Here is a 136,985-nt window from a genome sequence, read left to right on the forward strand (position 1 = left end):
TTGTGAGAAATATGCATTTGTGGGCGGAGCTTGTTGCCGCGAGAGCTCCAGATCAAAAAGCCTTCCACCTCGGCAGAATCTCATGCTCCTAGTGTGCATTGCCTTGCCATGATTTCTGAAGTTGTCATGCGGTCGCGCTACTGATATGCGAGATGGCCCGCCGGGTCTGAGAAGTCATCTGATCAGACCCAGTGTGATCTGACATCACCTCATGTGGGTTCCCTCTGAGGTTTCAAACCTCTCAATTGATTTTTAAGGGGCAGTATTTTTTGTTTTCTAAGCACATCAAGTAATTATGATAACTTCCATTGTTAAAAATGCTATATGTATCAAATATGACTTAAGAGAAATTTTACTTTGTAATTTGATGCCATGAAATTGGGCCTCTGTCTCTTTAAAAAAAAAAAAAGAAAGCTCCTCCTCTTTCTGAAACTCCACCTTCAGGAAGTCATCACGACATCGTTCTTCTATTAACCCTTTATGCCAGCGTTGCACTGAGAAGTAGTTCGTATTATGAGCTCAGCAGATGTTTGCCGATCGTTGCTGGCTAGTCTGAAGGAGCTGAGTGGAGGAGTCGCGGGGGAGAGAGGGCTGCTCTGTGACGCGGAAGCTCCGAAACTTGGAAACTGCAGCTCAGAGGAGGAGCTGTGTCATCGAAAGGGGAGGGGCCAGGTCCACCCAGGCGTTCTGCAGAGCTGAATGGTTGCCATGGAGAAAAAGTTAATTTCACATGACGCTGCTTCTTTAAAGGATGTCCAGTGACTCCAGGCTGTTGTAAACATCCCTGTTTTGTCAGGTTAGCTGTGCAGTGAAAGAGCATCCAGCAGTGTAGCAAACAGAGGCCTCAGCCCTGCGAGGGTTTGCTCCAACTGTTACACCATTTCCACATTCTTCAGCTCCCCCCCCACCCGAGCGAGTAGCCAGAAATCTTTTCCACTCTTTCTGCCTTCTCTCCATCTGTTGGCTGCCCCTCCATCTGTCCCTGCTCCTCTGTGGCCTGTTCATCCCTGCTCTCATTCTCTCCCCTTCCCCTGTTAATCACAGTTCACCCTGCGAGAAGAACGCTTCTTATCGACTTAGTTCTCGCCTCTTGGCATCCCGCTTTGATTTTTTTTCACCCCCTCCTCCTCCTGTTTCTTTCTCCAAGTTCCTCCAAAGATTTCTGGCAGCATATTGCGTCGCTGTAAGGAGGCGTTTATTAGGCAAGAGGGTAAAATGTGTTAAAATACTGGACGTTTCCTGACAATCGCTCATTATAAGGAGTGAATAAAAGCCGAAGCTGGATTCTGTGCTACGCTGCGCTGCATAATTCACAATTCGGCTTGTGTACGCCGGCCAGAATGTGTATAAATATATGCAGGAGTGAAGTTGTGGTCTGCAGCCTACAAACTGGGCCCTATGCAATTTTATCCTTGTTGTTTACAACTCAGGAAGTGCTGCTTCCAAAATTATACGCCTACTTATGAAAGATGGAAACAGACAGATCTGGGGAGATGTATGAACTATATTTACCACTTTAAAATGTTCACCTCTTTCGTGTTCATAAGAGCACTTTGCTGTGGGACCAAGCTGCTGTCAGACTTTACAAAATGGCTAATAGCTTTTATCTCAGTGCGTTTATTTAGCTCGTTTAGCTTGTTTTTGAAAACTGCTATGTCCTGAAAACGCCTCTCCTAAATGTTCACGGTTATGATTAATTTCTAAACAGTCTTAGTCAAAACACATCGTCACCATTTTTCATACTCTCACATTTTGCGGAAGTGATTCCGTAAATGTGGCACTCTTAACATGGAGCTAGCATGCTAACAAAGTGCTGGCATGCTAAGATAAGATAGCCCTAGCATGCTAAGATAGCCCTAGCATGCTTCCACTCTGGAAATTTGGCTCGTAACATATTTTGGTTAAGTTCCATTTAATCACTGACAGATAAAACTTATGGAAACGTTACTTGAACTTCATAAACGTACCATTTTCTTTTGCATGTCAAACGTTGAAAACCAGTGTTTCAGTTGCTCTGTGCACTCACTGCTCTCCTGATGCAGAATAAGTAACATGACACCAGCAAAAAGGCAAAAAAAAAAAAAAAAGTTCTCAGTTTACCAGTATATCTACATTCCTATGCTTATCTACGGTTATGAGCAGCTCGCTTTCACACTTCACCGTCTCAACCGAACCAAACCCTTTGAGCAAGCTGTTCTGTCACCCTCTCGCCTGTGGTGGCGCTACACCAAGAAGTACTGAAGGAAATAACATGAAAACCTCTGAAGAAGACATGAGAGCAAATTCCTTCTTCACAAACGCTAGACAAAAGTGGAGTAGTGTCAGATTTAAGCAGTTGTCGGATTTTTTTTGTGTCTGGCAAAAGACTGCAAGCTAGTTAATCTGCTAGCGCTAGACTTGTGAGTTTGTTTAGGCTACATTTACCCAGAATGCCCCATGTTGTAGTCCGCTTACTGCTTTTGGAATGGTCTCCGGCGTGGCTGCATTCATGTTTAATAAGCGTTCTAACTGCACCAGAGTTCACTTCAACTGAACCAAAACCTAGACTTTGTTTTTAGGCGGACCAGACTTCAATTGCACGTTCACATCTCCCCAAACGAAGCGAGGCGAAGAAAATGGACTTTGATTAAAGTGGACCAAGCAGGAATGCATCCTCACGGCGATCTTTTAAAGACGCTGTGATTGAACCCTGAGGCGATTCCTGGGATCGCATCGGGACGTCCCTGCTGTTTACGCTCACATTCTGTTGCATAACCGTGTTTCTCACAGAAATGAAGCGCCAACAACAGGACACAACGAAAACAAATCAGAACAGGATCAAACTTCAACACGTTTATTTGCCTGTGACGTCAAGAAGGAATATGGAAGTCAACAGAGTTGGACCGAGGTCAGTTCTGGTTAAAAGACATTTTAAAACAGGATTTGTCTAGGGAGGAAGGGTGGACTATGTGCGCGATCACGTTTTTATCTTAGGAGCAAAAATGAGGAGCGATTGTCTGAGGAACACAAACAGGTCATTGTGATCTTGTAGTTGGTGCAGGCTGCCACCTGCTGGTTGGGATGCAGCATTGCAGCAGGATTAGCAGGTTTTTCTTTTTTGACGGATTTAGAAATATGGTCGCAGCAATTTTATATCATTTTGTTCCAAGTCAACAGTGAAAAACAAAAGGCATTTAAATAATCAACTAACAAAACAGAACACATGCGAGAAAACAGAGATATTTTAGGTGAATAAAAATGTATGAGAAAACCGGCGAGCAGTTCTTGTTGTTGTACAGTAAATCTTACTATCGCTCAGTGATGAAGAAGTCGCACAGAACGGCATGATGCTGGCAGATGGGTCAGTGAGGAAGTGTTGTTTTATGACCATGACCCTAAAAACTTAGACATTTCTGGCAAAACACGCAGCAAAATTCCCAAACATGAAATAATTTACATTTCTCATCTGCCCAACTTCGATTTTCACCAAATGTTGGAAAACCATACTTGTCTACTAGCAGCAGAGGGCCATTCAGAGGAAACACACGAAACATAACAAAAAGAAAAGGAAAGAAAGAAAAAGAGGAATTCACTTCTAATCTGTGGGAAGTCAAAGCCGTGTAAAAAAAAAATTCTATCACTTCGGCAGAAACGAGCAGATCACTGTGGTGTGGAGAAAGTTGAACACGCGACTTGTTTTGCACGGGTCGGTGTTGTTCTCTCCGTGACCCGTTCAGGACTCGTCTCCGTTGGTGCTGTCGCCGTCGTCCTCCCCTTCCTCCTGCTCGCCGTCGTCCTCGTCTCGCCCTCTGCTTTTCACCTGCGAAGAGAAGCGGGACAAAAAAAAGAATGCAACGTAACAGAGGAGAAGAAGAAGAGAACTGGGTGATTAAAACCATCCCGTGGTCTTGATAGACGGAGTCACGTGCGTTCGGGCGCTCCGGACCTCATGTGCGTTATTACAAAGTTTTTGTTTGTTTGGTTTCGGGGGGTTGCACAGTGGCGCAGTTGGTAGCACTGTTGCCTTGCAGCAAGAAGGTCCTGGGTTCAATTCCCGCCCGGGGTCTTTCTGCATGGAGTTTGCATGTTCTCCCTGTTCTCCCTAAACATGACTGTCAGGTTCGTGATTCGCAGGTTCTCTCTAAATTCTCCCTAGGTGTGAGTGTGTGTGTGCATGGTTGTGTGTCCTGTCTGTCTCTGTGTTGCCCTGCGACAGACTGGCGACCTGTCCAGGGTGGACCCCGCCTCTCGGCCGAAACGTTAGCTGGAGATAGACACCAGCACCTCCCGACCCCACTAGGGACAAGGGTGTAAGAAAATGGATGGCTGAGACCGCGGGAGGGTTTTTAAAGGAAAACGGAGCTACAAAAATGCAGTAGAATAATTGGGCTCACCTCGTCCTCATCCTCCAGCAGGTCTCCGTCCTCCTCCGAGTCGTTCATCTCCTGGCTCCCTCTGGCTCTCTTCAGGCTACCCTCCTTCTTGCTGGAAGTAGACGAGTTGAGCGGAGACACCTCGCCGGGTTCTGGCTTGGAGCTTTTAATCTCTGTGTGAAAAGGAGAGGAAAATGGATCCAACCAATTAGAAAACATAAAAATTAAATAAAGAGATTTATGAATTTGAAATATTTATGAGCTTAGTGCTCTGTGGAGAACATCACCTAACAAATACAATCCATGTTGGACCCAGCTAACCAATGTCATGCTGGCTTTCGTTGCTGATCATGGACATTTTAAGACATTTTAATAGATAATGAAGGATTACTGAATTGATGGAATGGGTAGATTTATACTTTAATGGTTTGTTTTTAATTTATCTTTGAAATTGTTGAGATTTTGTGTTTTACGATATTTTGTTATGCTCTTTTGTAATGTTTCTAAAACGTAAAAGGTTTTTGAGGTGGTTAATTTGAATTTTGTATTTTGATTGTAGTGTCTCAAGGCATTTCATGTCTTTCTTGGGAACGTTTGTAAAAGTATGATTTTACTGTAATTACTGTGCTGTGTAACCTCTCTATTATGGTAAAAGCTATTGGATAGGCTTAAATAATGGAATAAGATAGACTGGTCAGACAAAGAAATCAAGCCGCTTTCACCCTGAAAATCTCATTATTGAGGTTAAAAGAAGGTGGATGAGGCATCAGGTGGTGCAGATGACTTTCTTCAGTCTAAGCAAGCTTGGTCAGGGATGATAAAGAGAGGAAATATATACAGAGAAGTCCTGAAAGAAGTAGAAGACTTGACACTAGAGAGGAGATTTACCTTCCAACAGGAAAGTTACACTGAACATGCAGCCAGAGTTAATATGAACAAATCATATTCATGTCTTAGAATGGTCTAGTAAAATTTCAGACCTAAATCTAATTGAGAAACTACAATAAGACTTGAAGATTCTGCAGCCTGAACTTCACTAAAAACTAGCAAATATCATAAAGCCATTTGAGTGGAATTCGCAGAAGAAGAAGAAAACACTCCTTGGAACAGACTACAAAAACTCAGAAATATAAACTAATAGTGAACTGGGACACCTTATGTTTTTTGGTCAAACGAATGACATTTCTGGGAAGATTGATGCAGTTAGTTCATCAGTAACATATGAATCTGCAGGCCTACCCAACTTCTTACTGTGGTCCTTCTCCATGTGCTCCAAGCTGTCCAGCAGGTAGTCCACCTTGTGCTTAATCTGTGTCAGCTCTCTCTTGATGGTCTGTAAATCGTCCGTCCTCACTGTGGGACAAACAACAGTCAATATGTGTGTGGATACACATTAAAAGTCTCCCAAAATGACTGTCTTGTGCAATCTTAGGGCATTTAAGACAATTGCTGACCAGTAAAACCCCAAGTTCAGTTCGACATTTGAGGAAATATTAGGCTCTCGTTGGGGTTTTGGACACTTTTTGAGAAATGTGCGGCAGGATTTCAGGTTTCCAAACAATCAACATTTAAGGTTAGCAATCAAATGTAGGTAAAGGTCCATCACGGTCAAAGGAAAAATGATTTCTGCAGTTGTAGTCACAACTACAAAGTCTACTTTGGCACTGCATTACCATACACCACCAAGCTTTTCTACTGATGGTCAGAAAATCAGACTCATTTGGAGAACCAGGCTGCTCCCGTCTCTCTTCAATCTTATGCAGTTCCACTTGCTTATTGCAGTGGAGACGGGTAGAAATTCTGACCACTTCGTGGAATCCGTTGGGACCTACTTGTGCGGGAGATCCTCTGGCTGCTCTTGGCGGAGGTTGAGGAGAAGGCGGCCTTGCTCCGTCGGCTTCCCCCGCTGCTCAGACTCACCCTGGGGCGCTTCGAGGGGACCGTGGCACGTGACAGAGGAGGTGGGGCGGGAGGAGGCACCCGAGACTGGTACGGGTACACTCTGAAGGCCGTGGAAGATGATGTTACATGCCATCAAATAAGCTTCGACATTCTCATTCAACGAATTAAACAGTAGTTTGTTAAGTTTAGGGTGAGGATGGAGAAAAGGAAGCAATGGCATGTGCTATATTTGGACAGCAAAATGGTTGAAGACAGTGTAACGATATGAATGTGAACATTGAATCCTCGACAATAAAAATAAACACGCTACCTGTCGTAGTAATCTCTTTGGAAATCATAATCCAAATCAAAAGATGAACTGCAGGGAAGAAAACGGCACAGAAACACAATTATACCTTATAGCAGAAGTCATACCAATTAAATCAAACATTTCAAATGTAATCATATATTGCTATGTTGTCATAAGGGAAACTGAGCAGCAGGGATGCGCACCTGTACATGTCTCCTGCTGATCGTTTCGCCGTCTTCGATCGGCGAGGCTTCGGCTCACCTGCCAGGTTAATGTCTGCAGGAAGGAGAACACTGACGTCTAGAAGAAAGAGTGTTTTTTTCTTTTTCTTTTTTAAAATTCAAATTTGAATTTGATCACAACTGTATAACAATATGACTAACTTCTATTGTAATCTTGAAAAATACCATAAGAAGGTTTCTTTTAATGCTTAACATTCAGCACTAGGGGGCAGCAGAGTGACTCGGCTGTTGCGCCAAACAGAAAAAAAGAGCAATAATTCTGTCACTGGATCTTTTTCTAAGCAACACGATATCCTTTAACTAAAAGAACCTGTTAAATATTAGACGAGTTCTAGATGTTCTGAAGACGTTTGACCATAATTTAAACTGGGATAAAACATAGAAGACCTAAGTTCTTGGATGCATCCTGTCTTTTTCTGGGCTCTTCGATTTTACAGAATACTAAAGGAAGTACAGTTTGTCACAAAATTAGGCATTAACATTATTAATGTTAATTGTGACACCAGCATTTTCAGCACTATAATGATTGTTTTTGCCTTTGTAATCTACGAAGTGTCATAATGTCAATGATGGACCAGACAGGCGTTAGTTACAGCTCACGCCATTTAGGCAAAATCTTAAAAAGACTAATCTTCGCTTTGATTTCCTCCCCTTCAATAAATAAATTAATAGGCAAGATACAGAGTCAAGTTCTGGTAGTAGGCATTTGATGAGTGCTGCCCTTGGCACTTTGGAAAAAAAATGAAGAATCCTGATTTGGGGGTTTACAGCTATGGAAAAAGGATTTCACGAGTCAAATTTGGATGCTATTAATCTTTTCTTTTGCCGTAGAAAAATCCAGTTCACACTCAGTCTACTAGGACTGGAGCAGCAGATAATGAAATACAACCAAGATTCCTGAAAAACTGAGAAATAGTCTTTTAAACTTAGCACCAAATAGGACTCTGCAAGGCAAACGGCTATTTCAGCTAAATTAGCCAGCTACAACATACAGATATATTTTCCTAATAGTGATTAGCCCGTGGCACAAGACAAAAATAACTGAAAAATTGCTATTTGCTTGTACATGCCTCTGGCAACTGAGCCTAAGACATGCATCTGCAAGTCTTAGGTAATGAGTCACAATGTCCTTGTTTAAAACTGTCACTGATGTCCTCTGTGCTATGTGTTCGTGTCAATTTTAGAAGTAGAATAGGCGGTAATGGCCTAATAGGTCACTGGGCAAGGCACCAGGTCACGCTGGACAGGTGGTCAATCTGTCAAAGGACAGTACACGCACATGCTCATACCTAAGGGCAATTTAGATTAACCAATTGACCTAATATAAGGGAGTACCCAGCCACATGTTCACTGGGAGAACATCTAAGCTCCATCTGTCTGGTTAAAATTGGATTTGGTTCCTTATGATTTAAGCATTTCAGCTGTTTTGTACAATAAATTAAGCAGCCTTTGGGGAAACCCCTCAGGGGTAGGTGTTGTTCAAAGTCAGTCAGAGGTTGTTGTCTTGCATGTTTTCTGTCTTTTATAAGTTTAACGCACCTGGATAAGATGGATAGAAAATTATCAGGTCTCCACGGAGATTAATAAAAAATTGTGGTGCAACTGATTTAGGGGTTCTACAGCAGGGATACATATAAAACATGGAGGATGCCAACCCTTGCCAACTAGAGTTGATGGTCAATTACCCTTACCTAACACCTGTCCGACGATCATCCGGCCATCCTCCCCAGACACGGCGGCCCTGGCGTTCCTCTCGTTGGAGTACTGCACGAAGGCGTAACCCTTGTGGATGGAGCAGCCCACGATCTTGCCATACTTGGAGAAGATGGCCTCCATGTCGGCCTTGGTGACCAGCAAGGTGTTGAGGTTGCCGATGAAGACTCGGGAGTTCAGGGAGTGGGGGTCGTTTTTGTTGGTCACGTTGCTGCTCGCCATGGAGCTGGAGGTGGAGGACGACGACCAGCTGGGAGAGGCAGATAAAAAGCAGATTGTTGTTGATCAAATCCGTCATTTGGATAGTAGAACCGCTGAGGGTACAAGGTCTCTCTCTTCTGGTGAGCTAAATAAAATTTGAAAATCAAGTTGAGCTAACAGCTAGCTGCTAAACATCAAGTACCTGATACTAGTTTAAAACTTGGCCATAAAGTTTCAGTGTGTAAAATATATGCTCAACAATTCTAAAGTGTTTCCCGCAAAAATTAGACGGCTCCCACACGGGAAGCATATTCTTACACCCCAAACGGTGTGTAAGATGCTCTACCATAATAAAAGCAGGGATCTGTGAAATGGACAGCAGAAGAGGGTCGGGGTCTGAAAGCAACACTCACTCCATTGTGTCTTTATCGGCTCGGTGGAGGGCTGCCTGCCTGCCTTTCTGTCTGTTGGAGAGAAGAGAGTCCTGAGGACCCGTGAGAGAAGGAGTCAGTGACTGAAGGGAAATATCCACTACATTTTCTAATGTCTTTGGCTAAATCAAGGTGAAAATTGTGAGTTAAATAACAAATTAATTAGAATTTGTAAGCCTAACTACTAATAAATACTTAATGGGTGCAAAATTATAGATTCGTACTATGAATATTTGTTGAAGTTTATTTTGAAAACCACTAAAAGTGCTTGTAAAAACACAACACCATAGGGTTTGACTTTTTACGGCACAAAAGTGATTTTGCTGCTTTAAGTTTTCCGTATTTTGTCAGATTAAAAACGAATGTATTCCATAGGGATTTTTAGAATACAGACTAAATCTTTAGCATCATCACAAACATTGCGTTGGTGGAGAAGGAGGGAAGTGCAAGGGGAAAATGTGGATTGCTTACAAACAATACAGTCATCAATAGTCGACATTATTATAGACATTTGGTGTGTACCCAACATCACGTAGGCCTGTCAGTCCAACTGACTACCTTAAGAAGTCACCCGATGTAAATATATCGTAGGGATGCACGATGTATTCTGCATCAACATCGGTGTAAACAGGGGTGCTCCGATAAATTGGTGATCGGACGATACTTAAACGTGAAACCAATCTCATCCATCGACTGCATTTACCTCTGCAAAGGTCTGAAAACCAGACACTGTTGCCTTTTGCTCTGCCATAAGAGAGGACAGACTGATAGACCCTCCCACCAGGTCACGTTTACTCATGCATGGTTAATGATAGTCACTCTACTGTTGCCAACTTAGCGACTTCGTTGCTATATTTATCAACTTTTCGACAAAAAAACGGTATTGACCAAAATCGGAAAAGTCAGGTTAGCCTTTTTTTAAAGATCGGTAATCTTCCAGAAACCTGCAACCGGTGCACCCCTCGTATCGTACGATTTTTAACGTATTGGTCCCATGAGTAAAACCGAACCGATTTCAATAATCAATGTTTATTTCCAAATTGTTGGCATTTGTGTCCCCCGTCGTGTACTATATGTTTCATGAGGGCGGAAAGCAGAAGACTGGCCATGTGGTATTTGTGCGGCAATGTGACAATGATACTGACTAACTGCAGAACTGTGGGGCATTTAACTAAAGTAGTCAAGCAGTGTGAGTGGTGTATGCATTTTCATGGTGTCAAAAGGATTGGGAAAAAAACGTATAGAATAAATGTCAGTTATTGGCCATTAAAGAAACGATATTGGCCCAATTTTTTTTTTACATCTGTGAATCGCTAATTAAGAGTAAAATTAGAGTCCTCCTATTTGCAAGTTCATCTCAGAATGAATACAGAGATGAATGAAAGCAGGTTTATATGTTTTTTGATTGGTCAAGACTACAATTATTAGTTATTCACTCCTTACATCTGGCATTTCTGAAGGAAGGATGATAAAAATACAACCATTATTCAGATAGTTGCCCTCAACCCTAAACAAAAAAATAAATATATATATATATTCAAGCCTGTTGAGGTTTGTGCTGAATAAATAATGCAGCCTCTGTCGTGCTTCTGTTTGCATGAAAGAGCTGCATAGTTCTGAGACTTCTCTTGTCTGCTCCAGACTCCGCAGCGCTTCACTGAAGCCTCAGCTTTAATAAGAGTAAAGAGCTTTGAGTTTGTTGTCACAAAGTTATGTAAGACTGCGGTGGGGCGGGGGTGCGCATTGTAATTATGAAACAGATGGAGGCAGCAGTAAAACAAAATAAACCCCACCCCCACAACATCCAGAGCCATTCTATGCGCTCTGCTATAATCCTGTTGTCGTTGTAGATTTAATCATTATTTGACTGAATTAGCAGGTGTGTGATGACGTTGCATTTTTCTGCTGACAGAAACTTTGTTATTTCATGTAGCAAGAGGCAGATATCACTTGTCAAAAGCAAGAAGTGCAGCCAGCTGGGCCTCAGGGTAACCCAGAAGTAGCAGCAGCAGCAGCAGAGGGATTACATGCTAGCAGCAGACTGTCTGTCCAAAGCTTAATACTGTGCTCTCGCCCTGCACGTCTCTGTAAGCTGGCAACCCGACAGAGCGACCAGCAGCTGTGGTGTTTCTCATTCTGACAGGAGTGTTGGGGTTCAAGGAGGGATCTGCAGGATTTAGACACATCCACTTTCCTTTAGGGGTTTATTTTCCAAACCCTTAAGTTTATGGGGTTTATGGAGTAGCTCAGTCTTGGTTTGGACTGATCCAGACAGTCAGTCATTGCTCGGATAGTTTGCTAAATGAATTGTTTGGTCAGCTTTTCTGTAATGCATGTCTCGAAGAAAAGGGAGTACAGCTTAAGAATAATTGAATCCAAACTGTTATAGTCAAACACCAGGGTACAGCACTATAGTACTGATCACTTACGATACCGATACAAAAATCTGAGATTTAGTAAACATTGCTCAAAGTACAAAGCCTAGAAATTAGACTGAATAGATTTGCCCTTATGGATCAGGCACACTGCCTCTAATACTCAATTTTTCTTTCAATATTGGGCTCGATTAAGATATTAATGTCGGATCGGTTCATCTCTAATTATTGGTCAAGAGACAGCTAAGCTGCTTTGCTGCTAAGCTACAGTAACGCTGCCGGCTGAATCAGTTGACCCTGAAATAACGGCCTCTGGAAACAAATCTTCGCCATTGCCAAACTGATGAGTGCCATCTGATCAGAGGCTGATAAAACTCTTAATACATGGTTATAAACTGGGGGGTCTGTGTGGCTTTCGAAGGATCTTCTACTACAGGCAACCTATCACTGGTGATAACTTTATAGAACGTTGCCTAAAAACCCTCAATATACCAATATATGTGGTATAGTGAAATTATATCAACATGAGGAATGCTGTTATGTGGCATCATTACATTCATCTTTCATCAATGGCCCATATTTGAGCTCTAAAATGACCAAATTACACAATAAATGTCAGGTATGGCCAGTAATTAAAAAAAAGAAAGAATATTTAACTGCCTTATATTATTTTATTGTCTGAAACTTGGCCATCCTTATAAGAACTCAGCTTTCTGTGTCTGTGGTATGTATGAATATAGTGTTGGTGCTTCAACTGTGAAAGCTGCCGCAGTTAGCATGGCTCATGCTCGATGGCTTGAGCAGCCATAGAGTACAAATTCCCATCAGAGGGATACGGTTTGGTTACGGGTCTAGTTCTGTAGATGAAATCTTCTTGAATCTTTTTAATAATGTCAAGCTTAATATGAGGAATAACTCGTGTTTATGTATTTGTGACAAGGGATGATACAGTTATTCCACTTATATAATCCATTGGAATAACTACAAACCAGTTAATACATTCATTTTTTTCCCCCATCCATTGTCTCTAATCATATTGTTTTGGACTAAAAAAACAAACACTTTAGCGTTCAAATGATAATTATAGTGAAAATATAGAAAAAACAAACACAGAGAGAGTGCCTCTGTTGCTGGTGAAACTTTACGTAAATATGAAAAAGCGAAAGAAAATGCAATCGTTTGGGGGTGAGGGGGAGCGTACTGTTAAAGTGTTGATTTGCCTGCTAAACCACCTTGTTTGTGGTCACACTCACACAGATAAGCAAACTGAATTTGCAAATACGCAGCAAAGTATCGCCGTATCAGAGCTATTTAGACCCTGTTGGAGCTCAGTGAGCCCTCAGGTCATAACATCTGCACACCTCAAAATAGAAATAACTTTATTGTGATTTGCTCAAAAACAAACTGGGTAATCAAAATTGCACTCCACAAGCTCCCTTCAACACCTCTCCTGTAAAAAAAAAACCTTCTCCTGTAACAGTACTTTTCCCTTTTGGGGAAAAAAAAAACTTTATTAAATATACCAATATTGCCAAAAAGGAACAAAATATGTGGCACCTATGCAAAGAAAACTCCAGCTTGTTGACTGTGCAAAATGTTCAAATGTTGTCCTTGAAAAATGCCTGAAAAATGACATCACTCCTCTGCAGGAAAACATAAAGCCTCAGCAATCACTACAAAGAAAATGAGAAAAACACCATGTCAAGAAATGTAAACCTTTTTTCCTTTTCTTTTTTTTTTTGCTGGCTGATGAAAAAGCGACATAAAAAACATATTTTTATTCCAGAGATTGAGCAAGCTGGGTTTAAAAAAAAACCAGTACAGATCATCCTGGAACAATCCTCCACATTTCTCTCCGTGAAAACGAGCCAACAGTCAGATACACGACAAGAGAACACAACATGCCTGAAAAATGGGGGTTTAAAATAGGAAAAACGGAGCAAAGACACCGAGGGGAATGTTACAGCAAACTAGTTTGCTACTGCCGTCACAAAATGTACGCCATAACAGTCAAGCCAGCCTGCCAGCCAGCCAGCCAGCCAGCCAGTCAACACAGTCTCGGGAAAACCAGCCAGGAAAAATAGCAATAAAAAAAAAATAACATTAAAAAAAAAAAAAAAAAATCCCAAAGACGCTTCAAAATTCAGAAAAAAAACGAAAAAAGCGCGAAAAATCTATCGTTAAAAATACTCACCAGGACCTTAATACTAAAAATGAGAACAACTGAAAGCTTGTTTTACTCGGGAGATGGTTTATCCGCTTACTGCTCTGCTCGCCGAATGTAGGCAGCACCTTGAAACCGGCTGACACGAAATGGCGTCGACTCACACACTGTGAGCAGAGCAGGCCCCGCCCCTCCGTTTGTATTCCTGGCTTCTGATTGGATCCCCCGCCATCCCCCTTCTGGGAAAGTCTGTCACCGATTGGTTGCTACACTGGACGGATGTGTCAGTCAACCGCTGTCGCTCGACGCAAATGACGGCGTGAGAGAGTTTAAAGCCAAAAAACCTGAACAAAAGACGATTAACGTCAGGAATATTGGAGACTAAAACTCAATACGAAGGCTAAAGACTGCACTTTTTTGTCAATTTGACTTAGAAACAATCGAGCGTTTATTCTTGTAATTATTCATCTCCGTTTTTAGATTCTTAAAAACTGACAAATAATTTACGTTTCCACAAAGTAGCATTAAACTTGGCCATGGTTACAAAATTTGAATTTATGATTTTTATACTTTTTGAAGACTGCTGGCCACTCAAGACAATTGCATATAAATTCTGTATGCGGATAAGATTTGCCCATTTCTACCATAAAATTGATCGGGGTTTTAAAAAATCCTTTACAGGTGACTGCAGTTGCTAAATACTATGAAATTTAAATATTAGCTTGTTATTATTTAGAATACAGAAGGGCATTTTAATTTTTATTTATGCTTTAAAGCTCAGCTTCAACACAAGTATTGTTCCTTTGGTAAATCATTTTATTTATTTTCTCTAAACACACATACATTAATATGCATATTTAAAAAAAAAAAGAAGTTTATTACAAACAACAGCAATTTATGACCGCTAAATGCAAATTAAAATATTATACAAATGCACATTTCTTGCTATCACACAAAGGTGGTGATATTTTTGAGTGAAAACAGAAAAACGTTATTGCATTAAGTACCAGACAGCGAGAAAAAAATATGTCGATGTAAACATCTGGCTTTAGCTGTTGCTTTAGCTTGATAGTCGAAAACGGATTGAAATCTAAGCTATTAGCATCAGCTTTTCTTCATAAGGATACTTTTTTTTTTCCCAATCTAACTTTAATTTAGCTATTTATAAAAACAACAAGAGCAATGGTTTGTCTCATGCAAATGACAAAATTGATCCTCAACGCAAAGCTTCCCATGTATTCCACAAAAGCTCTGCAGCGAAACGCGGTAAAATATGGGAACATAAGAGATCAGCAGTTCAGTGTAACGGCAACATCATAAATAACTTTCTCCAGTGACTAAAAGGGAACGTCGGCAAGGTCATGCTTTCAGTTTTCTTGAAAACGAATCTGAAATAGAAACAAATGAGCACTCAAGTCAACAAATCATATAGTAAAACTCACGTTAAATTAAGCAGACAAATTGATCAAAGTAAGAGTTAAAAAAAATTGTAAAAAAAAGTGTGAAATACCTTTGATGTCAGCCATCCGTCGGCGGCTTCGTGGTAAAGTTCCATCCCTCTTCGGAACGGACTCCGGCGTTCTCAGCACTTCCTCCAGGCGGCTTTGCTCGTCGCTTTCCTGCATGGCGGATCAAAAGTAGTTTATTCAGATCTTGTAGAAGAGAGGTACTGTTCAAAGATTCTATATTTCACATGGCCCTGGGTTAATTTCCCTCTGCACCCACATGTTTCTGCCAAATTGTCCCTTTAACAGGTAAATGTGTCGAATGGTTTGGTTTGGGAGTGTTTGAAACACAAACCTGTGACGCTGGAGTTAGATGACCTTTCCTCCTGCCCACAGGCGTGCTGGGCCCCGGGCTTTCACCTCCGATCTTCTGCCGCTCCCTCTCCCGCTCCCTCTGCAGGAGGACGGCCTGCCTCGTGGACCGGTACTCCAGCGAGAAGTTGCTGATGGTCCTGCAGAAGTCCTCCGCTCTGGTGTCTCGCACCATGGCTCGGGAGTAACCCAGGAACATGAGGAACGAGTGGAACCTTGAAGAAGGAAAGACAAACGGCAGGAAAAGCGATAAGTTCTAAATCACGGGCGAAGACGTTCAACGTTCGGTGTGTGGTAAACGTGTGCAGCGTGCCTGTTGACAACCCGACGGTGGACGGCTCTCAGGACCTTCAGCCGCTCCTCGCACTCTTTCAGGATCTTGGGCAGTTTGTGACGGAGCGAACCCTCTGGAGCGAACATCTCCACGTCTTTCCCTTTCCGCTTATCCCCTTTTCCTCCTTTCCTCTTTTCCTCAGCCTTTTCCAGAACCTTCAACTGCTCCCATGATGCTTTGCACATGGCCTCCAGCTGCGCAAAGTTGGACTGGACTAGAGAGTAGTCACACTGCAGAGATGAGGGAAACCTTTCAGCACCAAATGTGACTTTGTTTAAGTATTAACCTTTTCGGGGGTTTTTTGTAGTTATCTCCCACGGTGCGCACCTTGCCGGCTTTAGTGACGGCGGTGATGTCAGAGTAGAGGTCAGAGGATTGTGGGTAGAGCTGCAGCAGGAGCACGCAGACGTGGTGCAGCAGCGGCTGGCGTGTGTGCGTGTCCCGCACCTGGGACAGCTTTCCAAGGTAGCTCAGCTCAAAGCCACGGGCCTTGGGGGAGATGAAATCTCTTGTCAAGCATGAATGAAATTAAGTAGAAATGAAAAATGAAACTAACAATTGCGCTCGCTCACCTTACAGCTGTTGAGAAAGTTACCGATGGCTAACACGGTCGCTAGGATGCACCTGAAGGTCTGGCTGGTGGCCAGCTGCTCCATGGCCAGCTTGAGGTGGAACAGAGGCTCAGCGATTTCCTATTAAATGGACGGACACACATACAGAGGGCATTGTGGGAACTAGAAAGCACACTGTTCCTGGCAGAAGTACTCATTAGTTGTTACAGTCAAGGATTTTATATAGACTCACACGACTTGGTGTATCAGTTTTTAAAAAGTTTCACAACCGAAATATGTGACAAGAGTTTCGGTCCTGGTTGGCTTTAGGAGTTGTGCTCTATACAAGATTTTCCCCACAACAACGACACGAGGTGCGACAAGATGTTCCGGTCAGAGGAAACCATGTGAGCAGAACATGTCGCTGGAATATGTTGCTAGTTGCCATTAGCAGCTTGCTAACAGGCAAGCGGATTCGTTTCTTGTTTGGTTTAGAGTTAGAAGCTTGTTGGAAGCAAGTTGTTTTTTAAGACAAAATCTATAAAGAAAGCAGCCCTCGATACAAGGCATAGCATAAGCATTTCCAGTGACATATGAGATCTATTTGCAGTTAGCAACAACTTGTTGTTTTAGTTGTTGAGTGTTAACTTAGCAATTAGGTTACTTGTAGTCCTTTTACTGGATTTTAATTTGAGTGTGACACTTTTTTTTGTAAATTGTGTGTTTTTTTTGCTGGTCCATATCTAAAATACATTGGATTTTGTGGGTGAAATGTGAAAATAACTTAATCGGGATATATGGTTTTTAACGGTACTGTAGATGAGCCAGAAGGTTCTGTGTTTTTTTTTTTTTTTAATCTTTGGACGTTGGAAGAAGCAGCAGAGCCACATTTTCGTACCATTCTGAGATCAGTCAAAGTGAGAGTCACAGCAGGTGCCGCTGTTTCTGTCTACCTTCTCCAAGGAGTCGTAGTCCAGAGCGAAGGTCCAGAGCTGAAGTCTTGTACTCAGGTGAGGTATTTCCCCCAGAGTGAGCAGGCACAGTTCAGCCTGGGCCAGGGAACCGTGGGGGTTCTGGGCCTTGGCTTCGTTGATCAGGCAAAGCTCTTCCTCTGTTGGGATCAGAGCTTCCAGTCGCTGTTATAGAGGAAATGTGAAAACAGTTCAAACTCGTGCTGGAGAGAGCAACGTAAACGCCCTGTCAGAACAAAAGTTTAAAGGTCAAATACACAGGGCCGGTGTACCTGAAGGTCCTCTCTGTCCAGCACGCTGCTGTCCATGCTGTAGATAGCAGGAGGGAGGAGGCGAGGCGGAGGCAGGCTGCTCAGGGCGATGGTTATGATGTTACTGCGCTTCATGCCCAGCACTGAAATAGACGACTGTTTCTGTTGAAGAGAAACAGGCAACACACTGTTACGATGCGATATCATGTTTCTTTGACTGCCTTTTGATTGCGACACATAGATTTCGATGCTTTATAATTTATAATTAGGTCTATATTTGGATGCTTGCGTCATTTTATAAATCACATAAATCCTTCAAAGGGTATGGATACCAATTTCTGCCACTATTTTAAAAAAACAACAACTTGACTCCAGTAAGCATGACATGACTATGACTATCTCTTAATGAGATAGTTTCTCATCATTATAAGTTCTCATAAGATTGAAAAACATCCTAATAATTATGACTTTCACCTAAAGGGTATCTCATAACGACATACCTAAATCATAACTGTGAGATACAAATTTATTTATTGCTTTCATCAAAGTGGAATGAATGGGCTTCCATATGTTTGAACTAATGTTTCCTAAAAAAAAAAACCCAAAACAACAACAACAATGTTTCGACCTAAATTTAAAGAATACAAAAAACACACAAAATCTGAACATTGGAAATGTACCTGGTGATGAATCTTCAAACATCACCATTTTGCTGCATTGACTTTAAAATCATTCACTTATACGCCTACCACAAATTGAATGACCCAGTTACACTGAATTTAACTGAAAAAGTAATGGTTACAAGATTACTGTCATGACAGCTTTTTGATTTTGACTGGATTTTCACTAAACTTAATAGCTGCCGATGACTACAAGCCATTTTTATTGATCAACTGACTTCAAAAACCATATAAAACTGCCAAACATGGTGACAGTTTCAACAAATATGGAAGAAACACATTTTTATAAGGCTTCCATACTGCTGCTTTAATGGAAACACGAAATCGTGTATTTTTGAAATTAGTGGAACAAGTTTTTGTGCACATTTGTAATGGAAACTCAGCTATTGCTACATCCAACCCTCAACACACATAGAGACTTACTAAATCATCTGTTGGGACTGACATAAGCAGATTGCTTACGCTTGGTTGACAGTAACACCCTTTGCCATTTTGTCTTTTCATGAAACACTTAGAAACGGACAGAAGCCATTACAGTAGTCCTGGTTTCAAGGGTTTTTATCATCCTCACCTGCCGCCCAGAAGCCACCATAAAACTGGTGCTGGTGGTCTTAGACTCAAACAAATACTCCAGACGGTTCGTGTCCAACTGCACTGGCTCCAGCCCGGCCCATATAGTCTGCTTCCCAAAGCGGGTCATCCTGGGAAGCGGGGTCAGGTTCTGGAGCTCCCTCCAGTGAAGCTTCAGGGTGTGGCTCTTAATCCCTGCACCTTTAGATGGTGAAGGTAAAACGGGAGGCGGAGGAAGAGGTGGTGGAAGAGGTGGCGGAAGAGGTGGCGGAGGAGGTGCCACGGACAGGTGTTGACTTGGTGGTGATGTAAGGAGCTGCTCGTCCTCTTCACTGTCGTCTTCATCGAAGAGGTCAGAGAAATCCAAGGTGTTGAGGCAAAGGCACGCGGCCGGTTTAATGATCGAGTCCCAGGATTGGTCAAAATCCCAGGTCAGGTCTTTGATTTGATCCGATTCCTTCATTGGTATCTCTAAGAAATGAACGTGTTATAAAAAACTCAAAGAAGTTACTTTTTCCTCAGCTGACTCCAAAAGGCATACCTCTTCTTCATCCTGAAAATGAACGAAAGTCTCGTTGAGGATCTACCAGACCTTGTCTTCCGTGCCCTTCATTCCTCACAGAAAAAGAACTCCTTGCTTTTCCTGTACTGTCTCTTCTCACTGCGCAGTCAGCCTCCACCTCACAGACACTAAATCTCCATCTGAACATCTGTGGATGCTCTGCCTCACTTGTCCACCACAGGAGCGCAGAGCTCCCACACCCAGAGTCCCAATTTCTGAGCCACCTCTGGCCGATCCTCACTCCACCGTAACCTGTAATTGCCTCGGGTGTCACGTTTGTTCCCTCAGATGAGAAGCGTCTGACCTAAACGTCCGCTGTTGTTCTTTTGCAGCAGAGCTCTGCAACCTCAGAGAATTCTTGTGAGCCTTGATGGGCTGTGTTTAAGTCCTGATTCCAACTCTGATGAGAACATTCACGGAATGCCTTTCCCTGCTGCTCTTTCAGAAATGCCTCCGCAGCTGCCCTCTGACTTTCATCTCCCCGTGTGTGTCCAGCGAGCATTTCGGTTGGAGAGCGACGAGGGCGAGGGATGCACTGGCGCATCGGTTATGGTTTATTTGAGCTGCGCCCTTTTCCTTCATTTCCTTATCGAGGCCGAATCTCCTGTTTGTGTTGGTATCATGGTGTATACACAAGCCTCTTTATCTCCTTCTTTAGATCTGTTACTTCCGTCCTCTTTAGTTAACACACACACAGAAGAGCACATCTTGCTTTCAAGCAATTTCCTCTGTCAGTTTTATGAAGACATATTATTCTTACATAAGTTCTTTTTTAAGTAGGGCGGTGAACTTTTTATGGGCAGGATTGCTCCAAATATGCAGGAAACATTCTTTTCAAAGCAGTACAACGCTATTGTCACATCAGTACTAGTTACTTGTTTTGAAAGAAAGCCAGGTGAAGGATACTGCAAGCAAGGTCTAGTCAGGTGAGACCATGCAAAACACGACGGGGAAGCTAGTTACTGGTGCAAAAGATCGAAGTACAGGGCTTCCAATGCATCGTCAGTGTGCATAATATTATGAGTATTACATTCCACATGTCATAATCTCACATAAATAGTATATTTTGTCTATCAGATGGAGTCTCACTGCAGTAGATGCTAACGATGCCGACGTTTCAGGGCATTATTGACCCTGGCCTCAACCAATCCCGTACAGAATTGATGTTTGTGAGTCACGTATTTGATCAGGTTTAGATTGTATGTTGGATTTTCCTTCCTGACACAACCCTCTGCATTTTCCAGACGTGGGACTGGTACGAGGAATCACTGGCTTGTGACCTCTTATGGCTGCGTTTCTATCGATGTAACGGTGGCTATGCAAAATATTTGCACACGGCGACTGAATTCAACAGGATGCCACAATTTTCTGATTCCATTTGTAGACACAAAGAAACTTCTCAGTGCTTGTCTATCGCATTAAATACCAATAAAATACTTAAAAGTTTGTGAGGCAAAATGTGAAAAGACTTTTGGACTGTCTAGAACGGGTTTCTAAAACAGTATTTGGTTTGTCCCCAAGGGTCTTTCGCATGGTCCACATGCAACCTTAATGAGGATCCCTCCCTCAGCCATTAGGTCTCCCCTAATTACACTTTATCTCACTCAGTAGCCCTGCTGTCTGCTGGCGGCAGCAGGACTCATGGGAGAATTCAGTCAAAATGAGCTCCATTTGCAAGACTTAATGCCGTTTAGGCATTTATTTATCAACACGGCATTTTAAAAGTCTGCTCCCAAATATACATATTCGCTGCTTGTCTTGGGAGTGTCTAAAGTTTCACTTCTTCCGCCTCCACAAAGACAGCTTTTACTCACAAATAAACAGACAGACTTGTTTTGGCTAGGCTCCAGCTACCAGACCCGATAAGTGCAGCTGCAGAGTTGCGGGGACGATGCGGCGCCCTTACAGAAAGGGACACGTTTTCTGTGGGAAAAAGCAATTTTCGGGATGCGAGGATGTTCTGTGTCTCTGTGCGGTAGTGGCTGTTTAAATAAATGCTGGCCACTCTTTCCCCTCCTCCCCTCTTCCTCTCTATTGCGGGTCCCTACATGGCTACTGAACCGACTGTAGGTCGACCCTTAACAGCGCCAAGATAACGATCAAGACAAAAATCACATGTAATTGCTGCATGTTTGAGGGTTTTTAAAATGTCAGGGTCAAAAAAACTGAACTTTGGTTTCGTCGTGAGAAAGGTCAGCTTGAAAAGGGACGCTCTTCCAACATGTTTAAATGTAGTTTCGTAAAACTCAAGCCTGGTCTCATTTCTTTTTTAACACGACGCCATTATTGTCGTCTTGAAAACTTTACGCGTCTCCACAGTGACTGTCGAGACGAGCTCGCACTACTCAACACTTCAACCGTGCACCGTTTTGCTTCAAGTAAACGTCTCATTTTCCTCAAAGACAATGACATACCGGCGTACCACATTGCCTCGCAGCACGTATTCAATGCATGTGGCAGCAGTGACCTGCAATTCCATGTCCAGTAGGTATGCGCCTTTCTTTGGGAAAGATGATTTAAGGGTTCACAGAACCACTTTTAAGACGTTTTCCAAAGCAAAGGTGGAGGGAACGCAACATTTCAATTTTTTGCATCAAAACACAACATTTTTTTTCCCCAGCAACTATTTCACTTAAACCAAGACTATTTGAAAGACGCATCTTTTAACACACAAAGGTTGATTTCCATCATCTTCACAGTGAGCAGGAGGGAAGGTGAAATGGAAAAATCTTTATTCCATTAGATCCACATGCTCTCTGAATATTGCTCTCAATTCAAGCGTCGGTCCTTTAACAGTTTCCTAAACACACCCATAAAGTTCACATAATGCTCAATACACAATAATGTAAAACACTCTGCAAACTCATAAACCCTGTGATTAAAAATTGATTCCGTCTGGCCCTCACAACACAAGTTAAACAATTTCTTTAGCAATTTCCTTTCTGCATGCACTAAACATACATTGTCCCTTTGATTAAATTGCAATCTTTGATCTACCACATTTTTCAGAGTGAGAAACACTAAATCCACAGTGAGGGGAGCAAAACAGTGGCATCAGTTCCCAACAGAGCACTTCAAGCAGGCCTTCAATAAATGTTAAACCAACTGTTTCAAATGTTTTATTTTATTTTCCTATAATTGGTCATAGTATCTTTGTTTTTTTATCCACAATAATTTTTTTTTTTGATCCAGCAGAAAGTATAGCAATTTATTTTTATATGACAGAATACATTGTTAGCGTAACTATGTTACGTGACAACGCGTGGGGATAAAATACATGAACTTTCCTTTTTGGATACCATTGTGCTTTTTTTCCACCGTCCTGTTAAAGTAACATCTATAAGGTAACACTAACAAGATGACACCAATTACAAGTTGATCAAAAATGGCTATGATCTCAGTATCTGGCGTGTGTACCGTATCTGTTCAAATCGCATTTTATTGCACATTTCTATGTCAAGTATTTTTTTAAAAGGCTGCTGTTAAAGAAGAAACAAAGATGGTGTCCCTCTTTTAAAAAAAAACATATCTTCATGATTTGGAATAATAAAGGAGAATATCTCACAGATCTCAAGTTACCAGCAAAAATTTCAAGAAGTCAAAGAATTATATATATATATATATATATATATATATATATATATATATATATATATATATATATATATATATATATATATATATATATATATATATATATAGATTTTATTACAGACTCAGAGTCCAGATTACATACATATGGAAGCCTGTTTCCGCCACTCTGTAAAAAAAAAAAAAAAAATTATCTCATTATAATGAGATAGTATCTCAAAATAATGAGATACTATCTCATTATAATGAGATAATTTTTTTTTTTTTTTTTTACAGAGTGGCGGAAACAGGCTTCCATAGGCTTCCATACATACAAAAGAGAACAAAGACAATAAGATAAATTTATTTCACAATAAAAACATTTCAAAATATGGATTTAATATTAATAAAACAAGTTTTTTTTTTTTTACGATTTTATAGTTTTATTTACTCTGTACAGAAATAAAGACAAATGAATATAGCGCCACTAATCTCAGAATTCCGTCTTTAAAACTAAACTCAACATGTCAAGATATAAAAAGGGGGATTTAAGATAAGTTTGAAGAGACACCTGTGATATATTTATTACGTATTATATACTATGACATAGCAATACGCTGCAAAAAGGAAGAAACGTACACGTGTCATTGTCTTCAGGTCGTTCTAATTTCACCTCGTTCAACTTATTTTGAAAGCCACGTTGAAACGGAAGTCGCGCCAATCTCTGGCTCGCGCTCTTGGAGCGCCGTGTGAGTGAGCGCGCGCCTTGCCTGGCCTGTCATCGCTCTCGCGCTGACATCACGCAGAGGATTTGCCACAATGTCAAACATGAGCGAACAGCGCGAGCTCATGGCTCCTCCGCGCCACAATGACACGCACTGCCGCGCGCGCCGGCTCGTTCTCTAATCAAAACCCTCCGCCGACCTTCTATGGGTTTATTCTGTGTCCTACGATGCTTTTCGGGTAAGATGGGTTACTCCGCTCTTATTCTGTTGTATCTTATAGTTGGGGAATGCCGGAAATATTGAGTACTTATTCAGTAAATATATGTTTGAATGTTTCGATTTTAATTAATAGAAGGCCCTTGTTATGTTGTCCGCGTTTTTTCTTTATGTGAAAAGTTCTCAGACTACCTATAACGTTGATGCTCTTCGGTTATTACGTAATGGGAGTGCGGACAGAGCTGAGCAGATGTTAAGAGAGGTGCTGTGATGTGATGTGATGACAAACCCGGCTGTTTGCGTAAAGACAGCATCACTTCTACACCACTGCAATGCTGTTTTTTTTTTTTTTTTTTTTTTTTGCAATCCATCAGTGAATCATTGTTAAAAAAAAAGGAAAAAAGTAGAGCACTCAGAAAAAAAATAAATAAATAAAACCTCCAAGTGAAAAGAGTGTTAGCGTAAATAATTTTCAGAACAAAGTCAAGTCAATGAAAATAATAGTTTCCCCCCCCTCTAGGTCCACGTAAGTGTTTGGTCCCAGTCAGAGGTCATGCTGCGGAGGGAGTCTGACACCCACAGCCTGTTTACCTCTGGGGAGACATCCGATAATGACTGTGAGGTAAGGCTCTATATCTTTTTATATATATATATATATATATATATATATATATATATATATATATATATATATATATATATTATTATTATTGCGCAAAACCTGTTTTTGGATTACTTGGATTTTGACGTTACATTACATAGAAAAGAAGCCATGCAGCCAGCTGAGACGCCTAACAAGCCTTCATACCGCCTAAACCAACTTAAAATGTAATTCATAAAATTGAGGTGACAAATTGCATGCATTTTATTTTTGCTAAATTTTAAAAAAACATTTATGTTTACAGGTCATTTAAACATATCATGTCACGTTTAAGCCTGTTTACGTGATGCCATTCCATTCGGAATGCCAAACTCGGGCATTAATTTATAGTAAAATATTCATACAAACCAACAATTGTGTTGGCAAAGTTCCCAGCTCAAATATGAGTTTATAGAGTGAAGCTTTGTATTTGAACAAATGATCATTTGTAAGAAAATTGTCATTTCAAGACAACTCCAGTTTGTGCTTCAGCAACTTCCTCCCAACGGCCGTCTCCTAAATAAACCTCACTTTTATTTAGGAGAAGAAGAGCTCCCAAAAACTACATTCTGACCACACCATCTGTGTCACAAAAATAAAATATAAACACCGAATCAAACAGCATCTACAGTCAAACTGAGAAATAAAAAGTTAATTATTGCAACTAAACATCCAGAAGAATAATTTCGAGAGGTTTTTGACTTAACACAAATGTGGATATCAACACTAGTTGACAAGTTTGTACTAAGAGAAAACACATAAAAAGTAAAAATTGTTGTTAAAAAGTCAGTTTTTACTCAGTAGACTTTATGCTCACAAACAACGACTTTGGTTGACGCTTTGGTCTGACTGTTGACTCCCTACTTTCAGGGTTCTGTACTATCTCTAACATGAACTGAACCCTCACATTTTCAATTGTTTCATAATTGTGGGGCAATTACATCTTTCCAGTTGACATACTGTTTTCAGTCAGCAACAAAAAAATCTGTCTTCATCACCATTTTGCTTCCATGGTAACCCATTCGCATTTCCTTTGTAGATGCAGCACTTAAAACTTGTCCCAATGCAAATAAACAATAAAGAAAGAAAGAAACCCATTTTAATATTGATAGGTTTTATGGCTTTGAAATAAAATGGTGTTTAGCCTTTAGTAGCTAAAATATCCTGTTACAATTTCCAAAAAATTCTAACCGATTGTGGAAACCAACTTTCTCAACTATGTACCTTAGGCGGTTTGTCATTAAAATACAACCCATAATAACATATCACCCTTCCTGTTCTCTGCTCAATGCTGACGGACAAAAATAATGGTTAATTGAACATTTTAAGCAAAATTCTCTAAATCAAATGTGTATGCAGCGTTTACTACCAGAACAAATTCCTTGATATTGTTGAAACGTCTGTGTTATTGAACACTGCAACTGCAAACCAATATACTTGATTGAAATTGTAATAATTTGTGAGGTCAGTAATCAAAAGAAAAAAATCAACACAACTTTATTGTGTAATCTACAAAGAAGTGTCTTTTGTGATAAGTGGATGTGATGTTAATTGCTTCCTCGGCTTAATTACTCCGGTTTTTCAAGCATTCGTGATTTCCAGCGTCTGGCAGAGGCAGTCTAATCAGCGCCCGGTTTTCAGCTCTTAAAAATACAAGTAGGTGGAAAAGGTTACATCACAGAGCCATTAGGAGATGCATAATTTCCACAAAAAAAAAAAAAAGAAACAGTTTGGGAAACAACATCTTAAAACTTCCTCCATGCAGCGTTGCTAATCTGCCGCTGGCAGGCAGTAAAAAGGGGGTAAGAGGCATCAAAGAGACAACAGTTCATCCTCTCTGTCTTTGTCTTTGTCTCAGATGGGGGCGAGTTGTGAAGAGGTAGATATAGTGTGCCTGTGCGAGGCCGGTCCCCGTACACTTTATTCAGAAGCACACGCGCCTACGCTGGTGAGTGCTCAGGCTTCCCACTTAAGTGTCTGTGGCTCCGCCGCGCCGCCCCGCTCCGAGCTTTTCTCTACGTGTAAATGTGCGCCTTTCGCCTCCCGCCGACCTCTTCCGTGTCTCTGTTGCTGCTTCTGTTTTTCTACTGTATGTTTTACAGGAGCAGCTCAGAGCCGACAGCTGTCAATGCTGTGTGTGTATGTGTGTGTGTGGTGTGTTTTTTCCCCCCTCAAAGTGTTTTCAGGATCAGTCACTCTCGGCTGTCTTCTTGCTTTTCTGTTGTCAGGGCACTCTGCTGTGTGAACACTGTGGAAAAAACAGAGTCTTGTTAGCCAGGTACTCTGAGGGATATGGCACAGAGGTAATATATAACAGATGAGTGTGTGCGTGCGTGTATGTGTGTGTGTTATCAGTTAGCTGAAGCACCCTATACACTGAGCTCTCTATATTATACTCAAGGTACCAACATGTCAGATCTATATTGTCTTGGAAAAGTATTCAGAACCCTTGAAATGCTTCACATCTTGTCAATATCTTTTTTTTTACCAAACAGAAATCTAGAAAGTTTGACTAAATAGTAGTAGGAATTATACAATAGCAATTCTTAAGTGAACCATAGCTTAGTGAGAAGTAAGACCACCTCTGACTACTTGATCCCTTTTTCTTTAACTGGCCCTGGATGGGATAGTCACGGTTTAAAGAACCTTCCCTTTCATACAACAATTCTATGCAGAAGTCGTTCAACATTTTGAGGTGTTCATTCATTTGTTCCAGAGGAGATCAATACCGCCGGGATATAAATAGGATGACATTTATATAAGTGGTGAGCTCATTGGTCATGCTACCAAAGGAGGCATCAGCTGGCTCATGCATATTAACAACCGTGACATAATGAAAAGTCACACACGAGCACATGCGGTTAGACACATGCCACCACCGCAGGTTGTTTCTGACAACCAACGGCCGTGATTCACCGTCTTTTTAAAAAAAAATTTGAACAACGACTCGTATTTTGATTATGTATTTTAACGTTCCTCTGCGCCGCAGGAGGAGTGCGCGTTATCCGACCCTCAGGGAGAAAGCGATGCAGATGCTGACATAGAGGACACAGACTGCAGGTTGGTTTTACAGGGGTAACCTCTTCACCACGTTTTGCTTGGCTTGTACTTTTTTTTTTTTTTTTCTCCTTATAATGTATTGACCTTAAGTCCGATTGGCTCAGAATCCAGGAGCACAGCTCTCTCCAGCGAATCAGCTCGCGCAGGCGCAAGCGTCCTCGCGTGGCGCGGCAAGACACCACGGAGAGCGAGGACGACGGAGGGCGGAGCCACAAAAGCCATCGCTGGAACCTGCGGCTCAGTCCCGACAGAGCGCACAGCAGGACCATCCTGGAGGTAGAGGGACAATCATCAAGCTGATTGGTGTCATTTAAAATAAAATACCCCATAGGTGGGGGGATAGTTAACCATTCTTTAACTCAGGATGGTCTAGAATCCTGAGTCTTCTCTCTTCTCCTCAAGTGCAACGTTTTTTACACTTTGATCCAGAGAAAAGCAACGATGAGTTTCTCTAGATTTTGCTGCAACATGAGTCCTTCAAGCTCGGAGATGTTCTTCAGGTGACAGAAGGCCGACTTTGTAAGTGTCTCTATGTGGCTCTGAATGTTCAAGTGAGAGTCCATCAATACACACACAGATTTTCTGGCCTGATCGCTTGTTTCCAGTTGTAATAATTGAAGCTGTGCATTGATTGTTCCTCTTCAGGTCCAACAATAACAACTTCAGTTTTGTTCCTAATCAGCTGGAGAAAGTTCCGGCACATCCACACATTGATCTGTTCTAAGAATCTGTTTAGTGCTTGAACAGGTTCAGAGTCACCTGGTGACATTGTACTGTAGAGCTGTGTATCATCTGCGTAGTTATCTTATTTCCTGTTACAACCTGAGCTAGTGGGAGGATGTAGATATTAAATGGGAGGGGTCCCAGGCTTCAGCCTTGCGGTACCCCACTTGTGATTTCCATCTGCTCTTCTCCTCTCCTGATAAAACAGTCATGGAGAAAAGTTGATTTTGTGTTCGGTGAACCATTTCTGTATTGATTTGGCCTCATGTTTGTGGTAATTGTCCTGCTAAGAGACGGAATGATGACTTGTTTTCAGTCTACAGGCAGAATTTGCCAGTTTTTGTTTTAATGTCCTGTTATTTGAGAGCTGATGAGTAATTAGCTCACAGCACATCAGACCTCCCGTCTGATTTAACAGAGTCCACCTTTGTAGCGTTCGTTTTTTGACTGTTGGCAGATCAACCTGGAGTGTTTGTTACAGCTAAGTTGGATATTAATTTGATCTGATCGAAGCAAACAGTTCTAGTTAAAGACCCAGTGAGGTTTAGCAAAACTCCATGTTCACAAAGTTTCCCAGGTGAACAGTCAAAACTTTGTGCCAGTTCATCCTTAACGAGAACGGGTTCTGGGCTAACGTTAGCCACATCAAGATGAATTTGACCATTTTCATAGTTCACCAGCTGAACATTCTGAACTGAGCTTGTTTATTTATCGTACTTTATATTAAATAATTTTTAAAAAGTGTTTATGTCGGTATTTATGATCCAGTGACATATTGATCATGTAATCTCCAAGCATTTGTAACCTGCCTTGCATCTGTCTCCTCTCTTGTCTTTGCTCTCACTCTCGCCCACTTCCCAAAACGCTCATTTACATATTTTATCTGGTGTTTTATTTTTTTTGTTTTTTTTTGTTGGGCCACAGGGCTAAACGAGTCGGACATTTGGACAGTAAAAGAGTCCATTTAGACTCTCTCTCCCTATTAACCCTGTTATTACTGTCCGGTCAGCGCAGATGGGATTTGACAGGAGTTTTTTGTTTCACCTCATAAGCTGTTACTCCACAGTCAAAAAGTCATAATTAGACCGAATAAATGCCAGGCACCGAACGATGAATTTGTTTTGGAAAAAGGTGCAGAAGCACTTCAGATTGGAGCCATAGAATCTAACTACATACTATATAACAACAGTTAAAATAGTAACAAGGTTGCTGTTTGTTTCTAATTAAATCCACATGCTGTTTAAACACATCAGATGAGCAAATTTTCCAACATCTAAATTAAAGTCAACATCTTTGCCGTCGCTACATCTAATTTCTGACTGCGAGAAAAAAATGGGACATGGTTTCAGTTTTACTCAGCTTAACTTTGCGGCACCGTACACTCATAAAATTTGAAATTGATGTAACAATTATATTTCCATTTAAATCCCAATGTTTAAAGCAAAGCCAATAGCATGGTAGCACGTAGGGATCAGATCATTAATTGTGTTAATCGTGACTAACAGATTATTGAAATAATTGTTAACTAATTTAATAATTCATCGTTAACTGCAATATATGGACTCAAAAAAGACCACCACAGGCAAAACCACAAAAATATATACATGTTGCATTTAGATGAAAAATATATTTGCCTACAATTATGTTTCACTCAGAACTCCTCAAGTAGTTTAGTTTAAGCTTCACCTGGTTCAAATTTTGTAAAAGGAAAAAAAAAAGATTTATTAAGTGTCTTTTGCTGTCCAATGATTAATTGGTTAATCCCATTGAAACTGAAAAAATTCCTAGACTTTTCTCTGGCTTTAACTGAAGGAGGAACCGCAAGCGCATCCAGACGCAACGTAACGATCCCCGTCCTTTGCCTTGTTTTCATCCCTCAGGAGAGCGTTTCGCAGGTGAGGCCGCTCATCATCACTGGGCCCAACGTGGAGAAGCAGAAGAGTCCTTCGGATGGGTCCCGAGGCTCCAAGCTGACCTCCCTGTGGCCCTCGTCCCTGCCTCTCCCCGTCAAGCTGCTGCTCCTGCTGCCCGTCTCGCTCTCCCTCGTCATCGTTATAATCTCATTCCTGCTGCCCTGGACCGCCACATGACACAGCATAATGGTTGTTTTTTTGGTTTTTTTCCAAACATCGCACAAACGTCATCGAGTCTTATGATGTAGTCGATAGCATACTTATTTTTTATTACTATTTTTTTTTTAAAGGAAGAATTAGGAGTGATATTAATGATGATTTCTGTTTAGATTGCGTTGTATTGAAGGATGCTAAACGCGTCTTTGGCCAAATCTTTTCAAGGAGCTTACAGTCGCTAAGTCTCGGTTTCTCACCCCCTCTTTTGTAAAAATAGACTTCTCATTTTGTGGCCCCCGGGTGGGGCGGGGCACCAAGGGGTTCAGGAACCTTCAAACAGGGTAACAACACACTCGATTGGAAAACATGTGAAAGACGATGCCGCTACACTATGCAATTCCTCTGTTCCTCCTGCGGCGCTGTGAGTGCTGTTAATGATCTTCGGTCTCGTCATGTCCTTGGCCCTGACACTAACCCCCTCACAGGAGGGGGTTAGTGTCGTTCCTAACCCCCCTCTTAGGAGTATCTTCTGTTAGCGCAGGGACCTGGGGCTCTAAATAGCGTGCAACCCAATTTAAAAAGCAATAGCAACTGAGATCAGACACACGTTTGCTGTGTATAATCTACTGAACATCTGTTGGTTTCATGAACAGATTACATGGATCTTTTTTCTTTTTTTTTTGAAGATTAATTTAAAACACCAAACCATAGTAAAAATGAGCTGACCTCAAAATAAAATAAGCTTTAGGGAAAAAAAATACTGTAACTATGTACAATAAGTTCATATACATCCACATATTCACATAATGCCAACATGATAAATATGAATCTTACGTTACGTATGTTATCGTATGATTGCTGTTTAGAAAAACTGAGCTTGACAATCAATCATGCTAGTTGTTACAAGCTGAAATGCAAACTGGTAAAAAGCCATTTGGCTACTCTGTACTGTATGCTGTATTTGTTTTTACGATGTTCTTTATGAATGATATTTAAACATTTTGTTCAACTAGAGAAAAGAGAAGTGGTTATTATTCATCATCATTTACCGTATCCTATTAGGTACTGTGAATTTAGTTTAGTCTTCAACCCTGCTGTACTGCTCTTCCTAAAGCTCGCATTTCTTCCATTGTACACATATTTCAATTTTTGTGTTTCATGGGGCAATAAAATGTCAATAAAACTAGATTGTATTTTAACAAAAAATAATAATTTAAACTCGTCTGGTTTGAGTTTCGGGGTGCGGGAGGGATATACTAACAGAAGAGTTTTTGCAACATTTGAAAGATATTTTCAGTGCATTATATGGCACTAGGATTGATTGATTTACTTTTTTTACATTTTCAGCTGATGTACATTGCACTGAGTCCAATAAAACAAACCCTCTAAAATAACCTTTTCCCCTCCCTCACCTGCGGTGGCGCTGCACTAAGAACTATTGACGGTAACGACACAAAATCCTCTGAAGAAGACATTCAGCGCAACTTCCTTCTTCACAAAACGTAAACAAGAACGGAGCGGCGTCATTTCAGCGGCGTAGGACTTTTGCTATAATTTTAATGTGAAGGTGTGTGTTTTGTTTTAAGCTTGAAAGGAAGTTGTTCTTGAGAACTTCCTTATTAGTAACTGTAAACTAATAAGGATTACGTTAGCATCTGCTTCACAGATTTATTTTAAAATATGAAATGGAAAGATTTAAGTGATGTTTTGGCATTAGGAGCACTTTACATTAGAACAGGCATTAGGGCAAAAATTTATGAACTAGTCTGACATATTTTACTCTTTATTCTTCAAAACACAATTTTGGATTTGTGAAAACTTTGCCCTATTTCTTAAAACTGGACTTGACATTTACTATAGCAGTAATTTGTAAGAATTTCCTCAAGAAACGGTGAGAAAAAAAGTAGTTAAAATCGAATTTTAGATTAACTTTGACAGAGACTTGCTTCAGCTAACTTTGCTTTTATTGAAAGAGTTGTGCTTGCTGACTTTCCTTTTCTTTTTCCTTCTCCGATTTAAGTTTGATCTGCTTTTCTTCAGCTATGCGTGACACAAGTTACACTGCCATCTACTGATGAAACCGTGACTCATTTTTTTATCCACTCAGACTAAATTCCTGCAAAAAAAGAGACAGATTTTCTATAAAGTTGCATTTTTTGAAAGTTCTCTAAATTTTAGCTGCCAGTGAATGTTTCCCTGCCTATTGGCTTTCACAATGGTCACCACTAATAACCACTAATGCTCTTGCATGTGTCTTGTCGTGGTTTAGTGAATGTGTCTGAAATTCTCTTTGCATTGCAGCTTAGGCATATATTTATTCACTACAGTTAATGAATAGTGCACTGATCTCATTTCTTGCTGATTTCAGTGCTTTTACTAAGGTAGACCTTTTGGGTTTTGGTTTCTAAACATCTCTAACAGTCGTCTGAAAATCAGTATTTGTCCAGTTCAATTTTCTTCATATTTTCCAGTGTTTTCACTGCAAAGTTTTGGAACTGAAATGTTTAAAAATAAAACAGATTAAAATGTGTTTTTGCATTTGGACTTTTCGAAAAAGAGAGAATCTTTGCCTGGGCACTGCTGCTGCTCTCGATCAGATGGCCTAAGGGTAAGACTTGTGGAGGAGGGGTCCCACAACGAGGTTAGATCTTCTCTTGCTACATGCCGTTGTTATGGTAACAATCCGAACTGCTTAGAGAAAACAGACTTTTCATAAGTAGATTATAGCCAGAGTTTAACCCTCTGTTTAAACGTCAGTGATAAAGTGATTACTGCAACATCTGCTCACCTACTGTCCTACAGAAATATGGTTAAAAAAAAATCTTTGTGCCCTACTCGCATCCAACTTGTAAGGATAATAAATGTGGAACGCACTTTATTGCATAGATGTTTTGTTTTGTTTGTGCATTACTGAGAACCACCCGACTCATTTTCCCGCCTGTTGTTCAGGAGTTTCGCTTTCCGTGTGAATGGCCGGGAGAGTGACATAGCTGCAGTGGATTCAGGTAGGAGTTCGTTTTGTGAAGCGAGATATTGCCCACCGGTTTCACTTCCATTTCGCCCACACGCAGCGCTTCAACTTCGGAGAATTTCAGCAGGATTTGATTAGAGGCTCACTGTGTGTGTGTGTGGACGCAATCAAAGGCCTGTTGCAGAGGTTTTCCAAGGCTCTTAAAGGACCCACAGCCAGGAAATGAAGTTGGACAAGTTTGTAGTAAACATTGGCAAAAAACTTGATTTTTTTTTCCAACACTCATTTTAAGGTATACAATAAAAAATTTTTTTTTTGCATTCTTTGGTTAGCAAACAACATAATATCAATGCTATCTATAACAATAGTAGTTGCTTTTTCTTTTTTTTTTTTTAGATCTGCCTTAATTATTCATGGCATAGATTCAACAAGGCGCGTGAAGGATTGTTCTGAAACTTGTTTCATTGACATGATATACATCAAGCAATTGCTGCAGATTTTGGCAGCTGCACATCCGTGATACAAATTCTGAAAATCCAGAACAGAGAGCTGCTGTCTGGGGAGCCTGGTGGAGCTCAGCGTCATGTCTAAGAAACCAGCTTGAGATCATTTTAGTTACATGATATGGTGCCGGGGAAGTAATTATTAGAAGTGTTGGACATGATAGGCAACAATACCTAAGCCTAATCAAGGAGTCTGGTGATTTGAGGGAGCAGGCAGTGTTTTTTCCCATCTGTTGTCCAGATTTTGTGAGTCAGTGTAAATTGTACCATTAGTTACCTGTTTTTTTGTTTTTGTTTTTAACGTACAGTGGTGACCCCTAGTGTTTGGCTTTGTTTTTGCTTGAGAAATAATGACCGTAAGGAATCCGTTCTGTGATTTTGTCCACTTCAAAGACGGGGAACAGTGCTTTCGAGTTCTGATGCCATCGAACAAGTCTAGTTTACAGTGTCGCCCACCTGTTTCGACTCTCAGCCGACGTCAAAGCGAACGAGCCAACAGGTGCTGTGTGTGTTTTTTTCTTGCCCTTTTGGCCTCCTTCTTTCAGTTGTGTCTCGAGATCTGTGACCCAAATTCCACAGCGCTCGGACGTGAAGGAGAAACGTGATGCCTCTGTTGACCCTCTGGGTATATTCATGGGGCAAGAGTAAAGATGCTTGACAAGACTAGGGTGGACAAATCAGCCCATTGCGTCTTGCTTCGAATTGAGCTACATAGTTGATAAGGACAGTGACAGGTTGGAATGTGCAATCCATTTGGGAACGCAATGATAAAATACACGAAGAGTAGCTATAAAACATATGTCCAAAAGAACTTGTGCATCAACCGCTTTCAAAACTGTTTGGTCTGAACGTGACAACAGACAACCAGCTGAGAATTGTACCTACTTATGTTACACTGAGTATATGTGGCACCTTGGTTATAACAGGAACTCTGGGAACTTGTGCTCCTTCAATGTTTCCATGCAGCTGGAGAGAGAGAGAGAGAGAGAGAGAGGTGGGACTGGAGCAAACATATAACACTGCTGCTTAGGGGGTGAGAAGCAAAGGAACACACAAAAATCTCAGGAACTCAACATAATTTGGACATCCACGACTTGCACCTGTGTCAGAACTTTTCCTCAAAAAACTTCAAACAGTAAGGGATCCACAGTCCTGGAGCATCCAGAGGCCTAAATAGCATCAGCTAATTAAAGTTATTAGAAGAGAGTACAGGAAGACGGAACAAAATGGCAGTAGCTAATCCGTGCCTGCAGAAAGAGTCGATGGAATGGAAGAGAGAGGTGGAGGAGAGCAGGAGAAAACAGTGGAGGGGGACGATATGCCACCAGGCTATGGGTGAAGTGAGAGTTGAGGATGAGGCGGAGGAGGAAGGTAAGGATGTCAGCAGCTTTAAAAAGGTGAATGAGGAAGAAGAGAGCAGGGAAGTAGGAGGACCTGAAAAAGAGAAGGAAGAGAAAAGTGGTCACTGGAAAAGAAAGGAAGATAAGGAGATTGCTGAAGCAAATACAAAAGACGATACAGGTAAACGAGATGAAACGGAGTGGGAGGTTATGGAGTGTGAGGAAGTAAATGAAGACGAAGAGAAAGATGAGAGTCAAATAATTGATGACTTGAGAGAAGAGAGGGCAAAGGAGTCAGAGAAGGAGAGGATGATGGACGGGGAGCATGGTGATGAAAGTGAGGAGACCAGGCATTTGAAGCGAGAACAAAATGACGCCTGTGACCTCAGAAAACAGATAAATTAAACGCAGCCTCAGCATTTTCAGCAAAATGACGAAAACGACGAACAAAAACGCGTGAAATGTGAACATGACGGCACAGTTTTAGGTTCAGCGCAATCAGTTTGCAGTGAAGATTATCAGAACACTGAGAAACAGAATCAAGATGAACTAAACTATCCTAACAAAAAATCACAGAGATCTCATAGGAATATTAATCGAGACCGTAAAACTCTGGAGAGCAGCAAAGATGGAAGCAAGACATTGACATGTAGCAAAATGACAGAATCTTGGAAAGCTCAAGCAGAGACTGAATATGATGTTGTAAATCTCCAAGAAGAAGATGCAAATGGTGTGGTATCTGAAGAGCCACTTGATGAGGATGAGAATGAAGAGGAAAGTTTTGTAAGGATGTACTATAAAGATGATTATCCTACAACCGTTTTCTTTGCCTTGAAAGAGTTCAGGGATTCTTTTATTCTCACTGACCTTACGCTGAACACAGAGGATGGCAGGAGCATATGTGTCCACTCCACAGTCATGGCTGCTGTCAGCTCACTCATCTGGATAAAACTGAATGAAAGAAAAGTAGAAAACAGCAGTGTGACTGAAGGTAAACCTGCTCATGCTAGTTCTGGAGGCCGTGGGTGGTCAGTGTCTCTTGGTCCAGAAGTGGATTGTGTCGGATTAGAGGCGGTTGTGGAGTTTGCGTACACTGGACTCATATCATGCTTGAATGAGCAAAACGTTGATCAGATACAAGTTGCTGCTCGAGCAATGGGCTCCCCTCGAGTTTTGGCCCTGTGTCACCTGTACGAAGAGAAACCCACATTACTTTGCAAAGACAATAAAAGGGTAAAACTCTCTGCTGCAGAACAAATGAGCATCAATCTGGAGTCTATAAAACAGTTGTGGATGGACAGAGTTGGTTGTGATGTCCAGTTGGAAGCAATTGGTGGATCAGTTCTTGGTAAGTACTCAGCCAGTCTTCATAGACCACTGTTCTACAAGATATAGATGTGACTGTGCTCCATATGCTTTTATCAAACAGTTATATTGTACCCCATCAGCCCACCATTTCTTCTTTTAGTTAATTCAGCCACTGGGAACTAGAGCAATATCCAACCAATGAAACTAGAGATCACAGGCCTCGGAGGACTGTTATGTTATCTATTTGTGATGCCTGACTGAAACATTTCTTTACCCTAAAAAAGTAAGCTAAATTGCACTAAGGTCTACAGTTGCACAATGGATAAATTAACAACTATGATTTCTAAGATCAAGAAACATCAGAGTTATTGGCATATACAGTTGTTTCCACAGTTTTATATTCATTAACCAACTGAGTCTGTCTTTAGAAACCAGCTCAAGCCTGAACAGCACCGACAGAGTTAACATTTGTATTTAATACTCATCACCTTCTTCTCTCCAGTTCACAGAGTTATCCTAGCTGTCAGTAGTGACTACTTCCGTGGGATGTTTACGTTGGGTATGAAAGAGTCCCTTCAGTCTTGTGTGAGTCTTCCATTCCTCTTGGCCTCAGATCTAGAAGTTCTGATTGGCAGCTCCTACAACGGGACTCTTCCCCTTAACTGGACGGGTGTCTTTGAGATTGCTTGCCTCTCTCTTCAGCTCCAGTATCAACCTACCCTGTCCTTGTGCTTTAGCTTCCTTCAGCAAGAAATAAATGCCCACACTTGCCTTGACGTGGTATCTTTTGCTGAAGCCTATGAAATGGCACATCTTCTGGAAGCTGCAGATGATTTTGTCCTTCGGCAGTTCCAAGAGGTGGCCTGCACCTCCAAGTTCAAGGACCTGCCAGCCAAACAGCTCGTGAAGTACCTGAATAGCAACTCACTCTGTGTTTCATCTGAGCTTGTTGTGTTTAATGCTGTCCTATCATGGATTCAAGCAAAGCCCAGTCGAAGGATTAGACTCGCAGATGAGTTAATGAAAACGGTACAGTTTTCCCTGATGACATTTAAGGAATTCAAAGAGGTCCAATCACAGAACATTTGGCGTGATCACATCCTGACAGAGGTATATAAAAACGTGTTTGAAGACTTCTGCGGCAACCGGACTCCGCAAAAGAGCCAATGTCGTATCTATCTGCCCAAAGAGAGTCTTGTCTTGATTGGGGGCGACCAGATCTCCGAAGACCTGCGCAGCCGCAGCATCAGCAGAGATGTTTGGTTTGGAAATTCTGTAAGAAGTCTAACAGGGACAAACAAGGCAATTGAGTGGAGAAGATTGGGAGAAATACCAGCTTCACCAAGGTTCAGTCATGAAGTTGCTGTGCTCAATGGGCAACTGTACATTCTTGGAGGCAAAAAATATTACGGCAAGGGTGACATCTTTAATTCCGTTTATAGGTGAGGGAAGGCAGTATGACAAAGACAGGAATAAATTAGTATGTTATCTATCACAGTTTTAACATCTGTACTTATCTCTGCACTCCACATGTAGGTACGACCCACTTCAGAACAGCTGGGAGTGCCTGGGTGAGATGCAAGAGAAGAGAGCCTCTTTCTCTGTGGTTGTACTGGATGGACGATTATATGCTGTTGGTGGATACTGTGAACCTGACCATATGGATACTGTTGAATGTTACTGCCCCACTACAGACTCCTGGAGGTAATCTAGAAAGAAAAATAATCACGAGTTCACTGCCATGTGTATGATTCCACAGCATTCTTTTACCTACTTTGTGTCTTTGAACACATTAACACATATGGATTTGTTGCTAAAAACATCTTTACTAGTTTAAATGACATGAATGTGTCTATCCTTTGCTTACATCAGTCTCTTCCCTTTCAGATTTGCCTGCCCCTTGGATCTACCTTTGGGTGGACATGTAGCAAAGGTTTTCAAAGGGCAGATCTTTATCTCAGGAGGACAAAACACTGACCAGTTGTGTGTTGCATCTATGTTCCTGTATCACCCGGAGACAGGAAGCACCTTCCTGACAAGCATGAGCAAGCCTCGAGCTCATCACAGCATGGAGACTTTGGGAGAACACCTGTATGTAGCAGGAGGAATCACCACAAATGACAACATGGCTGTTATTGACCAGCTTGCCTGTGAAATGTACAGTCCAGCTGCAAACTCCTGGACCGCGTTTACGTCTCTGCAGGTGCCACACGTCGGGGCGGGGAGTGCAGTTTTGGAGGGAATGTTTTATTTGTTGGGTGGATACAGCCAGGAGGACTTCAGTGACACTAACATGGTCCATCGCTATGACAACGCCACGCAGAAATGGGAGAACATGGGACAGATGCCAGGGCCCAACAATGAAATACGAGCATGTGTGCTGCGTTTGCCGCAGCATTTACGTATGTAAAATGTTGTCAGCATATCAGCGATTTCAGACCCAACTTTTCAGGAGCTAATAATTTTTTTACAATGACGTGTGTTGGGCTTTTGGCTTCTGGTATCTGAAATATAATTTTTGTAAGGAGAAACTCAAACTTCAAGTGTTCAAGTGATCATCTTAAAATCTAAATGATTCATCTCAAACTACACAAATTTGTCGGTTTTATTGACCTTAGCTTCCATTTTTTAAGATAAAGTTGACTGTTAATTATATACATCCAACAATGAAAAAAATACACTACTGCAGTAGTAATTTGAAACTTGCAAAGTTTTCAAACTGACTAGAGATGTTACGGTCCCTGTATATTGTAGTAAACAGGTTATTAAATAAATGTATTTTTAACAGTGAATCAAAGTTTATGGTTTATGTTTAATATATGTCTTATGATAAATGTGTCCAAACACTGCGATATATAGGTGCAGACATTTAGAGATATTTATATGATTGAGAGTTTTGCTGAAATAAATTCTGTAAAGTCATCAGTTGATTTTTTATAATGTCTGTAATGTGGTAATTAGGCCTGTCACAATAAATTCGGCTGGATGATAAATTTCCCCAGAAGTTAACATGAAAATGATTTTCTCCTTCTTGCAATACCAATCTATGACCACAAGAGGGGCCTGTCCTCCCACTCCCACTTTGCTCAATTGAGACGCTGCAGTAAAAGGTTTTGAGGCACAGTAAACCTTGCAATGAGATAAAAACAACAATTCATACTTGGTCTACAGACCTTCATATCTACTTTAATACATCTACAATTTAAACTAATTAATTGTCTTTTAATCAGGTACTGCATTTTTCTTTTTTTAAATTTTTTTTTTGTTAAAGTAGTTTTGATTACCATAAAAAGGCTTTCTTCTTACGTTGTCCCACGCTTAAGAAATGTGAAATTTAGTTGCATTTTGTTGTCAGTTTGTTGGCAGCAGTAGATTTTCTCACAGTGGACACCTGCAGCTCTCCTCACACTTAACATCAACTCACCACCTCATCCATCTGGCCTCATCCTACCGCGATGATATGAGAGGGGTAACCGCAGTGGGTTATATTCGTCTAGATCTGCAGTGCTGTTCAACTGAGTGCACAGATGTTGCAGTCATAACAGAGAACCTGTTAGGCGTCAAAAGAGATGAATCACTATATGTGTCCATCTTCCTCAACAATAGGGTTTTGTTTCACACCAATTCTCCCAAGTCTAAGGAGTGACGTCGACAAACTGGAGAAATGCCGAGAAAGAGTCGGGGGAAACTTCAGTGGAATCGAGCAGAGGCTGCATTTAACCGAGAAGAACCTAATCGGAAAAAAAAAAAAAAAAGCCAAGCTCGAAAGTCTGGAGATGAAAACTGAAGCTGACTTTGAGAACATGAAAACACTGCTGGACGCGTACAAGCACGAACTGTCCCACCTCAACTCAAAGGCCCAAAACCTTGAGGCACAACTGGAAGGTCATCTGAACGTAACCAAGGTGGACCTTGAAGAAAAACTGGATGCGACTGAGAAAAATACTGACGGTAATTTCAAACTTAATATTCTTTGAGATCAATAACAATATTCATAATTGAAAGGTTTTAACTTACTTAACCTGTATTTCAAGCTCTTAGCACCAAACTACGCAACCAAAAACCTGAACTGGACCACAAAATCACAAGCAGGTTCAACAAAGCCATTCATGAGCTGAAAACACAAAACGCCACGATGAACCATCTGATTGGTCAAACTGTTGTAATTCTGATAGCTGATATGGAGCCTAAAATGCCAGCAAATGTAGTCAAAGTAATCATGAATAGGGTTTAGCTTGTTGACCTGTTTTGGCCATAAAAGCCAAGCTTTTCCATCTACAGATGGAAACCGAAGATTCAATCAACAACACCAAAGCCTTTACTGGAAGCGAACAAAAATGAACTTTCCCTCCTGAATTGAACGACTCGGGGTCTTGAAGTGAACCTTGAAGACCGACTGGTTGCCACCAAGACTGACCTTGAAAAGAAACTACAGATGATTGAGGAAACCACTGAAGGTAGTTCTGCAATGACACGATCAAATGACCAAAATTCAAGATTATCGAAGTGGACGATAAGTTTCTTTTAGATAAGGCATAAACCAGATTAGTAAAAATATTTCTTTTTTGTTGCCACGTTGTTGTTCACATAGTGTTTAACTTGCCAGTAATGGGATTGAAAGCAATTTAATATTTTATATTGACTTTTGCACTCTTTTTGTTTTTTTTTACATCAAAGTGAAGATTATAACTTTAGAGATGGAAACTGAAGCTTCGTTCAACAGCAGTAAAACTCTGCTGAACTCGCACGAGAATCAGATTTCCCGCCTAAACTCAACAACTCAGGCCCTCAGAGTCGATCTAGAATCCCGACTGAACGTCACCAAGATGGACCTGGAAAACCAACTGCAGGTGGTTCAGTTCAAAAGCGAAGGTAATTTTGACAGTTGAACAGCATTTTATTTATTTTCTGGTAAATTACTTAAGGTTTGCACATATTAAACTGAATATGTTGCGCAAATATTCTTGCAGAGTTGACCAGATTCACAAGCAACCAGAAAATCGATATTAGCGTCCTGAAGAATGAAGTTGATGAACTGGAGAAGCACCAAGAAAGATTTGGGGGAAACTTCAGTCACTTCAGCGGTTTGGCTGTAGAAAGAAGACATGTGGAACAAGATGGGCTAGGTTGAAGACAAATACAATTCCACTTCCCAGTTATGCACTACTTTGTGTTGGTCTACCTATTAAATAATACTTTTGTAAGTAATTTTATACCTTTGCGAGTCAAAATGACAGGTTGGATTTTCTGTAACGGTTTCTGATTATGACCATCTGGTTAGTGTCTGAACTGCTGGGGCAAGTGGAGAAGACAGGCCTTAATGTCAGTAACAGCCCCTGGTAGCTTGCCCATGGTCTCCCACCGCTGGAGGCCGGGGTCAAACCGATGGACCAGTCCCGACTCGCTGTAATCGTCCTGGCAGTATCCTCCCAGAACATAGAGCTTCTCCTCCAGGACAGCCGAGGCAGAGCCAACATGGGGCACTGGCAGCGAGGAAAAATCAGCCCAAGAGTCTGTCACTGGGTCGTACACCTCACAGGCAAGCTGATCGGTGTAGAACTTCCTCAGGTTACACAGCCCACCGGCAACGTAAAGGCGTCCTCGCAATGCTTCCATACAGTGTTGGGCTCGGTCACGGGACATGTCCGCCAGGTAGACGCTTCCTCTCTCCGGGTGGTACAGGAACATGGAGGCCAGGCACACATATTTACAGTTAAAACCTCCAGAGATGAAGATGCCTCCATTTATGGCAGAGACTCCACAGCCACTGAGAGCCTGGTCCAGAGGGCGGACGAAGCTAGGAAAAAGAAAATAACATACGTCAGTTAATGATGATATAAACATCTGAAATCAGGGAGAAACTACTTTCTGCTAAACTGATAGAATTTTGCTAGCATCTGTCTTTCTCTCATGAAAATTAAATAACTAGACATAGCGCTAAGGAAAATGATTCCTGGGTTGATGGCTTTGCCAGTGACAGCCAATAGCATGTCAAGCAGCATTGCTCCAAGGTCACCTTCCCAAGCCACAATTTCTTTAAAAATATTTTAGATGCCCTATGAAAAAATCTTTAAATAGGCAAATTTACCCCAAATAACTTGAAGTTATCTTCCACATAAAAATATCTGTATATTCAACTGTGATTAATCACAGTTCAGTATTCATTGTTCTGTGCAAATGTAATTTCAATCGTCCAAATCATCCCAAAATACTGCAGTCATCCTTCTAATCCCTGTTATGGCTTTCCAAAAATATGTTTCTATTTTAGAGGGTAAACATTTTTTTAATTATTTGTTTCTGGGTCAACATCTAAATAAAGGTTGTCTGCAACTCTATACTGATAAAGCCATGAACAAAGTTTAAGAGCTGGGATTGGAGTGTATCCTAGGACAGTGTAAAAAACCCTCAAATAAGCAAAAAAATAAAAAACAAACAAACAAACAAAAACATAATTCCCTGAGCAATTCACAAACGCCTTCTAATTCAAATTCAATATTAAAAGTGTTTTCAACTGAAACTGAATTTAATAGAAACCTACTGAATACATTTCCACATTATAATCAGATGCTCTCTCAGATGGCAAATGTTGCCATCCGGTGTCCAGTCACTGGTATTGCATATTCATAAGTTAGGAACTTATGAAATTCATAAGTTCATAAGCTTCTTATGAACTTACGATTAATAAAATCGTAGCACAATACAGTTTTACTGGAGCCTGCATTTTCTAACCAAATAGAATCTCAATTATTAATTATTTAAAAAAAAAGATGATATGGTTCAAATATGTAAAAGTTCAACTTATTGGTACACTGACACAATTGAGCCTTTCTCTGAGAGAATTTACATTCTTTTTACATATGCATTACATTTACATATGCTCCAAAAACAAGTTACATTTAGAAATGGACCCGTCACTGAGCCAAACCCAGGAAAAGACCAGGCACACCTGCAATAAGGTTAAAGAAAAGCGAGCAGGAAATTGAAAGAAATAAACTTTAAAATAAATCAATGAGTAAATAATGCATTAAAAATAAAACATCCTATTAATATTAATATTTTCCACAGATTTTTAACACAGATATTAAGTAGCTTGGTCCAATAAAATACTTTGTTGAAAACTTCTGACTGGATTTTAAACTACTGAAAGGTTTATATATGTCTAATTAGTTACAAGATCAGCAATGTTGTTGTAAAAATCCCAATAATACTTATTATTTAGAAAGTATTGGGTGCTAAGCATGCCAGCCTTTAACAAATTATTTCAGAAAGACCAGGTTTGACCCCTCTTAGGGCTACAACACTGTAAAACACATGAGGACTTCACAGCATCATCATGGGATGGAGGTGAACAGGTAATGTACCAAAGTATGCTTCATCTAGAATGCTTATACCACTCTATAATACAAAATTAGCCATTAGCTAAAATGCTAATTGTAGCATAGAGGTGTTAGAGGGATTCTGCTGACCTGTCTTGTTCTACAAGTGACCAGTCCAACTCGTCTTAAGGAAGGACTTGTGGAATTTATTTACTACAGTTTTTTATGTTGCATTAACACACAGTCTCTTGTGTTTAAAGATATAGTAATAGCTCCTAAGTACCAAACAGTATCAAGTAAATAATGTGTCCTTATAAAACCAGCATGGCGCATCTTTATTTCTCAGATATAACATCTTCTTTAGCTAGACTCTGATCCAGTTTCCATTTATCCTCTGTTTTAAACATTTAAAAATTGTGTTCAGGAATTTAATTGCAAATGACAAATATATTACCTCCACGAGTTGCTATCTGGTTTATACATCTCAACGCTGTCTGTGTTGGTGTCAATCTCTTTGTCTCCACCAATGGCATAAAGGCGCTCCTCATGCACCACCAATGAGAAGTTACTTCTTGGCTCCTGCATGTCGGCCATCCTTTTCCAAGTGTTTGTCACGGGGTCGTAGCTACATGATGTAGAGTAAAAGAAAGGATATGGATGATGAGAACATACTGTAAGTCTAAGAAATGGATATAAATGGTGTGATTTGTTTCCTTACCTGTAGGCTGATGTCATTATGTTATCCTTGGCATAAAAGTAACATCCACCAGCTACATACAACCTTTTGTCCATTACTGCCACGCCATGTCTGAACTTTGGCTTTTCTGGAATCTCACCTAGTCTCCTCCACTCTATCTCCTTCACCAATCCTGTGCCATTGCGCAAAGAGTTGGCAAACCAGATATCCTGGCTTGGTATACGTTTACCCACATCTGGATCCAGCTGGTCTCCCCCAACCACACAAAGAGCGTCTTTAGGTCGCCTGATTCGGCAGTATTCATCAGACTTTGGGAGACTGAAACCAAATTCTTTGAGAGCGGATCCATAGAGTTCCACTTCTTTGTCTGCAAAGCACTCCATGTGCAGATTAATTGCTCTAACCTCCCTGAACTCACGAAAGGTCATGAGTGGGAAACGAACTCCGCTCATCAGTAAAGCAGCCTGGGCCATCCTCTCTTCGGGATCCGCTTGAATCCAGGAGATTACAGCACGAAATACAGTCAACTCTGAAGGCACGCACAGACCATCGCAGCGGAGCAAGTCCAGGAGCTTCTTTGCGGGAAGGTCTTGAAACTTTGCTGTTGCTGACACTTCCCTGAAGTTCCTCAGTGTAAAGTCATTGGCTTCCTCGAGGAGTTCTGACAAGCCATATGCTTCAGCGAATGATTCCACGTCTAGACACGAGTTTACCTGCATTTCTTCTCGCATGAATTTCAGGCAAAGCAAGAAAGCAGATTGAAACTGAAGCTGGAGGGCAGCGCAGGCTATCTCAAAAACACAGTCCCAGCTGAGATGAAGAGTCCCGCTGTAGGACCAACCAATTAGTGCCTCCAATTCACAGGCCGGTACAAAGGGAAGAGCGATGCAGGCCTGGTGAGATTCCTTCATTCCACATGTGAACATCCCACGGAAGTAGTCGCTGCTTGCTGCCAGGATAATTCTATGAACTGGAGTCAGACAGAAGTAAAGGTCAACTCTGGCTACTACCATAAAGTAGTCAGTACAGCAAGCTAATATCATACTGACTTACCATGGAAAGAAATCTCATCCAGTTCCAAAATTACATCACATCCAACTTTGTCTTCCAACAACCTTTCAATGGATCGTAGAGTATCCTTCAGATGTACGTCTGCAGAGATTCTATCTTGGCCGGTTTTAGGACATTGAACTTCCTTTGTCCCGTTTATGTTGTTGCAGAAATCCAACAGTTGCGGGACCTCCAGTACTTTAGCTGCAGTTTTGATCTGAGTTAGAGTGTCTTTGTTTAAAATCGATAGATCTCCACTGTAAGCAAACTCAATAACTGCCTGAAGCCCAATTTGGTCAACTTCATTACCCATGTGTACCGACCACATTGTGACTTTCCCTGGAGTACTGTAAGACTGTCCCGTGTTTTTTTCCTTAAGTTTTTCTAGAATGAAGGCACTGACAGCAGCCAGAATTAGGGAATGCACACTAAAGCTGCTGCCGTCCTCAGTAGCCAGAGTCAGGTCTGTAAGAATAGAGGAAATCTGCAGTTCCTTAAGAGTCATAAATATCTCTTTAGGAAAGGTTTTGCTTGAAAATGTGTAGACATGATGTTCCATATCCTCAACTGCCTCATCACTGGTATGTCCACCGGCATCATCCTTATTACTTTGAGTCTTTCTCACCTCGGACTCTTTAGTTTTATCTCCTTGACTAGCTAGGCCCATCCTGGAATCGTTGTAAGCAACAATTCGCCTCAACTCACGGTTGTCTTGTTCTAACCCTTCTCCACCTTCTTCAGTCACTCTTTTAATCCTCTCCTTTTCTTTCCTCCATCGTTCTTCCCACTCCATCGGAAGGTAGCGCCTGGTAAACTCCATGTCAAAGGTGGATTTTTAACTTTGCTGAAGGCATTCGGCAAAATCTCTTAAAACGTTCACCTCAACGCCAACTCTTCTTTCACACACAGATCTGACTTCCACTTCTCTTCAGACAGAGATTTCTACTCCACATAAACAAGCAGCTTTTTATAGCAACTAGGCCAGAGAGATTCAGTTTCAAGAAGTCTCTTGGCTTGACTTACCTTGTAGTAGTTTTCAGGGTTTTTCTGACAAACTGAATACATTTAGAAGGTAAAAACAATCTAAAGTAAAAGTTCAACATAGAGTTTTAAGGTCTGAGAAAGAAGGCAGCCATATCAAGTTACAGAAATGTCAGATTCATTATTTTTCATTTAACCACGAAATTTGTTTTCAATAGGAAATCAGACAGGCGTCTCTCAAAGATAACAAAATCGTGTAAAAGGAGAATCAATTTGGAAAGAAATAAATGTAGCTATTTTCTTAACGTGAATTTCAAAATGAATGGAATATTATAAATAATTTATGCACTTTTAAATATTCAATACAAAGGTCTTCATTGCCATTACAGCAATCGAGCCATCACCCTAATCTTTAGCCGACTCCTTACATCCTTTATCAGCTTTAAGTCTGCACTGCAGTGGAGCCATTCAAAAACATTATTATCAGACAAAAAGCAAGTAAAAATTTGCAGGTTAATTTAAATAGAAATTTGCCAAATATATGAATTATGCTGGGCTTCACTCTTTGAATTAGAGTTAAAAGATAATCTGAAATGCAAATCACTGGTTAACATTCAAAATCATAAAAAGCCACACTGGCTTACTTTGACTTTTAGCTTTAAAATGCCATAAACAGAAATGACAAAATTTAAAGCGCCACATTCTAAAATGTGCCAGAAGCTTTCTCGTCAAATTTCTTTAAGTATCACTATTTGTGCCACTTTTCTGCTTCTTCTACCCTTGCATTCTGTGTTCTGTTGAAGTATTTGGCTTTCTGAACTCGCTTGCCTTTGACCTTGAGCATGTTTTCTCGAGAAAGACTTCTGCATTTCTCCTCTGGATTCTGCTGGTGAATTTTGTTGTGGATTATTCAGAACTCATTTTTAGATAGAAAGGTCAAATGACCCCAGGCTTTGTGTGGTTTCATTGTGTGGTTGAACTGAAACTCATCCAGTAGAACTTTGTAGCAGTGCCCTTCCTGAATGGCAATTCACCGTATAACCACGGATAGCTGTTTGTAGCTAGTTGCAAAGTGGAAACGTGGACTCACGATTGGTTGATGAGATCGATTTCGTACAGAAGTTGTTCAGTTGAGAAGTTGGCATCAAATTTCACAATTGGACTCTTGTTAAGAGTAGATTGGTGGTGTACAGATCTAGGTTTCTATGTATGTATTTTGTTGTTTTGTCGTGTCTTGCCCTTGACTGTATCCAGCTGACTCTTGTTCCCTGATTAGCCCCAGTGTATTTCATTTCATCTGTGTCGTCTGTTCCCTGCTGGATCCTTAGTCGTTGTTGAGTCCATCCATCCATTTTCTGCACACCCTTGACTCTAGTGGGGTCGGGAGTCATTGTTGAGTCGTTCTGAATCCGTCGTTCTCTGTTGTCTCTTCCTGTTGGACCTGGCTCTGTCAGCTGGTTTTTGGACATTGTTAAACTCATTATCTGACCTTACCTGGGGACTTACTGCATTAATCCTGACCCTCATCACAGCTAACCACTTCATGACATCCTGAAGGTCCATTATCCTGCTTGGTTTTAGATTAGTAATCTAAAATGAATCATCTAAAATCAGGAAGGATCAGAGCACATCCTTCCTGTTGTCAACCTGGTTCTTTATTTGCTTCTTACCTGTAAATTGTAACACCAACTGACTCTGACAAGGACACACACTCCGAAACAGCCAATATGTGCAGCTTTGTCATGATCAGAGATGCATTACACATTTTTTTTATAAAGATCTTACAGGATGATAATATTTTACATGTATAGATCAGTAGAGTTTGGTGTTTCATTGTAACACAATACAGTTTTACTGGAGCCCACATTTTCTAACCTGACAGAATCTCAATTATTGATGATTTTGTAAAAATAAAAAAATGATATGGTTCAAATATGTCCTTAAAGTTCAACTCATTGGTACACTGACACAGTTGAGCCGTTCTCTGGGAGAATTTGCATTGTGAGCTTTTCTGGAGAACTATTAATTTACATATGCTCCAAAAACAAGTTACGTTTAGAAATGGACCCGTCGCTGAGCCAAAGCCTGGAAAAGACCAGGCACACCTGCAATAAAGTTAATGTAAGATGAGCAGGGAATTCAAGAAAAAATAAACTTTAAAGTTAACGAGTAAATAATACTTATTTTAAAAAATAAAATGTCCAACCACCGTTTCAAACCTACACTGTAAGTATCACTGAAGGTCCGAATGTATAAATGTAATTAAAGAAAAACAATTTTTTCCTGAACAACTGGTAAATGTCATGTTTTGCAGCATCCTGAGTTAAAACAGTCTTCAAAACAAAGCTGATTTTGTTAAGTCAGTAGAACATTTCTCCCCTCTGCCTTTAGAGGTTAGGAAAAAAAAAACCTGTGGCTCTTGCTTTCCTTTTCATGAATGGATTTAAAATAATTATATTCACGAGAAATAAGTTTGGCATTTTGAAGAGCATTACCCCCCTAGTCCCATGTTTCCTTTATTCAAACTCTGACAGCAAAATCAAATGAGATTCCCATTGCAGACTTCCTCTGTGGACAGTTTTCAACAGGATATTCAGAGGAGAATTTCTGTTCGAAGACATTAAACAAACAGAACCATACGCAAGTTTATTTACGCTCTTTGCTCTTAGTTTTAACTTATTTTGTTTGATTACAAACTGAATTTTGTTCCCAATACTAATTTTAGAAAAAGCTGTAGGATTAAATTGTACCTAGTTTAGTTTGACAAAACTAGAAGGTGAAAGAAATAGACTATTAAAATGTCATTTCACAAAAAATATTGGAAAGTGGAGATACAAACTTTTTTATCCCCTGTCCGTCTCCGTCTCTCTGCTCTCATTGTTTCTCTGTCCAGTGGAGGGAGAGCTGCAGCTTTTCACTGTTTAAATGTTCTTCATCCAACAGAGACAAACTGCTGGAGGAAAATAATTCATCTGACAGCAAAGATGCAGTGGAGTCTGATTCTGCTCTTCCTGATGGGTAAGTTGATCTGAAACACAACTAGACTACGAGGAAATAAAGTTGTCTCTGTGTTTTCACACTGAAATTTGAATGAAAGCAGCTATGATAATACTTCATTACAACTTGTAACCCATCTTTTGCATTGATGAAAATGTAATACCAACAGGTTTTATCTTCACAGCTCAGTGTTGCTTCATTGACTGTCAGCTCTATCAGTTTCACTACATTAATGAGAATAAAACCTGGACTGAAGCTCAGCAGTACTGCAGAGAGAAACACACTGACCTGGCCACAGTGACTAACATGAAGGACATGAAGAGACTCATCAACATCTCAGCTGGAGATCAGAATGAAGCTTGGATTGGTCTGATCAGTAGAGCAGAATTTAACAGAACATGGTTCTGGTCTCTGTCTGGAGTGGAGTTCAATGAAAGTGAGACAGACTGGGACAAAGAAGAACCAACTAATGGTGGATCTGAAAACTGTGCATATCTATAGAACTGTAGATTTAAATGTATCTGTTCACTCCACAGAAACTGATACATCCCATAAAAATCACTTGATTAAAGAGAAGATGTGACCTCTGGTGTAGCAGCATCTAGTTTATTATAAGAAGAGGAAACAATTTCCTGATTGACATCAAGGAATTAACTTGCCCTGCATCCTTTTGCTTTAATACATAAGTTTTGTTTGAACACTGTTTGTCTCACAAAATATCTAAAGACTCTTCAACACAGCATACAATATTAAATGCTCTTAAAAATCAATAAACAATTATTCTTTTAGCAAAGATGTGTCATTGATCCATATCGTCATCTTTGAGAAGCAAAAACAAAATAATTGTATTAATCTATCAGTGAGGAGAAACTTACACTCTAAATAAACTGATTAATTAACAGCTAAGCTAAACTTAAGATGAAGCTAAACTGGTTTTATAAAAACTGGATAAAAAAAGTGACAAGTCAGTTTTCCCAGAATTTCCTGTTAAAAACACCTGATGCATGAAGCAGCTTTTCACTAGAGCTGCTGTTCTCACGATTTCATCAGTTTGTTCTGAAAGACGTCTGTAACAAAGTTTATTTGAAAGGCAAATAGAAACCAGAAGGTACAAACTAAAAGCTGTAATATTATAATCCATGTGTCCTGATCACGCGATGCTAAAAAAAGACAGTTTCCCTGTTAATTAAATCATGTTTCCAGGATGTAGAGGTCGGCTCATCTTAATATTTTCTTTCCTCTTCACAGTTCATGAATGGCTTTTTTGTGAAACGTGTTCCTACCATGTTTTGAATATTAAAATGATGAAACAGTCAAATTCAGCTGCTGTTTAGCTACAAACAGTTCAGCTGGAACAGTTTTCAGCAGAGCATCAAGAGAAGAGCAACTAGTTACTGAGGAAGGAGATGTAAGTTTGATAAAAAAGTTTGTTATTAAGTGTAAATTTCATAAATGCTTACATTATTCTTTATTTCTAATATCATGTTGCTATTATAGTCAGGAAAAAACTGCACTATTATTTCCTGTCTCCGTCTCTCTGCTCTCATTGTTTCTCTGTCCAGTGGAGGGAGAGCTGCAGCTTTTCACTGTTTAAATGTTCTTCATCCAACAGAGACAAACTGCTGGAGGAAAATAATTCATCTGACAGCAAAGATGCAGTGGAGTCTGATTCTGCTCTTCCTGATGGGTAAGTTGATCTGAAACACAACTAGACTACGAGGAAATAAAGTTATTTCTTTGTTTTCACACTGAAATGTTAATGAAAGCAGTTTATTAACTGCTTGGGAAGAAATCCTCCCAATTTAATATCTTTAATCTTCACAGCTCAGTGTTGCTTCATTGACTGTCAGCTCTATCAGTTTCACTACATTAATGAGAATAAAACCTGGACTGAAGCTCAGCAGTACTGCAGAGAGAATCACACTGACCTGGCCACAGTGACTAACATGAAGGACATGAAGAGACTCATCAACATCTCAGCTGGATATAATACGGCAGCATGGATTGGTCTGAATGATCAAACAAATGGTAACAGAACATGGTTCTGGTCTCTGCCTGAACTGGAGTTCAATGAAAGTGAGACAAACTGGAACCAAGGAGAACCAACTGATAAAGGAATTCAAGGATCTGAGAACTGTGTGGCTGTGTATCAAACTCTCAAATGGCTAGATGACTTTTGCCAGTGGACTAAATCTTTTCTCTGCTATGATGGTGAGTATTAAAAAACACAGAATCTAAACTCTTTAGATTGTCCAATAAAAGCATCTGGATAAAACATTTAATGAATAAAGAAAGTAGCAATTTCACTCTCAAATAACAGGAACTGTAGCTTCAATGCATTTACCAGTGAACCTGATTTTATGCTTATCCTGAAAAATAGTTATACATTATGATTTGCATTTGTCTGTTTACTCCACAGAAACTAATAAAACCCATAAATATCACCTGATTAAAGACATGAAGACCTGGCAGAAAGCTCAGAGTTACTGCAGAGAGAAACACACAGACCTGATCAGTGGAACGAAGCAACTACAGGATGAAGAAGTGAAGAAATTGATGAACTTTACAGGCAGTATAGCACACATTGGTTTGTTCAGAGACAACTGGAGGTGGTCAGATGGAAGCAGTTTCTCTTTCAGACACTGGAATAATGACTTTAACAATCCACAGTCCAACAGTGGTCAATGTGCCATGACTGTGTTTAATGATGGAGGCAGATGGAAGAATATGAACTGTGCTGAAAGAAAACCCTTCATCTGTTATGATGGTGAGTTTTTGTTGCAAAAAGACAAAGTATTTAAATCTAATTGAATATGTAGGAATAAATAAAAGAGCTTTATTATACTGTTGAAGACTTTCTGTTAAATACTAAATCTATTAAAATAAATTGTTACATTTACACATAAATTGCATTAAACATGTAGAAATTGTCATGTTCCGTGTTTTTCTGTGTATTTATTTATTGTTTTCTACGTCCGTGAGTCTCTTCGTTGTCCTGTCCTCCCCTTGATTGTTTCCAGGTGTGTCTCGTTTCTGTGATTACCCTCCCGTGTATTTAATGTCACCTGTGTGTCTGCGTCTCTGTCGGGTCCTTGTCAATTCAGTGTCTTGCAATCGTCTTATGTGCGTTCAAGTCCTTCGTGTTGTTGAGTCAAGTTACCAGTTGCTACCGGCGTTGAGCCCTGGCTTCTGCTCAGTCGTGCTGACTGGTTGTTTGTGGACTATTTTGGGCTTATTTATCATTAAAACCTTCATTTCTCACGTTACCTGCGTCTGCTGTGTTTGCCTCACCACCTCAACACCCGCAATTCATGACAGAAATATGAAACATTTTGAACCTTTTAAATTGTTCTTGTTGCCCAGGCTCTGTGTCTTGACATAATTGAAGCTCCTGTTGCAATGATTTATTGTGTTTATTGCTTCTTGATGTAGATAAAGTGATCCTGATCAAAGAAAATAAAACCTGGGAGGACGCCTTGTACTACTGCAGAGATCACCACCATGACCTGGTCACCATCACCAACATGGAGGATCAGAGATGGATCCAGGAGAAAGTCAAGAACGCATCGACTGATTATGTCTGGACGGGTCTGCGCTACACCTGCACTCTGGATTTGTGGTTCTGGGTCAGTGATGAGGTGGTCATCTATAAGAACTGGGCCGAAGGTGAACCGATGGACGACTGTGACATGTCTGGAGCCATGGAGACGGGAGGAGAACATAAATGGTTCAAAAGAAATGATTCTGACTTGTTTAATTTCATCTGTTCTATGTACTGAAATCCACTCTGTGCTTCTTCTTCAATACTTGAGATATTACTTTAGATAAATGCATAAGATGTTAGTTTTAATTGAAGTAGATGGTAACATTAAGCTTCCACTGCTAAACACTCTAAACAACATTCTTGGTGCTTCCAGCAGAGACATGTATGATACCTAATCAATACATTCTGTAGATCATATATATCTTAGTGATAATTATTTGGTGGTCTGGAGTCTCATTTATAAAATATTGCCATCTTAGGTATACTAAAAATGTGTGTGTGCATTTAATTGGTTTCTTTTTCTGTATCGTCTGCTGTCGAAATAAACTCAATAATAATACCTCACTTTGACCTGCATAGTGGTGCAATTCTTCTGTTGTGGTAAAGATAAAAGTTCTGCATTTCAGTGCTATTCTCCATGTGGACATCTCCGTTTCTCCAGGAACTCCTTATTTTCTGGATTTTCATCCCAAAAACCAGAAACTCAAGCAGGAGCGTTTAACTGCCAAGCTTGGAAATAAATCCAGGAGTGTCTCATTTAAACAAGATCTTTCTCCACACAACGAGATGCAAATCTTGTTAAAACAAATAAAATTCGGTTTTCAACGAGATTTTAAGAACTCGGTAAGATTTATATGATCAAAATCGAAATATCTTCTCTGTTAAATACGAAAGGTAGCAGCAGTGAAGCAGCAAAACCTCTTTGGATTTTCATGTCATCTACAAGAGAAAGGAGTTTTAAAGAGCCTCTTTATGGCTTTTTAACAAGTTGTAATCTATCAGATGAGCAAGTTTTCTCTTTTTATTTGAATGTCTTTAGGATGACCTCTCTTTATTGATGAAGTTTATTAATTGCGTATGATGATTCTTACTGTATGTGGCATTTTTTATTTTACAAATATAAATATGATAAATCGACTTTTTTTTTTTTTTAAAGAACTTGTAAAATCAACTTTTGGCACAAACACATCTAAATGTTAGCAATGATGAACAGTAACAAAATCTGGCGTCGACCTACAGTAGACAGAGCGTGTTGGTAATGTGACATACTGGGCGAAGGTTGGGAGAGGTGATGGGTGGAACATTGACAGTTTAAAGAAGTAGCTGAAGTATTTCTGTAATTTATAGGTTTTAGGATGATCAAAGTATCTGATTAAATAACGAGTGAATAACTGCTGGTTTACTTTAAGCTTAATCAACAATTGATTCAACATATGGAACAAAGGCTGGTGCTGAAATAGCTTCAGGTATCTTGACAAACACACTGAAGACGCATCATCTTATCAGTCCTGCAAATGGTACACTTGAAATAAGACGAAACAAAATTTAAGGGTTTGTTTTCAGTCGGTAATTCCTCAATATTAAAAAAAAAAAAATTAGTTCCACCGGCACATATTTTCACTTATTATATTTTGTCCATAAGCTCTTGTTTTTCAGCCTTGGGCCCCCAAACTGTTGATGGGCCAGAGAAAGAACCCCACACCCTGTGCACATTAACTCAGCAATACTTTAATACAAAAGGTGTTGTTCTAATAATACCACTGCCATGAGCAAACTTGTTATTTAGCACAAAATGTTGTGTTTTTTTTAACATATTGAACAGATTCCTGCATACTGAATGTGTGCATTTCTGACTGGAAATACATTCTTTTATATCAGCTTGTGTTTAGCAGAGAGAGTTGACATAACACACATTTCAGACATCGTTTTTAACTCGGTCACAATACACTAGGACGGTTTTTAGATAGTCTGGAGCCCGTAAACGTAAACTAACATATCGAACTACAAAAAACAAAATGTGGCTTTATGTGGAAGAGTACATAAGCATTCACATGAAATATGGCACAACCAAACCGAAATGTATTAGTGGTTAGGCTAACCACATGCTAGCGCTGAAATGCTCACACAGTAGAAAAGTTATAGTCTATAAAGACATAGCTTACGTAAAACTGTGGCAATGACCAATGTAATACAAAAACTACATATGAATCATTTACATGTGCTTGTTGGACGTTACGCCATCCATCCATTTTCTGACCCCCCTAATCGTTTGGGGATGGGAGGGTTGCTGGTGCCTATTTCCAGCTGTCAACAGGCGAGAGGCGGGGTCACCCTGGACAGGGCAACACAGAGGCAGACAGGACACACAACCATGCACACACACGCACACACACACACACACACACACACACACACACACACACACACACACACACACACACACACACACACACACACACACACGCACACACACACACACACGCACGCACACACACACACACACACACTCACACCTAGAGAGAATTTAGAGAGACCAATTTACCTGACAGTCATGTTTTTGGACTGTGGCAGGAAGCCGGAGAACCCGGAGAGAACCCACCATGCACAGGGAGAACATGCAGACTCCGTGCAGAAAGACCCCGGGCCGGGAATCGAACCCAGGACCTTCTTGCTGCAAGGCAACAGCTCTACCAACTGCATCACCTATAATAAAAAAAAAAAAAAATTGAGATTCTCTGCTACTTGTGCACTTCATGTATCTGTGAGGACGGGCAAAGCAGGGCAAAAGACGCGTCCAACTGCCTCACGGGAAACCCTGTGGTGTAACTCAGTCAATAGGGTGTTAAATTCCTGTACATGATCAATATAGCGAAAACAATGTGATCTCACCTTAGTGAGTCACATGTTGGATACATGTTGAACTTATAAGACCTAATAATAATAGTAATGTAAATAATCAGAAATTTCACAACCACACCTACAGTTCCTACTGGGGTTTGCAACTCCCATGTTTGAAGACCTCTGTGTGTTGGGACGCCTCACACATACGAAGTTAGTTTTATCTCCATTGGCTGATTGTTCTTGTAGTCAGAGTTTCTCGATTCGCATAAATAACTTGTTTCATTTCACCCAAAAACTATTATTTCCACTTGGCAGTTTATTTTTTCACTTACAACATTAGAAAAATGTCTGGTTGTAAGTGGAAACTTCTGCCAGTAAAACTGGTGTTTTAAAAAAAAAAAATTAATGAATTACTGGCTTTAAGCTCCTTTATCTTGCTGAAAAGTTACTTGCATGTTCGTTTTGTCTTATTTCAAGTGTACTGAGAAACCAGACAAAAAATACTCGGTATAATTTTGTGTTTTTGCAGTGCTGGGAGCACACCAAACTAAAAGTCTGATTTAAACAAGGTGGACCTCTCTCAAAATGCAGAGTAACAATGTTTTTCATCATGTACACCGATAGTGACAGGCTTGTGAGTGACTTCAGCCGTCTTAGCTGGGGAAAAAAAATGAGAGGACACGTTTATATTTTAAAGTGCTTTTGTATAACCCTGAAAAATTCCCCCGACTGAGTTTATCGTGAAAGAATCTCCCCCTCCTGGTGTGGACGGTGCTATCCACACAAAGGTTTTATACAGCGGCAGCAATGATGTCCTCTAAATCTGCCTGGCACAGAGCCTCCTAGTCTACGGCCTCAAAATTCCCCCCATCAGTTTCCTTCTCAGTTACTTTTATTCTCAGGTTCTTTCTGAACAACGGGGTTTATACACGCAGCAGAGACAAATCAAGATTGTGATCTGATTTTCCAAGAGGAAGTCTGACTTCGGAGAGGTATGAAGACCTGATGTTTGCGTAAAACAAATTGAAAATGTACATTTTCTCTTATAGAGCAGATCACAAACCTTGCTAGGGTCACATTTTTTCATGGTGGGCTGGACTAGTGCTCTGATAGATGTTTAAATCTTGTAGCCCCTCGGTTTGAATATTAAGGTTCTGAAATATTTAAGTTAAACTGTTATTATCCCCATCTCAGCTCCTTCAGACTAGCTCAACAGATGTGCAGGAATTAGCAAAACATGTGAAACCTTGATACGTGTTCCTGAAAACCACACCAAGTCAAACCGTTGGAATGGATGGATTCTCATCTTATTTTTTATTAAGCCACTTCGGAAAATTATAAGAATAACAACTAACAACATAAATGTGCTTAACATGAACCTTGACGACGGTTGCCGAAAAACAAAACCAGCTCAAAAATATATGGTAGCCAAAAACATGGCACCTCTTCAAAACATTGAAAATAATTTGACCACAGGGACAACGATAAGTAATTGTTGAAAATTACTGTAAATTTCCAAATAGAACTGTAGATTTAAATGTATCTGTTCACTCCACAGAAACTGATACATCCCATAAATATCACTTGATTGAAGAGAAGACGTGTCCTCTGGTGTAGCAGCATCTAGTTTATTATAAGAAGAGGAAACAATTTCCTGATTGACATCAAGGAATTAACTTGCCCTGCATCCTTTTGCTTCCAATACATAAGTTTTATGTTTGAACACTGTTTGTCTCACAAAATATCTAAAGACTCTTCAACACAGCATACAATATTAAATGCTCTTAAAAATCAATAAACAATTATTCTTTTAGCAAAGATGTGTCATTGATCCATATTGTCATCTTTGAGAATCTAGAGGTCGGCTCATCTTAATATTTTCTTTCCTCTTCACAGTTCATGAATGGCTTTTTTGTGAAACGTGTTCCTACCATGTTTTGAATATTAAAATGATGAAACAGTCAAATTCAGCTGCTGTTTGGCTGCAAACAGTTCAGCTGGAACAGTTTTCAGCAGAACATCAAGAGAAGAGCAACTAGTTACTGAGGAAGGAGATGTAAGTTTTATTAAAAAAGTTTGTTATTAAGTGTAAATTTCATAAACGCTTACATTATTCTTTATTTCTAATATCATGTTGCTATTTTAGTTAGGAAAAAAACTGCACTATTATTTCCTGTCTCCGTCTCTCTGCTCTCATTGTTTCTCTGTCCAGTGGAGGGAGAGCTGCAGCTTTTCACTGTTTAAATGTTCTTCATCCAACAGAGACAAACTGCTGGAGGAAAATAATTCATCTGACAGCAAAGATGCAGTGGAGTCTGATTCTGCTCTTCCTGATGGGTAAGTTGATCTGAAACACAACTAGACTACGAGGAAATAAAGTTATTTCTTTGTTTTCACACTGAAATGTTAATGAAAGTAGTTTATTAACTGCTTGGGAAGAAATCCACCCAATTTAATATGTTTTATCTTCACAGCTCAGTGTTGCTTCATTGACTGTCAGCTCTATGAGTTTCACTACATTAATGAGAATAAAACCTGGACTGAAGCTCAGCAGTACTGCAGAGAGAAACACACTGACCTGGCCACAGTGACTAACATGAAGGACATGAAGAGACTCAACAACATCTCAGCTGGATATCAGAGGGAAGCTTGGATTGGTCTGTATAATAAAACACTTGGTACCAGAACATGGTTCTGGTCTCTGCCTGGAGTGGAGTTCAATGAAAGTGAGACAAACTGGAACAATAATGAACCAAATGATAAAGGAATTAAAGATTCTGAGAACTGTGGGATTGTGTATCAAGATCTCAAATGGGGAGTTCAGGGTTGCCAGTGGCCTGAATATTTTCTCTGCTATGATGGTGAGTATTAAAAAACACAGAATCTAAACTCTTTAGATTGTCCAATAAAAGTATCTGGATAAAACATTTAATGAATAAAGGAAGTAGCAATTTCACTCTCAAATAACAGGAACTGTAGCTTCAATGCATTTGCCAGTGAACCTGATTTTATGCTTATCCTGAAAAATAGTTATAAATTATGATTTGCATTTGTCTGTTTATTCCACAGAAACTAATAAAACCCATAAATATCACCTGATTAAAGACATGAAGACCTGGCAGGAAGCTCAGAGTTACTGCAGAGAGAAACACACAGACCTGATCAGTGGAACGAAGCAACTACAGGATGAAGAAGTGAAGAAATTGATGAACTTTGAGTTCAAACAACTATACATTGGTCTGTTCAGAGACACCTGGAGGTGGTCAGATGGAAACAGTTCCTCCTTCAGACACTGGAATCTACAGTTTAACTATCCACAATCCAACAGTGGTCAATGTGTCATGACTGTGTTTAATGATGGAGGCAGATGGAGGAATGAGAACTGTGCTGAAAGAAAACCCTTCATCTGTTATGGTGAGTGTTCAAAAACATATCAGTATGTGTAACATAAAACTCCAGGTTCTTAGTCACACATCTTTAAAAAATATCAACATTACAGTCAGGTTCATGCGATTTAGCAAATAACAGTTTTGATTACATGTATTAACATGTTTTATAATCAGCTGACCAAAGTTACTTTCTTTTAGGCACTTTTAAAATGTTTTTGAATGACTCTTAGTTTTATTCTTTATATTTTATGTACTTTCATGCCAGATGAAGTGATCCTGATCAAAGAAAATAAAACCTGGAAGGACGCCTTGACCTACTGCAGAGGTCACCACCGTGACCTGGTCACCATCACCAACATGGATGATCGGAGACGGATCCAGGAGAAAGTCAAGAACGCATCGACTCCTTTTGTCTGGATTGGACTGCGTTTCAACTGCAGTATGAATGTTTGGTTCTGGGTCTGTAATAACTGGGCCTGGGATGAACAGAATGACTGCAACATGTTTGGAGTCATGGAGGCAGGAGGAGAGTATCAGTGGTTCCAAAGAAACGGCAGCGAGAGATTTAACTTCATCTGTTCTTAACTCTCTTCTCTTACTATCAGCTTTTTTCCCCCTTTGTGCTTCTTTTCATAAAGTTGCTGGTTTATACAAACGTCTCAAAATGTAGCGCTTTAATTTTGGCAAGAAATTACTCATAATACAGAATATTAAAAATGGCTTTAGGCTTTAAACATTTCTTTGTGAAATATTTTTTAAATTAATTTCTTTAGATTTCCTTTTCTTTATGACGTTTCTTGTGTGCATGGATTTTTTTTTTCTGGCAAAATATGCAGGAGTTGTGAATGTTTGCTCATCCCTGGTGAAATGTTGCTTTGACATTAAAGAAAAAAAAAAAACACTTAATAAATCTTAAAAAAAACCGACAAGACTTTGGTATTAAGTCTTACACCTGTCAGTTATCTTGTCAGACATTTTTGCACTTCTATTATTTAATTGAACCAATGGTTTACAGTTTTGGTGAGTCGGACCTTCTTTACAACAGACTCGATACCTGAAACGCAAAACACTTACTAATACACACACACACACACACACACACACGCACAAAAAACAAGTTGCAGGTGTAACTTTAAAGCTCTGACAGCTTTAAACTCTTACAGAAAATAAATAAATAAAAAAACATACTTTTTACACGTTATAGCCCAACATTTTTTCTTCTTGATAGCAAGCTTTTGTGAGTGTCTCAGTCTTTTAAGCTATTCGGGATATTTAATGGGTTTTGTGCTCTCAAATAAAAATATTTTAAACAAAATCGCCAAGACTCTTTTGTGAACAACACACAGTCTTGCACTGGTCGTTGAGTGTTGTGTGACGGCTTATGACTTAAGGAACTAATGTAAACGTGGTGGTTCTGATTGATTAAACATTATGTGAAAAACGAAGAGATTGCCAATCATCAAACAAAAGGAATGATGTTGATGTTCTGCGCTATTTTAGAACTGTAGTTTGGCAAAGGCAGCGGAGGAAGTGAGCAAAGACGTTCAGTCTGTGTTTGCCACGTCTACAAACACTAACCAATTAAATTCAGAGTGAGGGGAATGTTTAAGACATTAAGTGATCTTTACCCCTATTCCCATAGATCAGGGGTCTCAAACTCCAGTCCTCGAGGGCCGCTGTCCTGCAGGTTTTAGATGTGCCACAGGTACAAAACACTGGAATGAAATGACTTAATGACCTCCTCCTTGTGTAGATCAGTTCTCCAGAGCCTTAATGACCTAATGATCTATTCAGATGTGGTGCAGCAGAGGAACATCTAGAAGTTGCAGGACTGCGGCCCTCGAGGACTGGAGTTTGAGACGGTTCAGCAACTGCTGCTGCACAACTATGCACAAGAGATTTCTGAAGCAGGACTGTTTGGTCGAACTAGCGGACCAGACGCATTTGCAACCAACGCCTGATGAAGAACCTTGTGTATCCGACACATTGTGTAAGTTGGTTTGTTCATGTGACTTACCTTTAAATGTTAAAGTTCCTTCAAACTCATTTATCGGTTTGTCTCACTCTTTTTGCGTCGTGGAAGTGAAAGTTTTTCGTTATAGTTAGTTTCCGTTTGTCCACCATCGGACATACTGTAAGTTTTATTTCAGTTTTAGTGAATTTTAGTTTAGTTTTTACCCTTCCGGGTCCTCTATTGGGCAAAAATGTTGACCACCGGAAGGACCCAGGGTGGACGCGAGTGATTTGAAGGCCGCGGGCCCGTCCAGCCCCCCACCGCCAATACTTCGATGACCCACAACGGAGTTTTATGGAGCGGCTCCCGCATCGGCGTTCTCCCAGTCGGCCTCGAGAACCTCGTTCATCCACGTCTCTGTTCTTCTTCAGACGAGAACAACAGCTCCTGAGACTAAATAAATTAAATGATATTAAACATTGAACTATTGTCAAAGTCTTTGGCAATGGTGTCAGAATTGTGTGGCCTTTTATATTCGAAAAATACCACATTCCAAGACTTGCGCTTGAAATATTTTTATATGGACAATTTTCTACAGTCTTCATAAGGCAACAGGTTATTTCAGACAGGTGAAATATTTGGTTCAACCAGGTAAACTGTCAGGAACGGCGACGAAGACCAAGGCGACGACCAGGTGAGTTCAACAAAAGTATCTCTTTAAGGTATAAAGAGCCATAGTGTGGCTCTTCATACCTGACACTGGCACAGGTGAACTTAAATATACACAGGAAGGTAATCAGGAAAACAGAAAACAGCTGGAGCAATAAAGGGTAATTGAGAACACAAAGGCGTAGAAAATTTACCAAAATAACAAGCGACAATCCTGTACCATGACAGTAACTTTGGCAAATAAAGAGCAAATATTTCCAAATTCACATAATGATGATGATGATTCCCAAGATGATGGGAATAAATGCAGTAAAAAAAAACAAAAAAACTTGCTGGTAAGCTGATTTGTTCCCATGTTACAAAGAGGGAACAGATTATTTCAGGGTCACTGATGTGTAAGGATTTCCATCAGGTTCAATTAAAATTTAAAAAAATATGTATATACATTGCAATCATTAAAACATTTGAAATGTGCACTCAGAAATTATTAAAAATTAAAATGAGACTTTTTAAAAGTTTATTTAAAAAAACGTAACACTCAAAACGTCGTGCCCATATAAACAACATGCAACGAGTCTATGTCATTTCTAATAAGTCCAAATTAAAAGACAAAAGGGAATTAAATTATGTTTATTTTTTACACATTCTCAACTGATATCGCTTGTCTTCAAAGTGAAACTTTTACATTTTCTTTTAACTTCTCATGTGACATTCTGGCATTCAAATTTGCATTCTTTAGCACTTGGTCAAGGAGTGTGTTTGTGTGCTGGGCCAGAGTGCTTGATTTTACACGACAGCTTGACTCAGGTTTTCACACAGACTTTTTGCATTTTCTTACATTGCATATGGGCATGAATCTTGTAGTGACCTTCAGAGTGGCCTCATCATAAACTCTAGCCAGGATGACAAATTGTTTGCCTCTTCTTCTGTTTTTGATCCGTCGTCCATCCATGAAAGTGGTCGATACTGGATACTTTGGCCGATTCATCATCTTGCTCTGCTGCCCATGTAATTAGCTTACAATTAGCCTGCACTATGCATAGGTTCACCGATTGAATCCACCGCTATCAAGTCACTATTATACAAGTAGACAAACAACTCTTCCTTTAAGTCACATAAAAACTCTCTAGTTGTGTAAGGGAAAGCCATGGAACAGTGATGAAGACCAGGTGAGTCCAAAACATATCTCTAATGGTCAGGGAACCAAAAAGCACAACAGTGTGGGGAAAATATAAAAGTAGAGTCAACTTGGGGAAACACAACAGAATCTGATGATGCAAAGGAGGAACAGGTGAACTTAAATATACACAGGGAAGTAATCAAGACACAGAAAACAGCTGGAGCATTAAGGGGTAACAGGGAACGCAAAGGTGGAGCAAATTAACCAAAATGAGCAGCGACAAAACTAAGATCATGACAGCCCTCCCCACCTCACCCCCATCAACCAGAGGCGACCACCAGAGGCCAAAACACCAGGGGTGAAGAGAGGGGCGCTGGAAGGAAGGCAAAAAGTTCAAAACGAAAACAAAATCAGTCCAGTGCACCACCATGTGGCCAGAGTGGGGTAAGCCCAACAAAGTACGGAAACCTACCAAAATGGCGACGGCCTCCTGTTAAAAGGTCCGGAGGGTGATGATGTGGAGGGCGGAACCCCCGACACGGAAAAGAGCAGAGCAGAAGTGAAAAGTCCAGCCGACGTCGACAGAGAAGGCGGACAACCTGGAGAACCTTCGGTCAGTGACGGCGGATGACACACAGCCCATGGAGGTGGTCTGACCTGAGTCTCTGCCTGTTCTGGGCCCCCTGGGGTCCATCATGACCCCCAGAACCCGAAGGCCTCAGCGCAACGGCTGAGTCTGGGACGCTAACTGGAGGCTCTGGGATGATACCTTGAGGCGAGATGCTAACCAGTATTTATTTATTTTTTTATATTTTTTGTACATGACAGTGGTTACTAACGATTACGCACATACCTCCTCCATAATGCAATATTTGATTGGATCTTTCTACTCAGACTTATAAAGTGTCTGAACTTCAATCTTCTTATCTTGTAAAAAATGTTCGCTGCAAATCCACGATTACACCGAGGGCTGACAGTCCTTTGATTGGCTGCTGCTATCCGTCGCCAGCGTGTTTTTCCTCAATAGACGTTATAAAATAAAATGACAAGTTTGGTTTGCACCCTTGTCTGTTTTAATGCGAAATCAATTAAACAGAAGTGATATTAGGCTGCCACATGTCTGTTTTCTGACAGGCTTTACAGGAGCGGATAGGACATCCTGTCCTCTGGTCTTCCAGCAGGTACTACAAGGGGAAAAAACTACTTCCTGGTTTGGATTAGGGAAGTAAAATTTCCCCCTTATAATTTTTCTTCCTGTATGCATATTTTATTCTCTGCACGCTTTTCCACTCACAGCACATAAACAACTATTCCATAAGTGCTCTTTAAATGAATTAAAGCTTATCTAGCAAAGATGTATCATAGATCCATACATTCATCTTTGAGAAGCTGGTTCCTGCTGTTCTTTGGAGATGTTAGTGGAGGAGTCAAAGACTTCAGAATTACATTAAAGAAACATGATAATTGCGTTAATCCAACAGTGAGGAGAAACTAACACAAAACAATTGACAGATATGAGCAATTCGTCTAAATTCAATGTGAAACAGAACTGGTTATTCCTGCTTTATCTGGATTTCTTGTTCGAAACTGTAGACAATAAATTTTAAGCTGTAAGAGAAAATCAGCTTTTGCTATCTGTAATACATTATTAGAAAGGTAAGCAGAAACTGTAAGGGATAAAATACAAGCAGTGATGTCACAGCTCAACATGTGACACTGAATCAACTTCTTCCTGGTTATTTTCCCAACTAGATTTTGTTGCATGTAATTATTAGTTTTTCTTCCTCTTTACAGTTTGAGAAGGGTTTCTTTGTGAAACATGTTCCTGCTCTGCTTTGAATATTTAAATATGAAATGGTAAAATTCAGCTGCTATTTAGAGATGTGGGAAAGTAGGATATCAACAGTTTACCTGGGACTGTTTCAAGCGGCGCATCAAGAGGAGAGAACCCATTCACTGAGAGACAAAGAAAAGAAATGTAGGTTTCAAAGAAATGTAGTTTTAGTCATTATAATATTTTCATGTAAGCACATTTTTAGTTTAGAAAGAGTTGCACTATTTTTTCTACCTGCTCTGTCTCCGTCTCTCTGCTCTCATTGTTTCTCTGTCCAGTGGAGGGAGAGCTGCAGCTTTTCACTGTTTAAATGTTCTTCATCCAACAGAGACAAACTGCTGGAGGAAAATAATTCATCTGACAGCAAAGATGCAGTGGAGTCTGATTCTGCTCTTCCTGATGGGTAAGTTGATCTGAAACACAACTAGACTACGAGGAAATAAAGTTATTTCTTTGTTTTCACACTGAAATGTTAATGAAAGCAGTTTATTAACTGCTTGGGAAGAAATCCTCCCAATTTAATATGTTTTATGTTCACAGCTCAGTGTTGCTTCATTGACTGTCAGCTCTATGAGTTTCACTACATTAATGAGAATAAAAACTGGACTGAAGCTCAGCAGTACTGCAGAGAGAAACACACTGACCTGGCCACAGTGACTAACATGAAGGACATGAAGAGACTCATCAACATCTCAGCTGGATATAATACGGCAGCATGGATTGGTCTGTATGATCAAACAAATGGTACCAGAACATGGTTCTGGTCTCTGCCTGAACTGGAGTTCAATGAAAGTGAGACAAACTGGAACCCAGGAGAACCATCAGATAAAGGAATTCAAGGATCTGAGAACTGTGGGGCTGTGTATCAAGATCTCACATGGCTAGATGACGGTTGCCAGAAGACTAAATATTTCCTCTGCTATGATGGTGAGTATTAAAAAACACAGAATCTAAACTCTTTAGATTGTCCAATAAAAGTATCTGGATAAAACATTTAATGAATAAAGGAAGTAGCAATTTCACTCTCTAATAACAGGAACTGTAGCTTCAATGCATTTGCCAGTGAACCTGATTTTATGCTTAACCTGAAAAATAGTTATAAATTATGATTTGCATTTGTCTGTTTACTCCACAGAAACTAATAAAACCAATAAATATCACCTGATTAAAGACAAGACGACCTGGCTGAAAGCTCAGAGTTACTGCAGAGAGAATCACACAGACCTGATCAGTGGAACGAAGCAACTACAGGATGAAGAAGTGAAGAAATTGATGATCTCTTCAAGCGATTACACACACATTGGTTTATTCAGAGACACCTGGAGGTGGTCAGATGGAAACAGTTTCTCTTTCAGACACTGGAATAATGACTTTAACTATCCACAGTCCAACAGTGGTCAATGTGCCATGACTGTGTTTAATGATGGAGGCAGATGGAAGAATATGAACTGTGCTGAAAGAAAACCCTTCATCTGTTATGATGGTGAGTTTTTGTTGCAATAAGACAAAGTATTTAAATCTAACTGAATATGTAGGAATAAATAAAATAACTTTATTAAACTGTTGAAGACTTTCTGTTATATAAATGCTAAATCTATTAAAAGAAATTGTTACATTTACACATAAATTGCATAAAATATGTAGAAATATGAAACATTTTGAACCTTTTAAATTGTTCTTGTTGCCCAGGCTCTGTGTCTTGACATAATTGAAGCTCCTGTTGCAATGATTTATTGTGTTTATTGCTTCTTGATGTAGATAATGTGATCCTGATCAACCAAAATAAAACCTGGGAGGACGCCTTGACCTACTGCAGAGAGAACCACCATGACCTGGTCACCATCACCAACATGGATGATCAGAGATGGATCCAGGAGAAAGTCAAGAAGGCATCGACTGATTATGTCTGGACGGGTCTGCACTACGCCTGCACTCTGGATTTGTGGTTCTGGGTCAGTGATGAGATGGTCATCTATAAGAACTGGGCCGAAGGTGAACCGATGGACGACTGTGACATGTCTGGAGCCATGGAGACGAAAAGGGACCATCAGTGGTTCAAAAGAAATGATTCTGACCTGCTTAATTTCATCTGTTCTAAAGAGTAAAATCCTCTCTGCTTGTTTATTCTTCATGTGGTTCTTATTAAATGTTGGTTTCTTCCAACTTTTCTTTCCTTCTGAAAGAAAAGAAAATCTTTACATCAACAGAGATTAATTTTTCTCTGAAAGCTTAATTTCAGTTTGGGTTTTTATATGTAATATACCAGTGTGTTATGTTTGTTATTCTATTCTAATATTTCAATCCTCCAAGTTTTCATAATCATGACAAGTGCTGTCAGATATTTTGGGAAAGTGACTTTTTACTGTTTACCATCTTATAATCAAAAGTTGTGGGTTCGATTCCAGCTTCATTTTGCCACATGTTGATGTTCCTCTGAACAAGGCGTTTATCTCGATTGAAATGTATTTGTTTTTGTCTCTTATTAAAGTTTTTGATGATCTAAAATATATATAAAAAACTGAAGCAATTAAAAAAGTGCCAAAACTGTAATTGCATTTTATGACTTTTGTGCTGAATTACACTTTCATGGAGTTAAATTTGGGTCAATAAATCTGTCCCTGAATGCAACAGCAACACATAGTTAAGTCATGACTGCACCCCATCATCTGAGGGCCTGGTCTCATGCCAAAAGACGGTCAGAAGCTTGAAACTGGAAAAAAGAAGAAGAAAAAAAAATTAATCTAAAAAGCAGCTTTGAACATTTTTTTCTTTTTCAGTTTTAAAACATGTTTTTCTTTTGGCCCCAATTTTGCTCCATAGAACTCATTCTTTTTGCAAGTATGACAAACATTTCACTCACTCACTTAAAAATGTGTTACTTGTTTTAAGTATGTTTAAAAAATATTGAATTAGTTCAAGTAAATGGAGCATTGATGTCATGACCCAATGGTTTGTTTGACACGTCAGATTTGACATAAAATAAAAAAACAAACTAAAACCCAGACTCAGAAGTTCACATGGAGAGGGTTGCTGCATTTTTACAGTGATGAATTTTCTGATCTTGAATTATTTATTTTCTGTATCCATTTCAAACCCAAACATAAACACCGTCATGCAACGTCAACAAACTAACGCTCCGACGCCACATGCTATGATTGATCAAAAGTCATATGGTTTGTTTACATTGACACTATTCATAGTTTTTTATTTTCTCAGCAGACAGGTTGTTATGTTGTGAGTTTTCCTGCTTGGCAAGATTTATGAAAAGCCTGTTTCATAATTATTTTCTCCTCCGGTTTGAATATTCAAATCTTCTGTGCTGTAACTTCTGAAACTACTGATGATAGTTTCCTACTCAACATAAAGAAGCGTCATTGTAACCAATAATATCAAGGTAAAGGTAGCAGGGTTTGCTGGTGTTGCTTCCATCTTTGTGCTTTTGGTTTGCTGGATTTTTTTTTCATACCTTTGGCAGAGAGTTTATGAATACCATCATTCAATCAAGACATTTGTTTCTGTCAGAAAATTAAACAGTTAAAATATTCATTAAAAAAAACTGTAAATGCAATATTAGTGTAAAAAAAACTCTGGGTTTATGTGAGTCCATCAAAACCACAATCTCAGGGTTCTTCGTTGCCGAGTGTCGAAGTGGAAACCGTTGCTGGAGGAAGTGAACTCATGGCCCCGCCCACTTTCCTGACCATGTTCGCGCCCACAACAGTGAGGAACACACTGTGAGACTTGACAATGGTGGATGGGATTTAGTGTCTCCATTTTGTCACATGTCGTCTACTAATATGTTTTGTATAAAATGTTGCGAATTTTTGGGTAAAGAAAAAGGCTGAGCAGAGTGTCTCCTGTCTGTCTTCGTCTCTCTGCTCTCCCAGCATTGATTCTCTGTCCAGTGGAGGGAGAGCTGCAGCCACAGTGACTAACATGAAGGACATGAAGAGACTCATCAACATCTCAGCTGGAGGTCAGAGGTCAGGGCAGCTTGGATTGGTCTGACCAGTAAACCTGAATTTAAGAGACTGGAACCCAGGAGAACCATCTGATGAAAGAATTGTAAACTGAGCGTTACAATCTCACATGGGGAGATCAGGGTTGACTTTGGCCTGAATATTTCCTCTGCTATGATGGTGAGTATTAATAAAACAGATTTTAAGCTCTGTTAACTGTCTAATAAAACTGCCTGGAATAAATATTTTACAAAATGTTTAGATTGTATAGAAATAGAAAAATATGTTTCTAATATATATAAATTCACTTCCCAAGAAACTGAAACAGCTGCTGTTAAATTAACATCAAAAACATTACAAATGAAGATTTACATATGTGTGTTCACTCCACAGAAACTAATAAAACCCATAAATATCACTTGATTAGATTGAGGAAGACCTGGCAGGAAGCTCAGAGTTACTGCAGAGAGAAACACACAGACCTGATCAGTGCAACTTGAAATACCCAACAGTTTTCTGGAACTAAAGATGTTTTTAGCTACTTCTATATGCAATCATCTTTGTTTGTGAATATGATCATGAACAAATGTATAAGTTAGTTTTTCTTTTTGTGCCCGTCTTCTGTTACAGATAAAGTGATCCTGATCAAAGAAAATAAAACCTGGAAAGACGCCTTGACCTACTGCAGAGATCGTTATGATGACCTGGTCACCATCACCAACATGGATGATCAGAGATGGATCCAGGAGAAAGTCAAGAACGCATCGACTCCTTTTGTCTGGTTGGGTCTGCGCTTCAACTGCACTCTTAATTTCTGGTTCTGGGTCTGTAAGGAGAAGATCAGCTATCAGAACTCGACCTCAGCAGGATGGATGAACAACTGTAACACGTCTGGAGCCATGCAGGCTGGAGGAGAACATAGATGGTTCCAAAGAAACGACACTGAGGAACTGAACTTCATTTGTTCTAAGGTTTAAAGTTCACTCTGATCTCTGGTGAAAAAGTAACCAGACGTTTTTGGTAAAGTGACTTATTCTGTTTTGGTTTTTTCACTTTGTAAACTTTTTAAATGAAGCATATTCATGTCAGGGCAAAAAGTCATAGTTGCTGCTTGGAACATTTTTTTTTGTCATTTTGTAGTTTGTAAATGTGTTTGTTCAAGTATTTACTCTCCACTTACAACACATTACATTTAGAATGAACATCTGTAGAGTTACATTAGTTTTATTTAAAAAGTTTTATGTTAAATATATTTTGATCTGTCTGAGATTTTTGTTTGTGTCTTTGACATCAATAAACTGATTTAATCTGCAGAATGGTTTTTCCTTAATCTACACTTTAAATCTCTGGACTAAAAAGAATTCATGATGAAAAATGAGTTTCTGATGCTGTTCTGAATTAGTTAGTTTCTAACATTAACCTGGTGAACATTACACCAGTCCTGTTTTAATGTAAACAAATAGATACTAATTCTCAATATTTTGGTTCATTCCATGTTTTTCAAAGTCTGATAAAAACCTGGCCCTTGTTCTAAACTATTTACTTCGTCCAAAAGGTCTGGACCCTGGGCTGTTGAGAAACAATTGCTTCCTGGGGGCGTGGCCTCTGCTGAAGTTTGAAATTTTACCCAACCATTAACTTTTGACCATGATGTATGCAATGTGCCAGGTTGAAGCTCTAAGCTTTACCAGAAGTTGTCTGAGGGAAACGACCATCCTCCACTGTGAAGAGAGAGAAGAACCGATCGAAATGAGGCGAGTTTTTATGTTAACTCAATATTTGGAGGCGTGGCCAACATGAACTGATCGGCTTCATTCAAATCCTCTGCTGGTGAAATTACAGGCAGACTACAATTCTAAAACAGCTCAGAAAATGAATGTTATTGTTCACAACTTTTACTATTGTTCACTGATTGGCCTGATTGGTTGACATTCCTCCAGAGAAATCCACTTCAATGGGTGAAAGCAAAGACAGATCAGTGAAAGGAGATGAGAATCCAGCAGAAATATGTAGGATGGCAACGTCCAGGTTAGAGATTTATTGGTATGAATTATTTTACAATGCAATTAATACAATAAAATGGAAAGTAGAAAAATAATCTAGAAGAATTGTTGAAGATTTTGAGAAAACTTTTCTCATGTGTCCTCTGGTGTAGCAGCATCTAGTTTATTATAAGAAGAGGAAACAATTTCCTGATTGACATCAAGGAATTAACTTGCCCTGCATCCTTTTGCTTCAATACATAAGTTTTATGTTTGAACACTGTTTGTCTCACAAAATATCTAAAGACTCTTCAACACAGCATACAATATTAAATGCTCTTAAAAATCAATAAACAATTATTCTTTTAGCAAAGTTGTGTCATTGATCCATATCGTCATCTTTGAGAAGCAAAAACAAAATAATTGTATTAATCTATCAGTGAGGAGAAACTAACACTCTAAATAAACTGATTAATTAACAGCTAAGCTAAACTTAAGATGAAGCTAAACTGGTTTTATAAAAACTGGATTAAAAAAGTGACAAGTCAGTTTTCCCAGGATTTCCTGTTAAAAACACCTGATGCATAAAGCAGCTTTTCACTAGAGCTGCTGTTCTCACGATTTCATCAGTTTGTTCTGAAAGACGTTTGTAACAAAGTTTATTTGAAAGGCAAATAGAAACCAGAAGGTACAAACTAAAAGCTGTAATATTATAATCCATGTGTCCTGATCACGCGATGCTAAAAAAAGACAGTTTCCCTGTTAATTAAATCATGTTTCCAGGATGTAGAGGTCGGCTCATCTTAATATTTTCTTTCCTTTTCACAGTTCATGAATGGCTTTTTGTGAAACGTGTTCCTACCATGTTTTGAATATTAAAATGATGAAACAGTCAAATTCAGCTGCTGTTTAGCTACAAACAGTTCAGCTGGAACAGTTTTCAGCAGAGCATCAAGAGAAGAGCAACTAGTTACTGAGGAAGGAGATGTAAGTTTGATAAAAAAGTTTGTTATTAAGTGTAAATTTCATAAATGCTAACATTATTCTTTATTTCTAATATCATGTTGCTATTATAGTTAGGGAAAAACTGCACTATTATTTCCTGTCTCCGTCTCTCTGCTCTCATTGTTTCTCTGTCCAGTGGAGGGAGAGCTGCAGCTTTTCACTGTTTAAATGTTCTTCATCCAACAGAGACAAACTGCTGGAGGAAAATAATTCATCTGACAGCAAAGATGCAGTGGAGTCTGATTCTGCTCTTCCTGATGGGTAAGTTGATCTGAAACACAACTAGACTACGAGGAAATAAAGTTATTTCTTTGTTTTCACACTGAAATGTTAATGAAAGTAGTTTATTAACTGCTTGGGAAGAAATCCTCCCAATTTAATATGTTTTATGTTTACAGCTCAGTGTTGCTTCATTGACTGTCAGCTCTATCAGTTTCACTACATTAATCAGAATAAAACCTGGACTGAAGCTCAGCAGTACTGCAGAGAGAAACACACTGACCTGGCCACAGTGACTAACATGAAGGACATGAAGAGACTCATCAACATCTCAGCTGGATATAAGACGGCAGCATGGATTGGTCTGTATGATCAAACAAATGGTACCAGAACATGGTTCTGGTCTCTGCCTGAACTGGAGTTCAATGAAAGTGAGACAAACTGGAACCCAGGAGAACCATCAGATAAAGGAATTCATGGATCTGAGAACTGTGGGGCTGTGTATCAAGATCTCAAATGGGTGGATGACGGTTGCCAGAAGACTAAATATTTCCTCTGCTATGATGGTGAGTATTAAAAAACACAAAATCTAAACTCTTTAGATTGTCCAATAAAAGTATCTGGATAAAACATTTAATGAATAAAGGAAGTAGCAATTTCACTCTCAAATAACAGGAACTGTAGCTTCAATGCATTTGCCAGTGAACCTGATTTTATGCTTATCCTGAAAAATAGTTATAAATTATGATTTGCATTTGTCTGTTTACTCCACAGAAACTAATAAAACCCATAAATATCACCTGATTGAAGACATGAAGACCTGGCTGAAAGCTCAGAGTTACTGCAGAGAGAAACACACAGACCTGATCAGTGGAACGAAGCAACTACAGGATGAAGAAGTGAAGAAATTGATGATCTCTCCAAGCGATTACACACACATTGGTTTATTCAGAGACACCTGGAGGTGGTCAGATGGAAACAGTTTCTCTTTCAGACACTGGAATAATGACTTTAACTATCCACAGTCCAACAGTGGTCAATGTGCCATGACTGTGTTTAATGATGGAGGCAGATGGAAGAATGTGAGCTGTGCTGAAAGAAAACCCTTCATCTGTTATGATGGTGAGTTTTTGTTGCAATAAGACAAAGTATTTAAATCTAACTGAATATGTAGGAATAAATAAAATAACTTTATTAAACTGTTGAAGACTTTCTGTTATATAAATACTAAATCTTTTAAAATAAATTGTTACATTTACACATAAATTGCATAAAACATGTAGAAATATGAAACATTTTGAACCTTTTAAATTGTTCTTGTTGCCCAGGCTCTGTGACTTGACATAATGGAAGCTCCTGTTGCAATGATTTATTGTGTTTATTGCTTCTTGATGTAGATAAAGTGATCCTGATCAAAGAAAATAAAACCTGGAAAGACGCCTTGACCTACTGCAGAGATCATCATGATGACCTGGTCACCATCACCAACATGGATGATCAGAGATGGATCCAGGAGAAAGTCAAGAACGCATCGACTCCTTTTGTCTGGTTGGGTCTGCGCTTCAACTGCTTCAAGAACATCTGGTTCTGGGTTTGTAAGGAGAAGATCAGCTATCAGAACTCGACCTCAGCAGGATGGATGAACAACTGTAACACGTCTGGAGCCATGCAGGCTGGAGGAGAACATAGATGGTTCCAAAGAAACGACACAGAGGAACTGAACTTCATTTGTTCTAAGGTTTAAAGTTCACTCTGATCTCTGGTGACACGAGTTTGTTGTTTCTAAAGTGAATATTTTTTGTTTGGCTGTATAAACTTTTGAAATGTAATTTTAAAGTAGAAACTAATGTTACGGCTCCAGTAGGTCTCTTCATGCAGGGTTCTGGAGACAGACAGGTGTTGTTGTTTGGCCTGATTGAAGCTGCCATGAAGGTCAGGAGGTTTTTTCCTTCCCCTCCTCAGAACCCATTTGGTTTGGTTTGTGTCCTATGGTTGGTTTTTTAGGGTTGTTTTGGCTTTTGCTTATTTTTGATTATTCATGAGTTTTTTTGCTTTAATCTATTTTGGTTTCTCATTTTGGGTTTTCCATTTTCAGGTTTGATTTCTTTTGTACAATTTAATGAAAACATTTTTCTTAAAGTCAGAAAATCCTTGTGTGGTCTCCTGTAATGTTACCCCAACAAACGAACCCGGTGGACATAACAATATATTTAGACAGGAGGAAGAAAAATCTTCTTAGCAGAAGACTCTCAGTTATCGCTCTTAACATTCAGACAGTTTGTATTTTGAAACACGATAAAACAGGTTTAATATCTATGGAGAGAAAACTCTCCATACGACGATCCACAGTGATTTGTAAACCCTAAAAAAATAAAATAAAATAAACTGTTTGCAACTCAGAGTACTTGTAAATAATTGGTCAAATTTGCACACAAATATTAAAAAATTACAAATACAAAACAAAAGTACTCACACACAATTACAATTTCTACACGTCAGATTTTTAGCAAAATAAAAAATAAAAAAACAAAATCTAAATAATTTGAAAATAAAAGTATCAAATTCACTCACCAAAAAACAGAAACACTCGCTGTTAAATGAAACCGATTTCTTTAAAAAAAAAAAAAAAAAAAGTAAATAATTAAATAAAAAATTTAAAAAAATGAAGATTCACTTTTGTCTCAAAGCTGAACGCAGGGGGCGCTGTTTTTGTTTATATTTCCTCCTCAGCAGCTGATACCGACGTAAAATAAGACAAATATAGCAAAGATATTAGACGTGTTATCAAAAGATGCTGCAAAATAAAATAACTTACTAATCAACTTGAATCAGTCCGCAGAAACAAGTAGTCCTCTCCTCCCTCATGCGCAGTTCCAGAGCTGATATCAGAATCGCTCCTTGCGGCCCAGAAAACTTTTTCCAAAGCCTCCAAATCACTCAGTTTCTTCTGCTGCGCCTTCATCAATGACAGATTTCTCCAAAGTAAATCACTGATCGGCCTCATGCATAAAAGATTGCGCAGTTTTCACACTAAAACTTGGCGTTGGGAAAAATTTAGAAAAGTGAGGCGCAGAAAAAAAATAACCGGATGTATGAAACCGTGAGCACCTTTCCTTTATAAATCCTAATTTGCCTGAAATAGAGCGCAGCTGCTGGTCCGCCCTGTCGCCACCCATAAATACATGTAAACTATTATAAATACCCGGAAGTCTGCCACCACGTGAAGCAATAACCATGGCAACGTCCTTGTTCGAAGCAGTATAAGTATTTATAATAATAATAATAATTATATATTTTATCTAAAAGGTGCTTTGAGGACACATAATGTCACCTGACAAGAATAAAAATACATTTTAAAGAAAAAAAATCAAAATAAATAAATAAATAAAGAGACAATGCAAAAGCCTGTTTGAACAGCAGCGCGTTCAGCCGGGATTTAAACACAGACAGCGAGTCAGAGAGTCATTGAGTGGGAATGTGGACGTTTATTCTAAATACTAGAATGTTTCATGTCCATAAGGCGACTGGACTGAAGGATGACTGCAGCTGGACCGGTACCGGTACCAGTACCGCACTCAGAGCTCCAGGATGATCAGTGTGATCAATCTGAAGGCTCATAAACCATCATCAACATTTCCCAGCAGATCAATATGATCTCTGCTTTATGTCCATGAGCAGAGATCTTAAGACCAGGCTTCCAGGGGTAAATAACACCGAATGGTGTCAGATTTCAGTGAATTCAGGTGAGTTTTTGACGCTTTGTAGTTTGATATTGTCCACAGAAAATGTTTGTGCGTAAAATATGGCGGCGCACATTTTATGCACGAGGCCCCTGATCTGAAGGAAGACGGCCAAAAAAAAAAACAAAAAAAAACAGTCTGTGGTTCATGTTGTTTACCTGCTGCACTTAAACACATGTGAAATGTCAACCAGCTGGTGGATTGACGAGATAAATTAACAATTTAGCTAAAGATGTGAAACAAAATTGGAAGATTTTGATAAATTATAATTTGCATTTGTCTGTTTACTCCACAGAAACTAATAAAACCCATAAATATCACCTGATTAAAGAGCTGAAGACCTGGCAGGAAGCTCAGAGTTACTGCAGAGAGAAACACACAGACCTGATCAGTGGAACGAAGCAACTACAGGATGAAGAAGTGAAGAATTTGATGAACTCTTCAGATCGTTCAGCATACTTTGGTTTATTCAGAGACAACTGGAGGTGGTCAGATGGAAACAGTTTCTCTTTCAGACACTGGAATAATGACTTTAACTATCCACAATCCAACAGTGGTCAATGTGCCATGACTGTGTTTAATGATGGAGGCAGATGGAAGAATATGAACTGTGCTGAAAGAAAACCCTTCATCTGTTATGATGGTGAGTTTTTAGCTACAGTAACACAAAGTCTTTAATTTCTAGGAACTTAATTCCTAGAAAGAAAAAAGAGCCTTATTATAACATCTATGTATTTCTGTCATATATTTACTGAATGTATTAAAATAAATTTTTCTGTTATATTCCATAAATCATATAGAAACACTTTTTTAAAATCTTTTAAATAGTTCTTGTTGCCCAGGTTCGGCTTAATGACACATGAAGCTGCTGCTGCAATGATTTAGTGTGTTTGTTTCCTCTTGATGTAGATAAAGTGATCCTGATCAAAGAAGTGATGAACTGGGAGGACGCCTTGTACTACTGCAGAGATCACCACCATGACCTGGTCACCATCACCAACATGGATGACCAAATATGGATCCAGGAGAAAGTCAAGAACGCATCGACTGATTATGTCTGGACGGGTCTGCGCTACACCTGCACTCTGGATTTGTGGTTCTGGGTCAGTGATGAGGTGGTCATCTATAAGAACTGGGCCGAAGGTGAACCGACGGACGACTGTGACATGTCTGGAGCCATGGAGACGGGAGGAGAACATAAATGGTTCAAAAGAAATGATTCTGACCTGTTTAATTTCATCTGTTCTAAAGAGTAAAATCTACTCTGTTCTTTTGTTTTTGTTTCTTTCTTAGGTGTGTGATTCATATTACACGTTGGTTTGAATAATTTTACTTCCCACACTGAGAAAATACTCTTTGGTGGTGTTTGGTTTTCTAGTGTGCTGTGCAGCGTGCCAGTGTTATATATCGTCTCTTATAATTTTATGTCATTGACATCAAATGTACAAACTTTTATATGATGTATTTAATATTTCAGTGCTTTTTAAGCCATCCTTGATCTGGACGGGTTCTGTCAGATGTTTTTGCTGTTTCCAGCGAGTTAACTTGTAATCAGAAGTTGTGGGTTTGATTCCAGGTTCATCTTGCTGCTTTCTGATGTTCCCCTGAGCAAGGCACTTCAGCCCAAGTTGCGCCAATCCTCGTACTGGTGTGCGAATATGAGCTACATAAATCTCCTGTGTTTACTTGCTAATCTACTTCATTGTGTTCCCACTGGTCCTCATCTTCATTGGTTGATTTCTCCTCCTTTAATTCCTAATTCTTTTAACATAGTTAGTCACTTGTTTTCTCGACTTATTTACTTTAATCGTTTTATTGTGTGTCTAGCAGTTAAAGGCCTATTTTTCTTTTTTAGATCTCTATACGGCACTTTGTATTACATCTGATTGTGTGAAAGTGCACTACCAATAAAGTTTGATTTTGAAGCAGTATTTATATTTTATTTACATTTAATATTTTAAAATGCTCGTCATAAATTATTGACATGCTTCCCAGATATCAGTGGAACAATCTTTATTCTTATTACTTCAATCAGAACTTTTTAATAATTGCTGACCAGCATTTTTAAAATGTTTTTACTACTATCTTAACGATTTATCTTTGGCTACCTTTAAGTCTTCTACTATGTTGAATTGTGAACTTTGGCTGGGCGACATCCAAAATGTTAATATTACTTCCAGTGTGTAGAAAAAAAACATGTTAATACATTTTAAATATTCCTTAAACCTCCATGTGTTCAGGTTGAACCGTAACAGCTTGGATTGAATGTGTGACAGTCTTTCAGCAGCAGTTAAAGCGGAAAAGATTTGAGTCATTTGCCATGTAGAGAAATGACAGAAGTAAGATTTGGCCAGCAGATGGCAGTAGAGTCAGGTTAAAACAGAAGCTACTGTTTGCATCCCGTTCACTCAGGATGATTTGCGTTCTCGGATCCTTTCTCAGGAATCATAAATGTTTATGCAGGAAATTACAACACCGTCTCTGTCCTGAATTTCAAATATAGAGTCTTTTAGTAATGCAGAGGCGAAGGATGAGACAAAGTCTGATTTGCTTCATTTTTTTTCATATTTTCTTCAGTCACTTAAGGAACCGCAAAACTAATTTTGTGGTAAAGTTCTGCAGAATTCATGTGGTTTGTTTCTACGTCAGATCAGGATAAAAAAAAATTCAAGCTTATGAATTTTTACTAGGTGTTCAAATGAAAAGCTAACTGGGACTAAATGGCCAACATGGTGGAAAACTTCAATAGAGGCTAAAAAGACGTTAGATAAACTGAATGCAGATGACAAAAACTTCAACTCCATACACCATGACTTTAGTCCATCCATCCATTCATCTTCTTCCGCTTATCCGAGGTCGGGTCGCGGGGGTAGCAGTTTCAGAAGGGAGGCCCAGACTTCCCTCTCCCCAGCCACTTCTTCCAGCTCTTCCGCGGGAATCCTGAGGCGTTCCCAGGCCAGCCGAGAGACATAGTCCCTCCAGCGTGTCCTGGGTCTTCCCCGGGGCCTCCTCCCGGTGGGACGTGCCCGGAACACCTCACCAGGGAGGCGTCCAGGAGGCGTCCTGACCAGATGCCCGAGCCACCTCGACTGTCTCCTCTCGATGTGAAGGAGCAGCGGCTCTACTCTGAGTCCCTCCCGGATGACTGAGCTTCTCACCCTATCTCTAAGGGAGAGCCCAGCCACCCTACGGAGAAAACACATTTCGGCCGCTTGTATCCGCGATCTCGTTCTTTCGGTCATGACCCAAAGCTCATGACCATAAATGAGGGTGGGAACGTAGATCGACCGGTAAATCGAGAGCTTCGCTTTCTGGCTCAGCTCTCTCTTCACCACGACGGACCGGTATAACGCCCGCTTAACGGCAGACGCTGCGCCAATCCGCCTGTCGATCTCCCGCTCCCTTCTTCCCCCATTCGTGAACAAGATCCCGAGATACTTGAACTCCTCCACTTGGGGCAGGACACCCCCCCTGACCCGGAGAAGGCACTCTACCCTTTTCCGGCTCAAGACCATGGCCTCGGATTTGGAGGCACTGATCCCCATCCCGGCCGCTTCACACTCGGCTGCGAACCGCTCCAGCGAGAGCTGCAGATCACGACCTGATGAAGCCAAAAGGACCACATCGTCTGCGAAAAGCAGAGATGAGATCCTAAAGCCGCCAAATCGGATCCCCTCAACACCTTGGCTGCGCCTAGAAATTCTGTCCATGAAAGTGATGAACAGAATCGGTGACAAAGGGCAGCCCTGGCGGAGTCCAACTCTCACCGGAAAAGAGCCTGACTTACTGCCGGCAATGCGGACCAGACTCTGACCCCAGTCATACAGGGACCTGACAGCCCGTATCAAAGGGCCCGGTACCCCATACTCCCGGAGAACCCCCCACAGGGCTCCCTGAGGAACACGGTTGAACGCCTTCTCCAAGTCCACAAAACACATGTAGACTGGTTGGGCGAACTCCCATGCACCCTCCAGGACCCTGCCGAGGGTGACTTTAGTGACTTTAGTCTTGGGTTTAAAAGCTTTGAATTTGCTTGATGTGCCAACATTGAATGATTTTTCTTTTTTTTTTTCCAGAAAATTGATAATAGAATAAAAACCAGAGTATGGAGGTTTAGCCAAAAGGAGGGCAATGTTCATAGAACTGATTACCATCACATGTCAGAATCAGTGACAAATGTACAATTAAAAAAACAAAAAAAACTTAAGCATTGGTTTAAACAAACCAGTTTTATGTACGCATTAATAATTCCTCATTCATCAGGATAAAGGATGAAATTTAGCTGCTGCTCTAATTCCAGTCTACTTTCACTGCCATAAATTGCCATAATGTGACAAATATTCGCTGTTCTGATCCAATAAATAAATGCAAATTATGTCACGATGTTCTGCACTGGAAATAAAAAGTAACCGTTAAGAGGATGAGATTTTACACACACCTGATTCAAATTTCAATTTGATTTCATATTCAGCAATATAATCCAGTAATAACAGGAGATCGTTAACATAGGATAAATTGTTGCCTTTTATTTGTGTGACTCTAAGCCTTCAAGCAAAAGAACATCATGCAGAAATTGTTTTACGAAGGAAGAATCTAAATCCGTACATGGAGTTTAGAGATGACAGGAGGAGAAAAGAGGTCAAGATAAAGACTGAATGTGGAATCATCTATTTTAAAATGGTAAATATTCAGGAACTTTCCACGTTTTTTGTATATCTGGAAGATTATATAATTAAATCTACAAACACATTCCTGAGAAAACTAACAGTCTTTACTCAACAGGAATTTAATGATGAGGATCAAACTGGAGACACGGTTTGCTAGCTGACTGACTGCCAACCTTTTATCCCAGGATGAGATCACTTTAGTTTTGCCACGTTGATGGGTCCTTTTGTGCTTCATTGTTTTTTTCTTTCTCCACCTGGTTAATGAATAATATAAAAACGACTGTCAGCTGGTTTAAATATTCACATATTCAAATGTAGCTGCTGTTTAAAGAGCTGTTATAGAAACACATCAGTTTAGACTGAGGAAGCTTTTCAGCTGAACATTGAGAGACGACATCCCACATACTGAGGAAACAAGGAACCAGATGTAAGTTTCAGATACGTTTATGTTTTTTGTTATTTCTACTTATATGAACTGAAAAGTTGAGTTGAGTGTCTCCTGTCTGTCTCCGTCTCTCTGCTCTCATTGTTTCTCTGTCCAGTGGAGGGAGAGCTGCAGCTTTTCACTGTTTAAATGTTCTTCATCCAACAGAGACAAACTGCTGGAGGAAAATAATTCATCTGACAGCAAAGATGCAGTGGAGTCTGATTCTGCTCTTCCTGATGGGTAAGTTGATCTGAAACACAACTAGACTACGAGGAAATAAAGTTATTTCTTTGTTTTCACACTGAAATGTTAATGAAAGCAGCTTTGATTTTACTTCATTACAACTCGTAAGTTAACCCATCTTTAATGTTGATGAAAATGTAATACCAACATGTCTTATGACAGCTCAGTGTTGCTTCATTGACTGTCAGCTCTATCAGTTTCACTACATTAATGAGAATAAAACCTGGACTGAAGCTCAGCAGTACTGCAGAGAGAATCACACTGACCTGGCCACAGTGACTAACATGAAGGACATGAAGAGACTCATCAACATCTCAGCTGGAGATATTTAAAGATATTTCCTCTGCTCTGATGGTGAGTATTAAGAAGACACACACAGAGTCTAAATTTTTTAGATTGTTTAAAATAAAACAATCAAATTCAGTTGCAAAAAAATTAACTGCTGCTGTTTATCTGTCTGCCAGTCACCTCAATTTTTTGTTCATCTTGACAACAGATGAGAATCCCTGCGTCTCCAAAGCCAAACCAAGGTTTCGTTCACTCCAAGTTTACCTGCAGCAGCTCTATTTCCCTCCTGCTCTCCTACATCAACAGCCTTCAACTTAAAAGCTGCATCATATGAACTTCTTCATGTTGTTTCCATGATGAGGGGATTTGAGTTTGAAAACATTTCTCACTTTGTGCCTGCTGCTAGCATGTGCTTGCTCTAAATGAAAATTAGCGCTTTCTATATTGATTTCCAGTTATGACTTCCTGGTAAAGAGCCCCCTGGTGGTTGAAGAAAAATCCTCAGAAAAGTCGCACCGGACTCCAAGCCACATGGTTCAAGTCAAGTGTGGAGAAAAAGTAGCGGCTTATAGTGTGAAAAATACAGCACTCAACTCAGTCAGGAGCAACCAATCAAAGCAAGGAGGAGGGTCATAGCGCTGTCAATCATCCTCATGCTCATGCTCTCTGTCTTTCATCAGAACCAGCGGTTGTAGCCTGCCACCCATGCTAAGGATAGTTAGCATAGACACTGATGACAGCAGATAAACAGTTTTTCAGTAATGTTAAGTTGTTTTTCCACCATTAGCACAATCATACACTGTACACGTATATGATTGGCAGCACTAAGACCCTCCTCCTGGCTCTGATTGGTTATTTTTGACCTTAAGTTTTGCATTTTTGCAGACCACAAAAGCAGCACTGGGAGGAGGTGGAGGAGCTGAATTTTTTTCACAGATTATCTGTCTCACGCCATACTGTCATGACATGGTGATGGTTTTAATAAATATAGACAAAGGACACCTTTGGAAGAGTCACATAAAGCAGCTTTAATCCACAGGGTTGAATTTTATGTCAGAACATCATTTGCATGTCTGGCGTCTTCTGGGAGGTTCTTTAACGGGAACTTTAGACCATTTTCTCCATGTCATCACTGGTGACATGCAAAGTAGGGAAAAGCAACATTTTAACTTCCTCTTTTGTAAAGAGTTTTCATAACATTCCCCTATACTGGTTTAAATATTGATATGCAGGCTATATTTATCAAAAATCTACTCTTCTCTGTGTACAGTTTTCAGCAGAAAAACAGTCGATTCAATTCTCCAAAACAGAAAACAAAATAAAAAACATCAGCAATTTGTGAGGATTTCTGCATGTTATGTTGGAAAATGTCATTAGAAATAAAAAAGTATATTTAACCCTTGATATGAAGCGTTTCATCCTACAGAGAAAAATCACTGGGGTAAAATAATCCACCTGGCAGCAAAGATGCAGTGGAGTCTGATTCTGCTCTTCCTGGTGGGTTTAGTTGATCTGAAACATTACATTCACTCTGTGCTGTGACATCACACATTGAAATGAATTATGAATAATTTTGTCTGATTTTATTTTAAAAACACCAGAAACATTTTTCCTACTAATAACACTGCAAATACTGGTGGAGATGTTATCACTGATTAGTATTTGGAGCAACAGGTTTTATGTTTACAGCTCAGTGTTGCTTCATTGACTGTCAGCTCTATCAGTTTCACTACATTAATCAGAATAAAACCTGGACTGAAGCTCAGCAGTACTGCAGAGAGAAACACACTGACCTGGCCACAGTGACTAACATGAAGGACATGGAGACTCATCAACATCTCAGCTGGAGATCAGAGGGAAGCTTGGATTGGTCTGATCAGTAAACCAGAATTTAACAGAACATGGTTCTGGTCTCTGTCTGGACTGGAGTTCAATGAAAGTGAGACAAACTGGAACCCAGGAGAACCAAATGATGGTGGATCTGAAGATTGTGCATTTCTGAATCATGATCTCAAATCTAAATCTAATTAAAATCTAATTAAACTGTGAGTTGAATCATAAAAATCTTTTCACCAACAACATAAAAAACATGGAACATTTTTCCTGTTAAACTAATTTTATGTTCATCTTAAAGAATAGAACTATAAATTTAAATGTATCTGTTCACTCCACAGAAACTGATACATCCCATAAATATCACTTGATTGAAGAGAAGATGTGTCCTCTGGTGTAGCAGCAACTAGTTTATTATAAGAAGAGGAAACAATTTCCTGATTGACATCAAGGAATTAACTTGCCCTGCATCCTTTTGAACACTGTTTGTCTCACAAAATATCTAAAGACTCTTCAACACAGCATACAATATTAAATGCTCTTAAAAATCAATAAACAATTATTCTTTTAGCAAAGTTGTGTCATTGATCCATATCGTCATCTTTGAGAAGCAAAAACAAAATAATTGTATTAATCTATCAGTGAGGAGAAACTTACACTCTAAATAAACTGATTAATTAACAGCTAAGCTAAACTTAAGATGAAGCTAAACTGGTTTTATAAAAACTGGATAAAAAAAGTGACAAGTCAGTTTTCCCAGGATTTCCTGTTAAAAACACCTGATGCATAAAGCAGCTTTTCACTAGAGCTGCTGTTCTCACGATTTCATCAGTTTGTTCTGAAAGACGTCTGTAACAAAGTTTATTTGAAAGGCAAATAGAAACCAGAAGGTACGAATGTTTTCTTTCCTTTTTAGGGTTTATGAATGCTTTTTTTTTGTGAAATGTGTTCCTACCATGTTTTGAATATTAAAATGATGAAACAGTCAAATTCAGCTGCTGTTTAGCTACAAACAGTTCAGATGGAACAGTTTTCAGCAGAGCATCAAGAGAAGAGCAACTAGTTACTGAGGAAGGAGATGTAAGTTTTATTAAAAAGTTTGTTATTCAGTGTAAATTTCATAAATGCTAACATTATTCTTTATTTCTAATATCGTGTTGCTATTTTAGTTAGTAAAAAACTGCACTATTATTTCCTGTCTCCGTCTCTCTGCTCTCATTGTTTCTCTGTCCAGTGGAGGGAGAGCTGCAGCTTTTCACTGTTTAAATGTTCTTCATCCAACAGAGACAAACTGCTGGAGGAAAATAATTCATCTGACAGCAAAGATGCAGTGGAGTCTGATTCTGCTCTTCCTGATGGGTAAGTTGATCTGAAACACAACTAGACTACGAGGAAATAAAGTTATCTCTGTGTTTTCACACTGAAATGTTAATTATGTCTTTATTTATCGCACAGAAACTTAGGCAAGATCAACTGGAATAACAGTTTTAGAACTGAAATATGTTATTTTATATGTTGGCAAATTTATTGAAATTTAATGACACATGTTAGCATTATCTTTTATGTTTACAGCTCAGTGTTGCTTCATGGACTGTCAGCTCTATGAGTTTCATTACATTAATCAGAATAAAACCTGGACTGAAGCTCAGCAGTACTGCAGAGAGAAACACACTGACCTGGCCACAGTGACTAACATGAAGGACATGAAGAGACTCATCAACATCTCAGCTGGATATCAGAGGGAAGCTTGGATTGGTCTGATCAGTAAAGCAGAATTTACCAGAACATGGTTCTGGTCTCTGTCTGGAGTGGAGTTCAATGAAAGTGAGACAAACTGGAACCCAGGAGAACCACATGATAGAGGAAATCAAGGTTCTGAAAACTGTGTATTTCTGAATCATGTTCTCAAATGGGAAGTTACTGGTTGCGGGGCCATCAAGTACTTTGTCTGCTTTAATCGTGAGTATTAATAAAACACAGAATGATGACTAAGAACATAATCTAATTAAATTGTGAGTTGAATCATGAAAATCTTTCCATCACCAACCTAAAAAAACATGGAACATGTTTCCTGTTTGTGTTTCCCAGTGAAACTAATTTTATGTTCAGCTTAAAGAATAGAACTGTAAATTTAAATGTATCTGTTCACTCCACAGAAACTAATACAACCAATAAATATCACTTGATTGAACAGAGGAAGACCTGGCAGGAAGCTCAGAGTTACTGCAGAGAGAAACACACAGACCTGATCAGTGGAATGAAGCAACTGAAAGATTTGATGATCTATGATTATCAACTATACTTTGGTTTATTCAGAGACACCTGGAGGTGGTCAGATGGAAACAGTTTCTCTTTCAGACACTGGAATAATGACTTTAACTATCCACAGTCCAACAGTGGTCAATGTGCCATGACTGTGTTTAATGATGGAGGCAGATGGAAGAATATGAACTGTGATGAAAAAAAACCCTTCATCTGTTACGATGGTGAGATGTTGCAACTTAAATGTTCACACATTAATTTTTAATGTGTTAATAAAAATATGTTTGTCTTCTATGTATTCCTAAGAAGTACATTCATTTTTCATTATAAAGTTGTGAAGAATTTTTTTTGTGCTCACATTGTATGACAGATAAATTGATCCTGATCAAAGAGAAGATGAACTGGGAGGACGCCTTGTACTACTGCAGAGATCATCACCATGACCTGGTCACCATCACCAACATGGATCAACAGATATCAGTTCAGCAGGAAGCCCAGTTCGCATCGACTGATTATGTCTGGACGGGTCTGCACTACACCTGCACTCTGGATTTCTGGTTCTGGGTCAGTGATGAGGTGGTCATCTATCAGAACTGGGCCAAAGGTGAACCGATGGACGACTGTGACATGTCTGGAGCCATGGAGACGGGAGGAAAACATAAATGGTTCAAAAGAAATGATTCTGACCTGTTTAATTTCATCTGTTCTAAAGAGTAAAATCCTCTCTGCTTGTTTATTCTTCATGTGGTTCTTATTAAATGTTGGTTTCTTCCAACTTTACTTTCCTTCTGAAAGAAAAGAAAATCTTTATGTCAACAGTGATGAGCTTTTCTCTGAAAGCTTAATTTCAGTTTGGGTTTTTATATGTAATATACCAGTGTGTTATGTTTGTTATTCTATTCTAATATTTCAATCCTCCAAGTTTTCATAATCACGACAAGTGCTGTCAGATATTTTGGGAAAGTGACTTTTTACTGTTTACCATCTTATAATCAAAAGTTGTGGGTTCGATTCCAGCTTCATTTTGCCACATGTTGATGTTCCTCTGAACAAGGCGTTTATCTCGATTGAAATGTATTTGTTTTTGTCTCTTATTAAAGTTTTTGATGATCTAAAATATATATAAAAAACTGAAGCAATTAAAAAAGTGCCAAAACTGTAATTGCATTTGGGACTTTTGTGCTGAATTACACTTTCGTGGAGTTAAATTTGGGTCAATAAATCTGTCCCTGAATGCAACAGCAATACATAGTTAAGTCATGACTCTGCACCCCCATCATCTGAGGGCCTGGTCTCATGCCAAAAGACGGTCAGATGCTTGAAATTGGAAAAAACAAGAAAAAAAAAATAAATCTAAAAAGCAGCTTTGAATTTTTTCTTCTTTTTCAGTTTTAAAACATTTTTTTCTTTTGAACAAACTGGCATCAATTGTGCTCCATAGAACTCATTCTTTTTGCAAGTATGACAAGCATTTCACTCACTCACTTAAAATTTGTTACTTGTTTTAAGTATGTTTAAAAATTATTGAATTAGTTCAAGTAAATGGAGCATTGAAGTCATGACCCAATGGTTTGTTTGACACGTCAGATTTGACATAAAATAAAAAAACAAACTAAAACCCAGACTCAGAAGTTCACATGGAGAGGGTTGCTGCATTTTTACAGTGATGAATTTTCTGATCTTGAATTATTTGTTTTCTGTATCCATTTCAAACACAAACATAAACACCATCATGCAACGTCAACAAGCTAACGCTCCGACGCCACATGCTATGATTGATCAAAAGTCACACAATTCATGGTTTGTTTACACTGACACATTAAAAATAGCTTCTATTCAAAGTTTTTTTTTCTTCTTCTCAACAAACCGGTTGTCACCAAGTAAGTTTTCCTGCTTTGCATGGTTTTTGAAAAACCTGTTTCATAACACTGGTCAACAGCCAAAAAAATTGTCTGGGGTTTTTCCAATTGTTTTAGGGTCATTTTTAATGACCTGAATCCAAAAATCACATTGGTTTTGCTCAATCAGGTCAACTTCCTGAACTAAGCTACATATTAGCTGGGATGCAGCCATGACGGCTGATCACTGTTGGACTCTGAGGAGAGAAAGTCCTGCTGCTCAGCAGACGAGGCGATTGAAGAAATGCAAGTTCAGGCCCTGAATTTTGCACAATGAAGACGTAATGTCCAATTTACATGTATTTACCCTGATCACTGTTTATTACTGAATTTGCAGAAATCCTACTTTGTATCATTTAATTAATATACTCTGTTAGAAAACGACTTTTTTTTCCCTAAAACCTTTTTTTTTGGATGAGAAATCGTGACTGAACTGATAATGTCACAAAAATGTCATCAATTTCGTCAGAAGATTGGATTTCTCTGACTCAAATTAGAAGAAAAACCTGACCTGATTGAGAAAAATGGATGTTTTTACATTTTCACATTTTTTTTGGATTATGGACAAAAAAAATCACATCGAACTGCAGATGCTTGTTTATGTGGCTTTTAATGGAGTTTTTAAAGGTCCAGTTTCATCGGCAAAACAGCCTCGTTATTGTTGCTTTATTTTGGTCAGGTATTGATATTATATCATATGCTTAATATATTATCAAAGGCTTCAGCTGTTTTGATTATAAAGTTATTGAATAAACTATCATACTGTGAAGTGAATTCCTGTTTTTTTTCTCGTCACTGCCGATGAGTTTTTCAACAAAGTAAATGAAACTAAAATTCCACATAAGTAACCATTTCAACAAAACCATCTTATTAACACAATAACTATGTATGTCCCTTTAAGAAATTAGGTTTAGGCAAATTGAGGAAGTCAGTTCAGGACAGCAGGTCGCCATCACTTTTGTACATAAGTATAAGTCATGCTAGTATGTTAAACTGAATGAGGTGTTTTGCGTCTGGAGAAACTTGCTCTATTGTTGTCACACATGTAGGAGTTTTAGCACCACCTAGTGGTTGTTCTGTAATTAGTTTTTCCAGATAGATTCAGATGTTATTTAAATGTCGGACACAAATAAACAATCCAGAGCTATCTGTGTTTAACCCTCATGTTGTCCTGCGGGTCTAAAGTGACCCACTGGCATGTTTGGCTGTAGACGAAATACCCTAAACGATCTTTTTACGACTTGAAATTTTATGACTTTTCCTAAATTGACCCCGTCATTAGAAAATATACTTTGTTGTTTATATTTCCACGTGGGCTGTACACCGCTAGGGTACAAGGATTGTCCTGTGGGTCATTTCTGACCCCGTAAATTATAAAAGCATTTAAACGCCAGAAAAAGAGTTCAAAGGCCACACACAAACTGTCTCTAATACATACACGCCCCCACCCACACACCCGGCCACACACACATACACACACTTATACACACACATATCAAATAAACTGGATTAATGTACGAATTGAAATTGCGTTTCTCAATCTGCAGCTAACCTCCCACATCACACAAGTTCCCAAACACAACAAAAATAAAAACAATCTCAGACATAATAAAAACAAATTAAGGTATAGAGGATATGAAGGTACGCTGAATCCGAGTACCACTAGTTGGTTCCTTGCTGACGCCATTCAGTAGATGTTTCACCAACAGGAGCTACGTTGTATGTCTGCACGTTCTGTCCTACATGGGATCTTCAGCATAAGATGTTGAACAAATTCTTGTGCTGAAGATGTTCAACATAGCAACGTCTTCATATGAAGATGTTCTTGAACGTCTTGTGTTCAACATTTTGTGTTCAACGTTTGATTTTCTTCATCTCATGTTTAACGTGGGATAGGATAGGATGACCTTTGTCTTACGTTGAAGATGGTCAACATAAGAGCGACTTTATAAGATGAACATCTCCATCTCATGACGATGTGCTTCATCTTAAGTTCAAGGTGAGGTGGGAAGGACAGGATGCTCTTTGGCTTATGTTGAAGATGTTCAATATAACATCTTATAAGTTCAACACCTTATGTTGAACCCACCTGTGTTCCTTGTTCTCCGTTGGATCCTTGTCTTGTCGCGTCAAATATGTTGTCAGATGTCTATTTGGTTACCAGTTGCTACCAGTTTTGAGCTTTTAGCCTCCTGCTCATTCTGTGCTGCCTGGATTTTGGACTTTGGATTTGTAATTCGTATCGTCATTAAAACATTGTTCTTTCATTCCAACCTGGGTCCTCGGCGTCATCCTCACCACCTCTTCACCGCACTTCATGACAAGGACATTATAACGCAAAAGGAAAAAAACAAAACCATGTCCCTACGGGGCTCCGTAACGGAAAACGAGAAATAGATTTGGACTGAAGAATACAGTAAACAGAGAGTGCTGTGAACAGAACCACTTACAGTCTCTGAGGAACATTTTCAAATTGAACTCCAGGAATTTGCCAGGAATACAGCAAAGATCAGGCCATAGAAATGAAGCATCTGGTCTGGATGATGGTCATTCAAATCTTTCTGGTAAAGAGAGGAGAAAGGATTTTGTCTATTAAGAAATAATCAGCAACTGAGTGAGTATGTATATGTGGAACAGTTGTGGTTGTAGTGTAGAGGTGTGGAGTTGTGTTACCAGTTTTTTGATGGAATAACAACAGTATTCACTCTTAATAAGGAAAAAACCCCTCATAGTTAATCATTAGTAAGATATTTGATCAATAAAAAGTGCTGTGCTCTCTCACTCACTCCCCACCATCCTGCATCTGTGTATGTGGTGGGCGGATCAGTCCAAGATATCAATAACATCGATACCAAGTGGATATCAGTATCGGATTGATACTAGCTTTGTAAGATCGATACTTTAGTTTCGATCTTTGTATTGTAGTTTCTCAAACACAAACAAACACAAACACACAAACACCAGCAACACCTCCTGACCCCAATTGGGACAAGGGTGTACAGCAGGCGTCTCAAACTCCAGTCCTCGAGGGCCGCAGTCCTGCAGGTTTTAGATGTGCCACAGGTACAAAACACTGGAATGAAATGACTTAATTACCTCCTCCTTGTGTAGATCAGTTCTCCAGAGCCTTAATGACCTAATTATTCTGTTCAGGTATTGCAGCAGAGGCACAACTAAAAGTTGCAGGACTGCGGCCCTCGAGGACTGGAGTTTGAGACCCCTGGTGTACAGAAAATGGATGGATGGATGTATACACCTATAAGCTTTGTCCACATTCTGTTCTGTTCACTCCCCACCATCCTGCATCTGTGTATGTGGTGGGCGGATCAATCCAAGATACCAAGAACATCGATACCAAGTGGATATCAGTATCGGATTGATTCTAGCTTTGTAAGATTGATACTTTAGTGTCGATATTTTACTTGATCTTTGTATTGTAGTTTCTCAACTCTGCCTCAAAAAAGATTTGGGTTTGATTTGCTCTCAATTGATAATTGTTTTCCTGCTTTGTTTATTTAGGAAAAGTGCACACAAGTCATGGTGACATTAGTAAAGTATCTTGTAAACATCTGTACGACCTGAAACGTTCCCTGGAGATAAACACCAGCAACCCGTCCTGACCCCAATTGGGATAAGGGTGTACAGCAGGAGTCTCAAACTCCAGTCCTGCAGGTTTTAGATGTGCCACAGGTACAAAACGCTGGAATGAAATGACTTAATTACCTCCTCCTTGTGTAGATCAGTTCTCCAGAGCCTTAATGACCTAATTATTCTGTTCAGGTGGTGCAGCAGAGGCACATCTAAAAGTTGCAGGACTGCGGCCCTCGAGGACTGGAGTTTGAGACCCCTGGTGTACAGGAAATGGATGGATGGATGTATACATGTCATGATGGTAGTTTTTAACAAGCCCACATGCAGAACACAAGATAGGAGAGGTAGGATCAGTGTTAAATGATTTAATAATGATCACACAATTATCAGCGAGAATCAGGATGGTCTGGTCCAGGGGCAAAAACAGTGACGGCAACAATGGTTCACTACGAGGAAAGAACAGAGTGGTGAGTTCAGGGGTCGTGGGAAGGAAGGAAATCTTTCTGGGAAAAAACAGGCTGATCTTACTTGTTGCAGATGAACAGAGTCTTGGAGGGGAAACAAAGTATGTCCGGGGTCTCGGTTCTTGGTGGGTCCAGGAACAACGGAGGAGTGCGGCGGGCAGCGGACAGGTAGGCACGGGTGCAGCGGGGAGACGGAGGAGTGGTACGGCCGCCAGCCGTGGGGTCCAGGAGATAATTGCCAAACAACGGAGAGGTGAGTCTGGGAACTCGGGCAACCTGTGGATACTTTCCACGGCGTCACGAGGGTGGTACATAAACCAGGAATTCAACCGGGATCTCATCAAAGGATCACCGTGACTGGCTAACACTCAGGCGACGCTGGACTGGCGGCCAACTCCTTAAGTCTGCGCCGCTGATGAAGATGATCACTAACAGCTGCGGATAATAATGCACCGCACTCCAGCCGGAACCTGTCGCCATCTGGTGGTAAAAGGTAATAAGGGTGCACAGGAACTCCCACCATGCAGCCAGAACCCCGGAACATAACAGTACCCCCCCCTCAACGGTCGCCACCTGGCGGCCTAGACGAACTGGAAGGCAACGAGGAACGATAGTCGGAGATAAGGGAAGGGTCCAGGATGGAAGAACCAGAGATCCAGGATCTGTCCTCCGGACCGTAGCCCTCCCAATCGACGAGGTACTGCCAGCCGCGACCTCGCCGACGGGAGTCCACGATCCGACGGATGGTGTAAGCAGGATGACCATCAATGTCACGGGGGGGTGGAGGGGGTTCGGCTGGAGGGCAGAGCGTGCTGGTCTGGACAGGTTTGATCTGGGACACATGGAAGGTGGGGTGGACGCGGAGGGAGGCGGGCAGACGGAGACGGACAGCCGACGGACTGATTACGGTTTCAATGGGGAAGGGACCAATGTATCGGTGAGAGAGCTTTCTGGAAATGGATTTGAGCGGAACGTCACGTGAAGAAAGCCAAACCTGTTGACCTGGGACTTATATGGGTGCTGGTCTCCTCTTCCGGTCAGCCAGGCGCTTATTTCTACCTGCAGTGTGGTTGAGGTTACGGATAACGGTGTTCCAGACTTTCCGACAACGGCGGATGTGATGACGGACTGAGGTGACTGAAATATCCTCTTCCTCTGAGGAAAGAAGAGGGGGTTGATAACCAATGGAAGCCTCGAACGGGGACATACCGGTAGCTGCCGAGATGTGGCTGTTGTGAGCGTACTCCACCCAAGGGAGGAATTGGGACCAGTCAGAGGGGTTGGTGGAGGTGAAGCAGCGGAGGGTGGTTTCCAGGTCCTGGTTGAGCCGTTCGGTTTGACCGTTGGTCTGGGGGTGAAAGCCGGAAGAGAGTGAGACAGATGCGTTGAGAGCCGAACAGAAACTTTTCCAAACCTGAGAGACGAACTGAGGACCTCGGTCAGAGAGGATGTCCTGTGGGATGCCATGGAGTCGGAAAACGTGTTTGATCAGAAGTTGAGCGGTTTGAAAAGCCGTGGGTAACTTACGGAGAGGAACGAAGTGGCAGGTCTTGGAGAAACGGTCGACGATGGAGAGGACGGCGGTCATGCCCTTGGAAGGAGGTAGGCCGGTAACAAAATCTATAGATATGTGAGACCATGGCCGTTTGGGGATGGGGAGAGGTTGCAGGAGACCAGATGGAGGTTGGTGAGAGGTCTTATTTCTGGAACAGGTGGTGCAGGCTTGGACATACTCACTGACATCTTTATGGACAGAAGGCCACCAAAACTTGCGGAGGACGAGTGCAATGGTACGGCTTATTCCGGGATGTGCAGAGAATTTTGAGGCATGGATCCAGTGGAGAAAACGGGCTCGGACAGAGACAGGAACATAGAGCTTGTTGGGAGGACAGGTGTCGGGTGCAGGTTCTGTCAACTGAGCTTGTATAATGATGTCTTCGATCTCCCAGGTAATGGTGGCGACTGTACAACTGGGAGGAAGAATAGTGGCAGGGGCCTTCTCGGAATCATCAGACGAATACAGGCGGGAAAGTGCGTCAGGTTTGATGTTACGGGAACCAGGGCGATATGAGATGGAGAGATTGAATCGAGAGAAAAATAGCGACCAGCGTGACTGGCGTGGGTTGAGCCTCCGGGCAGACTGAAGGTAGGACAAGTTCTTGTGATCGGTCCAGACCAGCACCGGATGCTCCGCTCCCTCCAGCCAATGTCTCCATTCTTCCAGGGCTAATTTTACAGCTAGTAGCTCCCGATCTCCCACATCATAGTTTCTCTCTGGAGGTGATAATCTGCGGGAAAAAAAGGCACATGGGTGAGTTTTATTGTCGCCAGGAGAGATCTGGGATAAAACCGCACCAACTCCGGTGTCCGAGGCGTCGACCTCGACAATGAACTGTCGGGACGGGTCTGGCTGAATCAGGATGGGTGCGTTGGCGAAGAGGGTCTTGAGGCGTGAGAACGCCGCTTCAGCCTCCGGAGTCCAACTAAAAGGGATCTTGGAAGAGGTTAGTGCAGTTAGTGGTAAAGCTGTCTGACTGTAGTTTCTGATAAAACGGCGGTAAAAGTTTGCAAATCCGAGGAAGCGTTGGAGCTGCTTGCGGGTTTCGGGTGTGGGCCACTGCAGTACTGCCTGGATCTTCTCCTCCGTTGGCCGTACCTGTCCGCCCCCTAACATGAAACCCAAGAAGGAAATTGACGGCTTGTGGAACTCACACTTCTCAGCTTTGACAAATAGTTTGTTCTCGAGCAGTCTTTGGAGAACCATGCGAACGTGGCGTCTGTGTGTCTCTAGAGTCTGTGAATAAATGAGAATGTCATCCAGGTATACGAAAACAAAGATGTTCAGAAAGTCTCTTAAAACATCGTTTACCAGGGCTTGAAAAAATGCAGGCGCATTGGATAAGCCAAAAGGCATCACGCAGTACTCAAAATGGCCAGTAGGTGGCTTAAATGCAGTCTTCCACTCGTCACCCTTGCGTATGCGCAGAAGATGGTAAGCGTTTCTCAGGTCGAGTTTGGAAAAAACTGTAGCACCGTGCACCGGTTCGAAGGCAGATGATAATAATGGCAGGGGATACTTATTCTTAACTGTAATATTGTTTAACCCTCTATAGTCTATGCAGGGTCTCAGGGATCCATCTTTCTTCCCCACAAAAAAAAATCCAGCTCCCAGAGGGGAAGATGAGGTGCGGATTACACCGGCTGCCAAAGACTCCTTTATATATTTGTCCATAGCGTCTCTTTCAGGTCGAGAAATATTGTATAAGCGACTGGTGGGTAACGGAGCCCCCGGCAGGAGGTCTATGGAACAATCATATGGACGGTGAGGAGGGAGAGAAAGAGCCTTGGACTTACTGAACACCGGAGCGAGGTCGTGGTATTCAGAGGGGATTGTGGAGAGATCGACTGGGTCCGCCTCCTGAGGCTCAGCCGGCGGAGGACCTGGGGGAACAGCTGAGCGGAGACAAGATGAGTGACAAGAAGCGGACCAGGACTCTAGGTGTTTTTCGGTCCAGTTTATTTGTGGGTTGTGAAGTTGTAACCAGTGGAAGCCTAAAATTATGGGGGAATTGGCTGATGAAAATACAAAAAATGAAATAAACTCACTGTGATTACCAGAAATGATGAGGTGGAGTGGTTTGGTTTTATGTGTGATGTGTGGCAGCGTTTTTCCATCTAATGCTGTGACTCGCAGTGGAACAGGTAGTGGTTCGGTCTCTATTTTCATCTGTTTCACCAGGGAGTCGTCGATCAAATCTTGTTCGCAACCAGAGTCGACCAGGGCGGATAAAGAAAATGACTGGGTCTGAATCAAAATGGTTGCGGGCAACAGTAAGCGAGGAGAGTCTTTTTCGCTGGGATGGTCCGCCAACCTCCTCGCTGCTACGGGCGGACCGGGAGGTTTAAACGAACCGGACAGTTGGCCAGAAAATGACCCGGGGAACCACAATAAATACAAAGGCGGGCTGAAATGCGCCGCTGGCGCTCCTCAGGAGTCAGGCGAGTCCGACCTAACTGCATGGGCTCGGGTTCCTGAAAGGCTCGGGGCGGAGAAACTGCCGAGGGGGAAGCGGAGCCACCGAGGTGTCTAAATGGTTGGCTCCTACGACCCCAATCTCTCCTTCGGGACCGGATTCTGTGATCCAGTCGGATGGTCTGGCTAATTAATTCCTCTAGGGTCCTAGGTTCTTCAAAAGTAGCCAGCTCATCCTTAATGTTTTCATTTAACGCGTTATAATATGCGCTCTTAAGCGCGGCTGGGTTCCAGCCTGTCGCTGCAGCCTTGATGCGGAAATCAACGGAAAATTCCGCCACAGTTCTATTTCCTTGTTTAATATTCCACAACTCTCTGGAATTAAATGACTGGTCAGCATCTTGACAAAACACCTGTCTGAACTCTTTTATGAATTCATCAAATGAACAGCCATAGCGTGCTGGATCTGGGAAACGAGCTTCGGCCCATAACAAAGCTTGTCCCGACAACGAGGACAGGACGTATGCAATCTTGGAGCTGTCGTAAGGGAAGCTTCTCGGGGAGTGATTGAACATTATCGAGCATTGAAGGAGAAAACCATTACATTTTCTCCGGTCACCTGTGAATCTTTCGGGTGTAGGTGGACGGACCTCAGAAAACGTGGATTGGATCTCCGGAGCTGGGTTTGAAGCAAGAGCTGAGTCAGAAGCTGGAGCGGGATCTGGAGGAGAAGTTTGAGGGGCTGAACCTCGAAGGAAACGGGTTAATTCAGACAGTTGTTGGTTCGTTTCAGTTTGGATTCTACTTAACTCTCTTAATGCGTTTTCATGAGTTTGCAATGTAGATTGTTGTTCGGCTAAGGCTCTCCGGATTGCGTCTGCTGGGCTGATTTGTTGGCCTGAGTGTTCTGTCATGATGGTAGTTTTTAACAAGCCCACATGCAGAACACAAGATAGGAGAGGTAGGATCAGTGTTAAATGATTTAATAATGATCACACAATTATCAGCGAGAATCAGGATGGTCTGGTCGAGGGGCAAAAACAGTGACGGCAACAATGGTTCACTACGAGGAAAGAACAGAGTGGTGAGTTCAGGGGTCGTGGGAAGGAAGGAAATCTTTCTGGGAAAAAACAGGCTGATCTTACTTGTTGCAAATGAACAGAGTCTTGGAGGGGAAACAAAGTATGTCCGGGGTCTCGGTTCTTGGTGGGTCCAGGAACAACGGAGGAGTGCGGCGGGCAACGGACAGGTAGGCACGGGTGCAGCGGGGAGACGGAGGAGTGGTACGGCCGCCAGCCGTGGGGTCCAGGAGATAATTGCCAAACAACGGAGAGGTGAGTCTGGGAACTCGGGCAACCTGTGGATACTTTCCACGGCGTCACGAGGGTGGTACATAAACCAGGAATTCAACCGGGATCTCATCAAAGGATCACCGTGACTGGCTAACACTCAGGCGACGCTGGACTGGCGGCCAACTCCTTAAGTCTGCGCCGCTGATGAAGATGATCACTAACAGCTGCGGATAATAATGCACCGCACTCCAGCCGGAACCTGTCGCCATCTGGTGGTAAAAGGTAATAAGGGTGCACAGGAACTCCCACCATGCAGCCAGAACCCCGGAACATAACAATACACCTATAAGCTTTGTCCACATTCTGTTCTAGGAAAAGAAAGGAAGGAGCAAAGAAAGAAAGATGAAAGAATTCATATTTCCTAAAGTAGCTGCTTTGCTTTCCTACACACCTGCTATTCTTAAAGCTGCAAAATGTAACTTTTATTTTTTTAAATAATGTTTTTAACATATTAGTTAACATTATTATTATGTCATGACAGTATAAGACAGATAGACTGTGTCTGACGGTGCATTTTTTGCAGACCACAAAAGCAGCACTGGGAGGAGGTGGAGGAGCTGAATTTTTTTCACAGATTATCTGTCTCACGTCATACTGTCATGACATGGTGATGGTTTTAATAAATATAGACAAAGGACACCTTTGGAAGAGTCACATAAAGCAGCTTTAATCCACAGGGTTGAATTTTATGTCAGAACACCATTTGCATGTCTGGCGTCTTCTGGGAGGTTCTTTAACGGGAACTTTAGACCATTTTCTCCATGTCATCACTGGTGACATGCAAAGTAGGGAAAAGCAACATTTTAACTTCCTCTTTTGTAAAGAGTTTTCATAACATTCCCCTATACTGGTTTAAATATTGATATGCAGGCTATATTTATCAAAAATCTACTCTTCTCTGTGTACAGTTTTCAACAGAAAAACAGTCGATTCAATTCTCCAAAACAAAAAACAAAATAAAAAACATCAGCAATTTGTGAGGATTTCTGCATGTTATGTTGGAAAATGTCATTAGAAATAAAAAAGTATATTTAACCCTTGATATGAAGCGTTTCATCCTACAGAGAAAAATCACTGGGGTAAAATAATCCACATGGCAGCAAAGATGCAGTGGAGTCTGATTCTGCTCTTCCTGATGGGTTTAGTTGATCTGAAACATTACATTCACTCTGTGCTGTGACATCACACATTGAAATGAATTATGAATAATTTTGTCTGATTTTATTTTAAAAACACCAGAAACATTTTTCCTACTAATAACACTGCAAATACTGGTGGAGATGTTATCACTGATTAGTATTTTGAGCAACAGGTTTTATGTTTACAGCTCAGTGTTGCTTCATTGACTGTCAGCTCTATCAGTTTCACTACATTAATGAGAATAAAACCTGGACTGAAGCTCAGCAGTACTGCGGAGAGAAACACACTGACCTGGCCACAGTGACTAACATGAAGGACATGGAGAGACTCATCAACATCTCAGCTGGAGATCAGAGTGAAGCTTGGATTGGTCTGATCAGTAGAGCAGAATTTACCAGAACATGGTTCTGGTTTCTGTCTGGACTGGAGTTCAATGAAAGTGAGACAAACTGGAACCCAGGAGAACCAAATGATGGTGGATCTGAAAATTGTGCATTTCTGAATCATGATCTCAAATCTAAATCTAATTAAAATCTAATTAAACTGTGAGTTGAATCATAAAAATCTTTTCACCAACAACATAAAAAACATGGAACATTTTTCCTGTTAAACTAATTTTATGTTCATCTTAAAGAATAGAACTGTAGATTGAAATGTATCTGTTCACTCCACAGAAACTGATACAACCAATAAATATCACTTGATTAAAGAGAAGATGTGTCCTCTGGTGTAGCAGCATCTAGTTTATTATAAGAAGAGGAAACAATTTCCTGATTGACATCAAGGAATTAACTTGCCCTGCATCCTTTTGAACACTGTTTGTCTCACAAAATATCTAAAGACTCTTCAACACAGCATACAATATTAAATGCTCTTAAAAATCAATAAACAATTATTCTTTTAGCAAAGTTGTGTCATTGATCCATATTGTCATCTTTGAGAAGCAAAAACAAAATAATTGTATTAATCTATCAGTGAGGAGAAACTTACACTCTAAATAAACTGATTAATTAACAGCTAAGCTAAACTTAAGATGAAGCTAAACTGGTTTTATAAAAACTGGATAAAAAAAGTGACAAGTCAGTTTTCCCAGGATTTCCTGTTAAAAACACCTGATGCATAAAGCAGCTTTTCACTAGAGCTGCTGTTCTCACGATTTCATCAGTTTGTTCTGAAAGACGTTTGTAACAAAGTTTATTTGAAAGGCAAATAGAAACCAGAAGGTACGAATGTTTTCTTTCCTTTTTAGGGTTTATGAATGCTTTTTTTTGTGAAACGTGCTCCTACCATGTTTTGAATATTAAAATGATGAAACAGTCAAATTCAGCTGCTGTTTGGCTGCAAACAGTTCAGATGGAACAGTTTTCAGCAGAGCATCAAGAGAAGAGCAACTAGTTACTGAGGAAGGAGATGTAAGTTTGATAAAAAAGCTTACTATTAAGTGTAAATTTCATAAATGCTTAAATTATTCTTTATTTCTAATATCATGTTGCTATTATAGTCAGGAAAAAACTGCACTATTATTTCCTGTCTCCGTCTCTCTGCTCTCATTGTTTCTCTGTCCAGTGGAGGGAGAGCTGCAGCTTCTCACTGTTTAAATGTTCTTCATCCAACAGAGACAAACTGCTGGAGGAAAATAATTCATCTGACAGCAAAGATGCAGTGGAGTCTGATTCTGCTCTTCCTGATGGGTAAGTTGATCTGAAACACAACTAGACTACGAGGAAATAAAGTTATTTCTTTGTTTTCACACTGAAATGTTAATGAAAGCAGTTTATTAACTGCTTGGGAAGAAATCCTCCCAATTTAATATGTTTTATATTCACAGCTCAGTGTTGCTTCATTGACTGTCAGCTCTATGAGTTTCACTACATTAATGAGAATAAAACCTGGACTGAAGCTCAGCAGTACTGCAGAGAGAAACACACTGACCTGGCCACAGTGACTAACATGAAGGACATGAAGAGACTCATCAACATCTCAGCTGGAGATCAGAGGGAAGCTTGGATTGGTCTGATCAGTAAACCAGAATTTAACAGAACATGGTTCTGGTGTCTGTCTGGAGTGGAGTTCAATGAAAGTGAGACAAACTGGAAAGAAGGAGAACCAACTGATAAAGGAATTAAAGGTTCTGAGAACTGTGGGGCTGTGTATAAAAATCTCACATGGCAAGATGGCGGTTGCCTGTGGCCTAAATTTTTCCTCTGCTATGATGGTGAGTATTAAAAAACACAGAATCTAAACTCTGTTGATTATCCAATAAAATACAAATAAAATAAAACAATAAAAGTATCTGGATAAAACATTTAATGAATATAGGAAGTAGCAATTTCACTCTCTAATAACAGGAACTTATTAGATTTGCATTTGCCAGTGAACCTGATTTTATGCTTATCCTGAAAAATAGTTAGAAATTATGATTTGCATTTGTCTGTTTACTCCACAGAAACTAATAAAACCCATAAATATCACCTGATTAAAGAGGAGAAGACCTGGCAGAAAGCTCAGAGTTACTGCAGAGAGAATCACACAGACCTGATCAGTGGAACGAAGCAACTACAGGATGAAGAAGTGAAGAATTTGATGAACTCTTCAGATCGTTCAGCATACTTTGGTTTATTCAGAGACAACTGGAGGTGGTCAGATGGAAACAGTTTCTCTTTCAGACACTGGAATAATGACTTTAACAATTCAGAATCTGTCAGCGATCAATGTGGATTGACTGTGTTTAATGATGGAGGCAGATGGAAGAATGACACCTGTGACAAGAAAAAACCCTTCATCTGTTATGATGGTGAGAAGCTCCGACTTACATATTCACAATTCAACAGAACTATTAGGATTTTTTTATGTGTTCATTTAAATTTGTGCATGCTTTCTAGTGTTTTTAAGATGTGCATTATATTTAATGTCAAACCTGAAAATGTTTTTTTGTGCCTGCTTTTTGTGACAGATAAAGTGATCCTGATCAAAGAAAATAAAACCTGGAAAGACGCCTTGACCTACTGCAGAGATCATCATGATGACCTGGTCACCATCACCAACATGGATGATCAGAGATGGATCCAGGAGAAAGTCAAGAACGCATCGACTCCTTTTGTCTGGTTGGGTCTGCGCTTCAACTGCACTCTTAATTTCTGGTTCTGGGTCTGTAAGGAGAAGATCAGCTATCAGAACTCGACCTCAGCAGGATGGATGAACAACTGTAACACATCTGGAGCCATGCAAGCTGGAGGAGAACATAGATGGTTCCAAAGAAACGACACAGAGGAACTGAACTTCATTTGTTCTAAGGTTTAAAGTTCATTCTGATCTCTGGTGACACGAGTTTGTTGTTTCTAAAGTGAATATTTTTTGTTTGGTTGTATAAACTGTTGAAATGTAATTTTAAAGTAGAAACTAATGTTACGGCTCCAGTAGGTCTCTTCATGCAGGGTTCTGGAGACAGACAGGTGTTGTTGTTTGGCCTGATTGAAGCTGCCATGAAGGTCAGGAGGTTTTTTCCTTCCCCTCCTCAGAACCCATTTGGTTTGGTTTGTGTCCTATGGTTGGTTTTTTAAGGGTTGTTTTGGCTTTTGCTTATTTTTGATTATTCATGAGTTTTTGCAATAATCTATTTTGGTTTCTCATTTCAGGTTTTCCATTTTCAGGTTTGATTTCTTTTGTACAATTTAATAAAAACATTTTTCTTAAAGTCAGAAAATCCTTGTGTGGTCTCTTGTAATGTTACCCCAACAAACGAACCCGGTGGACATAACAATATATTTAGACAGGAGGAAGAAAAATCTTCTTAGCAGAAGACTCTCAGTTATCGCTCTTAACATTCAGACAGTTTGTATTTTGAAACACAATAAAACAGGTTTAATATCTATGGAGAGAAAACTCTCCATACAACGATCCACAGTGATTTCTAAATTATAAAAATAAAAAATAAAATAAACTGTTTGCAACTCAGAGTACCTGTAAATAATTGGTCAAATTTGCACACAAATATTAAGAAATTATGAATACAAAACAAAAGTACTCACACACAATTACAATTTCTACACGTCAGATTTTTAGCAAAATAAAAACAAGAACAGCAAACTGATCAGTAAACCAGAATTTACCAGAACATGGTTCTGGTCTCTGTCTGGAGAGAAGTTTGATGAAAGTGAGAAAAACTGGAACAATAATGAACCGACTGATAGAGGAATTCAAGGATCTGAGAACTGTGGGGCTATGTATCAAAATCTCACATGGCTAGATCAGGATTGCAAGTGGCCTGAATATTTCCTCTGCTATGATGGTGAGTATCACAAAAACACAAAATCTAGACTCTTTAGATTGTCCAATAAAAGTATCTGGATGGGGCGTGCTGTGGTGGCGCAGGGGGTTAGCACGCCCCACGTTTGGAGGCCTTAGTCCTCGACGCGGACGTCGCGGGTTCGACTCCTGGTCCCGACGACCTTTACCGCATGTCTTCCCCCCTCTCCTCACCCTCCTTCCTGTCTGCCTGCTGTTGAAAAAATATGAGCCACTAGCGCCGCAAAAACACTTCGGAGAGAGAAAAAAAAAAAGTATCTGGATAAAACATTTAATGAATAAAGGAAGTAGCAATTTCACTCTCTAATAACAGGAACTGTAGCTTCAATGCATTTGCCAGTGAACCTGATTTGATGCTTATCCTGAAAAAGAGTTATAAATTATGATTTGCATTTGTCTGTTTTCTCCACAGAAACCAATAAAACCCATAAATATCACCTGATTAAAGACATGAAGACCTGGCAGGAAGCTCAGAGTTACTGCAGAGAGAATCACACAGACCTGATCAGTGGAACGAAGCAACTACAGGATGAAGAAGTGAAGAAATTGATGAACTCTTCAGATCGTTCAGCGTACCTTGGTTTATTCAGAGACAACTGGAGGTGGTCAGATGGAAACAGTTTCTCTTTCAGACACTGGAATAATGACTTTAACATTTCAGAATCTGTCAGCGATCAATGTGGATTGACTGTGTTTGATGATGGAGGCAGATGGAAGAATGACACCTGTGACAAGAAAAAACCCTTCATCTGTTATGATGGTGAGAAGCTCCGACTTGCATGGTCACAATTCAACAGAAGAATTAGGATTTTTTTATGTGTTCATTTAAATTTGTGCATGCTTTCTAGTGTTTTTAAGATGTGCATTATATTTCATGTCAAACCTGAAAATGTTTTTTTGTGCCTGCTTTTTGTGACAGATGAAGTGATCCTGATGAAAGAAAATAAAACCTGGGAGGACGCCTTGTACTACTGCAGAGATCATCACCATGACCTGGTCACCATCACCAACATGGATGATCAGAGATGGATCCAGGAGAAAGTCAAGAACGCATCGACTGAGTATGTCTGGACGGGTCTGAGCTACACCTGCACTCTGGATTTGTGGTTCTGGGTCAGTGATGAGGTGGTCATCTATAAGAACTGGGCCGAAGGTGAACCGATGGACGACTGTGACATGTCTGGAGCCATGGAGACGGGAGGAGGACATAAGTGGAGGAAGAAAATTTATCTTGACAAATATAACTTGATCTGTTCTAAAAAGTAAAGTCCATTCTGTTTCTTTTTTTTCTTACTCTTATTTTGTGGTTCATATCATCTTCCTACCAATTCCTGTCATCTTCTTTGTCACTTCTGGCAGTAGTAACATCTGGTTGTTTATCATGTGACTCGTGTGATGCAAAAAAAAACCCAAAATATTTCCATTGCATTTTTTTTCTAAATACATCCATTTCCATACTATATAAACAGCACTGACTCCACGCGCATAAAAAACTTTTGTTGAAAAATGTAAGCTTTCTAGAAATTAGCATGTTTCCATTAAGCAAATTTACTTTCATAATTTCAATTTGCTCAGTTCTATTGTGAATGGAAACTCAGTTATTGTCAATCTGTATGTGGCTGCAAATGTGTGAGAAACCAGGAAGTGTCTTCTTCTCTCCAAACACAAAACTCTCAGGCAGAAAATGACTCAACCCAAAAAACCCACATGAACAGTTATCACTGTCATCAGTTTGTTCTTTAAGCTTTCTGCTACATTTTTATTAGAGAGACAATCAGAAACTATAAATAATAATAAACAGTGGTTTTATTCTCAATGTGCAGCAGAGCCTCAGCAGTAACAAGCCATAATGACTGTTAATGTTTCTCTGGAACATCAACCAGGTTCCCAGGATATGGAGGTCGGCCCGTTTTGTTTAAATTTGTCCTTCCGGTTTTGTGGTTGAATGTTTTCTTGTGAAATATGTTTTGAATATTTAAATAATGAAATGGTAAAATTCAGCTGCTGTTTAGAGACCAGCAGTTCAGCTGGGACAGTTTCAGCAGAGCATCAGGAGGAGAGAGTCTGACTGACTGAGGGGGAAAAGGAAACATGTAAGTTTTAGAAAAATGTCTGTCGCTAGGTTTTAATCTCAATAACACATTAGTTCTTTTATCCCTAATATTATATATAAATATATATATATAGTATATGTATAATTCATAGTTTTATGTTGTGAAAATGTGTCTTCCTTCTGCTTTTTCTTTTCTTTGAAAATTATAATCTTTCAATATTATATTCTTCAAATTTCCTGAATTGACACATAACTTTATATTGTTAGATTTTATTGTTTTTCACAAATTAAATCCTTTTCTTCCATTGATTAGTTCTTTTACCAAATACATTTTTACTTTTGCTTGAGCAACAGTGTGAAAAATAATAATACTATTACCTAGTGAAACAACTTTTAGTTGCTTCACTTTGTATCAGGTTTATGCCTAAAATCATGTGACGTAAAGATATTAATAGTCAGTTATTTCTGTCAAATAGAGGAACTGTAATAAATATCTGTACTTTAGTCAATACGCCGTCTGTTCTGCTGGATCCTAATTATAGATGTTGTTTATTTTTCACATTGCAAACTTTGCATGGATTAGAAATGATTTCTTTCATAAGCAGACTGACTCCACCATGCCTTGCTCCACCCTTGGTCTGAATATCCAAATAATGATATTTAAATTTCAGTTCAATAACAGAGCTGTGCTAGTGGAGCTCTGCTTGTCATGAATGGAAATATTCTACTGAGAACAGTTTTAGGCAAAACAAGACAGAAAGAAATGGAAACGACAACTCTGTGTCTGAGCTTAGCTTTTCTTTACATGACAAACTTCACTTTCAAGTGAATGTTAAGTCATATTTAATGTGTTGTATATTTTTTATTTTTAATAAAAGAAAAAGGCTGAGCAGAGTGTCTCCTGTCTGTCTCTGTCTCTCTGCTCTCATTGTTTCTCTGTCCAGTGGAGGGAGAGCTGCAGCTTTTCACTGTTTAAATGTTCTTCATCCAACAGAGACAAACTGCTGGAGGAAAATAATTCATCTGACAGCAAAGATGCAGTGGAGTCTGATTCTGCTCTTCCTGATGGGTAAGTTGATCTGAAACACAACTAGACTCTCTGGTTTCTGATATGTTAAAGTCAGATTTAGAAATCATCTGTCTATTCAATATTCACACAGAACGTAAAAGAAGTACACATAAAATAAAACTGATAAATTTTAGTAATTGTAATGCATGTGCTGTGTAAACTGCCACTACAAGCTAGTTCATACTGAAATGTGTTTATTGTTTACAGCTCAGTGTTGCTTCATTGACTGTCAGCTCTATCAGTTTCACTACATTAATGAGAATAAAACCTGGACTGAAGCTCAGCAGTACTGCAGAGAGAATCACACTGACCTGGCCACAGTGACTAACATGAAGGACATGAAGAGACTCATCAACATCTCAGCTGGAGATCAGAGTGAAGCTTGGATTGGTCTGAATGATCCAACAAATGGTACCAGAACATGGTACTGGTCCCTGCCTGGACTGGAGTTCAATGACAGTGAATCAAACTGGGCCAAAGGAGAACCATGGGATGACTGGATTTCCAACTGTGGAATTTTGTGGCCCGATGCTAAATGGTCAATTGTTCACTGTAGATATCCTGCCCTTTTCCTCTGTTACAATGGTAAGATTGAAGTCTTTTGACTGAAATCTCATTTTTCCTTTTGCAGTAACATAACAGGGTCAGTAACATTTTTATTATCAAACATTCATTTATGTTTGGAAAAAATGTTTTTAATGAAATATAAATACAAGACCTGAACTAATAAAATCAATCTAAATTTTCTATCTTTTTTTTTACAAGGCCACAGAACTTGACACATGCAAGAAATAACACTTTTATAATTTCTTATTTGACATGATATAGAAGTTTCATGTTTTAAAAACAAAAGAAAAACTATTAGGCTTCTTTTTTAAATCTTTTTTCTCAAAAGTAATGTAGATTTAACCAACTATGTTCACTCCACAGAAATGAACACAACCCATAAGTATCACCTAATTGAAGAGAGGAAGACCTGGCAGGAAGCTCAGAGTTACTGCAGAGAGAATCACACAGACCTGATCAGTGGAACGAAGCAACTACAGGACGCAGAGAATATGATGAATGCATCTGGATTTATAGATTATTGGAGAAAACCAATATACATTGGTCTGTTTAGCAACCCCTGGAGGTGGTCAGATGGAAGCGGTTTCTCTTTCGAACCCTGGTATCTACAGTTTGACTATCAACCCAACAGAGGTCAATGTGCTGTGACTGTGTTTGATGATGAAGGCAGATGGAGGAATGAGGACTGCAGTGAAAGAAAACCCTTCATCTGTTATTCTGATGGTGAGCGTTCAGAAAATATCAGTATGTGTAACATAAAACTCCACATTCTTAGTTAAATGTCTTTCAAGTGTAAAGTTTACTATCAGGTCTGTGTGGTTTAACTCACAGCAGTCATTATTATTTATTACATTAGTTAGTTAAATAAAGGTCCCTGATGCTTTTGAAACTTGTTTTTTCTACACCTGCTCTGATTGGAGACTTACAATGAAATGGTATTGTTTTATTCCTTATATTAAAAGATAAAGTGATCCTGATCAAGGAAAATAAAACTTGGAATGAGGCCTTGACCTACTGCAGAGATCACCACCATGACCTGGTCACCGTCCCCAACATGGACCAACAGAAACAGGTTGAGGAGAAAGTCAAGAACGCATCGACTCCTTTTGTCTGGATTGGACTGCGTTTCAGCTGCAGGTTGAATGTTTGGTTCTGGGTCTGTGATAACTGGGCCTGGGATGAACAGAATGACTGCAACATGTTTGGCTCCATGGAGGCAGGAGGAGAGTATCGGTGGTTCCAAAGAAACGGCAGCGAGAGATTTAACTTCATCTGTGCTGATAAATAATTCTTCCTCTTCTTTTTACGATCAGCTTTTTAAACTTTGTGCTTCTTTTCCGTTGTGGGTTTAATAAAATTCACAAAACCACATTTGAATTTTGCCAAGGAATGATCTGTTACGCAGAATTTTAAATTAGATGTTATTTGCTTTGAAGTGAATTGTTGCGATTTTATGTTGTTTATCTTGTCTAATATATTGTAAATTGTATATTGTTGTTGTTGCCTTTCCGATATTTCGCGACTGTTAGCGTCTGCTCACCTTTGATAAAATTTTGTTGTGATTTAAAACAAGATCTTAATAAATGATTTGAAAACTTTTCCACATGTTGAGAGCCATTTTTTTTTTCTGTACAATTTAACGGAAAGATGTTGGGAAGGAGGAGATGGGACGGAAAGAGCCCAATAATTTTGCTGCATAAGTCTACACAAGAAAACCTTTCACTCAATTTCATTATTAAATATTTCCAAATTCACCAGTTTCAACTGTCCCACTTGAAATTGTCAGATATTTGTAGATTTGTATCCTTTTATTAAACCCATAAGTTACATTTCTGGTGAGCTGTACTTCTTCTAGTTGGTCCGTCTCTACAGGATCATTGTTTAAAAAACAAAACCACCTCTAACACCAAAGGGATACACACACACACACACACACACACACACACACACACACACACACACACACACACACACACACACACACACACACACATCCTTGTACTTCTATACAATCAAAGCACTTTGCAATGACTTTCTTTCATTTTAGTAACTACATTTATATCCAGCCCTGACATTTTCACTAACCCCAACCATCGCTAGTCTATTCCAAACTCCAACATTAATCAAAACGTAATTCACACCTCACCTCTAAACCTAACCAGAAGAATAAATAAATAAAAAACAGGGAGGACCAGGAAAAGGTTCAAATTTCCCTGCGCCATAATAATCCACATTGCGGTTGGTAAGTACATCTGCGCGTCTTCCTCGCAGTGTTTTGCATCATCACGAAGGCAGACATGCAACATGCCTGCTGCGTTGGTCATTTTTTTTAGACGCGTTCCCAGCCGACAGATTATGTTTGCATGTGAAATCCTGTTTGCACCAGTTTTAATACACGCAAACCTAAAGATCAAGTCCTGGCAACAGAGACGGGGCCACGTGATCGTGCGATTTCCGAGTCAATTACCTGCAAGAAATATACAATATATAGAATAATTCATCCAAAATCATATTTGAAATGTTGTGTATTGAGATGCTGAGTGTTTCTCAGAAAAAGGCTGACAAATGACGCAGTGGTCATGTTCAAAGTAAGAACCCCAGCTTTCAAAATAAAAGCAGGCTATTCAGCTTTTGCACTCGAGATGAAGAGAAGGCTGTAGAGAATCTATGAAGAATCATATTTGACTTCTTTGTGTAAGAATTTCCAATATTTTAAACTATTTTAGAGAGACGTTGAGTTAATAAAAACATCCTTTAAACATCCTCTGGTCAAAGGTCAGAATTTAGCTCAGACAGCAGCCAGCACAAGGAGCTCAGCTCAGCCAAATTAGGCAGCAGGATAAATATCTCATCATTTACTTAAAACTGGTGATAATGAGGTAAACACACAGTTATACTTTAACCAAATATCTAACTGAGGTAAAAGCTGTTGTCTGAGATGAATGCATAGTTTTATCTCTTACTTTCATTTTTTAGTCTAATGCTAAAATAGTCCAGATGTTTGTTTTCCTGACATAAGTTGCTTCAGCCCTTATTTTCTGTCATTTATTGTATAACTGGTAACATGAATTATCGCCTTTTTTAAGGAACATACCCATCCTCCTGTTTGAACATTCAAATGCCGACACAGACTCGCTCTTATGTGATCGCTGCTCGTTAGGAGTCGACATTTAACCCAGGAGCGTCGACCAGAACGTCGAGCGGAGGTTTGACGAGACACGAAAGATAACCGGGTCCATGTCTTAACTTTCTTTCTGTGCTTGATATTTAAATATTCTGTTACCTGTCTGACTTCAGCTTCTCTGTTCTCCCAGCATTGTTGCAGGTTTTCGAACCTTGATGTCATGTGTTCTTCTCCCAACAGGTAAATAATTCATCTGACAGCAAAGATGCAGTGGACGTTGATTCTGCTGTTCCTGATGGGTAAGTTGATCTGAAACACAACGAGACTACAAGATGATCTTGTTTCATTGGAACATTCAGCCTTTGTTGTGTGTTGCTGAAATCACCCTAAATTAATACCAGCATTTTCATGGTTCATGTTTACAGCTCAGTGTTGCTTCATGGACTGTCAGCTCTATGAGTTTCACTACATTAAAGAGAATAAAACCTGGACTGAAGCTCAGCAGTACTGCAGAGAGAAACACACTGACCTGGCCACAGTGACTAACATGAAGGACATGGAGAGACTCATCAACATCTCAGCTGGTAGTAAAGACCAAGCTTGGATTGGTCTGTATTATCCAACACATGGTACCAGAACATGGCACTGGTCTCTGCCTGGAGTGGAGTTTGATGAAAGGGAGGCAAACTGGAACCCAGGAGAACCGACTGACAAACATGGAAATGAAATATCTGAGAACTGTGGGTTTCTGTTTAATAATTTTAAGTGGGCAGATGGATCTTGTCATCACACGGAACTTTTCCTCTGCTACGATGGTGAGTAACAAGAAAACCCAGAAAGTAATTTATTAAAACCTTCTGGCTGAGAGATGTGTCGGTACCACTCCCTTTATAGACGGCTGATAAATAGTTCATAGAAATGTTATTTATTCTCCTCTGAACACTTTATAAATCATTAGTAGCTGTTTATTATACATTAATTCAGGGTGAAAAGGAGACAAAATCTTCCCGTTTCTTGTCAGATATTGAGCCAATTCTGTTCACCTATAGATTTTAACTACAGTTGGTACACTGAACTGTTCAGACTGCCTTGTCAGCACAACAAGGATTCATAAGCATAGTTGTTTAGCATTCAGTCTCCTTCTCACTCTTAATGCGTAATAAATTATTTATATAGTGTTTACAGATGAATTTTTAACATATCTATAAATCTTTTATTATCCATCTATAAGGGGAGCTTTTTATTGTAAAGTGGCACCGATTTGTTAATGCAGTTCTGATCGCAAGTATCGGAGAGAGGACAACAAAACCATCAACTTCCCTCAAATATTCTCAGCCTGTAATGTGTTTTTTTTCTGCCTTCTCCACAGATACTGGTAGAAACCAGAAATACCACTTGATTCAAGACAAGAAGAGCTGGCAGAAAGCTCAGATTTACTGCAGAGTGAATCACACAGACCTGATCAGTGGAACGAAGCAGCTTCTGGATGCAAGAGCGGCAAATGTTTTGAACTCTGTGGGAAAGGAAACGCACGTATATTTCGGTTTGTTCAGAGACGCCTGGAGGTGGTCCGATGGAAGCAGCCTCTCCTTCAGACACTGGCACAAAGGCTTCAGCAATCAAAAACCCAACAGCGGACAATGTGCCGTGTTTAAGTTTAACGATAAAGGCAGATGGAGGAACGAGAGCTGTACGGCCAAGAAACACTTCGTCTGTTACGACGGTGAGGCATTTCAAAAACACTGAGGAGATTAAAGGTCGTGACCTTTTGATGTCCATATTATCATTTTGGGTTTGCTGTGAAGACTTGTTCATATTCATGGCTTCTTTGTTTAGATAAAGTGATCCTGATCAAAGAAAATAAAACCTGGGAGGACGCCTTGACCTACTGCAGAGATCATCACCATGACCTGGTCACCATCACCAACATGGATGATCAAATATGGATCCAGGAGAAAGTCAAGAACGCATCAACTGATTATGTCTGGACGGGTCTGCGCTACACCTGCACTCTGGATTTGTGGTTCTGGGTCAGTGATGAGGTGGTCATCTATAAGAACTGGGCCAAAGGTGAATCGATGGACGACTGTGACATGTCTGGAGCCATGGAGACGAGAGGAAGACATCAGTGGAGGAAGAAAAATGACAGTGAGACGTTTAATTTCGTTTGTTCCAAGGATTGAAACTCAGCCTTTGGATTTGGCCTTTTTTTTTTGGACCAAGTTACATTTAAAATTTTAACCCTTTGCCACATAATGTGGGGGGCAGCACGTACACACGAATGATTGACATCAGTAAGACCCTCCTCTGGGCTTTGATTGGTTGTTTTGAGCTCACGTTGTTTTCTTTATATTTATATTTATAAAATAGTGTATTCATAGTTTTAAATGAAGAAAAACACAAGAACAGAATTTGATTTTTGGCTTTATTAAAAAAAAAAGCACTGCAGATGTATATAAATAATAGATTTGATATGACGTTTGAATAGTATAGAAAATGTATTTCCAAAGAAAAAACAAATGAAATAATGGATTTTTTTGTCTTTCAGTGTGCAAAAACAGGCCAAACTTCAAGAATATGCTTCAGAGGATGTAAATAAGTTTTGCTTTATTACTTGTGTGAAATAAATATTCACACACACTTATGATGGTTTTAAATGCACTGAACGTTTTATGGAGCGATTCCTTTTGGGGGTTTTGTTTAGCTTTTAACACGATATCTGTCTTCTGTTTGACGAATAAAGACCCTTTATAACGTTTTATAAGTTATCAGAAATTTCATCAGTTTTGGTTTTGGGGCTTTTGAATAAACTATTACACCATTAAAGTTGTCTCATCTTGTTTTTATTTTGTATTTTTTCACTGAAGATGACATTTTAGACAACGTATATATAAACATATGACTAGCAAATAATAATATAAAAGCAGGTTGGATTTTATTCATTAACATTCCTGTCACTGCAAATGCCTTACTAATTTCGGATGTATGATTGATACCAAAATATTTTAGTAGATCCATATAAGAAATTAGGCTCAGACAAGTTGGAAACCACTAATTCTCATGTTGAGTCAAGACAGAATTGGACTTTTAGTCATAACACTATGTTAAGCTGACGTTTGTGAAACTGTTTGCCTCTAGATAAAGCTGCTATCTTGTTCTGAAACAGTAAAAGGGGGCCGTTGATGGGACATGTAGGTGTTTTAGCTCCATCTAGTGGTCATTCAGGACTCTACAGTGGAGAAACTAAAGGGCGTGCTGGGTGGCGCAGGAGGTTAGCACGCCCCACATGTGGAGGAGGCCTTAGACCCGCAGAGGTCACGGGTTCGACTCCTGGTCCCGACGACCTATGCCGCATGTCCTCCTTCAAAAATGGCGCCGGCTCAGCTGGCTGCCTGCAGACGCAGCTCTTGTCGTGTGTGTGTGTTAATCTGTGTATAAAAAAAAAATTCTTGCTGTTTCCCTGCTGGGATGAATAAAGTAATTCTTCTTCTTCTTCTTCTAAACCCAGCTCGTTGTATCGAGGCAAAAATGGCCGTGGTGGAATGCCGTGTAGAATTTATTTTGTTTGTTTATTGAAATATTAGAGATGATACTTCCTTTTCCCTAAAGTCCAGAAAACTGAAGAGTTCAGAGAAATTTGAAAGATTCATTAACTGGAAGACGGAATGATTAGTAAGCAAAACATCACAGTTGGTGATACTGTATGGTGTCTTTACATACAGCAGTGCAGCTGTTCTTTTAACCAATCAGCTCGCAGATTCACCTGACAGACCCTTCTAGAAGGCCCGCTGTGACGCTGAGGTTTTCTGCCCTCTGATTGGATGGTCAGAGTTAGTCCATTACTCCAGTGTTTTGGAGTTTGCAGTGTAGCTTCACCTCTTTTTTTAGCTCCTGCTTAACATCTTCCAAGTCAGCAGAGCCTGAATCTTGAATGCTCAAGCTAGCTAGCATGGCCAGCGGATAAGTAGTTTTCCGGCAACGGTAAATTATTTCTACATCATTAGCAGGTTTAGCAGCATGTACACGAAGCCGATCGATATTGCTACTGTAAAGCCTAGCCAGCCTCCGCCATTTTTCTTTTGACTGCCACAATCTTCTCCATCTCCTCTCCATTCTGTATTCCAGTGCACACTGAGTACGCTACGTCTTCTGCTACGCTGTTGATTAGTCAGAACTCTGCTGCCACCTGGTGACTGGAGGATGTCTGACTGGCAGAAGAACGTGATTAAAAATGTTCATTATTCTGACAGTGAGTCTGACATCGGTGGAGACGGTGGCAGGCGATCGGTCACCGGTTCGATTCCCACTTGTTGTGTCCTTGGGCAACAAGGGCTGATGGGCAATAAAGCAACTTCACTTCTGTCAGACTGCAGTTATGAATCAAACATGAAAAAAAGGTCATAAATAAAATGCCTAAAACATTGCAGTGACAAGATTTCCTGTAATTTAAATTGAATGTGTATTTTTTCATTAATGCTAGTTTTACACTTTACCTTTCGTAGCATGTGATTAATTTGTTCTACAAGGAATTTTTATTATTATTATTTTAAAACATGAAGGTAATTTGAAAGGCAAATAACTACCATGGCAACAACAAAACTAACAGTGTAATAGTTCACCACCTGTATGACTTAGACGTCACAGGTAACATGCAGCACTGAACAAAGACTTTCAGTTTTTTGAGGAACTTGTTTCTATATTTTACATAAAAATGTTGGGTATTTCCCCCCGTCTGCTTACCAGAGTTGGTTCGTCTTCTTGTCTATTCTTGTGTTTGTGAATGGTTTGCTTGTGAAAAATGTCCCCGTCGTGTTTTGAATATGTAAATTATGAAACGGGAAAATTCAGCGTCCAGTGAGAAACGCATTACCTGTAACAGTTTTCAGCAGAGGATCAAGAGAAAAGCATCAATTCACGGAGGGACAAAAAGAAAACAGATGTAAGTTTCAACTCCCTGAAATTAATGTTGCTATTACTTAGAGATTATGTTTTTATTTTTAATAATATATCAGCATTCTTTCATTTGAAAATCAGGATTTTTCCTGTCTCCTGTCTGTCTCCGTCTCTCTGCTCTCATTGTTTCTCTGTCCAGTGGAGGGAGAGCTGCAGCTTCTCACTGTTTAAATGTTCTTCATCCAACAGAGACAAACTGCTGGAGGAAAATAATTCATCTGACAGCAAAGATGCAGTGGAGTCTGATTCTGCTCTTCCTGATGGGTAAGTTGACCTGAAACACAACTAGAATCTCTGGTCTCTATAAGGGTTGGACGTTTATCGTATCGTTCATCATTTATTGTGCTAAATTTGTTGTCATAATAAGAATTTTGATATATCCTATTCGTGATAAATTCCTGTTAATGATGTTAAAAAAGAAAAAAAAACAGAACCGTCCTTATTTATTTTCACTATTTCCTCCACTGACCATTCAGTGAAAACATCGATGCATTTCACTTCTATAGAAAATATTGTTTGCGGTTCATTAATACAAATGATGTTTCTTTAAGGGACTTTTGTCCCAAAGAATCATTGCAAATGGATATGCTTTTCAAATTCTGTATCTGTGTTTGCTCTGTCATCTAAGAATGAATTAACGGTTCTTATCGTCACTTTTGTCGTTACTATAGCAGCACCACAAATAATTGTTATAAAACTTTTAGTCCATATCAACCCACCATAGTTTTAGTTAGAGTTTGGCTTCAGTTGGAGTCAGATTTCTTTCTCCTTTTTTTGCACACAGAAAGTAGAACAAGAATACTTAAACACTTTTTTAAGATCAAGCTACACTGCAAACCCTGGTGAAAATATGATTTTGTTGTAATAAATATGAGAATATGTTTTATCTTCACAGCTCAGTGTTGCTTCATTGACTGTCAGCTCTATCAGTTTCACTACATTAATGAGAATAAAACCTGGACTGAAGCTCAGCAGTACTGCAGAGAGAATCACACTGACCTGGCCACAGTGACTAACATGAAGGACATGAAGAGACTCATCAACATCTCAGCTGGAGATCAGAGTGAAGCTTGGATTGGTCTGTATAATCCAACAAATGGTACCAGAACACAGTACTGGTCTCTGCCTGGAGTGGAGTTCAGTGTCAACGAGACAAACTGGAACCCAGGAGAATCCAATGATTGTGGAAAACAGGAGAATTGTGGCTTGTTGGTAAATACTTCTAAATGGGGATATGCAAGTTGCTCCATCCAAAGATATTTCCTCTGCTACAATGGTGAGAATTCACACTTTGTTCTTCTTCCAAAATAAAGCAAAAAACGCCCATGTCATGTGACGTTAAAATAATGGTTTATTCTACAGATACGAATACAACTCAGAAATATCACCTGATTAAAGACATGAAGACCTGGCAGGAAGCTCAGAGTTACTGCAGAGAGAATCACACAGACTTGATCAGTGGAACGAAGCAACTACAGGATGGAGAAGTGGAAAAAGTGATCAAGTCCACACACAGAAAACCATTCTTTGGTTTGTTCAGAGACACCTGGAGGTGGTCAGATGGAAGCAGTTTCTCTTTCAGACACTGGAATCTACAGTTTACCAACTATCAACCCAACAGAGGTCAATGTGCCAAGACTAAGTTTGATGATAAAGGCAGATGGATGAATGAGAGTTGTGATGTGCAGAAACCCTTCATCTGTTATGATGGTGAGTAATTTTGTTTTGTTCATATTAGGATATTCATGTCAAAAGTCATGCAAGAAATCAGATTTGAATCTATTAACATATTTTCTATGTACCGTTTTCTCGATGTATTTGGAAAGTATTTATTAATTTATGATATACCAGTTCATATCCACATGTCTATTGAAAAGATGGAATTTGAAAATGTTTCTCTGGAACCAAAGACACTCTCCTCACCACCTTTTTCTGTTACATAAATAAATAAATGCTATTTATTATTTTCTCCTCACAACCATGACAGATAAAGTGATCCTGATCAAAGAAAATAAAACCTGGGAGGACGCCTTGTACTACTGCAGAGATCATCACCATGACCTGGTCACCATCACCAACATGGATGATCAGAGATGGATCCAGGAGAAAGTCAAGAACGCATCGACTCCTTTTGTCTGGATGGGTCTGCGCTACACCTGCACTCTGGATTTCTGGTTCTGGGTCAGTGATGAGGTGGTCATCTATAAGAACTGGGCTGAAGGTGAACCGACGGACGACTGTGACATGTCTGGTGCCATGGAGACGAGAGGAGAACATAAGTGGAGGAAGAAAAATGATCTTGAGGAATTTAATTTCATTTGTTCTAAAACTTAAAATCCACTCTGCTCTTTCTTTTTCTTTCATTGTCTCTGAGATTTTTACATAGATCTCGATGTTGTCTTTTTTTTTCTTGTGGTTTCAGTAACATGCATGTGTCACATATTATCATTTTACTGCATATGAGATTGTTTTTGGTTCTGTGGATTTACTGCACTGAAACAAACTTCATTGTGATTTATTTACCATGACAACAACATTTTATTCTAATTCTCATCATTTATGCTTTTAGTTTGTCAATTTGAGCTACTTTAATATTATCTTTTATTATTATACGGTAACATGGCTTTGCTCTTTAAGTTGTTAATATTTTTGGCACATTCTTTCAGAATATTACCATTAACTATTCACTAGGAGTCATCTTCTGTGAAACACTTTGTGTTTTATCATACTGCATATAAAGTTCACCATAAATAAAGTTTGACTTGAATTTGTTTTCCTTTTAGTTTTTTTTAAAATACATTTTCCACTTATCAATGGAAACAAAACTATTTTGGAAGATAGAAAATCAAAACTTTGCAATAACTGCTGAGCAGCTTTTTAAATGTTTCCATTGGCATCCAAATGATTTATCCTTGGTGATGATAAATCATTAACCATTAAGTATTTGTGACTGGAAGGCCTCCTGGTCATCACCCTAATCTTTAGCTTCCTCTAAAGAGTGCGATTGAACTCCTGACTCTTTCTGGCTCGTCCCAAAATGTTTCCGGTAAACAGAAACATGGCGAGATTTAAAGATTCTTTTGAACCTGAATCAGGTCAGTGGTGTGAAGAATTTTGGTTCGAACTGATTGATTGACAAGATGTGATTCATTTGCCATGTAGAGAAATGATTTGGTCAGCAGATTGCAGAACAGTCTGGTGAAACAGAAGATACAGTATCAGAAATGTTTTTATATAAAGATTCTGGCAGAAGAATCTGATAAATATCCTCCTAGTTAAGAACTTCACATGAAAAATAGGTAAAGAAGATTTAAGTCGTTCACCAAGAACTACAGTCATGATAGAAATTAAACTCAATTGTTTGTGATATTTTCTTAAATTGTCATAGAAACCCCATCGATTAAAAAATGTAATCAGATTAATTACAGTCTAGCCCTGTGATTAATCACGATTAATATCTATGTTCAAGCCCCTCCTCCAGCACTCCAGCAAATTCAAGCTATTACCTGATTTATTTTTTAAAATTATTATTATTGTTATTATTATTATTACTTATGTTTTTATTATTATTTCTGTCAGAAAGCTGTTACTGTCTCCCAGGATTTATTGAGATCTCAGAAGAAAAAAATCAGCTAAAACACACAAAATAAGCAATAAAATATCAGCATTAACAGCTAAATATACAATAGATGACATAAATTTCTGCACTTATTAAAAAAATCTTCATTTTACCAGAACAAAAAAAAACATTGAGTAAAAACCTATTTTTTTTTTTTTTTTTACGGAGGCAGCAACAAATACAACACAAGGAAATACACAATATGCAAAAAAAGAAAAAAAAAAAAGTAAAAACGTTTCGTTGTATGTAATTGTTAGGGTCACTGACCTCTAGGGGCTCTCTTCATGAGAGCTCTTCCTTGTGTTTCAGTTCTACCTCCCTGCCACAGGTGAAATGTGTTGGAGCTCGTCAGCCACCCCATAAAGAGCTTCATGCCAGAGACGTCAGATCCCTTCCTTTTTCTCTGGGCCTTGATCTAAAGCAGGGGTCTCAAACTCCAGGCAGTTTTTAGATGTGCCACAGGTACAAAACACTGGAATGAAATAACTTAATGACCTCCTCCTTGTGTAGATCAGTTCTCCAGAGCCTTAATGACCTCATTATTCTGTTCAGGTGGTGCAGCAGAGGCACATCTAAAAGTTGCAGGACTGCGGCCCTCGAGGACTGGAGTTTGAGACCCCTGATCTAAAGCGATCTTGTCTGTGAGCTGACTGTTTGTGGGCATTTTGGGAAGAACCAGGTGTCTAAAGTAAAGTGTTTCTATTCACAGTGGAAGCTGGTTAAGGTTCTCTGCCATTTTGTTTAACTGTTTCCTCCTGTTTTGTGGTTAGCCAGGAAGTTCAGGTTTTGTACTTTTTTTTAAATCAGTTCTCCTCTAGAAAGTGTTTTTTTTATTTCATATTTAAAAAGGAGTGTTTTGTTTATTGTTTTGGCCTTGGAGACCCTGAAGTTTAAAGCCTTCCTGTGTTTTCTGCCTCATGTGATTGAGGTTTTACCTGAACTATAAAATAAACGTTTGCTGCTGATATCAACTGTTTGATTACTGATTTTTGTTTTACACCCAGTGCCAGAATTTACCCTTGGTGGTCTTGGGGAGGGGTTGTAACAATAATGATTCATTTTTCTAAAAAAAATAATAATAAAAACGTTTGAAAAAAATAAAACATGACAGAACATAAATAAACTGGTAAAACTCTTTACCTAAAACATTATTTAATAAGAAATATTTTAGCAGTTTTGAAATGAATGATTCAGTGGGAGCTAAATTTATCCATCAACTGGGTTCAGCTAAATCTTCATCAGTAACATTCGAGCTACGCAAAGATGATCGTTTTTCTTTCTTCTGTCCATAAGATTTCTATAAATTATGACCAAAGCGTTTAATAGGTCAATTCATCTCACTTTCTTTTTTCTTTTCCTTTTCATGGTTCATAAATAGTTTCCATAAGAACGACGGCCTCGGCCTGGTTTGACTCTTCAAATGTCATTTTCAGTATCGTTGCTATTCAATGATCTGCGTCGTAAACACATCGACATTTCACTGAGGAAAGGAATCGCAGATCATCAAGATAAAACATCCACTTCAATTATTCAACGAGGAAGCAGGTGTGTGTGTTTCGGCTGTTTTTAATTTTCAGACTTTGTTTTAAATCAGAAATTGTTCTCATAAAAAACACACACACACACATTTTCGGTATTTTCAGACTTCTTTCTTTACTGCTTGGCTCCAGTTCCTTTGCTCAAACCTTGTTATGAAACATGTTAAATGCGTCGCTCTCAGGGCTTGTAGCCAACGAGAAACGGAAATTTGAAAATAATTATGAAAATATTTTCCTTCTTCTTTACAAGTACTATATTATATTTTTTTTTCTTAATGACCTACATAAACCTATACACATATTTTGTTTTCAAACTCTACTGAAGTTTATTTCACACTTCGGGTTGCAACAAAACAAACTACAAGCCATCTTTACAGTGAAACACTTTTGTGTAACTGTTTTTTTTTTTTTTCATCCATACTGCTTCCCAATCCCCCCTGCAATGCCACTGCACCCCCCCAGGGGGCGCACGCCAGACTTTGGGAACCACTGACCCACATGATCATTTCGCCATGGTAATGTGGCAAAAACATTACATTAAAATAGATAAAGGAATTACCTAATGAATGATAAATATCTGTACTTTTTAAAGCTGCAGTAGGGAGTTTAAAGAAAACCGTGGACCTGACAGGAAAATGTGAACAAGGACGCCTGACAGGTCGATCGCTCACGGCGGAGCCTGCTGAGAAACCCAAGAAATTGACCGTTTTTCTGCAACATTATGTTGCTTCTCTGCCATTAACGCAGCTGCAGTGCATTTATCCTCCTGTGTGGGGGGAAAGTGTGAACAGAGAATACACACAAGCAAGACTGACACAGCAATGACCCTCCTACTGGCTCTGATTGGTCATTTCAGACTTGTGAGTATTTCTGCAGATGGCAGTAGGACCACAAAAAGGAACCAAAGGAGCTCATTTTTACACAAATTATCTGTTTCATTTGACAGTTTTACAAAATGTGAAAAAAAAGAATATATATATATATATATATATATATATATATATATATATATATATATATATATATATATATATATATATATATATATATACATGTATGTATGTATTACAAGATTATAAAACAACATGGATGTTATTTAAAATGCAAATTAACACCATGGTATAACTGGCAGTGTCATAATACACCATGTGACCAGTTGAAACCTCACCAGTACGTGAGACTGAATAAATTCAGTCAGTTTTCTCAGGTGTGTATTTACATACATATATTTAAAAAAAACAGTTTATTTTTAGAGGTTGGTTCATCCACCGTTTCCTCGTATGCACGGTCTTGTTTCTGGAACATGTTCCTGTCCTATTTTGAATATTTAAAATTTGAAATGAATCCTGCTGTTTGAAGAACAGGTAAACTAAGAGAGCAAACAGTTTGTCTGGTTCAGTTTCGGGCAGAGCAGCAAGAGAAGAGGATCTCACTCACAGAGGGACAGAGGAAAACAGAGGTAAGTTTTTATCTTGTTAGTATTTTGGTTATTTTTTTTATTTCTATTATCTTGTCAGCAAAACTTGCCTGTTCTACCAGTTTTGGTGGAACAAACCAAAACTGTTGGGTTTTGGGAGAACAATGCTGCTCTCATTGTTTCTCTGTCCAGTGGAGGGAGAGCTGCAGCTTCTCACTGTTTAAATGTTCTTCATCCAACAGAGACAAACTGCTGGAGGAAAATAATTCATCTGACAGCAAAGATGCAGTGGAGTCTGATTCTGCTCTTCCTGATGGGTAAGTTGATCTGAAACACAACTAGACTCTCTGGTTTCTATAAGGCAGTGCTTCTCAATTCCAGTCCTCAGGCCCCCCTGCTCTGCATGTTTTAGTTGTGCCTCTATTCCAGAACAGCTGATTCAAATGATTGCATGACCATCAAGTGCTGCAGAAACCTGTTGATCACCCATAGATTCAATCCAGGTGTGTAGCAGAAGGGAAACACCTAAAACATGCAGGGCAGGGGGGCCTGAGGACTGGAACTGAGAAACACTGCTATAAGGGTTGGACGTTTATCGTAGCGTTTATCATTTATTGTGCTAAATTTCTTGTCATAATAACAATTTTGATATATCCTATTCATGATAAATTCCAGATAATGATGTTAAAAAAAAAAAAAACAGAACCGTCCTTATTTTCAGGAGTTTATTTTCACTAATTCCTCCACTGTCCATTCAGTGAAAACATCAATACATTTCACTTCCATAAAAAATATTGTTTGGGGCGTGCCGTGGTGGCGTAGTGGTTAGCGCGACCCGTATTTGGAGGCCTTGAGTCCTTGACACGGCCGTCGCGGGTTCGACTCCCGGACTCGATGACATTTGCCGCATGTCTTCCCCCCTCTCCTTCCCTGTTTCCTGTCACTCTACTGTCATATAAGGAACACTAGAGCCCACAAAAGACCCCCTGGAGGGGTAAAAATATATATATATATTGTTTGCAGTTCATTGATGCAAATTATGTTTCTTTAAGGGACTTTTGTTCTAAAGAATAATTGCAAATGGATATGCTTGTCCAATTCTGTATCTGTGTTTGCTCTGTCATCTAAGAATGAATTAACGGTTCTTATGGTCACTTTTGTCGTTACCATAGCAGCACCACAAATAATTGTTATAAAACTTTTAGTCCATATCAACCCACCATAGTTTTAGTTAGACTATAGCTTCAGTTGGAGTCAGATTTCTTTCTTCTTCTTCTTCTTTTTTTGCACACAGAAAGTAGAACAAGAATACTTAAACATTTTTTTAAGATCAAGCTACACTGCAAACCCTGGTGAAAATATTATTTTGCTGTAATAAATATGAGAATATGCTTTATGTTTACAGGTCAGTGTTGCTTCATGGACTGTCAGCTCTATCAGTTTCACTACATTAAAGAGGCAAAGAAGTGGACTGAAGCTCAGCAGTACTGCAGAGAGAAACACACTGACCTGGCCACAGTGACTAACATGAAGGACATGAAGAGACTCATCAACATCTCAGCTAGAGATCAGAGTGAAGCCTGGATTGGTCTGTATAATAAAACACTTGGTACCAGAACATGGTACTGGTCTCTGCCTGGAGTGGAGTTCAGTGTCAACGAGACAAACTGGAACCAAGGAGAATCTAATGATTGTGGAAAACAGGAGAATTGTGGCTTGTTGGTAAATACTTCTAAATGGGGATATGCAAGTTGCTCCATCCAAAGATATTTCCTCTGCTACAATGGTGAGAATTCACACTTTGTTCTTCTTCCGAAATAGAGCAAAAAACGCCCGTGTCTCGTGACGTTAAAATAATGGTTTATTCTACAGATACGAATACAACTCAGAAATATCACCTGATTAAAGACATGAAGACCTGGCAGGAAGCTCAGAGTTACTGCAGAGAGAAACACACAGACCTGATCAGTGGAACGAAGCAACTACAGGATGGAGAAGTGGAAAAAGTGATCAAGTCCACACACAGAAAACCATTCTTTGGTTTGTTCAGAGACACCTGGAGGTGGTCAGATGGAAGCAGTTTCTCTTTCAGACACTGGAATCTACAGTTTAACAATTATCAACCCAACAGAGGTCAATGTGCCATGACTAAGTTTGATGATGGAGGCAGATGGACGAATGAGAACTGTGCTGAAACAAAACCCTTCATCTGTTATGATGGTGAGTAATTTTGTTTTATTCATATAAAGATATTCATGTCAAAAGTTATGCAAGAAATCAGATTTGAATCTGTTAACATATTTTCTATGTACCGTTTTCTCGATGTATTTGGAAAGTATTTATTAATTCATGATATACCAGTTCATATCCACATGTCTATTGAAAAGATGGAATTTGAAAATGTTTCTCTGGAACCAAAGATACTCTCCACCACCTTTTTCTGTTACATAAATAAATAAATGCTATTATCTATTTTCTCCTCACAACCATGACAGATAAAGTGATCCTGATTAAAGAAAATAAAACCTGGGAGGACGCCTTGTACTACTGCAGAGGTCACCACCGTGACCTGGTCACCATCACCAACATGGATGATCAGAGATGGATCCAGGAGAAAGTCAAGAACGCATCGACCCCTTTTGTCTGGATTGGACTGCACTACGCCTGGTCTCTACATTTCTGGGTCTGGGTCAGTGACGAGGAGGTCATCTATGAGAACTGGGCCTCATGTCCACAGATGGACGACTGTGACGTGTCTGGAGCCATGGAGACGAGAGGAGGACATAAGTGGCTGGAAAAAAAAGACAGCGAGACGTTTAATTTCATCTGTTCTAAAAATTGAGACCTAAGCCTTTGGCTTTTGATTGTTTTGTGCCCAGAGTTGCATTTAAAATTTCACAAATATAACTCTGGAAAGAATGAACAGTTCACTGAACCCCATTGAAAACCTCCTGGTTATTCCACCAAATATTGATCTCGAAGTTCTTCCTGAGTTAAAACATTAATTTTGTTGTTTCTAAATGAACACAAACTTGTTTCCTTTGCATTGTTTGAGGTCTGAATCACTGCGTCTTTTTCGTGATTTTGACCATTTCTCCTTTTCTGCAAATATATACAAAATTTTCACTTGGAGTTTGGGAGACACGTTGTCAGGAGTTCATAGAATAGAAAGAACAATGTTCAGTTTACTCAAACATATAGTCAAATCAGAGAAGCTACAGGGTGATTCTATTGTTCTTGTATCTTTTAATTCAACATCTATACTTATCTATACTAACAGAACATAGTTTGCATAATATTTCATATTAATACTTTGCTATAATGTTGTTAAAAAACAATAAAAGCTGTTGAGTCTGAAGACTTTTTTGTCTTTTCTTCTTATCTCTACATAGATATATAATATATACATATAGGTTTTAGTCTGTGAGTCAGACATCATGTCTACTTTTAAGTCTAGGCTTCAACTTTCCTTTGTGATAAAGCTTAAAGTTAGACTGGTTTAGGTTAAACTGACCATATTTTTTCCTCACTTTCTTCTCCTACTACTCTCCTATTTGCATTATTTCTGTTATTACAAATTTAAATTTAATGTTTTCTTCTTTCCTTAGAAGCCACTTCTGATCTGACATTCTGATTGGCTGTGATGTTTGTCTATTAAAATCATCACATGAGACCCAATTTATTGAAACTGTAACATGTAATTTATCCTACTATTCAATACACATTGAAATATGTTAAGCAACAGACTCCAAATGTAAGTTTGGCAGAACAGCATCGAGTCATTTATTCTGGAAGTGTCCGTTTCGCAAGGACATTTTGAAGAGAATATAATGTTATTCCTGATGCTCATAATAAATTTTCAGTAAGGTACGGCCATGTTGGTTTTCATAGCAAGAATACACCCATCAAGTTTAGTATTTTAAAGGTTCTGTTGGCTCTTGGCCTTTATTGGAAAGTAGTTCAACAGGAAACAGGGGGACAACATGCGGCAAATGTTGCTTGGCCGGGAATCGAACCGGCGACCCCCGCCAAGAGGACTGAGGCCTCAATACGTGAGTTGTGCTTTATCCCTGGACCACCACGGCACCCCATCAAATTTAATATTCACAAACACACTGTACGCTGTAAAACTTAAAAATAGAATACCAAATTAATAGAAAGAGAAAAAGTTTCTCGGCTTTCCCCTGATCTACTCGTTTTGCATCGGGGGAAAAACAACTTCCTGGTCGAGAACAGAGGGATCTGCTACCATTATTTGCATATGCATATGTTTGACATTTCCTCTTCCCAGCAGCTCTAAAAACACGTCAAACACACCCGGTTCTCCACAGAGACTAGCAGAGCCTCAGCTGACAGAGGCTGATTCAGAGCAGAAGGATCTTCCATCTTGTCACGTTTGAGCTCACAGACAGGGAAGGAAACAAAACTCAGAAAAGGTAAGAATTTATTTGATAAGATTGTTATCGAATAAGATTGTTGAAGCTAATAGTCATATTCAGTGATACACATTCCTTGGGCTATGTTGCCTCTGTGGAGGAAAGCAAAGTAATTAGAACAAAAAAACCATTAAAAACAATCATTTTAATTATGGTAAACTGGGTTTATCATACTGGTTTTGAAGTTAGGGGTGGTTTACATCACCGTTTGACAAAGGACTTTCGAACAAAACATAAAATTCTCATCCAATTTATTGTGGAGTAAAAGAACTAGATGTAGGTTTTTGTTCACTTTGTATGCTTAGATTTTAGTCATATTATTGCATTTTTTCCTTAGTTATAATGTCATGTTAGAGTTTTATTTATGCACAGAGAAAAGGTTAGGGTTTTGTCTCCTGTCTGTCTCCGTCTCTCTGCTCTCATTGTTTCTCTGTCCAGTGGAGGGAGAGCTGCAGCTTTTCACTGTTTAAATGTTCTTCATCCAACAGAGACAAACTGCTGGAGGAAAATAATTCATCTGACAGCAAAGATGCAGTGGAGTCTGATTCTGCTCTTCCTGATGGGTAAGTTGATCTGAAACACAACTAGACTACGAGGAAATAGAGAATTACTTCTTTACAATCAATCAGAAACATCAATAAACTGTCTAATCATATCATATTAAAACTTATAGCCCTTATTATCTATTGATGAAATCCTCCTAATTTAAAATCACCCTTGTTTTATCTTCACAGCTCAGTGTTGCTTCATTGACTGTCAGCTCTATCAGTTTCACTACATTAATGAGAATAAAACCTGGACTGAAGCTCAGCAGTACTGCAGAGAGAATCACACTGACCTGGCCACAGTGACTAACATGAAGGACATGAAGAGACTCATCAACATCTCAGCTGGATATCAGAGGGAAGCTTGGATTGGTCTGAACAGTAAACCAGAATTTAACAGAACATGGTTCTGGTCTCTGTCTGGAGCGGAGTTTAATGAAAGTGAGACAAACTGGAAAGAAGGAGAACCAACTGATAGAGGAATTAAAGGTTCTGAGAACTGTGGGATTGTGTATCAAGATCTCAGATGGGGAGATCAGGGTTGCCATTGGAATGAATCTTTCCTCTGCTATGATGGTGAGTATTAAAAAACACAGAATCTAAACTCTTTAGATTGTCCAATAAAAGTATCTGGATAAAACATTTCACAAAAAAACAAAATTAAAGTATCGATTTCACTCACAAAAAGAAGTAACGGTTACTTTCAATGCGTCTGCCAGTGAACCTGATTTTGTGTTTATCTTAAAAATAGTTATAAAAATGTACGTTTTCTGTTTACTCCATAGAAACTAATAAAACCCATAAATATCACCTGATTAAAGAGGAGAAGACCTGGCTGAAAGCTCAGAGTTACTGCAGAGAGAAACACACAGACCTGATCAGTGGAACGAAGCAACTACAGGATGGAGAAGTGAAGAAATTGATGGACTTTACAAACAGTAAAGCGTACTTTGGTTTATTCAGAGACAATTGCAGGTGGTCAGATGGAAACAGTTTCTCTTTCAGACACTGGAATAATGACTTTAACAATCCAGAATCCAACAGTGGTCAATGTGTCATGACTGTGTTTAATGATGGAGGCAGATGGAAGAATGTGAGCTGTGATGAAAGAAAACCCTTCTTCTGTTATGATGGTGAGTAATGTTTTTGTCTCTTTTAAGGAGGTTAATGTCAAAGGTCATGTAAGAAATCAGATTTGAATCTGTTAACATATTTTCTACATGGCTTTTTGTCAATCTATTTGTGTATATCTCCAATCATCTGATTCCACACGTCTATTTATAAAAGAAAATTGGAATTTGAAAATGTTTCCCTGGAACCAAAGGTATATTTTTCACCACCTTTTTCTGTGAAGTAACATAAACAAATGATGTGAACTGTGTTCTTGTCAACACCATGACAGATAAAGTGATCCTGATCAAAGAAAATAAAACCTGGGAGGAGGCCTTGACCTACTGCAGAGGTCATCACCATGACCTGGTCACCATCACCAACATGGAGGATCAGATATGGATCCAGGAGAAAGTCAAGAACGCATCGACTCCTTTTGTCTGGATTGGACTGCACTACATCTGGTCTCTACGTTTCTGGGTCTGGGTCAGTGACGAGGAGGTCAGTTATGAGAACTGGGCCTCACCTGGACAGACGGACGACTGTGACGTGTTTGGAACCATGGAAACGGGAGGAGAACATAAGTGGCTGGAAAAAAAAGGCAGCCAGACGTTTAATTTCATCTGTTCTAAATATTGAGACCTAAGCCTTTGGCTTTTGATTGTTTTGTGCCCAGAGTTGCATTTAAAATCTCAAAAATATATTTTGGATTATGTGAAGTAAATATTATTGGGTTATTTGTTTGAAGGATTAAATCTATCATTAAGTTCTTCTTATTTTTCAAAGTGCTGTTTGGCTGCAAGTTACTTATACATTTTTACAAACATATTTAGGATTATATAAAAAATACAACTGATTTATTATTAGAAAACTAATATTTCTACTAAGCTTCAGCAACTATAATCATTCTCTATGGTGATTTTACTGTTCTTGTATCTTTTAATTCAACATCTATACTAACAGAACATAGTTTGCATTTTATTCACTTTGATCAGCCAGTTATTATATTGCATCCAGCTCTCTATAAGTAATCAGTAAGTGTGTGGTGGGTTAACTAGAACTTGTTTATTCCTTAAATAAATCCTGACAGGTTGTGTAATCTTGTTTTAGCTGTTAAGTAAGAAAAATGCTGTTCAGTTTATTATCACTGTTTTAAATGGATTTACAGTCATATTAATACTTTGCTATAATGTTGTTAAAAAACAATAAAAGCTGTTGAGTCTGAAGAAGTTTTTGTCTTTTCTTCTTATCTAAACTGGTTTCAGTCTGTGAGTCAGACATCATGTCTACTTTTAAGTCTAGGCTTCAACTTTCCTTTGTGATAAAGCTTAAAGTTAGACTGGTTTAGGTTTTTCCCTCACTTTCTTCTCCTACTACTCTCCTATTTGCATTATTTCTGTTATTACAAAGATTAATTTAATGTTTTCTTCTTTCTCTAGAAGCCACTTCTGGTCTGGCATTCTGATTGGCTGTGATGTCTGTCTGTTAAAATCATCACATGAGACCCAATTTATTTAATCTGATGCACATGATTCCTGCTATTTAATAAATGTTGAAAAATATTAAACCAGTAGACCCCAACTGCAGGTTTTGCAAAGTGCATCCAGTCATTTATTCTGGAATTGTCCTATTTTAAAATGAATGTAATCTAATTTCTAAAATCCTTAATACATTTTCAGTTAAGTTTGAACTTATTGCTTTTGGTTTTCAGGGAAGGAATAAGAGAGGCATTTGATCTAATTATATTTGGCAAATTTTATGTTCAGAAATGTACATTTAAAAAAAAATCTTTACCCTTTTTTAAGAGTCTTGGTTAAGACAGTCTAACTATACTCATCCACTAATTCCAAGAGCACAAACATGCATATGCACATACGAATGTTGTAGGTCACTGAAGGTTTTTATTTTATCATAAATAACCTGACACACTTTATATTCTGTGTTCTGTTCCTCATGTCTCCCTTGTGTTTGGTGTTTGCTTTTGGGTCTTATTATACTGGATCTGAATGGCTGGAGGACGCAACACTGAAACAACAATGAAAATAGTCAAAGTTATTGTTTAGGTTCTGCTCACAATAAAAATCTGACCAGGCAATTTCTAATATCTGAGGGGATCAGATTGTTCATATATTTTCAGTGCTGTCTGTACACTGTTCTGTCACTGTTCTGTGTATTTTTCTCCTTTTAAAACGGTACAAATGACATGAGTTTCTGTCTTTACTCCACAGCAGCAGCAAGCTCAGAGTTACTGCAGAGAGAAACACACAGACCTGATCAGTGGAACGAAGCAACTAAAGGATGAGGAAGTGAAGAAGATGAAGTGAACTGCACACGTTGGTGCGTTCAGAGACACCTGGAGCTGGTCAGACGGCAGCAACTCATCCTTCAGACGCTGGAATAACGAGTTTAGCGATGTAGAATCCAACAGTGGTCAATGTGCCAGGACCGTGTTTGACGATGAAGGCAGATGAAAAAATGAGAACTGTGCTGAAAGAAAACCCTTCATCTGCTATGATGGTGAGTGAAATACAATACGTTTAATGTTTGAAAAGAAATGCATTTTATTCTGTTTTTCTTTCCTTTCCTTGTGTTTTTATCTATTTAAAAAAAGTGCTTCATAGTTTATTTCACTTATACAGAGGTTTAGCTGGTAAACCATTGCCTTGCGTCTAAACTAAGTGAAATGTGAAAATATTAAACTGAACATAACGAGAACCTCCTCATCTATGAGGGGCTCCGATTAGAGAGACGGCTCCTCCACATCAAGAGGAGCCAGTTGGTTGGGAACCTCCTGGACACCTCCCTGGTGAGGTGTTCCTCCCACTGGGAGGAGACCAGGGGAAGACCAAGGACACGCTGTAGGGAATGTTAAGCTGCATTCAGACCGATCTGAGCATCAGGGGCAGCTGGTCTACATTCAAAGTCTATGTAGAATCATGTTTCGGGCTCGTCACGCCACGTTTCATGCGTCTGGCTCTGTGTCGTTGAAGCATTTTGAGAGTTTTGAACGTTCAAGAGTCTCCCATGCTCAAAACGCAAAATTAGAATTTTTTTTTTTTGTAATGTAAAACAGTGATCTGTAGTTGCTGTTCTACCAGGAGATACAGGCACCAAAGCAGGTTAAAGGGCCGTCAAACTGGGCTCAGGTGAGACGAGCGCCCAGCTAGGTTGTGAACTCAGCAAACTCATAACACCTGAATCATCAGGTAAATTCAAACACGTGCTGACAGCTACATTCTGTTGCTTTCAGTACATGAAGCCAAGACACTGTCTTATTATTTCATCTGTTGTTGCTCAAAGTAATCAGCAGAAGAAAAAAGGCAATGCGCGTCGTGCCGTTATCATCTGGGGCAATTGTTCGTTCAATAAAAACTCAACGCACAATGTTCAGCAAAGACATCTGAACATTTGTTATGACTGCAAAAAACCTTTGACAGCGCGGCGCCACTTTCTCAATGTTATCCGCCTTTGTACAAAGAGAACAGCAATGGAAACCAACAGGCCTTCCAAACGCGTGTCTAGCACGATTTTGATGCGTTTGACGCTCGTCAAGCAACGTGTCCAACTCAAAGCGTTGGACGTGTTTTTGACACGTGAACGCGTTCGCTCTGAACGCAGTTTTTTACCCAGTTGGCCTTGGGATTCACCCCAGAGGAGCTGGTCCAAGTGGCTGGGTAGAGGGAACTCTGGGCCTCTCTGCTGTGTCTGGTGAGCCCACATTAAATGGACATTTGTTCAAAGAAAACAAAAGTTAGTAGCTGTAAATTCAGAATACCAGCACAAATAAAGGTGTGAATCAAAAATATTTTGTGTTCTTTACTTCAATAACAGACAACATGATCTTGATTAAGAAAATAAAACTAGGGAGGACGCTTTATCCTACTGCAGAGATCACCACCATGACCTGGTCACCATCACCAACCTGGTTAAGCTGAGGCTGGTCGAGGAAAAAGCCAAGAAGGCATCGACTCGGTTTGTCTGGATGGGTCTGCTTGACTGACATGTGGTTCTGGATCTGTGAGGAGATGATCAGCTATAAGAGCCGGACCTCAGAAGGACGGATGAGTGACTGTGACGTGTCTGGAGCCATGGAGACTAAAGGACAACACAGGTGATTCCAGAGAAATGATACAGAGGAACTGAATTTCATCTGTTTTAAAAATGGCACATGGTGATTGGCCTGTGTTTATATAGAGCTTTATCTAGTCCAGAGGACTCCAAAGCACTTTACACTACATTCAGTCACTGACCCTTTCACACACTGATGGTGGTAAGCTACACAAGAAACATGACAGATATAAAATCTTAAGTTTAACTCAGTTGTAAACATTGTTGAATTACTTTCATTTCAGCTCTGATGGTGTGTTTAAGGGTCTTTGTCTTCTCTCAAACTTAGTCTGAAGTTTTCAGTTTTCCTTCTTTTTGTCAGGAATTTCACTGTCAGGTAATAATTTTGCCTCTTCTAGTGCTCCGTTCTCATGAGGCGTCCCACAAGGCTCCACTCTTGGCCCTGATTTATTGCTACTTTACATTCTGCCACTTGGAGCTACTCCTGTTATCCTTCCACTGCTATACAGATGATCTATAGATCTACTTGATCTATGGGACAATGTTACTTGATATACAAATTAATCTGTATGTCAAGATTACTCTGTATCTGGCTCCACATTGTCTAAGGGATTATATGGCTGTCAAAAAGAAGTCGACAACCTTTGAATTTTTTTATTTTTTATGAGGAAAAAAACTGAATTCAAATTAATGGGCGGCAACACAACTACAGATGCCATTGCTTTGACTTTTAATTTCAAGAACAGTGTGAGAAGATGGGTAATAAAGGGGAGATATTCCTTATACTGACTTCCTGTTCACTTGAAACTAATTTAAAACTTTATTTGCTTTTAAACGTCAACAGCCTAGCATCTCTTTCTTTTTAACTGAGACATTTATGTTTGTGGGCCTGGTCGGCCTTTGAGGTAATGCAGTTTGCTTTTACTTGCACAAGAGGTGTGAATACTTTTAAAACACCGAAAGTGACAAAAGTACAATATTAATTTAATATAATGTTGACTAACTTTCTAGCCTGTTCAGTGATCTACTAGTTTTGCATTGGGGGAAAAACTAACTTCCTGTTTGAGAACAAGAGGATATTATAGCATTATTTGCATCTGCGTAGGTTTGATATTTTCTGTTGCCAGTCGCCCTAGCAACAAAGTCAAATACACATTTCTGAAACTAGAATAATCACACCTACGCAGACCTTAAGTTGACAAAGGTTGATTTACTACAGTTGCATCATAGTCTGTCACTTTTGAGCTTATAGTCCTGACACGCAGTAAAGGAAACCAAACTCAGAAAAGGTAAGAGATTATTTTATAACCTCGTTAATAATTCTGAACAAGAACGCGGAGAATGATTACGTTAAACCGGTTTAGGTGTTGGAGATGAATCCAGATATACATTAACTCGGAGACTTAGTCATATGACAAGGTTGTGTCATCAGTGGGATGTTGGTGTTATGTTATCATTACAGATTTTTGTCTTTTAAAACAAATAATCTGTGATTTGGTTATTGACGTTATTTGAAACCTCATTTATTTGAGAATGATTCAGCCTAAGATCTACTGTGGTCTGCATGTAATTGTGAGGTCAGTGCTGTTGGTCCGATGGACTTTTATCTGGTTTTACTAGAATTACTACAGAACTTATTCATGATGCTGGAACTTAAACTTTGTGATGAATTAAAGGTCATATTTTCATTTTTTTTTTTTTTTGAATTTTTCTAGTAGATTTTCTAGTATCTTTACAGACAGTTGTTTGTATTAATAAATTCTCAAACAATTCAAAGTCTACATCTAGGCGCCCTTCAGGGACGATTTCTTCAGATAAAAGTTTTATATTTTTTTCTGAAAAAAGCTGTTTCCGCTTCCTTCTCCTTTCCTCTGCCACCATTTTGCACTAAGTTCACTTCCTGTTTAGTCAAAACCCTTCATAATCTCCTGTCCACTCAAAGCCCCGTTGCTGCCATCCACCACCAAACCTCTCTGATGTACACTTCCTCCAGTCGGTCAGGAAACAAGCAGAGAATAAAAACAGTTTTTCACTAAAATGTAATTTTAATTGAATACCTAAAAGATATTCTTATTATGTGAAAATGTAGGTGAATATTTAATTAATCATCTTAACTTCATCTACTGTATTTCATAATTTGTTTTCATGGCAAAAATGAAATTCTTCCTGGTTTGAATATTTAAATGAGAAATATTCAAATGTTGCTCCTGTTCAGATATCTGTGTCTGAAACACATCAATGTTTGATGCTGAAAAGTTTTCAACGCAGCAACAACACTAAAGACTCTCTGATTCAACCATAAAGATGAATGATGTGTATCCCTTCTAACTCTGTATGATTTATTTACATCACTTTAAGCATTTTTATGTGGAGGTTGTGAAAGATTAACTAATGGTTTTTTTCCTGTCCAGTGGAGGGAGAGCTGCAGCTTTTCACTGTTTAAATGTTCTTCATCCAACAGAGACAAACTGCTGGAGGAAAATAATTCATCTGACAGCAAAGATGCAGTGGAGTCTGATTCTGCTCTTCCTGATGGGTAAGTTGATCTGAAACACAACTAGACTCTCTGGTTTCTGATATGTTACTGATAGTTCAATTCTGAGGAGATCTGGATGACATATCACACAGAAATTAGAATGAGACCATTTGTTTTGGTTTTGCAAAGACAAAGTGTTTTAATCTAGCAGTGTTTCAGTGCTAAATACAGAAACATGTTTTTTGTTTACAGCTCAGTGTTGCTTCATTGACTGTCAGCTCTATCAGTTTCACTACATTAATAAGAATAAAACCTGGACTGAAGCTCAGCAGTACTGCAGAGAGAAACACACTGACCTGGCCACAGTGACTAACATGAAGGACATGAAGAGACTCAACAACATCTCAGCTGGATATCAGAGTGAAGCTTGGATTGGTCTGATCAGTAAACCAGCATTTACCAGAACATGGTTCTGGTCTCTGCCTGGAGTGGAGTTCAGTGAAAGTGAGACAAACTGGAACCCAGGAGAACCAAATGATGGTGGAAATCAAGGATCTGAGAATTGTGTGATTGTGAATAAAAATCTCAGTTGGATAGACAACTCGTGCCAAACTCCAAATCATTTCATCTGCTACAATGGTGAGATTAATCTATTTATGAATTATTTTTATATGTGTTTTGTAAAAACAAGATGAACATAAATGTGTTTGATTACTTCACAGAAACTAACACAACCCATAAATATCACCTGATTAAAGACAAGAAGACCTGGCAGGAAGCTCAGAGTTACTGCAGAGAGAATCACACAGACCTGATCAGTGGAACGAAGCAACTACAGGATGGAGCAGTGAAGAATGTGATGGACTCTCGAAGCGATTACTCACACATTGGTTTATTCAGAGACACCTGGAGGTGGTCAGATATAAGCAGTTTCTCTTTCAGACACTGGAATAATGACTTTAACTATCCAGAATCCAACAGTGGTCAATGTGCCACGACTGTGTTTAATGATGGAGGCAGATGGACGAATGTGGACTGTGATAATAAAAAACCCTTCATCTGTTATGAGGGTAAGTTGGTGTAAACAAATACAAGTTTATGTAAACATTAGAACTGTGCAATTTCTAATTTTACACATTAATTCATTTATTTCATAGATAATTTCACTGCATCAAGCTAAAGCTCCAAAAAGTTTTATGTGGACCAGAGGTGGATAGAAACCAGTTACATTTACTCAGAAATTTACTTTAGTAGCATTTCGGATTATATGCACTTTTGTTAGTTTTAAACCTCAAAACCTTCTACTTTTACTTTATATATTGCTGCTCTATCTAGAGCAGTACTTCTAGATTCTTCAGTGAATCAACAAATTTTAAGCAAAAAATCTCTGGACCCAAAAACAAACTTACAGTTGATGTGACGGTGAGACTTCCTGTTTGTACACAAGCTCTATTGTAATTTTCCATCTGCTGGAAGTTAAATTATGGTATGCAGTTGGATTATTTACATTATTTTTGTATTTAAAGCACCACTTTTTACTTGTGTCTTTATGTTTTTTGCCAGTCTGACATTTGTTTAAAAATAATAAATCAGATGCTATCATCAGTTACTGTGCTTTTTACCAAAATTTTACTCTTATTTGTATACTTTTTATTTTACTTGATGATTTTTTTTTTAAGTAGTGCTACTCTCACTACTTAGTTGCTCTACCACCTATGGTTTAGGACTAAAGACATACCTGTTGTTCTTGCAAAATAAGTTCATCGCCTTGATTTTGTAAGTTATAGTATGTTTGTGTTGATCACTTCTATGCCAGATAAAGTGATCCTGATCAAAGAAAATAAAACCTGGGAGGACGCCTTGACCTACTGCAGAGATCACTACCATGACCTGGTCACCATCACCAACATGGATGATCAGAGATGGATCCAGGAGAAAGTCAAGAACGCATCGACTCCTTTTGTCTGGATTGGACTGCACTACATCTGGTCTCTACGTTTCTGGGTCTGGGTCAGTGACGAGGAGGTCAGCTATGAGAACTGGGCCTCACCTGGACAGATGGGCGACTGTGACGTGTCTGGAGCCATGGAAACGGGAGGAGGACATAAGTGGTTCAAAAGAAATGATTCTGACCTGTTTAATTTCATCTGTTCTAAGAAATAAATCTCACACACTCCCTAATGAGAAGTGGTTTATTCTGTCAACAATATTCTATATTGCAGCTTTATTTTTTTGAAAATAATTTTAGATTTTCTTTTGTGGGGTGTGGAAGAATGTTCATACATTAAATCAAATTAGATTATATGTTGTAAGCTTATTAGAGTGAATCTCTTGCTTTTTGTTGTGATCCTCCTTGTACAACATGTAGGTTTTCCTTCAGTAATAAAGTCTTTAACCCCTGCTAACGTGTCCTACTTACGTTTTATTTTGCATCGCCAAGGTACGCAACCTTCAGATAACTCTTTAAGCTGAAGTCAGAGTTGTAAATATCTGATTTTATGTATAACCCTGAGATAAATTTGGAGTGGAAGTCTGAGCTATAGAAGAAAAAGCTTTCATCTTTCATGAGCTTCGGAGGCCTTTAATGTCTAAATTCTTACTCACATGATGCATGATGAGAAAATGTTGGCTTTTGCCTCGATGCCACTTAATATGTATATATGATAAACTTTATTAGAATTGGTTTGGGGTTCACGTCAAATGCAATGGACACAGAGACCAAAAAGGAGGAAATGTTGGAAAAGGTTTAAAAGGTAAGGAGTTGCGAGCAGAATAGAGAAAGAAGCATCGGGAGAACATTAATCTGCCTCTTAACCTGCAGGAAGAGAAATAAGTCAAAGCACGAGTTAAACTTAAGGTCTGCATTTACGTTTAACTTCTAATCAAAGGTAATGATTCAAGTTCCCTATTGGCGATTTCTTTATTACTTGACGTTTAATTGCCTACACACGAGACCTTTCATGTTGGCACAGCTTTCAAAGCCTAAATGTCACGGTTAATATTTTCTCCAGTTTTGACAAATTGCGTTTTCTCCTTCCTGCAGTCAGACAAAGCGAGGCAGCATTGAACTGTGCTATGAAGGAAACAAGACACAGTCAGGAAAGGTAAACCATAATTACATCCAGGGATTTCCCCACCAAAAACCTGATGGCTTGTGTAACTTAATTTTACATACATTATTAGCAGATATGAGTTATATGTCTACCGTGGTTCTATGAAATTAATATTAGATGCTGATTTCAAATGAAATCATATGCACTACAATAAGGGCATTTCTCCAGGGCAGCATTAGAGTATAGGGGCCACATCAGTTCTCCAAACAGGTCGACGCATAAAGGCAATCAAGTTAGGTTGGATTTTATTTAGGGAGATTACTGTCAGTTCCCCTAAATAATAAGTAAATTACTTGTGCTAGAGTTGACAAAAGAAAGATAATATAAGTTAACAAGTGAGCACTGGAACAAACGATGTTTGATACTGTCTTGATGTGCAGTTTTAAAGTGGAGCCAAATGCAAAGAGGCAGAGGCAGCTTGTAGTTGAAGGATGTTTAATGACCAAAAAGGGTGAAAAGAAATTACAAAAAACCCAAAACGGGGACACAGAGAGCCAGAGCAGAACAAAAATAGGACCTCGGCCTAACAAAAATAGGCCTGATCCAGCGATCAGCCCGAAACCTGGGAGTAGTGATGGACTCTGACCTGAACCTCCAGAGCCACATAAAGACAGTTACAAAGTCGGC

The 136,985-nt window shown here is 39.5% G+C and overlaps 15 protein-coding genes and 5 long non-coding RNA genes across 29 annotated transcripts; 15 read left to right on the forward strand and 5 right to left on the reverse strand.

Annotated features, from left to right (window-relative positions):
* Nucleotides 1-2,817: 2,817 nt before the first annotated feature.
* Nucleotides 2,818-13,882, reverse strand: LOC102230228 (heterogeneous nuclear ribonucleoprotein C-like). 5 transcript variants are annotated; one of them, XM_023346330.1, is made up of 10 exons: nt 13,700-13,827; nt 13,063-13,178; nt 9,113-9,183; nt 8,477-8,748; nt 6,747-6,843; nt 6,565-6,612; nt 6,185-6,354; nt 5,592-5,705; nt 4,374-4,525; nt 2,818-3,799 (listed from the first exon to the last, which is right to left on the reverse strand). In XM_023346330.1, exons 3-10 carry the CDS (start codon nt 9,115-9,117, stop codon nt 3,713-3,715), a joined length of 945 nt encoding a protein of 314 aa, XP_023202098.1. In that variant the 5' UTR covers nt 9,118-9,183; nt 13,063-13,178; nt 13,700-13,827; the 3' UTR covers nt 2,818-3,712. The 5 variants fall into 5 exon arrangements, with proteins under 5 accessions (XP_023202098.1, XP_023202099.1, XP_023202097.1 ...); XM_023346331.1 differs by having other exon boundaries at nt 5,604-5,705; nt 13,063-13,828; XM_023346329.1 differs by lacking the exon at nt 13,063-13,178.
* A 585-nt stretch (nt 13,883-14,467) lies between these two features.
* LOC111610887 (FH1/FH2 domain-containing protein 1-like) lies at nt 14,468-20,916 on the reverse strand. Its single transcript, XM_023345947.1, has 9 exons — nt 18,845-20,916; nt 17,615-17,755; nt 17,325-17,507; nt 16,393-16,512; nt 16,148-16,309; nt 15,800-16,050; nt 15,470-15,701; nt 15,180-15,288; nt 14,468-15,057 (listed from the first exon to the last, which is right to left on the reverse strand). The coding sequence occupies exons 1-9, from the start codon at nt 19,304-19,306 to the stop codon at nt 15,029-15,031; spliced, it is 1,689 nt and encodes a 562-aa protein (XP_023201715.1). The 5' UTR covers nt 19,307-20,916; the 3' UTR covers nt 14,468-15,028.
* A 2,513-nt stretch (nt 20,917-23,429) lies between these two features.
* Nucleotides 23,430-31,802, forward strand: LOC102230063. 2 transcript variants are annotated; one of them, XM_023346494.1, is made up of 7 exons: nt 23,431-23,938; nt 24,437-24,538; nt 26,415-26,504; nt 26,785-26,859; nt 27,546-27,616; nt 27,721-27,892; nt 30,220-31,802. In XM_023346494.1, exons 2-7 carry the CDS (start codon nt 24,470-24,472, stop codon nt 30,427-30,429), a joined length of 687 nt encoding a protein of 228 aa, XP_023202262.1. In that variant the 5' UTR covers nt 23,431-23,938; nt 24,437-24,469; the 3' UTR covers nt 30,430-31,802. The 2 variants fall into 2 exon arrangements, with proteins under 2 accessions (XP_023202263.1, XP_023202262.1); XM_023346495.1 differs by lacking the exon at nt 26,785-26,859 and having other exon boundaries at nt 23,430-23,938.
* Nucleotides 26,499-36,168, reverse strand: LOC111611003. Its single transcript, XR_002753853.1, has 3 exons — nt 36,090-36,168; nt 34,768-34,848; nt 26,499-26,804 (listed from the first exon to the last, which is right to left on the reverse strand). It is a non-coding gene; the product is annotated as an uncharacterized LOC111611003 (long non-coding RNA).
* LOC102231809 lies at nt 34,892-38,529 on the forward strand. The gene is made up of 3 exons (XM_023346493.1): nt 34,892-35,403; nt 38,067-38,234; nt 38,418-38,529. Exons 1-3 carry the CDS (start codon nt 35,109-35,111, stop codon nt 38,456-38,458), a joined length of 504 nt encoding a protein of 167 aa, XP_023202261.1. The 5' UTR covers nt 34,892-35,108; the 3' UTR covers nt 38,459-38,529.
* LOC102231543 (kelch-like protein 33) lies at nt 38,249-46,507 on the reverse strand. Of its 3 annotated transcripts, none has more exons than XM_023346492.1 (5): nt 45,597-46,507; nt 44,565-45,513; nt 44,301-44,471; nt 42,251-42,327; nt 38,249-38,440 (listed from the first exon to the last, which is right to left on the reverse strand). In XM_023346492.1, exons 1-5 carry the CDS (start codon nt 46,411-46,413, stop codon nt 38,394-38,396), a joined length of 2,061 nt encoding a protein of 686 aa, XP_023202260.1. In that variant the 5' UTR covers nt 46,414-46,507; the 3' UTR covers nt 38,249-38,393. The 3 variants fall into 3 exon arrangements, 2 of the variants coding, with proteins under 2 accessions (XP_023202260.1, XP_005813230.1); XR_002753852.1 differs by lacking the exon at nt 38,249-38,440 and adding an exon at nt 40,612-41,620 and having other exon boundaries at nt 41,747-42,327; XM_005813173.3 differs by lacking the exon at nt 38,249-38,440 and having other exon boundaries at nt 40,612-42,327.
* Nucleotides 46,508-49,441: 2,934 nt separating this feature from the next.
* LOC111611028 (C-type mannose receptor 2-like) lies at nt 49,442-53,640 on the forward strand. 2 transcript variants are annotated; one of them, XM_023346625.1, is made up of 5 exons: nt 49,442-49,592; nt 49,756-49,904; nt 51,545-51,782; nt 51,991-52,338; nt 53,004-53,640. In XM_023346625.1, exons 1-5 carry the CDS (start codon nt 49,559-49,561, stop codon nt 53,348-53,350), a joined length of 1,116 nt encoding a protein of 371 aa, XP_023202393.1. In that variant the 5' UTR covers nt 49,442-49,558; the 3' UTR covers nt 53,351-53,640. The 2 variants fall into 2 exon arrangements, with proteins under 2 accessions (XP_023202393.1, XP_023202392.1); XM_023346624.1 differs by lacking the exons at nt 49,442-49,592; nt 49,756-49,904 and adding exons at nt 50,923-50,979; nt 51,184-51,258 and having other exon boundaries at nt 51,396-51,782.
* A 4,330-nt stretch (nt 53,641-57,970) lies between these two features.
* LOC111611047 (C-type mannose receptor 2-like) lies at nt 57,971-59,930 on the forward strand. Its single transcript, XM_023346661.1, has 5 exons — nt 57,971-58,012; nt 58,219-58,293; nt 58,431-58,817; nt 59,026-59,370; nt 59,611-59,930. The coding sequence occupies exons 2-5, from the start codon at nt 58,260-58,262 to the stop codon at nt 59,928-59,930; spliced, it is 1,086 nt and encodes a 361-aa protein (XP_023202429.1). The 5' UTR covers nt 57,971-58,012; nt 58,219-58,259.
* Nucleotides 59,931-62,471: 2,541 nt separating this feature from the next.
* On the reverse strand, nt 62,472-65,244 carry LOC111611149. The gene is made up of 2 exons (XR_002753908.1): nt 65,157-65,244; nt 62,472-65,044 (listed from the first exon to the last, which is right to left on the reverse strand). It is a non-coding gene; the product is annotated as an uncharacterized LOC111611149 (long non-coding RNA).
* LOC111611145 (C-type mannose receptor 2-like) lies at nt 64,989-67,628 on the forward strand. The gene is made up of 5 exons (XM_023346829.1): nt 64,989-65,066; nt 65,251-65,325; nt 65,463-65,849; nt 66,058-66,405; nt 66,681-67,628. Exons 2-5 carry the CDS (start codon nt 65,292-65,294, stop codon nt 67,025-67,027), a joined length of 1,116 nt encoding a protein of 371 aa, XP_023202597.1. The 5' UTR covers nt 64,989-65,066; nt 65,251-65,291; the 3' UTR covers nt 67,028-67,628.
* A 4,165-nt stretch (nt 67,629-71,793) lies between these two features.
* On the forward strand, nt 71,794-74,083 carry LOC111611146 (C-type mannose receptor 2-like). Its single transcript, XM_023346830.1, has 5 exons — nt 71,794-71,850; nt 72,055-72,129; nt 72,267-72,653; nt 72,862-73,209; nt 73,485-74,083. The coding sequence occupies exons 2-5, from the start codon at nt 72,096-72,098 to the stop codon at nt 73,829-73,831; spliced, it is 1,116 nt and encodes a 371-aa protein (XP_023202598.1). The 5' UTR covers nt 71,794-71,850; nt 72,055-72,095; the 3' UTR covers nt 73,832-74,083.
* Nucleotides 74,084-80,844: 6,761 nt separating this feature from the next.
* On the forward strand, nt 80,845-81,482 carry LOC102229305. Its single transcript, XR_002753906.1, has 3 exons — nt 80,845-80,921; nt 81,087-81,161; nt 81,327-81,482. It is a non-coding gene; the product is annotated as an uncharacterized LOC102229305 (long non-coding RNA).
* A 2,826-nt stretch (nt 81,483-84,308) lies between these two features.
* LOC111611148 lies at nt 84,309-98,231 on the forward strand. The gene is made up of 3 exons (XR_002753907.1): nt 84,309-84,365; nt 84,570-84,644; nt 98,153-98,231. It is a non-coding gene; the product is annotated as an uncharacterized LOC111611148 (long non-coding RNA).
* Nucleotides 98,232-105,267: 7,036 nt separating this feature from the next.
* Nucleotides 105,268-107,247, forward strand: LOC102230062 (C-type mannose receptor 2-like). The gene is made up of 4 exons (XM_023346662.1): nt 105,268-105,392; nt 105,600-105,977; nt 106,323-106,682; nt 106,922-107,247. The coding sequence occupies exons 1-4, from the start codon at nt 105,359-105,361 to the stop codon at nt 107,245-107,247; spliced, it is 1,098 nt and encodes a 365-aa protein (XP_023202430.1). The 5' UTR covers nt 105,268-105,358.
* Nucleotides 107,248-109,336: 2,089 nt separating this feature from the next.
* Nucleotides 109,337-111,416, forward strand: LOC106700090 (macrophage mannose receptor 1-like). Its single transcript, XM_014474088.2, has 4 exons — nt 109,337-109,382; nt 109,509-109,898; nt 110,453-110,806; nt 110,920-111,416. Exons 1-4 carry the CDS (start codon nt 109,349-109,351, stop codon nt 111,264-111,266), a joined length of 1,125 nt encoding a protein of 374 aa, XP_014329574.2. The 5' UTR covers nt 109,337-109,348; the 3' UTR covers nt 111,267-111,416.
* Nucleotides 111,417-113,941: 2,525 nt separating this feature from the next.
* On the forward strand, nt 113,942-116,773 carry LOC102229804 (C-type mannose receptor 2-like). Its single transcript, XM_023346831.1, has 5 exons — nt 113,942-114,022; nt 114,226-114,300; nt 114,932-115,312; nt 115,399-115,746; nt 116,024-116,773. Exons 2-5 carry the CDS (start codon nt 114,267-114,269, stop codon nt 116,368-116,370), a joined length of 1,110 nt encoding a protein of 369 aa, XP_023202599.1. The 5' UTR covers nt 113,942-114,022; nt 114,226-114,266; the 3' UTR covers nt 116,371-116,773.
* A 3,839-nt stretch (nt 116,774-120,612) lies between these two features.
* Nucleotides 120,613-122,107, forward strand: LOC111611150. Its single transcript, XR_002753909.1, has 3 exons — nt 120,613-120,652; nt 120,853-120,927; nt 122,016-122,107. It is a non-coding gene; the product is annotated as an uncharacterized LOC111611150 (long non-coding RNA).
* A 12-nt stretch (nt 122,108-122,119) lies between these two features.
* Nucleotides 122,120-123,882, forward strand: LOC111611147 (C-type mannose receptor 2-like). Its single transcript, XM_023346832.1, has 3 exons — nt 122,120-122,396; nt 122,483-122,830; nt 123,106-123,882. The coding sequence occupies exons 1-3, from the start codon at nt 122,138-122,140 to the stop codon at nt 123,450-123,452; spliced, it is 954 nt and encodes a 317-aa protein (XP_023202600.1). The 5' UTR covers nt 122,120-122,137; the 3' UTR covers nt 123,453-123,882.
* A 1,064-nt stretch (nt 123,883-124,946) lies between these two features.
* Nucleotides 124,947-127,919, forward strand: LOC111610893 (C-type mannose receptor 2-like). Its single transcript, XM_023345960.1, has 5 exons — nt 124,947-125,046; nt 125,535-125,609; nt 125,781-126,167; nt 126,377-126,724; nt 126,994-127,919. The coding sequence occupies exons 2-5, from the start codon at nt 125,576-125,578 to the stop codon at nt 127,338-127,340; spliced, it is 1,116 nt and encodes a 371-aa protein (XP_023201728.1). The 5' UTR covers nt 124,947-125,046; nt 125,535-125,575; the 3' UTR covers nt 127,341-127,919.
* A 4,044-nt stretch (nt 127,920-131,963) lies between these two features.
* Nucleotides 131,964-135,627, forward strand: LOC102229284 (macrophage mannose receptor 1-like). 2 transcript variants are annotated; one of them, XM_023346631.1, is made up of 5 exons: nt 131,964-132,058; nt 133,231-133,305; nt 133,498-133,884; nt 133,968-134,315; nt 135,062-135,627. In XM_023346631.1, the coding sequence occupies exons 2-5, from the start codon at nt 133,272-133,274 to the stop codon at nt 135,406-135,408; spliced, it is 1,116 nt and encodes a 371-aa protein (XP_023202399.1). In that variant the 5' UTR covers nt 131,964-132,058; nt 133,231-133,271; the 3' UTR covers nt 135,409-135,627. The 2 variants fall into 2 exon arrangements, with proteins under 2 accessions (XP_023202399.1, XP_023202400.1); XM_023346632.1 differs by having other exon boundaries at nt 134,004-134,315.
* Nucleotides 135,628-136,985: the final 1,358 nt, after the last annotated feature.

The sequence above is a fragment of the Xiphophorus maculatus genome, chromosome 14, assembly GCF_002775205.1.
Source record: "Xiphophorus maculatus strain JP 163 A chromosome 14, X_maculatus-5.0-male, whole genome shotgun sequence".
Lineage (NCBI taxonomy): Eukaryota > Metazoa > Chordata > Actinopteri > Cyprinodontiformes > Poeciliidae > Xiphophorus > Xiphophorus maculatus.

What these genes read in the sequence shown, in the direction of transcription:
- LOC102230228 (XM_023346329.1), bottom strand. An exon ending in TCAGCAGGAGACATGTACAG is followed by an intron (nt 6,613 to 6,746) that starts GTGCGCATCCCT and finishes TCTTCCCTGCAG; the next exon opens with TTCATCTTTTGATTTGGATT. An exon ending in GGACCACAGTAAGAAGTTGG is followed by an intron (nt 4,526 to 5,591) that starts GTAGGCCTGCAG and finishes CTTTTCACACAG; the next exon opens with AGATTAAAAGCTCCAAGCCA.
- LOC111610887 (XM_023345947.1), bottom strand. Translation starts at nt 19,306, where the DNA reads ATGAAGGAATCGGATCAAATCAAAGACCTGACCTGGGATTTTGACCAA. An exon ending in ACTTTCTCAACAGCTGTAAG is followed by an intron (nt 16,310 to 16,392) that starts GTGAGCGAGCGC and finishes ATCTCCCCCAAG; the next exon opens with GCCCGTGGCTTTGAGCTGAG. An exon ending in CCGTCACTAAAGCCGGCAAG is followed by an intron (nt 16,051 to 16,147) that starts GTGCGCACCGTG and finishes TCATCTCTGCAG; the next exon opens with TGTGACTACTCTCTAGTCCA.
- LOC102230063 (XM_023346494.1), top strand. Translation starts at nt 24,470, where the DNA reads ATGCTGCGGAGGGAGTCTGACACCCACAGCCTGTTTACCTCTGGGGAG. An exon ending in AAGCACACGCGCCTACGCTG is followed by an intron (nt 26,505 to 26,784) that starts GTGAGTGCTCAG and finishes TTCTGTTGTCAG; the next exon opens with GGCACTCTGCTGTGTGAACA. An exon ending in ACAGCAGGACCATCCTGGAG is followed by an intron (nt 27,893 to 30,219) that starts GTAGAGGGACAA and finishes TTCATCCCTCAG; the next exon opens with GAGAGCGTTTCGCAGGTGAG.
- LOC102231809 (XM_023346493.1), top strand. Translation starts at nt 35,109, where the DNA reads ATGGCAGTAGCTAATCCGTGCCTGCAGAAAGAGTCGATGGAATGGAAG. An exon ending in AAATACAAAAGACGATACAG is followed by an intron (nt 35,404 to 38,066) that starts GTAAACGAGATG and finishes CTCCACATGTAG; the next exon opens with GTACGACCCACTTCAGAACA. An exon ending in CCCACTACAGACTCCTGGAG is followed by an intron (nt 38,235 to 38,417) that starts GTAATCTAGAAA and finishes CTTCCCTTTCAG; the next exon opens with ATTTGCCTGCCCCTTGGATC.
- LOC102231543 (XM_005813173.3), bottom strand. Translation starts at nt 46,413, where the DNA reads ATGGAGTTTACCAGGCGCTACCTTCCGATGGAGTGGGAAGAACGATGG. An exon ending in GGATGAGATTTCTTTCCATG is followed by an intron (nt 45,514 to 45,596) that starts GTAAGTCAGTAT and finishes GTCTGACTCCAG; the next exon opens with TTCATAGAATTATCCTGGCA. An exon ending in CCAGATAGCAACTCGTGGAG is followed by an intron (nt 42,328 to 44,300) that starts GTAATATATTTG and finishes TCTTTTTCCTAG; the next exon opens with CTTCGTCCGCCCTCTGGACC.
- LOC111611028 (XM_023346625.1), top strand. Translation starts at nt 49,559, where the DNA reads ATGCAGTGGAGTCTGATTCTGCTCTTCCTGATGG. An exon ending in ACATGAAGAGACTCATCAAC is followed by an intron (nt 49,905 to 51,544) that starts ATCTCAGCTGGA and finishes AGACTCATCAAC; the next exon opens with ATCTCAGCTGGATATAATAC. An exon ending in ACCCTTCATCTGTTATGATG is followed by an intron (nt 52,339 to 53,003) that starts GTGAGTTTTTGT and finishes TTCTTGATGTAG; the next exon opens with ATAAAGTGATCCTGATCAAA.
- LOC111611047 (XM_023346661.1), top strand. Translation starts at nt 58,260, where the DNA reads ATGCAGTGGAGTCTGATTCTGCTCTTCCTGATGG. An exon ending in ATATTTTCTCTGCTATGATG is followed by an intron (nt 58,818 to 59,025) that starts GTGAGTATTAAA and finishes TTTATTCCACAG; the next exon opens with AAACTAATAAAACCCATAAA. An exon ending in AAAACCCTTCATCTGTTATG is followed by an intron (nt 59,371 to 59,610) that starts GTGAGTGTTCAA and finishes CTTTCATGCCAG; the next exon opens with ATGAAGTGATCCTGATCAAA.
- LOC111611145 (XM_023346829.1), top strand. Translation starts at nt 65,292, where the DNA reads ATGCAGTGGAGTCTGATTCTGCTCTTCCTGATGG. An exon ending in ATATTTCCTCTGCTATGATG is followed by an intron (nt 65,850 to 66,057) that starts GTGAGTATTAAA and finishes TTTACTCCACAG; the next exon opens with AAACTAATAAAACCAATAAA. An exon ending in ACCCTTCATCTGTTATGATG is followed by an intron (nt 66,406 to 66,680) that starts GTGAGTTTTTGT and finishes TTCTTGATGTAG; the next exon opens with ATAATGTGATCCTGATCAAC.
- LOC111611146 (XM_023346830.1), top strand. Translation starts at nt 72,096, where the DNA reads ATGCAGTGGAGTCTGATTCTGCTCTTCCTGATGG. An exon ending in GATTCTGCTCTTCCTGATGG is followed by an intron (nt 72,130 to 72,266) that starts GTAAGTTGATCT and finishes TTATGTTTACAG; the next exon opens with CTCAGTGTTGCTTCATTGAC. An exon ending in ATATTTCCTCTGCTATGATG is followed by an intron (nt 72,654 to 72,861) that starts GTGAGTATTAAA and finishes TTTACTCCACAG; the next exon opens with AAACTAATAAAACCCATAAA.
- LOC102230062 (XM_023346662.1), top strand. Translation starts at nt 105,359, where the DNA reads ATGCAGTGGAGTCTGATTCTGCTCTTCCTGATGG. An exon ending in GATTCTGCTCTTCCTGATGG is followed by an intron (nt 105,393 to 105,599) that starts GTAAGTTGATCT and finishes TATTGTTTACAG; the next exon opens with CTCAGTGTTGCTTCATTGAC. An exon ending in CCTTTTCCTCTGTTACAATG is followed by an intron (nt 105,978 to 106,322) that starts GTAAGATTGAAG and finishes TTCACTCCACAG; the next exon opens with AAATGAACACAACCCATAAG.
- LOC106700090 (XM_014474088.2), top strand. Translation starts at nt 109,349, where the DNA reads ATGCAGTGGACGTTGATTCTGCTGTTCCTGATGG. An exon ending in GATTCTGCTGTTCCTGATGG is followed by an intron (nt 109,383 to 109,508) that starts GTAAGTTGATCT and finishes TCATGTTTACAG; the next exon opens with CTCAGTGTTGCTTCATGGAC. An exon ending in ACACTTCGTCTGTTACGACG is followed by an intron (nt 110,807 to 110,919) that starts GTGAGGCATTTC and finishes TTCTTTGTTTAG; the next exon opens with ATAAAGTGATCCTGATCAAA.
- LOC102229804 (XM_023346831.1), top strand. Translation starts at nt 114,267, where the DNA reads ATGCAGTGGAGTCTGATTCTGCTCTTCCTGATGG. An exon ending in GATTCTGCTCTTCCTGATGG is followed by an intron (nt 114,301 to 114,931) that starts GTAAGTTGACCT and finishes TTATCTTCACAG; the next exon opens with CTCAGTGTTGCTTCATTGAC. An exon ending in ATATTTCCTCTGCTACAATG is followed by an intron (nt 115,313 to 115,398) that starts GTGAGAATTCAC and finishes TTTATTCTACAG; the next exon opens with ATACGAATACAACTCAGAAA.
- LOC111611147 (XM_023346832.1), top strand. Translation starts at nt 122,138, where the DNA reads ATGAAGGACATGAAGAGACTCATCAACATCTCAGCTAGAGATCAGAGT. An exon ending in ATATTTCCTCTGCTACAATG is followed by an intron (nt 122,397 to 122,482) that starts GTGAGAATTCAC and finishes TTTATTCTACAG; the next exon opens with ATACGAATACAACTCAGAAA. An exon ending in ACCCTTCATCTGTTATGATG is followed by an intron (nt 122,831 to 123,105) that starts GTGAGTAATTTT and finishes CAACCATGACAG; the next exon opens with ATAAAGTGATCCTGATTAAA.
- LOC111610893 (XM_023345960.1), top strand. Translation starts at nt 125,576, where the DNA reads ATGCAGTGGAGTCTGATTCTGCTCTTCCTGATGG. An exon ending in GATTCTGCTCTTCCTGATGG is followed by an intron (nt 125,610 to 125,780) that starts GTAAGTTGATCT and finishes TTATCTTCACAG; the next exon opens with CTCAGTGTTGCTTCATTGAC. An exon ending in ATCTTTCCTCTGCTATGATG is followed by an intron (nt 126,168 to 126,376) that starts GTGAGTATTAAA and finishes TTTACTCCATAG; the next exon opens with AAACTAATAAAACCCATAAA.
- LOC102229284 (XM_023346631.1), top strand. Translation starts at nt 133,272, where the DNA reads ATGCAGTGGAGTCTGATTCTGCTCTTCCTGATGG. An exon ending in GATTCTGCTCTTCCTGATGG is followed by an intron (nt 133,306 to 133,497) that starts GTAAGTTGATCT and finishes TTTTGTTTACAG; the next exon opens with CTCAGTGTTGCTTCATTGAC. An exon ending in ACCCTTCATCTGTTATGAGG is followed by an intron (nt 134,316 to 135,061) that starts GTAAGTTGGTGT and finishes CTTCTATGCCAG; the next exon opens with ATAAAGTGATCCTGATCAAA.